This window comes from Alligator mississippiensis, chromosome 1 (assembly GCF_030867095.1).
Source record: "Alligator mississippiensis isolate rAllMis1 chromosome 1, rAllMis1, whole genome shotgun sequence".
Classification (NCBI taxonomy): Eukaryota; Metazoa; Chordata; order Crocodylia; family Alligatoridae; genus Alligator; species Alligator mississippiensis.
The window spans coordinates 106,694,691-106,838,652 of NC_081824.1; the positions used below are offsets into that span (position 1 = coordinate 106,694,691).

At 44.3% G+C, this 143,962-nt stretch overlaps 1 protein-coding gene and 1 non-coding gene across 4 annotated transcripts; one reads left to right on the forward strand and one right to left on the reverse strand.

Annotated features, from left to right (window-relative positions):
* Window positions 1-8,048: 8,048 nt before the first annotated feature.
* PKIB (cAMP-dependent protein kinase inhibitor beta) lies at window positions 8,049-103,635 on the forward strand. Of its 3 annotated transcripts, none has more exons than XM_059733405.1 (4): window positions 8,069-8,153; window positions 56,833-56,966; window positions 96,949-97,123; window positions 102,737-103,635. In XM_059733405.1, exons 3-4 carry the CDS (start codon window positions 96,976-96,978, stop codon window positions 102,820-102,822), a joined length of 234 nt encoding a protein of 77 aa, XP_059589388.1. In that variant the 5' UTR covers window positions 8,069-8,153; window positions 56,833-56,966; window positions 96,949-96,975; the 3' UTR covers window positions 102,823-103,635. The 3 variants fall into 3 exon arrangements, with proteins under 3 accessions (XP_019335215.1, XP_059589388.1, XP_059589389.1); XM_059733406.1 differs by having other exon boundaries at window positions 56,833-56,954; XM_019479670.2 differs by lacking the exon at window positions 56,833-56,966 and having other exon boundaries at window positions 8,049-8,153.
* TRNAE-UUC (transfer RNA glutamic acid (anticodon UUC)) lies at window positions 64,436-64,507 on the reverse strand. Its single transcript has one exon. It is a non-coding gene; the product is annotated as a tRNA-Glu (tRNA).
* Window positions 103,636-143,962: the final 40,327 nt, after the last annotated feature.

Genomic DNA, 143,962 nt, shown 5'->3' on the forward strand with positions numbered 1-143,962 from the left:
TTCACTCCAATACATGCTATGTATCTGCTATGTAGTGGAGTCATGAGTTGAAAGCTAAATTAAGAATCAGACTGTTGTTGCCTGGTGTTGCTTATTCAAGTTCTGAAGATGCTGAGGGAAGCGTGTGCTGTGAAGAGTTAGGTTCATGACCCTTTTTTGGTAATGAAGGCTAGAGAATCTCCTGAGCTATGTTGAAAATTGTTAACATAGGAAAGTTGGAGGGCAAAATTCTAGCCCTCTTTGAACTCACATCTCTGAAAGTTAGTTTTTGAGTTTACTAACCCTTACTGGGAAAAATAACCTGCCCTCAATTTAAATGGTAAGCCTGATTCTCAAAGATATTATTGTATGTATAACTTTGCATAACCGTGAATATAAAATCCAGCATAAATAGATGCAAGGCATACTGAAGGAACAGTTAATTATTTGTTTCACAGTTCAATCTATAGTAAAGGTATCTGTATGGATTCAGTGTTACTAAAATGAACCTGGCAAAAAAGAAATGTTGCAACAAGTAATGTATTGAGGGTTTGTTTCATTTTGATTTGGTGCTGAATCCTCAATAAATGATGAACTTGAGATATCAATTCCCAAGTGGCAGAAAAGCCCAACAATATTGGACATAGGACTAGAAGAGGCCTCCTGGATCAGTACCAGGTTACTTCCTTGCTATTGTATGGAGCCATGTCATGGGACCACATTCATAAATTTATCTAGCGCCATTTTCAAACCATGTGCAATACTCTCTTAGGTGGATGCGTTTATGGTTTAATATTTTATACTTAACAGGCAGTTGCTGAAAAAAAAATCAGAAAGTATGGGGTGAGGTTATCTTTTATTATTTTCCATCAAAAGCATCTAATAATATGTATAGCAGAGATAAAGAAATAGTTGGCATAAATGTTATGAAAATACATTCAAATTTTACCCAATGCTCCAGATATTTAAAAATACAGTAGCCTCAGAAAACCACCACATCAAAAGTTTCTAGGCAAGTCTTTTGAGATTTAAAGTATATTTGTGAAGCAATATTAATTCTGCTACAAAGAGAGGGAAAAAGATATAAAAAAATGTTATGATAAAGAAAAATTGCTGTGGTTTTAAATGTAATGCTTCATGCTTCTCTTCAAAGTATGTTCATAGCAGAATATATTTTCCCTCATTTATTTCAGTAGCTTTCCACTAACGTGTAAAGATATAATTGATTTGTTTCTTCAAGGAAAGCTATTTTACTTAGTGGAGCAGTCTGAATCTTCACATCCTGCAAGAAAGGTCTTTCTGCCCTATCCCAGCTCTGTTGGTATCTGCCACACAGGTCTGTACATGTCTGGGGTAGTGCTGATGCATAATGTAATGCTTGAGGTGGTCTAAAACAAGCATTACACCTGAAGGTCAGATTGTGCCTATTAGACACTGGCCATGGCAAGGGGAAAATATTGTCCATTATCTACAGCTACACTCCTACCAAAGAAGTAAATTGCTACATCATTCCTTCTAGGTGGCAGGTCAGCCAGGTGGGCAGAGTGGGTTTTGAAACCCTTTAGCTTTGAGGGTTCTTTCACACAAGGGGACACTGGCAAGTTGAGCAAGGGACTATAGTTTTGGCCCTCATGTCTGCACATTGGGATGTAGGTGGAGGGGTAGCTTTGGGAATCCTGTGCTCTTCTCTTCATTTCTCCTGTCCCCGCAAGAACCAGGAATCTTAAGTGAGTGCTATATACTAAATCTAAATCAGCTCCTGGAGGGAAATTCTGTAGAGGAGTATAAGGCTGTTCCATAAGTATTGTCTCTATGCCAGAACAACTGCAAATATATATATATATATATATATTTTTTTTTTTAATTATTATTATTAATTTTAATTTATCTTATAATCTAACTTGGGCTAACTTGAAGACATTAGCCAAGAAGCCTCAATAAATATGAAAAAAAAAAGTGATCAGCAGCTAGTCACACAACTCTTTTTAATAAATCAAAGAGTATGTCCAAATTATAAAACAAAAATTAACAAAACAGGAAGATATAGTAAATCATTTCCCTATAGTAAGAGCTTGCGTATCCTTTTGGGCCCAAGGTGCGGAAGGGGGTGCATTGGGGGACCATCAGCAATCAAATGATTTTGTCTGTGTCCTCATGGCAGAAAAGATGAGTTTGAGTGATGGCCTGGTAATCTGTAGGGTTTTAACCAGCAGCCTCAAATGATCCACCTAGCCTTTTTTAAAACACCTTGTGATGGGGGGCCTTCCCAAAGCCGGTCCCATTGTTGGCCTGCCCACTTGTCTAGGGCAGTCCACCCACCTGACTTTCCTGCCACACCTTTGTTGGAATTGAATAGTTGTTCCTAGGTGGGAGGCTGCCTATTTAATGCCTTGATACCAAGGGCATAATACACAGCTCCAAACTACCGCTATACCAGGTCCCATGCCTTGCAGATGGCATCCACAATTACTTCCAACTCCCCCTGCCCTTTTGCTGGGCTGCACTCTGCCTCTGGCCCACAATTGGCCTCAGGTGTCCTCAGACATACCTTGGCCTTTCTGCCCTCCTCACTGGAGTCCCTACTCTGCCCCCTCAATGGGACTACAGTCCTTCAGGCCCTACTCTATGCAACTTCTGGCTTTCACTCCGCCCCCTCACTTGGGCCACTACTCCACCCCCTCACTGGGGCTTCTGGGCCTTACACCCCTTGGGCCTCAGGTGTCTGTTGACATGCTTGGACCCTAATCTGTCCCAGCAGGTTGTGGGGGCTGAGGCTATCAGGCGCCCCATCCTCACCTTGTACTGGGGAGGCACAGGTGTGGCATTTCCTGGAGACTGCCCCACCACAGGCAGCCCCACCACATCATCCAACCCCAACAGGGTGCAGTTTCAGGTTTTACCCAGGACCAGGAATCTCCTCCATCCCCATAGTTCCTACCCTGACCTCCCAAGTGTTCTGGGAGCAGCAGATCTCTGACTGGGCAATACTACTTCAGCAGCATCCTTGTAGCAACTGACAGATCTGCTCTCAGGGCCTGGTCATACCCAGGCTGCCCAGCCATCCACCAATCAGGCCACCTCCTGGCTGCCATGTGACTGCCTGTTTAGGTCTGCTCCCACCTGCAGGCTGGCCCACAGCCTGCTTAAGTCCTTAAAGTGGCAGGCACCCAAAGGTGCACGGCCACATGCCCCAACCTTGAGTAAGAGGATTTTGTATATGAACAGGAGGACAAGGGGAAATATATGGTGAAGATATGTCTTAAGGATATGTCCATCCTGCCCTTGCTTAGCATGTGTGGTGTACAAGGTGATGCCTATAGTATTGCACTTAATACAACAGAGTGAAGAATTTTAGAATCATCATCATATTTTAAATACTTATTTTCTTTGGAGAATGATAAGAAGTGGAATGCTAATCTTTGGCCCCACGCTCATAAAAGGAGGCCTTCCTGAACCAATATGAAAGAAAATAAAAATCAGACCCTGACTGTCTGGAGTGTGAATACTGCAAAACTCGGGTCTCTTGAGTCTTTGGTCTCATGTTCTAAAATTCACAGCAGGAAGAGAACAAATGTAACTTTTTTCAGGACTTGGATACAACTGGATGTTGGTAGATAGCAGGATACCTCAGATAAATCAATATCTAATGCACTGACATTTTCAGAGCAGTCCAAGGGAATTTCAATTCACCTCTCCTGCTAAGTTATGTTTAAAATTAATGGAAAATGTGTCTAAATCCCTGAAAGTGCATTAAGAATCTCAGTCAAGAACTGATCAGCAAAAACAACAGATATGTACATCCACATCTGTTGAACCAATTCCATCAGTATGAAATTTGTCTGCATATAAACATATTGAGCTATTTCAATTATTGTGGTTATACTGACATAGTTATTGGATGCAAATTTATCTCTTGTAAAATGATGGTCAAACTTGGTATCTATCTAGGTGATAAAATCTGCAGGATTTAAATGAAATAAAAGGGGTAACACTTTGCTGGATCCAGGTTCCTGTTTAGGATTTTCAAGTTCTAATGGCTCTGAATATACCAGACCTCAGATGTTTTTACAGTAGCTTAATTCAGTTACATTTGGCATTTCTACTTATGCAGAAAGTAGAGCTTGTTGGCACCCTCCTTCTCTCCCTATCTGATAAGCTCTGTCAGAGCCTTGCTACTTGTATTCAGGTAGGATTGGCAAAATGTACTCTGCATGTGGTATCAACTGTTCAGCTTGTTTTAAGGTAACTTCAGTCTGCTCCGTGGAGATAAAACAAGCAATTTTCAGTCCTCCAGCATCCCTGGATGCACTGCTCCCAGCCTCTTCCCACTCAGAGCAGGGATAAAACTCAGGTGTCTTAGGGTTCCTATACATGTACAGGGAGGCTGCTCTGATATTCTGTAATTACAGCAAGTCAAAGCAAACTTGATTAATTGAGTCTGCTGGAATGTGGTAATTATCGTGCTCTGGCAGACTCCGGCCTCACGTGTATCAGTGTTCCAGTGCTGAAAAATGACAGTAGGGCACTTTGAACTAAAGCTCATTCAAAGTGAACTAAAGCTCCAGGTACTTTTAATTAGTGTGGCTCTCAGAGTTGCGCTAATTAAAGTGCCCCCTCCCTTCCAGAGCACATGTATAAATGTCCTGGGATCCTAGGATCCTAACCATATCCTTGCTTGCCAGTCCTCTAGTAGCAAGTCAGAGTTGTGCAGGCCAGAAATGGTATTCATCCTTAACATGGGGCTGCTCAAAGCATGTTCTAACTTTAACTGTTTAAACATGGCACAGATTTAGTCTGGTCTAAGTGTAACGAGTGATTTCACTTTGTGTCTGCACCTGTTTTAATTGCATTTAGTAAGTGTTAAGTTGAATGGTAGACACCACCCACAGAGTACTTAAGAACTGCCATTTACTGGGTCAGACCATAGGTCCATGTTGCTCAGTACCCAACACCTGCTCCTTCTGTGATCAGAGGAAGACCCTGGCGCACAACTACCTGGAGCGTACCAGGCTGCAGTCCCTTCACTGCCTCCTCCAGAATCTCCTGCTGAGGTTCTAGTTTCACTACTCCTCCCACTTATTCATTTACATACTCCCCATCCACCATAACCCAGGACCTCCAGGTCATCATCTGCCTGGCCCTAGCTAAGCTAGTGGTCAGACTTGTTATCTATCTAGGAAAGACCAGAAAAGAGCCTCTGTTTCAGAGGCTGTGCCCCTGACTCCCATGCTCAAGACCGACTGATGCCCCTTTCCTCCAAACTTTGGTTCAATCCCTGTTGGCATCTCTCTCAGTCCCCACCCACATATGGTGGCAAGGCATGGGACACTTCTAATTCCACCCTGCACATAAACTCATAAAAAATGAAGGATGGAAGGGACCTTAGGAGGTCTAGTCCAGTGTTTCTCAATCTGTGGGTCACAACTGTCGCCCTGCAGGGCGTGAGGTGGATGGCTAACCCTCAGATACGAACAGGCCCGGGGACGAAAGGGACACGGACTCGAATTGAAATGATGCAATAGCTAGAAACTTTACTCACAGTTTTCGCCAGAGAACTTCTTAACAGTTGTTTGTGACGTTACAGTTGCAAGCAGCAGCAACAGCACGAACAACAACAGGACCAACAACAACAACAACAACACGAGAGCTCAATACGTTCGAGTGGTACAGTCGAGTGATACATTTGAGTGGGGGCGTCCAAGGGGAAGGATATCGAGGACGCAGGATCCTGGAAAGGGTGATCAGGCCTCTCCAAACTGATGCATGGATCCCCCCCCCCCCCCCCCTTGTGCTTGTGTTCTGCCCCTTTTTCTAAGCAACAGAGACAATCAGAATGTGTCCCGTGTATCAGCTGACTTTCAGGAGGCTGTGACTGCTGGCCGTGCGGTCACACCCCTCATGTAGCCCCTGATTTGCTGAGGCTATTTGATCGTGTGTTCATCATGATTCCCTCACACTCCGAGCATAGTTCACTCTCATGTTTTACATTTGACTGGCATTTGGTCATTCTCCATTTAGACGTGCCCCCTTGACCAAATGCCAGATTAGACAACATCCAACACAAACACAAAGTAAAATACCAACTAAGGGTATTAATAACATTAAAAGTGGAGCGATTATGCACATGGCTAATGATGAAAGGTTCCAACCGAAACTTGAAAATAGGTCTGCGAGCCAGCCATTGCTGATACCTGTCGCGGCATTAGCACCTTTGGCTGCCGGACTGCCAGGTAGGAATAGCTAATGAGGCAGAACGTACCAAATTTGAAGGTAACTGCGGCTATTCAGCAGTTCTATTGTGACAGGGGCACTCAACTCATTTGGTTATGACAGCAACCCAAAAGTGGGTCACAAGAATATATGAAAGGGTCATGAACAAACTAAAAATAGGTTCTTTTTTAAAGGAGAAAAAGTGGGAAACCATGTCTTTTCCCTTGCAGGCTGCCAGAGTTCCTGCCTGCGAGGGGCTGCTTGGTGCCTCCCATGCCCCAGCACCCCCCCCCGCCACTCACTCCCTGACTCACACAATGTGGGGGCTGGGGGTGGGGGGCCACTGGGTCAGGAGTGAGGGGCACTGGTTTGGGACTGGCCACAGATGTTTACAAATGGGTGCTGGTACAAAGAAGTTTGAGAACCACTGATCTAGTCCAAGCCCCTGCTCAAAGTAGGACCAGACCCAACTAAATCACCCCAGACAGGGCTTTGTCAATGGGGTCTTAAAAACCTCCAAGGTGTTTAGTCTCTGGGTAGCCTTACTACCCTCCTCATGAGGAAATGTTTCCTAGTATTTAACCCAAACTTCCCTTGCTGCAACTTGAGATCTTTACTCCTCTTTCTGTCACCTGCCAGCACTGAGGACAGTCTAGCTCTAGCTCCATCCCCAGGGGGCAAATTAAGGGGGAGCAAGTGGGGGCTGAGCTCCCCTATAAGAGATGAAAGCACCCTGTAACCTGGGGTGGTGGGAGAGTCTCTGACTGGATTGCTCCTTCACTTAGGTGGACTTAATCAGGTTTATTTTTTTTTTTTTTGCAGACCCCTCGCCCCCAAGAATCAAAGTGTAATTCCAACCCTGCCCATCCCCTTTGCAGCCCCCCTTCAGGTAGCTGAAGGCTGTTATCTAATCCCCACTCAGGCTTCTCTTTCTCTAGACCAGCGGTTCCCAAACTGTGGTAAGCGTACCACCAGTGCTACACAGACAACCTGTCGTACGCGTTAACAGATTTATTATAATTACTTTATATGACAAAAAATTGCTAGTGGTACTTAAGGTTGAACTGTCAACATTTCTGGTGGTACTTAAGGTTGTATCATCTTAAATTGGTGGTGTGCAATGTCAGAGTTTGGGAGCCCCTGCTCTAGACTAAAGCAGCCTAGTTCCCTCAGCCTCTACTCACAGACCATTTTGGGGGCAAAAGAAAGGCAAAACTCTAGAGCTCTTGGTTCAGACATCGATGATACCTTTTATCTGACTACTGGCGATGTTTAGGGGGTGCACCCAGGTGCATGTGCACCCCCTGAAATTGGCGGTGCTGGTGCACTCCCTGACAGGCCCGACGGGGGGGGGGGGGGGGGGGGGGGGGGGGGCGGCAGGCAGCAGCCGGGGAGTGGGAGCGCCAGATGAAGTGCCGGGAGCTCATCACCATGTTTAAAAAGTCATCTCCCCACGGTGAGATTGGCCGCGGGGGGACGCACCCCCTCCGCCCACTTGCTGACTGGTTGCTGGGGGGCACATGCCCCCCAACTAAGGTGGCACCAGTTGCCCGCAGGCGCCACTAGCAGTGTTGGCAGGGCGTGCGCTGCCAATTTCAGGGGGTGCCCCTACGCGTCGCCAGACATCCCTGAAATCTCGAAGCCAAAACACTCTGCCTTTGCCTCAGAGCCCGGCCTGGCCCCTAGAGGCGGGTCCCTTATCCCCTGCCCTGGCAGCTGGGGGGTTCAGAGCCGGAGAGATTAAACGGTCTGTCCCCAGCACTGAAGAAGACCCAGGGGCTCCGGGCAGTGCCCCGTGCCCGGGCCTCGCCCTGCCAGCAGCAGCCCGGGGCGGGGCGGGATGGGCGGGTGAGGCGGTCCCTGCCGCCGCCCGCGCTCCTCCTCCTCCGCCTCCTCCTCGCCGCCCGGGTCCGCTCCGCTCTGTGCAGCCGGCGGGAGCCCGCGTCAGCGCTCGTCCGTGCACGGTGAGTGCGGGGCGAAGTTTCCCGGGCATCGGGGCTGCGAGCCGCCCCCTCCGCCCGAGCCCTCGGGGCAGGCTGTGCCCGGGCAGCCGAGGGAACCCCAGCGCGGGAGCAGCCTGGGCAGGGGCTTCCTGCAGGGAGAGAGGGGCTGCGGGCTTTGCCCCTTTGGGCAGCCAGTGTGCGGGCTGCTGGTCTGGGTGATTTGGCATCTCCTGGCGGGAGCAGGTTTTCTTCTCAGTGGTTATATGGGGTTATGTTTGTAGGGGATGGTTTGGGCAGGAGGCTGGCTTAGCTGGCCTTGGCTCCCAGCCCTGCTTCCCTGTGACATGAACTGCCCTGCTTTACCTGGGGCGGGTTCGGGCTTAGCTCTTGTGTTGCGTCCTAGTTTTAGAATGAGGTAATGGGCGGTGTGGGAGGGTTTGATGAGGACTGACCCCGCCTCAGGCGGGGTGGGGGCGTTGGACTAGATCAGTATTTCTTAATCCGTGGGGTGCGAGGATGTATGAAAGGGTCGCGGACAAACTTAAACAATGGATCCACTCTAAAAATGGATTCCCCTTTAAAGTGGAAAGCTGTGGGAAACCGGGGCTTTTCCCTTGCGGGCTGGCAGAGGTCCAGTCTGCGAGGGGCTGCTTGGGGTCCCTGCCTCCCCCACACACCCACCCCTTGCCCCACACCCTGGGGGAGTTGGGACCTGGGGGCAGCAGGTCAGGAGTGAGGGGCACTGGGTCAGGACTGGCCATCGATGTTTAACAAATGGGTCCTGGTACAAAAAAGGATGAGAACCACTGGGCTATATGAACTCTGGAGGGTCCGTCCAGCCTTGCTTCCCTATGACGCAATGTTCCTGAGATGTTTCCACCTAATCCTGGAAGTCTTGGAGGCAACGTGGGCCAGTGTCCACCATGTCAAGCTAATAGCCCCTTCCCTTAATATAGGAGGGTCAGCAAGGGCACAGTAGGGAAGGCATGGTACAGGGAGTGATGGGCAGGGGTTCAGAACGAGTGCAGCAAGTGGGGATGCTGAGCAGAATGCACTGGGCAATGCCCACTGGCCCTCAAGTGAGGCCAAAGAGGTAGTGGACGCTGTCTGGTGAAACTGCCTGGAGATGTGAGTAGATCAGGACAGGAGAAAAGACTTGTAGTGCCCAGGGGTCCGCCTGGCTGGAGCCTCAGATAGACTGTGAACTTGGCTAGAGCCTTGGGACTTGGCAGATCAGGGGTGCAAAAACCAAAAGGTGCAGGGAGTTGTGCAACCAGAACCTCGCCAGGAACTTCTGGAGGAGTCACTGAAGGGGCACAGGATGAAAAGGAGTGCTGCTCCCTTCTGCTTCAAACCAGCTCTGTGTTGAGGCTCTTTCCTTCACAGCTGCAAATCTCTTGCCCTCTGCTAGGATTGCTCTGTGGGCTAAATGTCACTTGGATGAAATTAATTCTGTGCCTGTAAAGCATGCAGGTTCTTCCTCCACAGCCCCCGTGCCTGCACCCAGTCAGGTTAAGATGTATCCCAAGTCTGCCTCAGGTTAACCAGTGGAGGCTGATGTCAGTGAGCTGGGCTAATGTGGGAGAGCTGAATCTGCTTCAAACAACAGCTGAGAAGGGTGAAAGGGCATGGGCTGTGTTTAGTGTAAGTTGTTTCTCTTGGTTTCTTTCTCATTAAAATAACGGCAAATATTTGTGTGTCCTGGAGATGTGTTCTGCACACTGCAAAGTACTTGAAGGGTATATATTGTGTGGTGTTGCTATTGGTGAAACAGCTCCTAAAGATAGTTGTAGTTGTGTGCTTTGCCTGTAGTAGTGTGCCGCTCCTGAGTCTGCAGCACATCATGGAGAACCAACAAGTTAATAGTATGTAAGTAGAATTATGGAAGTTGAGAGCAGGAAAGTGTCATGATTTTGAGGACAGCACCTGTAAGATTCTTGGAGAGAGAGAGAGAATGGGTCCTTGGTGCTCATGTGAAGTGTGAAAATATATTTGGTTCATCTAATGGATCCCTTTTCTAAAAGGGACATTTTCCAGACAGTTATAGGGGTACTGTTCACATCTGTCCTGGTCCAGCTCTTTGGTCCAATAGATTGTAGCAGTTGTTATCCTTTTGTTTGTTTTGTTTTGTTTTTCAGCAATTTCATTAGCACATATATAGTGGATACTTGCGACTTACACATTTCTTGGACATGTGGCATGAAAAAAGTTTAAGTTTGGGGAGAGTTTAAGTCAGTGGTTTAGAAGCTAACTGCGGGCTCCTAATTTGGGTCCAGTGTGGTTTTGTGTTCTCTATTGTTAGTGTGACCTTCAGCAAGTTACTTGTTGTCTCTGTATTTTGGGCTTTATCCCATTTAATAGATGAGGTAAAAGTACTTTTTTTACCTTGTAGGGATGTAGTGAAATTTAGATGCATCTGACGATTAAGAGGTACTCCCATGATAATACTTAAATGATTCTCTACCTTGAATGATAGCTTATGGAGGAAGAGCACTGTGCAGAAGTGCCCCAGTCATATTATATGCTAATCCTTGACCAAATTAAATTTAGGGGGCTAAAGTAATTTTTTTAGTGATTAAATAAATGAAAAGTGAATAAATAATAAAACTCTTGTTCTGCTTTTTTAATATAATGCAATACCATTGATTAATATAAATCTCTGACAATAAGTTTGGTGGAAGACCCAAGCTGTTGTTTAGTTAAACTAACATGCAGTTTCTTAATGTAAAGAGCAGTTCTGAGAACTCAGTAAAAAATCTCTGTTTCACTTTTACTGTGAATTAAAAAAAGATTTATTTATATTCTGGTCTAATGACCAGATAGAGAAACTTCAAATGATGATATAAATGGCAATAAAGTAATCACTATAGTAAGAGGCTTTTTCTGGCCAGCAGAATTGTTTCCCTGAAAGGCTAGGGGCAGACAGGCAAAAAGCCAGAGCCTGAATTGATTCAACCTTTGCAGGTTAGTTTAACCAGCCTATGCTAAACCGATTTGTAACAGGACAAACATTCTCTCTGGACTGAGGCAGCGCAGGCAATGTCTGCAGTTGCTCAGGCCAGGAGCTGGGGGCCGCTAGAGCATGGCCTCAGCTGCCGGGAAGCCGTGCTGGGGGGTGTGGTCAGTCTGGGCTGAACTGGCCAGGGAGGGGTTTAATTCCTCTCTCTCTGTCCCACCTGCAGGGACCCAAGCTGGGTGTGCTAGGTGCTCGGGCTCCCCCAAGTTATGACAGGGGCTGCTGCCCCCAACAAGGGCCCTGCCCACTCCTGCTACAGTGGTGGGACAGGGGCACAGCCAGGCAGGGCCCCTGGGGTGGGGCAGGGAGCATGGTGGTGATGGTGAGCAGACCAGGCTGCCAGTGTGGGGTAGATGAAAGGCTAACTCTCCTCCCTGCCTCACTCTGCCTCAGGGGCTGGGGTGCCCAGCAGACCCAGCTCTGGTCCCTGCCAGTGGGACAGAGAGGGAGGGAATTAAACCCCTCCCTGGCCAGACCCCCACCCCTGCCTGTCCCTGTTTCAGCTGGGGAGCAGAGGCATGGGGCCAGCCTGGCTGGGCTGGAGCAGATTGCCCAGCCCAGAGAGCATGCCGGGATGCTGGGGGTCTCTAGTTTAACTTAAACCAGCAAGGGGTCTGGGACAGACATTGCATAAACCGGTTTGAGCCAAATCAGTTAAGTCTGATAGAACATACTATGTTCAACCAACTCAAACCGGTTTCAGCCGTTTTCAAACTGGTATCTGTGCACTGAATGTCTGTTCTGTTACAGGTTTAAACCAGTTTGTGATCAGTTAAACCAGTTTATGTGTAATGTCTATCCCTAGCCTAAGTGTTTAGAAATGCACAGCAGGTGCTTTTTGTTAAGAAAAAGAAGGCATGCAATGTGTACTGACTCTCTCCAAATGGCAAATGGTGTATCTAGTGCCTGCACACCACCCTGGTATCCATTTAATTCATGGGGACATAGACTGATATAGACTATACAGTTAGTTCATTAAGATCACCAAAACCTCCTTGCTTCTAGCATGCTTCCTGTTCCATCAGGGTTATAATACCCCTACTGCATGCAGGGCTTAGCCATGCCCTTCTTGGTAAGTTTTAGAAAGGTCTAACTCTGTTCTTTGTATTTTATTTTCAGTTTGTAGGGTCTGCTAAGTGCTCCAGTAGTCTAAATGGAGAGTAGTACTTTTTTTCATTTTAGTACAGAGATCGTGAATATGAAGTTAGTGTGTGTGTGTGTGTTTATGTATGTATGTGCTGTATGTTGATTTGTTGATCATGTCTTTAATGCGTTGAGACAAAATTGTGGTTGTGAATTTGTTGTTTTTGTTTGTTTGTTTGTTTTACATCTGTTTATTTCCGATTCCTTGGGGAGCAAGCTGATCCATTTTTTAAAATTTGAATTGCTAATATGCTTTTTGAAATATTGAAGTAATTTTCTGGAATGTCTGTCTATATTCTGTTGTTTATGAAATTGTGCATTGTAACTGATAAAAGCTGCTCCCATAAAAAGTCTTCAGAAAGATGCAAGTAATTTCTGAAAGCCAATCTTTTAGCATGCTATAAAAATGAAATTTAGCTTTATGTGTTTTATTTTGTGTATAGTACACTGGAATACATGCCAATCCAGTTTAGTTTGGCTTAATCGTGTCACAGCAATTACAGGTTCATGCATGACAATCTGACTACTTCCTTTTGGCAAGCTATAAAAATAAAAATGAACTTAAGGAACCCTGATAAACTCAAAAGAATATTGATATCTTGTAGAATACTGAGATGGAAATAACCTGTAGGTCCTTTAATCTTCTTAGTGTGAATTTTATCCTTATTGGCCATTTATTTGTAAAGCAAGTAGAACCTTCAGTTCCAATAGTAATTGCTGTGAATAAGACTTGTTCTTTGGCTAATGAATTGTTCCCCAAAAATTTGGTTTCTGTGAATGTTTGTATCCAGGGGTGGGGTGGGGTGGGATGGGGTCAGGTATGGAGGCTGGCTAATCTCCTCCCAGTAGGTCACTGAGGAGTTTGCACACACTCTAGATTCCTGGACTTCCCTGTGGTTTGGAATATAGTGGGGACATTGCTGCATTCTTTGGATGCCGTTTTCCTTCTGTTTGGCGCTCTGATCCTGGGTCTTTTTTGACTGATGGCAAGGGAGTGGCAGGCCTCTGATTCCTGACAACAAAATGAACTGCACTCACTGGCTTGTGCATCACCCCCCGCCTTCCCCCCACTTGATCCTTTCTCTCCTTTCTATTGGGAAACTGAAATAAGTTGTCACACCTCTCAGAACTATTGTTCCAGGTTTCACAAATGCAGGCACCCTTAACTGCATCATTTGGCTCACCTCATGTTTGAGTCTATCTCAGGTAAAGACTTAACTTTCTCTCTTCAAATGAACGCTTAGACTCTGGAGTATAAGAAGGTAGTACAAAAGACTTGCAGGTGTGCTACATTGCTGGCTTGTAAGTGTTGTTTATATGCAAGCAGCTTCCCTAAGTGCTTTATGATCTAAGGGTAGTTTATAAACTGATAGCTTCTGCAGTCAGGCTTTAAATCTAGAAAGCAATGTCTTTTGAAGATTATTCTGCAAACTAGTACCTCTGTGTTTCAGGAATCTCTCCTGACTGTAGTTCATCGTTAACTTTCAGTTTGTCAGTTTTCCCCATGTTGCTCCTAGTTAAACAGTTTTTCTAATGCTAAACAATTCCTCCCCCTTCTTGGACATCACAGCTTTTAGAGAACTGTAGATTTTGATCATGTGTCCTCCGCTCCATTGTCACCTCAGAATAAGTCTCAATACGTAAATCTATTTATATTTCTGCTAATGAGATGCCAAGAAATCAGCACAGTATTCTAGGTGCTATGGCATTACAGTCTCACAGAGGCCTGCTACTTTCCTGTGTTATTAATTTGATACTCTATATGGAGTTCCGTTTCATTCATTCTTTTTGTTCTAACAACTCAGTGCAAACTTTTCTTAACTCAAAGTAAGCCGAGACTTGGTTTTTCAAGACCATAACTTTTCCCTAACTATTGAATGGCTGTACTGTACTGTATTGTTGTAATGTTGGACAAATGCTAACTTGATAAAGGTAAACATTTCAATTTATCCTCTGTTATCACCAATGATTCGTTTAAACTTTGCCACTCACCACCTCAGTGAATACTTGTTTGGTTGAATTTTTCTTCAGATACATTAGTGTATATACCTGAAAGTTAGCTATCATTTTGTAACATTATTCCTACATTGGCAGCTCTTCCCAAATTAGCACCATCAGTGAATTTCATCCCATATCACTCTTTACCCTCTTCCACACTATGAACATAAAGTAACATGCTCCTCAAGACTAGGGACAGAAGTTACATGCAAACTGGTTCAAGTGATCAGAACCTGTAACAGAACAGAAGTTCAGTGTACATAAACTGCTTTCAAAATGGCTGAAGATAAACCTGGATGGAAGTAGTATTAGACTGAACTGATTTAGGTCAAATTGGCTTATTAAACTTCTATCCCAGATCCCCTCCTGATTTCAAGTTAACTTACAGTCCCCCAGAATCTCAGGATGCTTTGCAGCTCTGGGTTGTTCAGCCTCTGCTCCCCAGCCTGCTTCCTGCCTGCCAGCCTAGCAGGACCAGGGCTGGGCAGAGGAACAGACTGCCTCAGGGCCCCCTAACCCCGTTAGTAAGGCAAGGGGAGAAAAAGCCATGGTGCCCCCCCGCACAACTCAGAGAGCCAGGCTGGGATACTCAGGCCCACTGCTTCCCTAGCTGTCTGGGGGAACACCCCTCCCCTATCCCCTGGCCCCCCAACCAGGGTCTGGCTAGCCTGGGTGTAAGTAAGTACCCACTGGGTGCGTGGTTTGCCCCACCACAGCTGGAGCTGGACTGGGATTGCCCCAGCTCCACCCTCTCCTCAGCCAGAGGCCTTGGGCAGGGGGTGGGAACACACCTCTTGGCTCGGCACCAGATCTCCACTTGAGGCCTGCCCAGCACTGGGGGCTTGCCTACCACAACTGGGGCCAGGCTGGGATTGCCCCAGCCCCACCCCCTCCTCAGCTGGAGGCCTTAGAGGTGGGAGCAGGGGGGTGGGGCACAGCATTTCAGCCAGGAATTTCAGCTCTGAGCTGCAGGGAAGTGGCCCCTGTCCCAGTGGAGGCTTTCCTCTGTGCCGGGTCAGGGTCTGGTGCTAGGCTGTGTGGGGGGGTGCGTTCCCAACCCCCCCACTCCTTCCTCAGAGACCAGCTGAGGAAGGGGCTGGGCTAGGGCGATCCCAGCCTGGCTCCCAGTGCAATGGCGTGAAAAGTCCCCTGGTGGCAGGGTGACCACCTTTTCAAAATGCAGAAGTGGGACAACATGCCATTTAAAGAAGATCGGGGAGGGGGTATTGTACCACTGGCACCATCCAGAGGAGCTCTACAACAAGAAGTGAGCCAGAGGGTTGTCATAGGGTACCGTCGGGAGCCAGCTGGAGGAGTGGGGAAGGGACAAGGCAAGCTGGTCACCCTCCCACCCCCCTGCCTCCTAGCTCCATGCATGTGCACATGGTTGGAGGTGGGGGGGAGTGCTGCTTTCCTCTTGGGACATTTTAAGGGTGGGTTCACCTTTCTGGAGTGTGCTGTGGGGTGGGGCTGCGAACCTTGTGATGTCTTTGAATGACACGTGCAGTCAGGGGGACAGAGCCCCAGAGGCTCGGGGTGGGGGGGGGGGGTGACACATGGGAACTGTGTCGAGGAGAATCCAGGACAAATGCTGTCCCTGCATCATTCAGCCAGGTACCAGGACTTGATGTTTACATTTCAGGACTCTTCTGCCCAGTTGGGAATGGGTGATCACCCTACCCTATGGGTGCTTCCCCTCCTGTTCCGGGGAGACCCTGGTTGGGGGTCTGGTGCCAGGCCTCAGGGGTTGTGTTCTTACTCCGTGACCCCAGAGGCCTGGGGCTGAGGAGGGGGCAAGGCTGGGGCAATCCTAGCCTGCCTGCATCTGTGGCAGGGCAATAAGTCCCCCAGTCAAGGCTTTCCCCACTCTGTGCAGGCCTTGACTGGAGGTGGAGGGGAGCAGTGCCAGCCTGGGGGTGCATTCTCCCCCTCCCCACAAAGGCAGGGTCTGGGGAGAGATTAGCTGCTGGACACACATCTTCACCTCTTATCGGTGGTGGAGGGGTAGAGCCAGCAGACCATTAGGCATGGGCTGTGGTTGAACTGGGTTCAGCAGCCTTATGAGGACCCCCAGGCTCTTGGCCTCAGTCAGTGCAGGCTTCTTCATGTCTTGGCCACCCAAACACTGCATGTTGGTTCAATTTGTTATTGGTTCAACCTCTGCAGTTTAGAAAAACCTGAAAAGATTGAATCGGTTTTGTCTTGAGCTTTTTGAACCTCTGTATTTAGCCCTAAAGGAACAATAAATATAAGCCCAGACCTTAAAATACAGATTCCTGAAGTATTTTGCAAAATGTCTTTTATTACTTTGGTGCATTTTCTTGCATCATAATAATTTGTTAATGTGTGCTATATTGTTTTTTTCCTCAGTCAATCTTCAAAGCATGGAACTTTGTTCAAACCTAGCTTATCAGGGTCAAATTTAGAATAAGAGTTTGTTTTTTTTTTTTTTTAAGATGGTGTCATGTGCCATGCCAAAGTCAAGTATATTGCATTTACTACTTTCCCTTTGCCTACTGATGTTGTAATTTGGGGGCAGGAGGGCATTGAGTTTGTGCAGCAGTATCACTCCATGTTGTTCATTGCTAATGGTTTTATTGTTTTCTAGATTATTTTCCTTGATACTAGTTCCATAATTTAAACTGATGATAGCGGATGAATACCATGCTATATTTTTCTTCCCCACCATTAAATGTGTTTGTGCGTTGATACAATACTGTAGTTTTCTGTTAACATCCCTGACTTTTGAGAGTAATTCAATCACAGAGTTCACATGCTAACACATTTGTTTTCCTGCAAGGTACATCCTCTGGCTTTGTTGACTTTGTGTGTGTGATTGAAAAATAATTTACTTAAGTGCAGTAGCTAAACTTAATTTAAAACAAAACAAAACCTTCCATCTGGGCTCGGTGTACATGAAGCCATTTATAATGCATGTACAAGAAAGCTTAAATATTTCTAACATCTGTATTCTGCTCTAAATACTCAATGGCGTACCAGCTGTGCTTGCATTTAAACATTTAAACATTACCTTATTCCAGTCTGATAGTGGCTTACATCAGTATGAGGAGAATCAGGTAAGTCTTTATTTGTTTTGGGATTATGTAAAGAATGGGTATGTACGTTAGCCCTGTTTCATGTCCTTATACCTAGGTGGCTTCAGTCAACATTTTTCCTTTTATTTTTAATTGATTGGATCTGCTGGTAGCTATCTAGTTGAATAGTATAGTGCTCTGCATTTGCTCCTTAGAGAAGGATATTCAAGAAAGAAGACAATGATTTTACCAATTACAGTGCACAGATGACTTCCCTTCAGTCAAGCATGAAAGAATCTACAAATGTGTATTTAGAGAGCAATTTTTGAAAACAGAACTTGTGCAGACTGATGCTGGCTGAGACATTTCAGATGGCTGTCAGGCAGGATTGCTCCACCTATCTTAGTAGAACATAATAAAACATGGCAAGTGTGGAGTACAAACAAAGAAAACTAGTCTATGTCTGTATCTTGCAACAATTTCCTTGATCTCATTGCTGTTTCTTTTTACTATGGACGGTGACCTTTTAATACAAACTTAGAAGTGGTTTGTTCCATTACTGTCCAAAGAAAATGCTAGGGAAGCAGTTGTTCTGTTTCTTAACCTGCTTCCCTTTTTTTTTTTGCTTCTCTAGGGGAAAAAGTATTTGCTGCATGTCAGTAGCAAATTGGTGTCCTTTTCTGTATCCCATTTGTGCAAGAAGAGACAGGGATACAGAGCCAAGACCACCTCCTACTCCTTATTTCCCTGCCATAGGTAAGGGACAGAAGGATTATTGAGGGTCATAGCACCCACTTACGATAATGCATCCAGATCCCGGTAGTTTTCTGAAGAAAACAGAGGGATAATTTGTGGTGTTTTATAGTTTTGCGTGGGTGCATAGACTGAAACACAGTCCAGCCTTTTGTAAATAAGTCTAACTTGTAGGTTGCAGCCCTCTGTGCTGACCGTTTAGATGATTAATGTAAAAAGAATATGGATTAAGTTTCTTTTGGATGGAACTAATATGTTTGAAAATGACTTGGGCAGTCCTGAACATTTTTACTTTTGGTCAGGGTGGTCTTGGAAGACCCTGGAAACATTAGAGGCAAACTTCTTGTTCAGTACCAACATCTGGATTGGTCTGATATTACACACAGAGCAGCTGGTAAATACATAGAAACAAGTTTTATTGTGAGCATACATGAAATAACCAAGCCAGATTTTGTAAGACAAAAAAAATGAAATTACTTGTTTTACGCTTTCTAAATTACCATTTTATTGTTAACTTAGTCAACAGAATAAAGTTGCAGTTCTCAAAGGAACAGAGCTTTTTTAATGCTGGTTGTAGTGTTCAAACTGAGTTTTTTTTGATGTGATGGAGCTTATTAGAAAATCCAAGGAACTGTGTAAATGAAGTGAAGTTCTGGATAACTCAAGCTAATGAGGAAGTTAGGCTTAGTTTGCGTGCCTAACTTCGCAGCCAGGAGTGGTGTCTGTGGTATCAGTCATTCTTTTCACTGCAACTCCTACATGTTGTGGAGTTTATTAGGCTGGCATGTACATATTTGCTATGATATAATGTAAATTAAAGAAGAAAACTACTTACAGGATTGTTGGAAACACCCATACCCACACCCCTTCCAAGTTACAGTAGAATGCCAAACAACAGCACTCATTGGGACTGACTCCTGTGTGGTTAGAAAAACACGTTGACAGGTAACCTCCCAAAATATGACAGGAGTAAGAGCTTTTTATAGAAGTGAAAAAGAAAGAAGCTGAATGGCAGAAACAATATGTGGTTGTTTGGTATTCTGCTATATATTAATATGCATTAGATTCATGCGTTTTATGTATGTGATATTATATAAGTTGCAATGGCCATGTTGTTTGTAAAGAATGAGACTGACAGACTGAGGCAGTTAATACCAAATGAGTATCCATAAAAACCTTCATGCTACACCATAATGTATTATGGCTAAATGAAATCTACCCCCACCCCCTTTCCTGTGTACATGGCTGCTGCATCCTTTAAATCCCACTTAATCCTTCTTTGACTTCAGCATTATTTGCTATTCTGTAGTACAGAAATGTGGCCTATGGATATTTAGGATTTCTTCATTAGATCCTATCTGCTCAGATAGAATCATAAGCTTTGGCAGCTGTTGGATATTCCATACTAATTAATAAAAATGCTTTTCTATATTCCATATTGCTGCAAGACCCAGAAAAGTTTAATGTGAAATTGAACCTATTATCTTTTCTTTCGAACGACCCAGTTTTTGTTCTTGAGCAATACATGTTCTGCTTTGCACATGTATGCGGTTAGTAACCACTGAGCCAAATCTTTCAGCCCTTACTCAGGGGAAAGCCACCAGCTTCAGTGAGAGTTTTTGATTAATAAGAATGGTGGAACTTGTCTGTGATTATTTATTTGGAGAAGTTAAAGCAAGAGGCATTATTTTCACATTCTGTCCAAAGCTGAGTAGCAAAAAAATCCAGAGGAAAGAGGAACAGACCTACAAATTGCGCTTTTTTTGACTGGGAGTATAGCTCTGAAAATAGTGCTTATCATTTCCACAGGAAAGCCTACTAATATTTTTAATGATTTTTTTAAAAGTTCCCTAGGACTTGGCCAGTAGGAAAATAGCTTTGTTCTGATTGGCAGGTGAAGCAATCATATTCTAACCATTTTTTGTTAATTTTCAAATAATCCAGGATATGGTTGTAATGCTGTGAGCTGCTCTGCTCTGTTTTTGGGGCTGCCCTATAACGTGTTTCCTTTGTCTAAAGAAACAGCTAAGGGTTGAGGGATGAAACCCTGATCATACGGTTGAGTTTCTAACTCCTGAGTTGCAGGAATTAAGTCAGATGCTGTTAAAAAGAGTTAAAGCCCTAGTTGGTGAAAGAAATGCAACAAAAACAAGCAGCATATTCACAATGGGTATGATGTTTTTGACTTTTAAATCACTTTCTTGTTTGAAGTTTTACAGAATTTTTGTTACTTAGAATCAGCTATTATGTTAACTCTAATGGAAAGCTATATTCATGGGCACAATCATTTGAGGACACAGATTTTAACAATTAGTTTCTCTATTTGTTAAAGAAAGCAGACAGTTAAATTGCTAAAACCTATGATTTTTCTCTTCCAGCTAAGTGCAGGGGTAAAACTACACCTGCAAAATGTAAGGCTAGATTGAAGCATTTAAAAACACAGCCCATAATGTATAAAAAGCAGTTCAGTACAGTGACTAAAGCAAGCAACTAAAAGCAAGAACCTCCTAGATTATATTCCTGGTTCATTGCTTGACCTCAGACAACTAGTTACTTAATCCCTGATCCATAAATGTATTTAGGTGTCTAAGTCCTATTTGAAAGCAATAGGACTTATCTGCCTAATACTTTCTGGGCTTTACAGCTGTAATGTCTCTTATCCAGGTCAGTTCAATGTAAGGGGATGGAGGACATTATTCCTTATGTGCAATTGTAAATATAAATGTACTTTGTTTTAAGAGCAGCAGATAGGTGTATATTAAATGAATTCAGATAAATACAAAATTTGCTGAGCCATATTAGTTCATTTTTCAAATCAAACATAATCCTATCTTCTGTAATTCATTGAGAATACTCTGGTGGATTCAGTCAGTCCACCTTCTAACCGGGTAATTATTTCTTTCATTCTGTCTGACATGTAGCTTAAGTATCTACATGAGTTGAGATGACACACCAACTTAGCCGTGTTGTACATCTTAGTTCAATGCAGGAATGCAGCTCAGTTCCTGAAGAAAAGAATCAAGATGGTATGTACTCTGGGACCCATAAAGGTTGACACTGATCTTTCTATTGCTACTATTCCAGTATTACTGTTCTATTATAAGACTGGCTTACCAGCACTGTAAGCTTTTTCAGCAAAACCTTTACTAAGATATCTTGTAGCTATGCTTGAATTATAAAAGGTGGGGAGGGACTTTTTCCCTCTCCTCCTTTCTCCCCCACCCCCAAGTAAATGAAGATAACTTAGCAGGTTTTTAATGATGGTGATGTTTGTTGCTAGCCATTGTGATACTTACCTTGCCATAGTAGCTAGATACTTTGGTGAGATTGGGTTGGGGGTCTATTGTGCTTGGCGATCTCAAACATATAGTAAATGAAAGTCCCTACTCCATAGAGCCTACTAATACCTGCTATTCAATATAACTTGTTTATATAATATCAGTTGTATGTTTGCTGAATAAGCCTGCTGAGTACATGCTTACCTGGTTTTATTTAGTAAACTGTAAGCTTTTGTTAAGCTAAGAAAGAGTGTTCCTTAAGGCACAATAGAGTATTATGAATATGAAAAGAGTTTTGTAAATAATATATTTTGTTTGGTGTTAGCACAATCACAGATCTATTTTTGAAATTCAGAATTGAAAAGTTAATCTTACTGCTTTTGAAATAAGCAGGCATATATATTAAGCAGACATTAATATATTAAAGGAAGGTCCTTCCACAAGGCTACTGTTCTTTAATATCTGCCAGTGATATTATCCTCCTCTCTACCTCCCTTTTGGGAAGAGCAGATATTAAAAATTCAGCAGCTCCAGCTTTTATATCCTTTACTCTTAACACAATCTTTAAATGACTTCTCAGGAGAGCTGGAGTGGAGGGGAAGCTTGCACTAATGAAGTCTCCAGAGAAGATACAGTTATTCACTAATCTGCTATCAGGACTTAAGGTTGCCTGTGTGAAGAGAGATTGCTTCCAATATGGACGTGATCACAATTATGTAAAAATCAAGCAAAAGCTTCTCTTCATGTTGTGAAATTGCTGGGAGACCCTGGAGCTTCTCCCTTAAGTAACTGAACATGTGTTTTCCAAGAAAGTTTGCATTAGCAAGCAGGTGGGACTTTCATTTGCCACCCCTCCCCCCCAATAGTTTGAACCCTCTTGGTCCTAGTTGTTTTCTGTTTGTCTCAGAGGAGAAAGCTAAAAGCACTGTGAGGTGAGGCTTTGTTCTGTGTACATTAGAGAAATATATATATATATTTAGTCTTGGACTCTTCCTTTGTTTGCTAGAAAAAGACAGAAATCTAAAAGGAAAGGAACTTTATAAAAAATATATCTCTTCCACTTACTAAGGGAAATGTCCTTTTTTTATTGATGTGGTCATAAGCCATTCATCAGAACAATGAAGAATCATAACATTGGAACAGAGTACAATATTCATTGAAATACTTCATGCTATGCCACTAGGAAGAGGGCTAGTTAAGGAGAAGTAGCTTACTTTTCAATTCTGAATTAGATATATTCTTAGGTCTGATATAAGATAGTTTACATGTTATTCTAGACCATGTTCACCTACTACTGACTTAACATCTGTTCTTTTTCCCTGCTGAAAGAGTACAGACTACATGCAGCCTTTACTACTCAATCGAAAACATGGGAGATTAGCTTGTCTGCAGATTAGGCCATGTTTCTATACAAAAAGTGTCTATGCATCATACATATAAAGTAGCAATCCAGGTCAGTTCCTAAACTGAATTGGCAAGCTTTTAGCAATGGTTGCTGTGGCCAGAGAACCTAGTTTTTTTCTAAAACCTCCTTATATTTATCCAACAGATTTATTTTAAGAGGAACAGAGTATAGGAATAAGGTTGTTTGGATCCTAGTGAGTATAATAAATGGATCTGTTGTGCTTGCCTGCTGCTTTTTGAATAATACCCTCCTTTGCAACTCTCAGCTAAACTGGCTGTATGTAGGTACTTAATAGAAAGTATTGCATGACTCTTGTCCATCTGGAGCAATTGCTGTGTTTTCTTGTTCTTTAAACATTGAGGCCAGGTGCAGAGGTTCAAAAAGACCAAGGCAGATTCACACTAACTTTCATGACATTTTCAAAGCACCCTAGATTAGTTTGGGAGCACACAGAACTTTGGTTCACCCTTTGGGGCAGGGTATGGAGGTGACCAGCACTGGCCGAGGCCAGCAGGTTGGGGGCACTCACAGCAGCAGGCTGCTGGAGAATGGTGAGCCCAGCTGAGCAGCCATCCCTTACTCTCTTCCCCCCCCCCCGCCCCCCCATTATTGGCCAGTGCAGCACCTTTCCCCACTGCCCTGCCCCCTGCTGTCAGTGATGGCTGGGGGGAATGGAGTCCCCCTATCGCACGGGGGCCAGCTATGCTGGTTCAGGTTTGGAGGTGATAGGGTTGCATGGCTGTCTGCTGGGCTGGGAACTGGGAGTAGGGAATGCTGGCTTGGATCTGGGGGGTGCCAGACCAGGTCCACATGGCATAGGGCTCCACTTCCCACCCCCACCTCCACTTCCTAGTATGGCAGAGAGCCACAGTGTACATGCCTGCAAGCTGTCGAGAAGGGCAGTTAGGGGCAGAGGGTGAGGGAGAAGAGCCACCCCCTGGCCCTGAGCCAGCATAGTGGGGGGGTGCATGGCAGAGGGGTTCCCTCTTTCCCCCCACCCCCCACAACTGCCTCACAACTGCAGATAGCAGCCATGGCCCAGCTGGGAGCCATACAGCTGTCTACTGGTCAGGACAGGGGGTGGTGGGTGGAGCAGGGCCCACCGCTGTGCAGACTGGGCCTGCCCCCCACCCCCAAGCCAACAATATGTACATTTAGAAGTTAGTCAGTTATCAAAATTCAGTGATTTTTCACTGGGATCTAAAGAAAGGGGCTTACGCAAAGAGCGTGTGTAAAGGGACCATTTAAAAATACTTAGCTCTTAAATTGTTTAAGAAATTCAATCAGAATTTTTTGAAAAATAAAATTTGCTCTGAACTAGAGCATATCCCCCCCCCCCCATTTTCTATACATCCATTTCTATATGATTTCTATACATTTCCTTTGGGTCTTTATTGCCAAATCCATTGTTAAAACTTTAGAGGTGTATTAAGAAAGACTTATAAAAACTTACTGATCTCAGATCTCGGTTTTGTTCCCAAAAAAAAAAAAAAGAAGAAGAAAAAAGACTTTGTTCTAGACTACCTTCTATCCACATCACCAGTAGTCAGGGAGCACTGAATTAAAAGAAAACAAAAACAAAGCTTCTTAACTACAGTAGCCATGTAGTCATGAGCTAAAAGATACATGGTCTTAGGTGATCCATGGTAGGAAATAAGAAATTCGCTTATGGTTGTCCCTAACCCTCCAGTTCTAAAAGCTGTGACTTTTATTCCCCAATGAAATAAATAGCAGAACAGAGAGAACCACTTGGATGAATATCTTTTTCTAGAAAGAAGCTTATCTTGGTATCAGTTGACCAGGGTATCAGGTTTCTTTCCCCACCCCCTGCTTAGTATTTTGATATTAGTAACTTGTATGGCAAAATGGAGTTTCTGGTGTTGGCTGCCATCTGACATGAATAGTGTTTGATTATGTACACAGTAGTCAGTTGTTTCATTATGTGCATACAAAGTCAGGCACAGACAGTCTAGCAATTCAGGTTGAGAAATCAAGGAGACAGCCAGAGGTGAGACCTAACTACCATAGGAAACTAAACTTTCCAGGGGGACGGAGGGGGTGTGGGTTCAGTGTCTTCTGCTGAGACTCCTGCATGACGATGTGACCACCACCATCCTAAGTGGAAGATCTGAAACCGAAGCCTTCCGCATTTGGACTGGGGTCAAACAAAGTTGCATGATCTCCCCCACCCTGTTCACCATTTACCTGACCGTCATTATCCACCTCATCTGAGATGATCTACCATCTGGTGTCAGTATCCAGTATCGACTGGATGGGAAGCTTTTCAATCTTGGGCACTTCCAGGCAAAAACAAAACTCCGAACCAAGGACATCCACGACCTTCAGTTTGCAAATGATTGCTGTGTGATGGCTCACTCTACACAGGATGTGCAAGCGACCCTAGATCTCTTCAATGCTTTGTGTAAAAGACTTGGCCTGTCCTTGAAAGTAACCAAGACAAAGGTTCTCCACCAACCGCCCCCCCCCCCCCCCCCCGCCAGCTGAACACCCCTCACTCTATCTTCGTAGACAGGGAGCCTCTGGAGTACGTGGAGCACTGTCTGTATCTCGGCAGCCACCTCCTTCAACGGGCTACGATCAATGAAGAAGTCCAGCACCAGGTCAATTGCTCCAGTGCCGCCTTCTTTAAACTGCGACAATGTGTCTTTGAAAATAGAGATCTTCAGAAGTCGACGAAGATCCTGGTTTATAAGGCTGTTGTGCTGACAACCCTCCTCTACTGAAGTGAAGCTTGGACTGTCTATCGACACTACATTAAGACCCTTGAAAGCTTTCACCAGCGGTGCTTGCACCGAATCCTGGGGATCAAATGCGAGGGTCACTGGACCTCCGTGAAGCTGTGTCCACCAGCACTGAAGCCTTGCTCTTGAGAAATCGACTCCAGTGGATGGGCCACTGAGTCCGCATGTCTGAGAACTTCACTTGCCAGATTCTCTTCTCTCAGCTCTCTGTTGGCCAACATTTAAAGGGCGGCCAAAGGAAACAGTACAAAGACACGCTCAAGGTCGCCCTCAATCATGGAGGTATCAACACCAACAGCTGGGAGGAGCAAGCTGCTGACCGTTTGGCATGGCGCCACCTGGTTCAGCAAGGCACGTGCCACCTTGACACCCAACGACTCAATATGGAGGCAGAACAGCAGCAGCGGAGGAAGGAGACCAACCCAGGGCTGCAAATCCCACTCCCTCGGGCAACAACATACCTCCATTGCCGAAGAACATGTACATCCAGAATCGGTCTCCTCAGTCACCTGAGGAGCCATCAAGCCTGTTGGACGTCATCCTCAATCTTGAGTGACTGCCGACAAGGGGTTATGTGGTGATATATTGAGTATAAAGAACATTTTTTGACAAAAAAAACTCAAGCAAATAAATGTTGATGTGTTTATTATATCCCAAAGTCCACCTGGGAAAAATTTAGTTGATGTTTAAATGTATAAAGATGTTTACTGGGGGGGTCTGACATACTGTCTTGAGCCTTATGAGGAGAGATGAACTGCAAATTGAGAGGGGGAGAAGGTAGGATGTTATAACACACTATGTCAGTGCTTCCCAGACTTTTCCTTAGCATGACCCCATTTACAGACCCATTTGCTCTGCATGGCCCCTCACTCCCAACCCACAGCCCCGCACCCCATGGCCCCATCCATTGATGTCGTGACCCCATTTGGCCGTGTCCACGCATGGTGTGAACGTTTGGTTTCTTGGGGACAACTAGCAGCAGTGCACCATGCACCTCTATTAGTTGTTCCTGGACAATGCCCATGCCACATGCGCTCCAGTGTGAAGCAAGTTACTCTGGGGTGATAGAGGAGGCTGGGGCCAGCACTATGCTGGCCCCAGCAGCCTTACCTGGGAGTCTGGGGGCCTCCTGGAGATGCAGCAGCAGTGATTCTGCCATATGGAGCCTGGCTGGCAGTGCAGCTCTGCTGTTGAGCAGTATGTGCTCCCAATGCGTGTGCTGCTCTGCTTTTTTTTCCACAGGTTTTTTTTTTTTTTGACCCCTGGATATTCAGGGGTCAAAAAACCTCTCCACACTGCTGCCTTGCAGCACGTAGAAAAACTGAATGTGTGGTATGTGGCACTGCAGACATGTCTGTGGCACTATATACTGCATGGCTGTGCTCGTCTGGATGCAGCCGTTTAAGGTTGTGACCCACAGTTTGGGAACTGCTGTAATATGACATTATGGTAAAGGAAAGGCAGATTTGGTGACACATAAAGACTAAATCCTACTTGTTCACCATATTGTAACAAGACTGTTTGGCCTGGCCAGGCAATTTGGCCGTGACTTATTATCCAAACTATTTGCCTTTTTTGCTCTAAGTTTTTATTATCCATATTTGGTTGTATTCTATTTCAGTTATCCCAAGTAGCTCTCTTGCCTTAGTGGAGACAAGCCACTAGACTTTCCTTCCAACTGAGAGTTTTCCCTGCCTTGCCATCATTTAATGGGAGGTAGTGTGAGGAGCAACGTACTAGACAGAACACTTGCTCAAAAGCTTTGACAATAGGGGTCCTTCCCAAGATGGGAGTGGAAAAATTATTCTGACTTCAGTCGGCCTGGTCATTGACTCTGAAAATACCATGGTACAATTTTGGCAAGGGAACGGAAGACCTGAGTGGCACACAGAGGTCACTAAAGGGTTATGTACTGTATTCCTAACTGGCTAGAATGAAGAAGCATGGATATAGCTGAGGACCTAATCCTTAAGGAAAGAATAAGGCTGAGGAATATTACAAAATAATCAGGAGTTTGATATCATGAATTAGTTACTCGAATTTGCAAAGAAATGGGCATATGGAAGGAAACATCAAAAAAGTTGTAGGTTTTCTTTTGAGTAATTAGCATTCAATTTACTGTGCTCTCCACTCTGCACATTGCAAAGATGCTTTACATACATATGGAGCAAAGCAGCTTCAACACTTGACCAAGCAAGTTTAGCACTGCAACTCTACAGCAGTTTATCTGACCCTCCTGTTTGCAGAGGGTGTTGCATCCCTAATTGTGTGTCACTGGAAGGTGGTCAATCGACAGGAACACTATTCCTTTCTAGTGAAAGTGTTTTAAAACTGTACTTCCAAACCCAAATTCTGCCTTGTGGTAAGATTGTCTTTGCTAGGAAAGTGTGATAGCTGAAATGATACTCCTCTAGGAAAACCAGAGCTTTAAAGTGCTCTGAACATTCAAGATGCAGTTTAGACAATTTAAATATCTGAAATGTGAACAAAGTGACTGAACAAAACACCACTCTATTTCTTGCATCTGCTCTCTGGAGGAAATTGATCCTTGTTAGTCAACAAATGGAGGGGAAGAAGGAGGCAGGAGGTGAAAATAACTACAGTTGTGTTTGAGAATAGTTCCCAATTGCAGACAAACAAATTGAAAGTTAATTTTCTAAAGAACAGTTTGTGCTGTTCCTCTAGGGAAGCCAGGTTGCCTGATGTTCTTTTGAACTCTTCCCCACAGGTTATGGTATATTAGGAAAGCAAGTGGGAAATGGGCAGAGTACTTCAGACAGGAAAACACTGCTGACTTGACAGGTCAAGAAGTTACTTGGGTGACAAGGTTTGCAGAACACACAAAAAAAGCTTGACTAATACTTGCCTTTGTGCCAACAAGCTTTGGGGTTTTACATGATGCCTTTGACAATGTGGGGCCATTACATGGGTTGGAGAAGTGAAGTTAAAGTACATCTGGTTAATGTAGCTTTTGAAAACAAATGATTAGGCATGGTGAAAACCTGAGGCAACAGGACCTCTCTAGTAAAAACCAGGTCAGTCCTAGCTGACTGTTATTCTGATAAATGGGCATGCTAAAACCCTGGTCAGGTGTGTTTCTTGTCAGGTTTCTTTTCCATGTCAAATAGTGTCCACAGTGAGGGAATGTGGGACTTCTTATACCATATGGGAACATAAGACTGGAAGGGGCATTCTGGGACATTGCATCATGTCCTATGGACTTTTTTGCTTTTCTTTTGCAATACTGCTGACCTGCTCTGTCACCTGCAATCTATACGATTGTGAACAGGAGCAACTGCAGTCACTGCTTCTCCCTCATTTATTTTTTCGATGCGCATACATAGCATTGTCTTCAATGCAATGACTGTTTCCCTCTTTGGGGAAAACGCTATCTATTTTGTTCCTGATCTAAGTTTACTCTTCCCATGGATTCTGTTCTCTTTTTTTTGGTCTCTCTGGTCCCCTCCCTTGATCTTCCTCTGCGCATACCTGGCTGCTACGAAGTCCTTGAAATAGGAACTTTCATTTCTACCCAGAACTTTTACAATCTTTTCTCCAATGCCTGATGAAGGGTGTTTGTGCCTGAAAACTTGCAATTAAAGAATTGTATTTTTTATTTTGCAAAAATCTTGTTGGTCTAATAAAAGATATCATCTCTACTATGAGTCCTGATTGCTTTTTCCTTTAGACCAACATGGCTACAACCTGGATACCTGGCTGCTACATACTAATTTTTCCTCTTCTCTGCACATTACTGATGGACTGCAGGATCAATCAGTTTTGCTTCTGAATTCAGTCCTTAGCACAGCTCCTGGTTTGTTCTCTTGCTTCTGCATATCTGTAACCCTAGGTCAAAGCAGCTGGAAATAAGGAGCAGAAGCAAGTGCCAAATGATGTAAAGAAAGGGCTCTTCTGTATAGTCTGTGACACGCATGCTCTATTAGCTCACCTGTACTGGTAATAGCAAAGGTTGAAGAACTGAGACTCTGAGCTTGATCTTACTTGGTGCTGAGCACCATAACCACATCCATCTGACTACCAAAGATCATGTGGTTAGTCTTGTTGAAACCACAGGCTTTTAGGAAATGTGCAGTTTGCTTTCTTGGGCTAGAGATCGGTATCTTGTAGAGCTAAGCCCGCTGTTTCCGTTCTTAGCTCCATTCCTTACCTCACTCCTAATGTCACTTTGCCGCTGCACCTCAACTTGCCAATTTGTAGACAGCTTATACAAATCTTAGAAGAGCAGGGATTGATGTTTGTGCTTTGAGGTTCTCAGATGTGAGGTGCTGTGTTAAATATGAAGTATTTTGCATTTATTCAGTGCCTGTCATAAGACAGAAAAGAGACTGTTTATGTTCATAAATGAGATCTAGAGAGAGACAATATTGGATTCTTTGCAAAGAGTGTCCAATATAATGTGATCATGCATGATGCATAATGCTCAACTTGGTTGCTATTTGGAAGTGCAGCAGATTAATATTACTTTGAAGAACTCTAGTAGGAGTAGTCTAAACCTGAACTTGCATGGCAGTCAGTCTCTTTCATAACCCAGATTGGTAGAATGGAGCTAATCAACCCTTGTGAAATTTTTGCTAGTCTAACCATGAGCACTTTGAAGAGCGAAATGAATGTACCTTAGGGGAAAATTATTGTTTATAATTGTAATAGCATGTTTCAAGAGCTGTGTAACAGCTTGTGTGCAGCCTGTTGGGAACTCTTAGAGTAGCTTGTTTCCCTTCTGAAAGGCAGAGGACACTTTGAAAGATTTCAGGAACTTATTCATTTGATCAGTAGTATAAAATTACAAGTGGAAGAATGTTTCCTCTGCTTTTGGGCATATTTAGTACGAACATACATTTCCTGCTGGCAGATTGCACCTCCAGAGATGTAACACCAGGGCAGAAAGGCAGTAGCTTGTCTTTTGTGTGAATGTGCCAGATTTCTTTGAGGGGAAACTTTAGAACAGACATGAGCAAGAAGCAACAGAAAAGGTGAACACCACCATCTTATCTGGCCTTACCACACCTTTTTATCAGCTAGGTTGGGGGCAGGCAATTATTTCAGCTGGAGGGCTGCTTAATGAGTTTTGGTGACCTGTCGAGGGCCCAATGGGTAGCCCCTCTCCTTGATAGCTGCCCCAACTCATGGCCACCATATTGGGACCAGAAAACCCACCCCTTAACCTCTGACCTTTGCCACCAGAAGTCCCTTCCCTTGCCCCCCAGAAATGCTCCTTTTTTTGTTGGGGGGGTTTGCCATCTTAGAAGCAGAAGACAAACAAATCATACACTAAAAGTCAAACACCTACTAAAACACATTTTAATTTTATTACGAAAAATATTTGTCATGATTTGTGTTTGTGTAATGTATAGAGAAGGAATTGTATAATAATTCAAAAATAAAGTCTCACTCTTTTATATTGAGTGGGTGTATGGTGGGGTGTGGGGGGTTTGTGAGGGGGTGTAGCTGTGTGTGGGGGGCATAGAGTATGTTGGGGTGTGTGTATATATGTCAGTGGGGGTTGTGGGGGCAGGGTGTGGGTGTGAAGTTTCTGGGGTATAGGGACCCCCCACACTCCCCCACAGGGTATGCAGCCCATGCTGCCAGCAGCAGCAGCAGGCGAGGGGTGGGGGCTCAGGGAGCTCCCGCTGGGCACAGGTGCTGGCACCTAGTGGGGCATGGCTATGCATGGGGACAAGGAGCGCAGCCTGCCCAGCTTCCTCTGTCATGGGGGCTCTGTGCCGTGAGTCTGCATCACCCACACTCGCATTGGGGAAACCCCATGCTGGACTCTGCAGGGGGCGGGGCTCTCTCCGCTCCTGGCGGAGTCTGTGGACCTGTGGAACAGGGGGCAGGGAGGGCAGCCGGCTCTAGCATGGGACTTCCCTGGTGTGAGTGTGGGACCTGCAGGCACGCCACGCCACAGGTGGCAGCAGGAGCCAGCTGGGAACCACAGGGCCAGGCTGACTCCTGCTGCATTGTGTGGTCCTGGCATTGAAGCCAGGAAATAAGCAGTGCAGCATGGAGCTGGCTGGCCCGGCCAGGCACCTCCCAGCAGTGCCATGTTCCTGGCTGCAATGCTGGTACCACAGAATGCAGCAGGAGCCAGCCCGGCCCTGCAGTTCTCAGCTGGCTTCTGCTGCCACTGGCCCTGACCCCTAGGGCCCCATGCTCCCACCGGCTGCCACTTCCTCCACATGGTGGGGTGGGGGACTGGGGGTGGGTTGGGCCTTGCTGCTGCTGCCAGTGGGTCCTGCCACTGGCTCCTGTCATCTTTGACAAGCAGTCAGGGGCAGATAAATACTAACTTCTTAAATATTTTATTGGATCCACGGGCCGGATCCAGCCCACAGGCCGTATTTTGTCTGCCCCTGAGCTATGTATATTAGGTTTCTCAACTTTTCCATTAAGGAAACTGAGAACCCAAAATAGAAACTTGCAAGAGTGGGACTTTAGTTCTTTCACCTTTTTCCCTCCCCTTCAGGTTTAAAATACAGAACAACAAAACAGCCAAGAAAGGAAACCAATTCCACCTCCTTTCAAGAACCTTTCATAAAGTAAATGAACAGCATACTCTGAATTCATTTGTGAAAATGGAAAATCATAATCTTGGAAATCTATCATTCAAGCAACATTTTTGGGGGGAACAAAAATGAATTGTTCTGCTAAAAACAAATATACCACTCTCACGCCACCAATGGATCCAGGATCTCCTGGACTTAACTCTTTCCAGACCCAGGCCAACAATAATCAATTACTGAAATGTATAGGAATCAAAGTAGATACAAGTAGTAATGCTAATTCAATTTAAAAGTAGCTTGCTGTTTTAATTGTATAAAAAATGATGTAACAATATATAGTACATGAAATTTCTCGAATTCAGTTTTTCTGCTTGTTTTCATTAGAACTGGGCTTGAGGGAATAGATTCATAGATATTAGGGTCGGAAGGGACCTCAGTCGGTCATAGAGTCTGACCCCTGCCTGGGTAGGAAAGAGCACTGGGGTCTAGGTGTTTGTCCAATCTCCTCTTGAAGACCTCCAGGGTAGGGGAGAGCACCACCTCCCTTGGAAGCCCACTCTAGATTCTGGCAACCCTTACTGTGAAGAAGTTCTTTCTAATGTCCAACCTAAATCTGCTTTCTGTCAATTTGTAGCCATTGTTCCTAGTTATTCCAGGGGGTGCCCTAGTAAATAGAGCATCGCTGATTCCCTGCTGCCCTCCCCTGATGAATTTATAGACAGCCACAAGATCACCCCTCACCCTTCTCTTGTCCGTCAGACTCTCATAGGGTCTTGCCTGCAGGCGGCTAACCATACAAGCGGCCCTCCTCTGACCCCCTCAAGCTTCTCCGCATCCCTCTTGAAGTGTGGCACCCAAAATTGGACACAGTACTCCAACTACAGTTTGACCAGTGCTGCATATATGGAAAGCATCACCTCCCTGGACCTGTTTGTCATGCATCTGCTAATGCATGATAAAGTGCGGTTAGCAAAGTGCGGTTAGCCTTGTTGATCACTTTAAATAAGTGATCAACAGAGCTAATAGGAATAAGTGAAATTCAACACACATAAATTGTGGGGCTCCCAGACACGGGGTGCACTGCCCACTGCCAGCCTCACAGTTGACAAGGACTGCAGTGATGACAGCCTTTTTCAGGTGTGGGGCTTGCAGTGTGGAGACTGCTGTGCCTCCCCACCCTTGGGGCTCACCACCGGGCTGGCATCTTCATCTGTAGAGTTCTCAGCGGAGGCAGCAGGGAGAACATTGCTCCTGCTGCGAACCACATGATGTGTGGGGCCTGCAGCGGTGGCAATGCAGGGAATCGCTGCCGCTGCTACGAGCCCTGCGCCCCACATGACTCGCAGCGGTGACATGGTTCTTGCTGCCCCTGCTGAGCCCCACCAACATTGTGATCCCTGGCTCCTGCTGCCCCAGTGATTTCAGGCATGATGGGATCTAATGCATGATCTCACAATCGCAACTCCTGCCATTCACAATTGTGTGGATCGCACATTAGATCCTATTGCACCTTTACTTGCATGTGTAGAAGGGCCCTAATTATTTAGCTCACCTTCCACTTGCTGCACTGCAGTGATGCTTGTGTTTACCTGCCTCTCAGAATTTTTTATGCATAACTTAATTTGAGACTTGATTTTTTTTTATTTTTTTTTGACTCATGAGACTGCTTTGTTCCAGGGCAGTGTAATGACTTGGATTCTAATAACTTCAGCAAAAAATAGACCTTTAAGAATACAATATACCTTCAGGCATATTCCTGTGCAAAGGAAATATGTTAGAATTTGGCCGCCTGAAAAGTAGTCCCCGAAGACATAATTGCAGGGTTAGACCTTTACTTCCCCAAAGGGTATAATAACTTTACTGCTTAGATGTGGGAGATGTGGTTGATGTCATATACTTGGATTTTAAAAAGGCCTTCAGTATGGACACTCTTATATAAAGAAAAAATGGGGGATTGCGGCCTAGCAGAATCTACAGTCAGGTGGGTTGGAAACTAGCTAAGGGGTTGAACCCAGAGAGTGTTAGTGGATGCGTCTGTATAGTCTTGGCGGGAGGTGGCCAGTGGTTTCCTATGGGGTTTGGTTCTTGGTCCTGTGTTGTTCAACATCTTTATCAGTGATTTATATGAGGGTGTGGAAAGCACACTGACTAAGTTTGCAGACGATAGTAAGTTATGGGAAAAAGCGGTCATGCTAGGGGATAGGATGCAGATCCAAGTGGACCTGGACAAGCTGGAAAGGTGGGCAGAGTGGAACTGGATGCAGTTCACTAAGGATAAATGCAGAGTGCATCATCTGGGGAGTAGTAACCTGTGACATGAGTATAGGTTAGCAAGAGATGCCCTGGTCATCACAATGACTGAAAGGGATCTCGGTGTTATGGTTGATCACAGGATGAACATGTGCTGCTAGTGCAACGCTGTAGTCAATAGAGTTAATAGCATACTGGGATGCATTAACTGATGCATTGTAAGCAGGGCTAAGAAAGTGATGCTTCCTCTCTACTCAGCATTGGTGAGACCCCAGCTGGAGTACTGTGTTCCGTTCTGGGCACCACACTTCAAAAAAGATGTGGAAAAACTTGAAAGGATCCAGAGAAGGGCCACAAGAATAATTAAGGGCTTGGAGGACAAACCTTATGAGGAAAGACTCATAAAGATCTGGGACTGTTTAGCCTGGGGAAGAGACGACTGAGGGGGGACTTGGTTGCTGTCTATAAGTATGTAAGGGGTGAATATTGGGGGCTAGGAGAAAAACTGTTCACTAGGGTGCCCCAGGGGAGGACAAGGAGCAATGGCCATAAACTGTTAGAGGATGGTTTCAGGTTGGATGTAAAGAAGAACTTTACGGTAAGAGTGACCAGAATCTGGAATAGACTTGCCAAGGAGGTGGTACAGTCATAGGTGGCAGAAAGGGGGTGCAAATGGGGCTTAACCCCCTCAAACATAGGGCAATGGTAGGCCCACAAGACAGTCTACCTGTGCACTTCTGGTGGCTGCAGCAGGGCTGGAGAGCAGAGTGGGCACAGTGGTGAGGGAGGGAGTGGGGCTGGAGCTAGGGGAGGGGCAGGCACTGCACATCTGGGGTGGGGCGGGGCATGGGACTGAACCGTGAGCGGCTTGTCTGGGGGGGGCTCCTGCTGTTACGTGCATCCTAGGTGGGTACAGGGGTACAGGGGGCATGTGCTCCTGGATCTGTGTGGGGTAGGGCAGGCTGCTGCTGTGGACAGAGGCTGGGGCTGTGCTGGGTTCTTCCCAGTGTGGGACTGGGCTGGGCTGCGCTTGGGGTAGTTGGTGGTGGCACTGGGAAGGGGTTGGGGGGGAGCTGCAGCCACCCCAAAACTTTCTGTGGCCCCTCCAACCCCCCTCCCAGCACCGCCGCTGCCCACCCTGAGTGCAGGGCGGCCCAGCCCCCACACCGGGAAGAGACCAGCGCAGCCCCAGCCTACAGTGGCAGCCTCTGCCTTGCGCATATCCAGGAGCACACACCCTCCTATTCCCTCCTGGGGCACATGAAGTGGCAGGAGCCGCTTCCCCTTCCCCAAACTCCCCAGATGAGCCACAACTCTATCCTGTGCCCTGCCCCCGCTCTGCAGGGCCTGCCCCAGCCCCAGTCCCACTCCCTGCCCCCTCCTTGGCCCTTCCCCCACCCCTTCCCCTGCAAACTTACCATGCTCAGCTCCCTCAAAAAAATTATTCTCCCTCTGCCTGTCGGTGCAGTCCCCAACCTTAGAAGTCTTCAAGAGGAGACTAGACAGACACATTGATGGGATCATTTGATCTCGGCAGTATGCCTGCTCAGAGCAGGGGAGGTGGACTCAATCTTTCAACATCCCTTCCAGCCTTTAATTTCTATGATTCTGTGATACTGGCAACCCCCACTTAACGCTCTTAATTGGTTGCTGAAAAACCAAGCGTTAAGCGAAACCGAGAGTATTTGATGACCCAAGATGGTGACTGCAATTGTTTTTAATGACCCAAGATGGCAACCGTGAGTGTTATAACAAAACTCGCTGAGCGCTAAGTGAAATCAGGTGTCAATTTCAAATGAGTGTTATAGCGAGATGGCACTAAGTGAAAGAGCGTTAAGCGGGGTTGCCTGTACTGCTACCTTCCACAAACTGACACGTTGAGAACTGGGGCAAATAAAACTCAGGTTCCACCCATTTTCTTCCTAGTTTTCTAGGAGAGTAGTTGGCATGCAACAGAATAGTTATCAGTCTTCCAAGAGCCAGACATACAACTTTGATCTCTTAAATGTGTGATAAAGTCTTAAAATTCAGAACGGACACTAAAACAGCCAAGAAAGGAAAAAAATTCCACCTTCTTTTAAGAACCTTTCATGAAGTAAATGAGTGGCATACCCTGAATTCGTTTGTGAAAATGGAAAATCATAATCTTGGAAATTTATTATTCAAACAACATTTCTTGGGCACAAAAATGAATTGTTCTGCACAAAACAAATATACTACTCTCACATCAGCAGTGCTCCATTATTTCATTTGACATAGTGTTCTGTACTGTCATTTCCCTTGATCTATTTCAGTTTGCTTTTTAAGACATCCAAAGCCAGGGTCTAATAAATACAGCCCTTCTGGATCTGAAGGATCAGCATCTTTTATTGATGTATAAAATCCTAGGAAGGTTACCTGAGTATATTTGCTGCCCTAGCTGTCTTCAACATTTGCTTATAATATCAAAGATGATCTTCTCCACCTCCTTGACAAACCCATGTAACAATTAGCGGATCATTTTTTTGTTGTTTCATTGGGGAAGAGGGGGACGTGCTTTTTAGCAGATGTGCAGCAAATTAGCTCTGAATATTCTGATCCCCTTCCCTTGCCTGATCTGTTGTTCTGCTTTCTATTTCCTGCCCTATCTGCTTCTGTGCTACCTGCTCCCTCTCTGGTCTGCTCTGTGCCACACACAGAGTGGCTGCCCATGCTACTTGTGATATGCATGGTACAGGTTGGCCACACCTGATTCAGTCTTTGACAATTTTGGCAACAAGTGTCAAATTTTCAACTATAAATTCCAATTCTGAGCTTGCAGAGTGAGAGTGATTATCCCTAGGAATTTTCCTCTTTGTAGATATGAGGCATTTACTTATAGCATTCTGATACCTTACAGCCTACAAGTACTGATTTGCAGTTTCATAGACAATTTTGCAGGGATGCATATTAGCCTATGTACTTTTTGTTGGCACTTAAAACAGTGTGGTTTAGTCAGCTGAGAACATAATCCTGAATGAATCTCTTTTTCAGAGCAGGGTTAGAATTTGAATGTTGATCATAAAGTTCTGCTCAATAGAGTTGTGTTGGTTAAGACTTTCAAGCCTATCCCTATCATTTTGCCTCCCATGGCTTGTCCAGATAATTCTCAGCTAGGAGAATTATAAATTATAAACAGTGGAGAAATAACAGCCTCTGCTAGAAACTAGCTGCACAATTTCCACTTATTTCAATGGGAACTTGCATAGCTAAATGGTCATGCATGGTATTTTTAAAAATATTTTGTCTTGATTAGAACACAGAAAGGATTATGCTGTCTTGCCCCATCTCTGTTACCATATTCCAGAATGAGAAAGACCACCCCATATGCTGCTTCACTTCCTGGAGATCTAGATAAGGTTGTGTGTGTTGTCTAGTGTGCCTCACTACCCTATTTCTTGGTGCTCTGATCAGTAGTGTAACTAGTGGGGGAGCCTGGCACCAGCCCCATGTGATGCTCTGAGGGGGTTGCAGTATGGCACCCTGAGAGTCTTTGCTATGGCAGGAGCAGCCTATGCTTCTCAGTCATAGGAGCCAGGCCACATATAGTCCCACATCTAGAAATGTGTCAATGGGGTGGGAGGGGTAAGTGGAATGGTGTTCTCCCCTACTGGGGAGTCTTTGGCATAGTAGGGGCAGCCCTGCACACAACAGCATATATTGGTGAGTGGGGGCAGCAGGGGGAAGAGCAAAGTGGGAACTAAGGGTTAGGCGTCAGGGGTGGCTCCCAGGAAGCCTACACCAAGGGGCTGGTGCTTATTATACCTCTGCTTTTATGTTTTTCAGGATGGCAAAAGAAGTTAAGTTGCTTTTGAGGAGGCAGAATAAGCTCACTTCTTCACAGATTTTAGTGGCTTTTGGCTTCGTTGCTCAAGAGGGGCTTGTACTCATCTTGGCCTGACCCTCATCTTGGCCTGACCTGTGCTCAGCCTAGAACTTGGACAGCAACGGTAGCTGCATACCAGTATCATCCTGATAGAGTAGGCTTGCTTCAAATTATGCCCACCTCTACCAGCCTCCTATGAGGCTACTTAGCATTAGAGGATCCATGAACACATAGCTGTGCTCTAGGCAGACAAGGATTCATAGATTCATAGGTGCTAGGGTTGGAAGAGACCTCAGCAGATCATCGAGTCCGACCCCCTGCCTAGGCAGGAAAGAGTACTGGGGTCAGATGACCCCAGCCAGATGCCTATCCAGCCTTGTCTTAAAGACCCCCAAGGTAGGGGAGAGCACCGCCTCCCTTGGAAGCCCATTCCAAATTTTGGCCACCCTTACTGTGTAGAAGCTTTTCTGGATATCTAGCCTAAATCTGGTCTGTCAGTTTGTGACCATTGTTTCTTGTTACCCCAAGAGGTGCGCTGGTGACCAGAGCATCTCCGATCCCTTGCTGCGTTCTTTGAGTAAATCTGATATCTTTTATTAGACCAACTGAAATAGTTGGAAAAATTCTTCTTTTTAAGCATTCAGGTACAAAGAAGAATTTTTCCAATTATTTGAGTTGGTCTAATAAAAGATATCAGATTTACCCAAAGGACCTGGTATGCCTATGTCCTTAGACCAACATTGCTACAACTTATACCCCTGTAGCTGTGCTCTAGGTTTTCCTCTTCCCTTGATGACACCTCCTATGTCCAGGGTTGTGAGGGTGGATCCATAGGGCTGGATTTGTTCCATACATCTCTATTAAGCAGAATCAAATCCAAACAGAGTACCACCAACTTAATCTTATCCAGATAAATAGACCAATATTCCTACGCTGTCAGAAATCCATAGATACTTTTATTTTGTTTCAGTTGCTATCCCCAGAGCCACTCTGCACTTTGTAGGAGAATGAAACAGTATGTCCTGCTGGGTCTCCTTGTGCCCTTTCTGAGAGTGTCAGAGTCTGAGACCCCAGAGCGTGCACCTGGTTGGCAGTCGTACATGCTGTATTTGAAAACTGTCTGTTCAGTTTTGTTCTTTCTGTCAAATGGTGATAAGCATAAAAGAACATGCCTTGAGCAATCCCCCTCTTTCCAGGATCTGCAGTTTGTATGTCTCATTTTTCTCTTTGGGTAGGGACACAGATATGTTTGGAGCAGTTGCAAAAGGGCCGCAGCTGTTGTGCTCTAATTGTAACCCGCCAACAAGCCGAGAATGACACAAATGTAGTAAAAGCACATCTGTGTTAACACTGCCTCATTGAGTGTTACTACGACTATCATTCTGTCTTCAGGACTCAAATCCTGTCCCTTTTTCTGTCCCACCACAAGAGCTAAATCTGTCCTTGTGGATCTTTCTAAACCTTATTCCTAGCCCCTACCATCTCTCGTGGGGGCTTCCTAGATCTCTTTGACAGGATTCCCTCTTATGTCTTGGATGTCCTCTCTGTCAATCACACCCTCTTCAGCTGTCCCTATCAGGTTGTTCAGTTCCCTTTCCCAGGCTGACATTTCTTACCATGCTCACCCATGTTCTTCTTCCACAGGCGATGGATTGGATCACTTAGAACAGTGATTCTTAGCCATGGTGCCCTGAGGTGCATTGAGATCCTTTGAAGGGTGCCACAAGGTGTTGTGAAATGTTAGCACAGTTAGATATGCAAACATTCACAAGATAAACTCAGAGATTTCAAATAGAAACCCATAGTTGTTGTCTTTCAGAGTTTTTTTACAACAGAAAAAGTGCTCTTTTATTTTTCTGTAGTCAAAAAAGAAAAGAAAGAAAACAAGGAGCTGGCATTTTCCCTGGGGTGCCTCAAATCTAAAAAAGTTGAGAACTACTGTCCTAGAAAGACCTTTTCATCCTCTCATAGTGCTCTGCTTTAGTAATTCTTGTTTGCAGTCTTATTTAGAAAGTAATCTCAGCTGGAGTTTCAAAATTTCTCTGTATTGGCTTCCATTTGAAACCAGTGATAAAGCTCTTGTAGACTTCAGTGGAGAAACTTGAGGCTAATGCTTGAGTGTATTTGAAAATCCTCTTAAGTAACTGAATGCCAGCAGTGGCCAGTTTTTTTGGTGAAATGCTTTGGTTTCAGTTCAACAACATTCTTGGTGGACAAAAAAAATGGCAAAACATTTACAGCAGGTGCTACTGAATAAGGCTACAGTTATCTTCTACTTCTGTACAACTTAATAGGCTACTAGTGTGCATCAGTTATAAGAGTATTGAATATCCCTCTACCTTCTCGTTCCCCTGTCCCAATGACCTTTATTTCAGGCAGTGTCAGGACAGAAGAAACTGAATTGGGTACATTAAATTAAAAACTTCTTTCTAAAACAGGCATCACTTTTGGAGATTATTTGTTGGTTTTCCTGAATGCAAGCTTGATATGTAACTAGAAGAAATCTCTGTTTAAAGCATGAGAACAGCCACATGATTGAGGTTTCTTGTTTTTTGTTTGTTGTTTTTTTTTGCGGTGTGGCCAGAATAAATCAATTGATTCTTCCTTTTACTGAGATCTGTGTTATGGATATGCTGGCAGGATTTAGCCCTTGGGATGAATATTTCATTAAACCAGTGACACTGTTGTGTATATTCTTGTTGGTTTTGTTTTGTTTTGCCCCCCCCTCCTTTAAACTGACCTATAACTGTGTGTGTCTTCATATTAAAAGACAATCTTAGGTGATTCCCAACCCCCTGGCTCTTTCAAACACTGTCTATTGTGTCCCATCTCTTGCCTTTGTTTTCCATACCAGTGCATTCATTTTCATCTCAAATTGCAACAATGAATGAGGTAATAAAGTTATGCACAAGATAGTTCCTTGCTTTTAATAACAAATGTATTTAAACTATCTGATGGTATCCTTGGATCTTCTGTTGCTGTTGTCTATTCTTTTTTTCCCTTCATTCAGTGTAAAAAGTAGATTGACATTACTGGTTCATCATCACCTGTCACCAGAATTACTTCTCCTTACACATACATAGCAAACTATTTACAAAACTTTTATTAGATGGTTTTAATGCATGCAACATATTGAAAAGAAGAAAATACTGGGTAGGATACCTGAGTTTCACATTTGGAAAGCACTGAATCTGAAGAAAATCCTCCATTTTAGTTGTTGCAAACCTTATTTGTATTCTGATTGAAGATATTTTGAGGCTTCCGTTTTGATTTTGCTTGGAGGCTTGGATTTTTTTTTTTTCTGGTGACTTATGCAGAATGACATGTTGTCATCCAAATGATCTTAGATGAAAAGGAAAGTTAATGCAGTATTTTCTCCTACATATATGCACTTTTTCCCAAAAAATCAACCCCCCAAAATTGGGGTGCATGAATTAAGTGGGGAAGTTTATTTTCTGTCCAGGATACAAGCCCTGACTTGACCTTTTCCCTCCTGCACTTCCTTGCTTTGTTCCCTTTGGGAATGCTGCTAAGGAACATTCCCTTATTAAGGAAAGCACCAGGAGTGCAGTTATATACGACCTCATGGTTGGGAGCATAAGGAGATCAAATGCTTGACCCCTGTGATAAGCTGGCTCTGGGTCAAGGCTATCCCAAGTGGCAGTCTGTGAGGTGCCAGCAGGTAGCCTGCGGGCCTGAGCAGCCCTCTCTCCCACAGCCGTGTAGTGGGCGAACCGGCTGCGTGCCATCTGCAGTGCCCGTGCCAGTGGCTCAGCCCCTCACGTCTACTGCTGTGTAGGCTGTGCATCATCCAGGCAGGGGAATCAGGGGGTTACATGCCACTGTCTCTGTCCATGCAGTGGAGCTGGGGAGAGGGGCAATTATCCCAGATACTGACCCCTGCAGCATATGGCTGTCATGGTGTCACCCAGGGGCTGAACGCTAGTGCCATGCATAGCCCCTTGCTGGGGAAGCTGGACAGCCCTGGTCTGGGACATCGGTGCCTTCTTGTCAGAGTCTACCACACTCAAAGGGAAGTGTCTTTGGCAGACACTGGTGCAGTGACAGGCAGTAGCATTCATCAGCAGTTTGTTTGGGCTGAACTCTTGAAAGTATCAAGCAGTGACTTGCATGGTTGCACATTAATGGAGGGTTATGTTTTGCATGTCCTTTCTTCTCTTAACTTTTTTGAAAGAGGGAGTGGATATTGGAACTGCTGACTTCAGATCTGGCATATGCACTGATAGCTCTATTTATGGCAGGTATATTGAATAAATTGTCATCTTCTGGCAGCCTGATGTGAGAAATGACTGTTTAGGTAGGAGAGCAGGTGGCATTTTTTGGACGGTTTGCCTTGAAGTTTCCCTGCTATAACCTTGTTTTACTCAAAGCCATTTTAGAAATCGATTACTGCTATTGCTGTCCTTTGGAAGAACAACCTGTCACATTATAGGGCTTCTGCTACTGCTCACAGCCAGTTGCAAGGTTTGAGGGACAGTCAGTGTGGAAAAGGTTTTGTATTTGTCCTTTAATGACTGTTGGTACCACATAATGAAACTTTCATTTTGCTCTTCAATCTGGACTGAGTGTAATGAGTACTGGGGTCACATGAATTCAATGGGAACATGCACATAAAATTCTTCATTCAACCATCTAACGGGGCGCTTTCAGTCTGTAGAGCCTTATTTTGTGCTTCCTGTGTCCTGGAATTAATTCAGTTCAGTCTCAGGACACGAGGCAGCACAAAGACAGACTCTGTAGACTGAAAGCGCTCTGTTAGATAGTTAATTAGCAGGGCCCAGTTCTGCTACTGTTTAAAAGCAGTGGTATTTTGTTTGCTGAAGAGTTATTATCCCATATCCCTGTATTATATTCTGACAGTCCTCTTTGTGTTTCTTTTTCTTACTTCTTTTTTATTGTTTAAACCAGCCCCTTCTTCCTCTTCACCCCTTCCCCCTCCTCCCCCCCCCCCCCTCCAAAATACATTTTGCCTTGTCTTGGCTACATGAGGAAGCTTGTCTTCCTGTTTTCTCAGGGCGATTTCAGTGTGGGTTAGCAGCAGCAGCCAAGGGCACTGCAAAATTGGGATGCTAAGCTGCCTATAGGGGGAAGTCCAAAACTGAGAATCAGTGGCATTCCTACCTTAGGGGTTCAGTATTTTCCAGTTGCAGTCCTTGGACCGCAGAAACCCAGACTGGAAACCCCCACACAGCACTGCGTTCCTCTACTCTCTCAGTGAGACATCCAAAATGCAATTTCAGTTGCCTGTAGTTTGGAACAGTTGTCTAAATTTTCTTATATGGCTTTTCTGCTGGTAGAGTTAACTCTGATTAATTTGCCACTATGATTTAATTTGCTGCTGTACTGGTTCCCTCCATCACCTCCTCCCCCTCCTCCCCTCCAATTATCTAACAGTGACCAATTACTAGGAAGTGATGTTTTGCCATGTTTTCTATTCCCTTTGAAGTAGTGAATAAATCAGAGTCTACTGTATATATAGCTGAATATGTTTTGAATTGCCATAGCACAGTTTTGGAGGTTTTGTTTGGGGGGACGCGGGTGGGGAAATGTTCTGTCCAGGATGGTTTGTCATGGATACTCATAAAAGCTGTTTGGGATCGGATTAACAAATCCGTCTGTATTAAATTAAGCAAATTCTGTTTTAAGAGCAGCAGTGATTTATCACACATTGATTCTGGGGAGAGTTGAAAATGCAAAGTATGGTAGCTTGTGTGTTTGTGCAGGTGTGGGCATTTGCAGAGTGTTCATTTCCAACAGATGTCTTGGCAAAGGAGAAAAATAGAAGGCGATCTAGAGTCTTTTTAAAGGAGGGAATATCATTGCTGTACCTCTGGCTGAGCTATTGCTTGGTGTGTTCTAAGACAAGGGATTAAATTGTGGCCCCCAGCTTCCCACCCAGCCACTGCTTCCCTCCAATTTGTTCTGGCTGCAGCAGCAGCCAAGTGCTCCAGGCTGCCCCAGGGGGCCAGGGCAGATTGGCGCAGAATAACACTGCCTTCAGTGTGTGTGTGGTGGGGAGGGGAGGGGGTCCCACAGCCCAGGGTGCCTAAGAAGCATGGTGCAGCAGGGAAGGTCATGGCTGAAGATCTAAGGGTGAGTCTGGGTGCATGGTTCACTCGTCATGTGCAGTGGCAGGGCACCCAGGGGCATGGTACAACAGGAGTGTGGGCAGCATGCAGTAGCAGGCGGGGGATGTGGCCTCTGGCTAGCACATGGGCCACACACCTGAGTATGGCCCCTGACTACTTAGAAGTTGGACAGCCCTGTGCTGGGGTGTAGAGGAGTACAAGTGTCTCTGAAATAATAAGCTGGAGTGAGTACTGGTGGGTGCTATAAAAGATAAAGAGTAGATTGAAAGAGACCCATGGTTTTATTCAAAGCCTATTAAAATCAATGGAAAGCTTCCTTTTAGCTTCCATGGGTCTCAGTTAGACCCTATAAGAGAGCAGAAGAGTTAGAGTATAAAATCCCTATGCCGAGTATATAAGGAACTGCATATCTGAGGATCAGAAGAGTGTAAATGCACTGCCCAAAACTTTCCAGTGTGAGTACTTAAAATTAGGCATTTAATTAAGGGTTGTGAATTTGTTGTTATTAGTGCTGAGCACTCAAAGCTCTTCAATGGCATGTACTGATACTTACCACTTCTTTTAAATATCCTGATTTAATTTTTTTAATTAAATCAGCAGTGGTTTAGAATTAGATTTGAAATATCTGCTCCTTCATCCCTTTCCCCAAAGGAAGTTTTTAATTTTTGAAAACCTGGCCCCTTAAATGTATGTCTAGTTGAGCATCCCAAACCTGAGTTATTACTGAAAATGTTTGCATTCATGGCTAACTTTTAAGATTCATGGTTTTTAAATGTCAGTTGTAACTCATGAATATGAAGTACTAAAAAAAAGATGTTTCTCCATGCTTGGCAAAATCTTCCTTGTACATGGAACATTTTAGATATGACTAGGCTAGGCAGTTCTTTGCCTGGATTGCTAATAGAAGAAAATACACAAAACTTAAATTTTACCTTTGTAAAAAAAACAAAAGAAAACAATTGGTTGTATAAATGAAAATGAAATTTCTTGTAACCCTTGTGCCAGGCATTGGGTGGCAGTAAAAGGGCCAGGTTCAAACTTAGGTGTTTATTGACAAATTTCTCAATCTGGCTGAAGCCCACACCCAAAAACACAACTAAAATTTGTGTTCCGAGGGTGCTCTAAAGTGAACAAACTTCCCAACCTGCAAGCAATGTTACACTGAAACAGGGTTTGTTACATGGCGGGGCGGGGGGGAGGCGGGGGCAAACACACTACCTTAATGAAAACCTTGACTGTTAAATGTTAATTGAAACCCAAACCAGTTAACTGCTCCAAGAGTTCCTGGCAAATCAACCAGAGGAGCTATCACCTTGCCCAGTCAGTTGAGAGGGGAGACTCAACTGTGGTTGCTGACCAGGAGCTATTCCATCTAAGACAGGTTTTCCCATATCCTTGGTGTTTGAGTAGACCAGATGAGGAAGATTAGGGAGAGACATTTCTTCTGAGTCAAAGCTGCCTGACTAAGCAGAGGCCTTCTGCTGCAAACCTTACTCTTTTAGGGCTACTTTGCTCTGAGGGTGCTACCATCTATGCCAGCCCAACGTAGCAAGTGCTGGGTCGAGAGGCGTGTACCACAGTTGCTATCACTCTGATGTTGAGGATTGCTACTCTGGCCATCACTGCTGCTCTTCTGATGCCGCCACCACTCTGCCACTGTTAGGGGTCTCCAGCACCTGCTGCTAGTCCTCTTCGGGTTGCCTATGCAACTCATGTTCTTCTAGACCAGGGGTGGACAAAGTGCAGCCCACAAGCCGAATTGGACCTGCAGTGGACTCCATTTCCCTGCTGTCCCTGCCCATGTCCCTGCATCTGGTTTCTATGGTGACGCTGAGGTGCAGTGGTGACTGTGAGGGGCTGGGGTTTCCATGGTGATTGGTCCCAGAAGTACTGGCAGGGCATGCAGCTGGGCAGGGAGCTGCTCCAGGGCTGGTATCTTGAGGAGGTGACAGCCTGGTTTGGAGCAGAGCAGAACTGCAATCCACTGCCTGTGTGCCCTAGGCAGGGGCGTGCAGGCAGTGGATCATGGGTTTAGTACACAGAAAGTAGGCTTTCTCATATCCTCTGTGTTTGAATAGACCGGGTAAAGAGGATTAGGTAGGAATGCTCCCTCTGAGCTGCCTGACTGTAGGTAGGAGCCTTTCACTACAAACTTCCCTTTCTCAGGGCCTTATTCATAGCCTGCTGAAACCAGTGGTAAGGTTTCAGTGGATTTCAGTGGAAGCTGAGTAAACATCAAAGCCTTTTTTCTTTAATAGGATTTTACATGGTGTAATTAGGTCCAAATCTTTACAGTCTGTATGTAGGTAGTACATTGAACAGGCAAACAGCACTCCAAGGTCAGCATGCTAGACAGTGGAGGGGATGTGATGCAGAGGTGAAGAGGGTTGAGGGTTGTTAGCACAGAGCAGTTAAAGAGGAATCCCATGGAATACATCTTTGCAATCTTTGAGTTACTTCAGAAAGATCAGGGGCTAATTTCAACCTCTCTCAAGGCCAGGAGATTTCTGTCTGGGTAATAGGAATTTAAAGGAAGTCAGAAGTAAGAAGATGCAGTTGAGATACAATTCATCATTTGGAGGGATACTTTTATTCAAGCTGTCATTCCATTGATGCTGCTGACACTTCTGTTGGATAAGGTGCTACTTAGTTTAATTCAATAGCAAAGACTCAAATTAGTCTGCAGTTTGCCACTCTAGCTTGCTGTGGATGCCTTGGTGAGGCATCATATTTATTAGGCTTTCCATTAGCCTCTTGTACAGCTATAATCTTTGTCTGACTAGAAGCAGGCTACCTTTCTATTTCCCAACCTGTGTGTGCAGATGGAGAGTAGATGGACACAGGCAGGAAGCGGGCAGAAATTACTGTTTTCTTAAATATAATGTGCTCCAGAATATAATATACATCTTGTTTTCCAAAGGGAGAATGAAGAAAAAAGCACTTTTCCAGACTTATGGCTGCACAGACCAGGGACAGAGCCTAATCTTCAGATGACTCACCCTCTCTTTCCTGTTTAACTAAAGCTGAGACCACAGCTGCTTCTGAAGACTGGTCTCCTTGGGTGTATCTGTGATTTTGAAAAGAATTAAAGAGTTTCCAGTGCTATGAAATAAGTGGAGAGAGACCTGGAGCAGCTAGCAGCAGATAGTAGAATTGCCCTAGGAAAGGTTAACTTGACTAATGGAACATCAAAACCATTTAAAAAGGTGAAAAGATTGTTAATACCTGTGAAGTGAAGAACAATGAGCCACTAAATTAGTTGACTACCTCAGCTGTCTGAATACTAACAACACAGCTGCTGGACTGTGAAACAGGAGTAAAAAACAAGGTGATTCTATCCTGGGCAGAAAATCAGCTTCCACACTTAATACTTGCACCTCAATTTTGGTGGGCAACTTTTTTGGGGAAAAGTGCAGGGTTGTGTGTGAGAAAATATGTTACTTCACTGTGCCTATCAAAACCAAACAAATTCTGACAGCGGCATAATTTGGATTCTGGCCTGTTGCTAGAGCAATACCACTACATGCTGTTCCTTCCTGGGGGTCTCTAACAGAAGCATGGCTGAGCCCAAAGTGCGAGGGTGAAGGAGGAAGGGAGGAAAAAAGAAAGAAAGGGAGGACCTGAAAAGAGTAGTCATAACTCTTTAATTGCTTAATGTTGAGATCTCAGTAACATTCTGTACTGAATCTCAGGAACGACTAGGAAAGGCAAGTGAGGTAGAGGGAGGCAGACAAGTGTCTGGAAAGTCTATTGATATTTATGTGGGTAATTCTTCTCTAACACGCATTGAAAGCTGAGCCCTGAAGGCTGTGCTAAAGACTGTTTCCATAATTGATGGGCCTCATGATTACCAACATTAAAATTGTCCTTAGTCCGAGTAAACTTTAAACAATTTCAGTACCCAAAAAATGTGATTTGGAAGGGGGGAGAGAGTCTAAGGTATGTATGACTGAGCTACAAGAGAGTCAGTGTCTTAAAAAAGCATTGGCTACTGCAACTTAAACGAAACAAAATGAGCCAAATCCCATCTTTAGTAACACCCATGCAACCCAAATAAAGTCTTCACAAACTCCAGTATGACCAAGAAATATGGATTAAGAGCTGAAGTTAAGCAGTCCACGTCCTCTTCTCACTTTAGCAGCTGGGTCTCAGTTGAAAAAGTAGTGCTTGATATGGGTTGCTTTTGTAAGTGGACAACATGATACAGTTATTTTATTGCGTGTCTATCCATTCACTATACTGCAGAAAGCAGTCTATACTGGTCAAACTGAGGAGAAAAGTATTGGGTTTTAAGATGAATGTTCCTTTTACATTTCCAAGGTAGGACCAGCGATCATTAGGTTCAGCAAGATAAATTAATACTATAAATCAGGAGCTGGCAGCCTTATAGAGCGGTGGGGCTGCCACTTCTGACCCAGCCATGGGCTCAGTCCAGTGCTCCCATCCACAGCACCTAGACCACTTGCTGCTACCTCCATCACGTGACACCTATTCCCATCCCCAGTGGCAGTGGGGAAAGCTGAATTTGCAGGTGAGGTGACGGAGGGCATAGAGGCACTGTGTAGGAGATCAGTGGTGTGGCATGGCGTAGCCATCGGGCCAAGCTGCATGCCACTGATCCTCTGTGCTGCTGCAGGCCAGATCCAAGCCCTCTGAACATAGGTTGCTGACCCCCTGAGATAATCCCTCTTGGGATACATTATCCTGACTGTCTTGATTATCAGTGGGCTGTCTTAAATGTCAGTCTTGCCCTACTCCTCCTCTGTATTTTGGAGCTTTTGTTTTTATCTCTGTGTGATGTGTTCAAGGGGAAAAAGGGAGAAACTTCAAAGCAGCAACTACATCTTGTGACAGTTCAAAGACAGTTCTGTCAGAGGATCTAGGCTTTGTCAGTTTGGGTGTCAATGATGCCACAGACTAGGATGGGGAATGGGGGACTAAATCTGGGGAATGGAATCCTTGGCAGGGTCCTGTCGCTGCTGTTTGGATCTGAAGAATGAACCCTAAAGGCAGCTTTCTAGTCTGTTAAAACAATTTGGCCCACTATACATAAGAATTTAAACTTCTATAGCTGGAGACTTCAAGTCAGTACAGTTTTCACCAATGTGACAAGAGAATTGGCATCAGAAGACTTCTAAGGTGTGTGTTTAATAAATCTTTTTCCTTTTATTATTGTGGGTTTCCCTCGCCTATTCCTGGCTGTTGTGGCAGTTGAATGCCTCCAAGGTTTTGTGCACAAACTGCCTTTCCTCATGTTTCAGGGAGAAGCAGATATATTTGCTTTTGTCTTATCTGTAATCCAAGGGTGGATCCAGGAAATGGCAAAGTGGGGATACAGGAGCAGCCACCTGTGCTGCAGTGGTGGCTGCATCCTCACAACCCACCAGTGTGGACAGATCACACCATGGAAACCTCTGGGGACTTGTTTAAAGTCCCCAAAGCAGATAACAGTCCTACCCCCACCCTTCTCCTTCGTACTCAAAGGCACGTCTCCTCCCTTCTCAGTGCTTCTCTGCCTGCCTCTGCTGCTTTCCCCTCTGTCCCAGGGGATAGGGAAGCTTCAAAAGTGCTCCTGCCCATTCTAGCCAGGCTGCACTGGAGCTTGCATTGGTGGGGGTGGGCCCTCCCACCACATTACCCAATCCCTGATAGTTGGCATGGAGAATGGGAACTCATCCCTCTGCCCATTGCTGCTTCTGCTGTCACTGTTCCCAGCTGAACCAAACACCCATGCAGCCTGTGGGCAGCAGAGGCTTTTAAGCTTCCCTTGCCCCTGGGACAGTGGGAAAAGCAGCAGCCACTGGCAGGGAACCACAGAGAGGAAGGGGGTAGGGGAGGTCTTATCTGCTTTGGGGACTTTAAAAAGTCCCCAGAGGCTTCTCTGGCATGATTCAATCCAAATGGAGATTGTGGATATACCACTTCACCCCCTCTGACTCCATCCCTGCTGCTGCTAACTCGAGCTGTATTTTCTTCTCTCTGAGATCATGGGCTGTTTGTGCTGGAAAGCTGTTTTAACTTCTCTCCCAACTATGCATTTGGTTCAGGAAAGATTTCACATTTGTTCATTTCCTGAACTATCACAGCTACGACAGCAGTTTAACCCATTGATTCTCAACCATGGGTGCCATGGCACCATGAGGTGCTACGAGATCCTTTTAAGGGTGCCAGGCAATATTAGCACTGTTAGGTGTGCAAACACATATGCATGATTCATATAATAAGCCTAGAGGTTTAAAATGAGAATCCATAGCAGCAAAAACACTCTGGCCTGTTGTGGATTTTTTTAGTTTTTTGCAACAGAAGAATTGCTTTATTATTTCTCCATAATCAAGAAATAAATAAGTGCTAAGAGCTGGCATTTTGTGGGGATGCCTTGAGTCTAAAAGGGTTGAAAACCATTGGTTTGAGCCCTCTATAAAATGTACGTTCCTAAAAATAAAAATCGGAAGGTATAATTGTCTACCTTTTTATTTTATTTTATTTTATTGTGTGTCTGAGATTCATGTGCATCTGAACAGGAACAATAGAAAATAACACCAGAATTATGTGTCAGGCAGTTTGATGTGCCTTATAAGAGTGCTGTGTTAAAGCTTCTGAGATGGGATTTTTATAAAAGCAGCTATACTGAGTTAAAGGTTCATGGTCTTGAATGGTTAAAGAAACCATAGTTAGAATGGTTAAAGAAAAATAGGGAAGACACAGATAATTCATCAGCTTTCTGACCTTCAATGTTTGTACACTGACCCTCACTTTAGGAATTAATGTAGAGGGAAAATAAATTAATCATCATTTTGACACTGCTCATAATGCAGTGATCTATTCACGGATTGGGTTTCCACTCAGTGGTTGTGTCAGCATATCTTCCTCAATGGACTACATAAGTATAAATGGCTACTCAGCTAAATTCCTCTCCCTCACCCCTACTATTTTAAGGATGATGGCTGCCTTTCTGTGTATTTCACAAAGCTGAGCTCCAAAATGTTTAGGAAGAGTGGGTTTTGTGACTTTTATGTATTCTCTTCATCTCCCTCCCTTTAGGTGTTGATAAAGTGCCGGAAAAGGCCACCTAGACTATTTGAACTCACTGTAAACCAATCTGATCTATGCCTTGTATCCCATCCTGTCCTCAGCTGTAAAACTTGCCAGAAGCATAAAGATTAAGATAATAAATTTTGCTATGATCTAATTCTGATGTCCATAGCTCATTTCTAAGGCAACATAGCGTCTCCTGTAGATGCCCCCTATATGTTATAGTTACAAATTTGCATACAATAAAATTAAATAAAGCCAACTCCTATAGTTTTGTTTTAAATGTGTTACATTCATAACTTTTCCTTATGCGTTAATTCTTCAATATTGAAGTTGATGCAATATTTATTGATCATAGAATCATAGAGAAGTAGGGCTGGAAGGGATCTCCATGGGTCTTCTAGTCCAACCGCCTGTGTGGGGCAGGATCATCCCTATCCAAACCATACTATGCAAACCATAATCTAACCTCTACATAAGACTACTGTTAACTTTGATACAACATAGATCCCTAACCTGTTACAGATAAAGTAGGGGAACCACGGCAGCCAACATTCTGCATTTATGAAATGTTGTCAATATACCCTCGAGAGATCCCAGATAGAGGGCTATCCCCCTGGCTACAGAGAAAGACAACCCCCCCCACAGTCCATACTAATCTGACCATGGAATAAGATTCCTTCCTGATCCAAATATGAATGATTAGTCTGACCCTGAGCAGAAGGGAAAGTCCTTCTAGTCAGGAACTTACCAATTTAAGTCCCAGCAGGATCGGTGGCACACCCCAGTCAGAGTCCTTAGCCTTGGCTGTAACTAACACCCAGTGTCTCTGAGGGAGGCTTAAAAACACCCTGACTCGTGTAGCAGAAAGCGTGGGTGGGGACAACCAGCAAAGCCCCAAAGCATCTGAAATACCCATGGTAACATTTAGGAATAGGTACACCTAGGTCATTCCTGACCAGTGGCTGTCCAACCTCTTCTTGAACATCTCTAGTGATGGAGAGTCCACAGATTCCCTGGGAAGTCTGTTCTACTGCTTCTTCACCGTTAGAAAAGTTAAATTGTTCTGGATATCCAATCTAAACATACTTTGCTACAACTTCAAGTCATTGGTCTGCACCCTCTTCTGAAGCAACAGAGAAAAGAAGCTTTCCTTTTTCTTTATGGCAGCCCTTCAAGTATTTGAAAACTGCAGTCATGTGCCCTCTTAAGCACCTTTTCTGCAAGCTGAACATGCCTATTGCCTTCCAAGCCCTCCGTTGTATTTGTTGCTCATCTCTGGACCCTCTCTAGCTTCTGCATGTCCTTTTTCAAATGTGGAGCCCAAAACTGCACACAGTACTCCAGATGAGGCCTAACCAGTGCTGAATAGAAGGACTATTACCTACTGTGTCTTGTACCTAATACTTATACTGATACATCCCCAAACCACTTTGCCTTTTGTGAAGCTGAATCACACCGCAGATTCATACTGAGTCTGTGGTCAGCCAAGACTCCCAAGTCCTTTTCCACAGTACCACCATCCAGCATCACCCACTTCATATTTGTGTTTTTGATTATTCTTCCCAAGGTGTAGCACCTTGTATTTGTTTGCATTGAACTTCATCCTGTTAGTTCTAGCCCAACTTTTCAATCTGGTGAGATCCTTCTGAATTAACACAAAGTTCTTAAATCTTGCCCCTAGAGAATGTAAATACATGTACTGTACTATAAAGCTAGAGGGAATTCTTTCACATTTTGCATTTATTGTTACGGTCGTCAGGTGAAGTCCTAGATATCTGTATTACATGGTAACATCTTTGGATTAATGAAAAGCTTCATTTTCACAAAACACAATTTAGAGTTCTCATAAACACCGTACTTTATATATCTCTGTACATAGAGTGGAAATACTTGTGCATACCTCTTTTTTTCCTTTTTTCTTTTTGTTCTTTTTTTCCCCCCAGCAGCTTTAAAACAGCCTGTATCCAGGGATGCATCCAGAGGGGATGTAGTGATGCAGCTGTACCCCTCTTTCTGTAGGGATTTTTTAAGTCCTCCAGGCAGGTAAAAATTTCCCCTGTCCTTTCCTCACTCTATGTTCAGAGGCACTTCCTCTCCCTTCTCGTTCCCCATTTTCTCACACCCCTTTCTCTGCCCACTGCTGCTGCTGTCCCTAGTGCCTTGGGAGGTTGGGGGAAGCTCCTGCCTGCTCCAGCTGGGCTGCATGGTGGCTGAGCTGAGCCTGGGACAGCAGCAGGGAGGAAAGGAGACATGCCTCAGAGCAGGGAGGGGAAAGGGGTAATTTTCACCTGCTTAGGGGACTTTAAAAAAGTTCCTGATTGCTGCTCTTCCACCATGCTTTGAAAAATCCTGGATCCACATCTGCCTGTATTCTATAGTTAACATGGTGGGGGACTTTTTTTTTCCTAGAAGCAAGGAATACTTTTTGTACAGAATGATACAGCTACTTACCTGTATATTTTGTGTGTAATTCTGTACAGAGGCTATGCCCACTGCTTACCTTAATTTAATGCTTGCATGAGACCTGGATACTCATTACTGCTTGACAGTTTGACTGGAATTTTGTTCTGTGCTCTTCCTTGAAGGTAATAAATAAAGGGGCCTGATTATTGTATTACTATAGTATTCATTTTAATTGTTTTTCTAACACACTACTTTGTCTGTCATGGTGAAAGAATTACAAAGTAAATTTGTTGTTAGCATTATGGCTTGTCTTCTTGCATCTGAGATTTTTTTTCTGATCCCAGAATACTAAATAATTTTATGCATATTCATTTGTTTTCCTGTCCTGTGGTTACCTCTAATAATTAAGCGATGTTTGGAAAATAAAGGGCCCACAGCTGTGAATTATTTGAGGTATTCATTTGAAAAAACAAACTAAGAAGATATAGATGGCATGGGAAATGACAAAGATAAAATCTGACTGAAAGGATGTAATAAGTTATAAAGAACATTTTAAGCAGTGGCAGACTTTGGAATATTGAAAGGAATGATAATTTTGGAAAGAATAAGGGAGAAAATATCTAGAGCAGCCTGAAGGAGATTGGGGTCTGTACATATCTTAGGATACAGGATTATTTTCAGTCACCTTCAGTAGTGCCCTTGGAGGGAGTGGAGCAAGCTATTTCAGCTTTTCCACAGTGGTACCTGCAGTAGGCTGCTCTACTTGAGCTGTAAAAATAAGGTAGACTAAACGTGTGAAACATCAGCAACTGAATAGGATGTTCAGATGTTTATCAGACCAAATATCTTTCTTTGGAGTACAGCAGACAGCATCTTGGGACAGGACAATACACCAGGAGGGTGATGATCCTTTACAAAGGTTAAAGATTTTTTTTTCCATGTAATTAGCTTTCCTTCAGAAGTTAACCACACCTCCTTCCTGTCTTCCCCCTTGTCATTCAGGCTTATTCTCTGGCAGGCTAGGAAGGAAGGAGAGGTTGCTGTAACGTGTTTTTCAAGATTTGGGAGGAGTGCATGCATTGCAGGATGGAAGAGAAGGGTGTTATATACAGAATTTATCCCTAAAAGATGCATGGGGCCATTCTGAGAGCCAGAACCTGGCCCCATTTTTACAACAGCGACAGTGAATAAATACATGGCTGATTTGCAATCCAACTATTCACCTCATCAGTTAATTTTTCCCCTCTGTGTGTACAACTCACCTTTTAAAACAAAATGAAACAAAACATTTGTAAGTAACAGAGAATACCGTTGTGAGGAATGAACCAGAAATTGGAATGACGTGTGTAAAATAGAATTAAAGTTCTCTTTCACTATAAGGAAATTCTTTTTCATTAAAAAAAAAAAAATCTTCTCTACAGGAGTCATTTATAATATATAGAGAAGTCTGCATTTATCTCCTAAAGAAAGATGTTTTCAAGCCTGTTTTGTATTGGGTGTGTGGTTTCATGTGATTTAGTGGTTGCTATCGTGACTACGCCTGTTTATAAAGAATAATGGAGAACAACTGCACTTAAGTCTGTGAGTGGTATAATGACCTGCATACATATAATCTCTTCACACTCAATACGTATACATAGATTTAACCATCCTAACAATCTACTGCCCAGACTTCGTGGTCTGTAAAGTTTACAGGCAGGTATTTGAAGGGACTTTTTCACCCAAACCTGTTCAAGGATGGACTCGTTCTAAGCCTTATGTTTTTTATCTATGCTAATGTAAATTTCACATACACAACACATAACACAAATATATCAGCTGATGAATGAAGATGGGCATTATTCTTAAAAAGCTGTTGTGGTGTGTTTGCCCCCTCCTTCCCATTCTGAAGGCTCAGACTGTAGTTTGTAAAGAAAAAAAAAAAAGCAAAAATTTTCTCCCTGTTTCTGATGGGGAATCCCTCATGACTGCAATTAACCTCTTTGTTTAAAATTTAATTTAAATGATGGAGGCTACTTCTGTCATTTTCTGCGCTTCATAGATTCACAGGATCTGGTCGTGCAAACACTTATGTAGATGCTTAACTTTACTGCAATTAAGTATGTTAACGTTTTTGCAGTATCAGGGCCATAGATTTTAAGGCCAGACGGACAGCTATTACAAATCTGTAATTTCTCCATGTAATCGGAACTGCTGCATATGACAGGCTGTCGACTTTCACCCAGTGATTTCTATATCAAGCTCGAGCTCAATAATATGTCATTTCACTACACTGTACCACCACTTTTATTTTTAAATGAGGCATCCAGTATATATTTAACCTCAGGAATCTGCTCTAATGGCTTACTTAACCTCCATCTAGCAACTGGAATTTTTTTTTTTTTTTTTGGTGTATTTTGGTGCATCTGTGAACAATCCCTCTTTTGGTCAGGACACACAGATTTTGTTTTAGTCTCATTTTATTAACTTTACACAGCTATGGGTAATATCTGTGAAGTCACAGTACCCTGGAACAGATTAGACCAGGGGATTTAACAGGGTTAGGGATGTGCTGTTTGTTTTGGTTGAAGAGGGTGGAGAGGCCAGTGATAGACTCTCATTTATTTTTAGGAGTAAAGATGTGTGTGTGCGCTGCTTGCATTTCAAAAGGATGGAAAAAAGAGGAGCAGACCAGATAGAGTAGGGATGGGCAAAATGTGACCCGCAGGCAGATGTGGCCCGCCAGGCCATTCTATCCGGCCCATGGGGCCTCCCCAAAATTTAGAAAAAGTTATATTTATCTGCCCCTGGCTGCTTGTCATGTGGCCTTTGATAGCTTGCCAAAACTCAGTAAGTGGCCCTCCATCCGAAATAATTGCCCGCCCCTGAGAGAGAGGTACTTGGATCTCTTAAGTCTATTTTAACAACCCTTGTAGCAGCAGGACATTGGCTGCTGCAGTCCCTTTGCTTTACCTGTGGCAAGTTGGGGTTTTATGTCTTATAGTTGTGTTGGGGTTGACCATGTAGTAGTTTTACTAAGATGCTGGGCAAGTTTCATTTAGTGGGATGCTTTAGATAGGGATGATCTTGCACATGATGAGGGGTTGGACTCAGAAGACTATTGGAGGTCCCTTCAGCCCTACTTTTCTATGATTCTGTTTTTTACAGAAAGGAAGAAGGCAAGAACAAAGTGTTTCCTAGTGAAGAGGCCCTGCAAAGCTAATGACCTTACAGATATCCAGGAAATAAGTGGTTTCAGAGGGGCCACCAAAGAATCAGGAATTTCGAGTGTGAGTTAACAGGTGATTGCAGTATTCATTAATGTATGTCAGGGGTGAGTCTAGGATCCATTAGTTGGGGGGGGGGCTGGGGGAAGCCCACAATTAATTACTGTAATGTGGGAGCGGAATGAAAAGCTTGGGCATGTTCAGAGCAGGAACGTGCTTTGTAGCAGGTGTTCTTGGCACACAGCAGTGTCTCTCCTGGCTCAGTGTCCTGCTGCTGTGCATGGGCAGGATACAGATGCTACAGAGGTCAGACTCCAGAGCCATAATAAGAAGACATGGAGAGATGAGGTAAAGAAACTTTTAGGAATGGGGGAATTTTGAGGAGTGGAAATGGTGACATTATTGTGAAGACCTCTGGCAGGAAATGTTGAGGAAGGGGGAGGTTTCAACAAATGTTTGCAAAGGCTGGCTTTTCAAATCTGAAAGATGTCAGAGTTTCACATGCATTCACAGTAACATTTTTTCTTACTGTCAGATAGTCATAATACAAACATAAAAGTTCCTTTAAATATGCATAAAACAGTCTCTTAGCCAGGGGTTTCAAGTCTCTCCAGTCTGCTTAAAGCATTGTCCATGGTACTTGAAAACTTGCTCCTAGCAACTGTGGTTTGAAGAATGAAATAGCGCGCTCAGTTTCTGCTTAGTTTTCTAGTCAATATCACTTTGAGTCTCTAGTTCAAGGTCTTGGCATGCACTGGCAAGAAAGTACCAGTTTATGTTTGCAATATTGGACCACAGGCAGCTGGAGAACATATATTTGGGGTTTTTTTTTTAAATCATTGGAATGTAATAGAAATACATCTCTGTCCCAAACAGGCAGGAATTTGCAGAATCTCAGACCAAATCTTCCAAGTGGCTAAGTACTCTTACCTCCCATTACTTTGGTAAAAGTCCAAGTTGCTAAAAACATTTTTGATTTCTGGTTGCAAAGCCTAAAATGTGGGCTGTGTGTTACCTCCTGTTACCACGTTAAGTCTGGAATGGCTACTTCTTTGGTGTGCTAGACAAAACAGGATAATGTAATCATTAAAGTGATGCAGGCTGCAGCTGAGCAGGCAGTATAAGCATATGCTTATGTTTAACCATGTACAATTTTCCTACTGAAGTTCAGTTCCAGAAAATGAGTATATGCTATGCTTAGTTGGAACTGCATGTTGTAATGCTCTATAGTGAAATAATTCTTTGAAAAGACTAGTTAGAATAAAACTAGAATCGTGATTTCTGTGACACTTAAGTGAATTTTAATCAATTAGGGATTTTCAGTCATATTGTATTTTTTTTTAATTTCTCCTTTAACAAATGGATATAATACAGCTGTTAATATCCAAAGAGAATGGTGAGCCTAATGATCTGTTTCCTGAAATACTTAAAGGACAAATGCACATCCCTTAAATATAATAGAGGTGAATTAATAAATTTCTTGTATCTGTAATTTACTGAAGTTTATCAATGGGTCTTAAACTCTCCTATTTCACTGATTTAAGGATTTGAGAGATCAGTGAATTGTTAGGAACATTTCCAGACATGGAGACAGTTTACATAGTACCAGTCTGTCAACTGAGGAATTGGGCAGATCTGAAAAAAAATGCAAACAGCAGAAAAACAGAGGCAGCATGATAAAGTACCAAGCACATCCAACATGGAGAGGTTTGGAAAATGAGGAAAGTGGTAAACAACAGCCTCTGTCATCTGAGATGATGCTGACAAATAAGGAAACAGCAAGCAGGTACAAGCAGCCAATTATAAGAAGGCAGGAAATGATAGCCAAGCCCACTACAAACAAGAATATTTAACTGCTGAATTGCAGGGTCTGTCTGAGTTTTCCACAGTCACTTCTCCTCATTTGTGAAAAGTCACTTAGTGCATTATTGCATTAATCATTTTCCTTTCTTATTATTCCTCGTCATCTAGGTATCTGTGTGTAAGGAAAGGCTTTCCCTCCTCCTGGTTCCACTGAGTTCTTCTGAGCAATAAAAATTTCCACTTGGAAACTGGACCAAGTATCTGCTTAGCTCAGGATAGCATAAGCATATTTGGGGTGTAATTACCTGTCTTTTTTTTGGGTTCTCATGTTGTGTGTAGTTTGTAAATCAAACTGATGGGTACCTGCTACCATGTCCGTTTTTTTTTCAAAATCTTGAAATATCTCTGATATTGGATTCTTCTGACTAACAGTCCCCCATCTGCCATGCTTGAGACTAATGGTAAAGATTTGTTCTTCATTATTCCCTTAAATCTCAGGCTAGTAAGAAAAAGAATGCAAATACTTTTGTATCATGAGATATTATACAATTTCCTTTCTCTTTATCCCTTCTTCCCCTTATCCCGTCTCACATTGGCTCATTACACCCTGATTTCATCGGTGAAAGCAGCCTTTTCCTGTTTGGCTTCTGCTCCCACGTCACTACATGTGGAGTGCATTTCCTGAGCAGAATTGGAAAGGTTTCTGCTCCTTTCTCTTGTTCAGATCCTTCCAAGAGACTCAACTATTCCATGATGTCTATACGAAACTACTGAACTAAGTTACTTGCTTATATCTGTTTCATGTATTTATCATCTGAATGAACAGTTTATCTGTATGGAGCAAAGAGCTTCAATGTTTAGGGTGAGGGGATGCTGGAATTGGTGTGGGTAGGAATGGGGTGTGTTAATTTAGTTTAAAAGTTGTGGGAGGTATGTGATCATCTGCCTGTCCCACTGCAAGGTGCATGCTGTTCCTTTTCAGCAGCCAGTACTGTAGCAAGGGCAGTGCCAACGGTGCACTGGCACTGGGTACTCCTGCATGGGTGGGGCCAGATCAAATGGAAGTAATATTACTTAGTACTGTGTAGGGGGGGGTAGGGAGGGAGGATGGGTTGCTCAGCACGTGACCTGCACTGGGTGCCTAAATGCCTGCTATGGCTCCATCAGCAGCAGTTATTTGCATCCTACTGTATGTTATTCCGTTACCCTGCCAGCATTGGACAAGAGAGAATGCAAGACTGTCAAGAGTTCCTTCTCTAAAACTGCACCTGTCCATTCCCTCTACCACACAGAATCATTTTTGGTGGATCCTAAATGCCTGGTGCATGTGCAATAGGCCAGATTAATTCCAAACACAATTCTGATGATTTCATGGGGTTTGTACCAACACTGAATTTATGCTTATTACATAATGAGGAAAGCAAAACTTGCATCTGTGCATAGAGTTAAGAAATATCTAAAATATGATGGATTGGGAAGTAGAATTTTTTTATATATATACTTGGGGTGCATCAATAGAGATTTTGGGGGCCGATACTGATAGCTGATTTTTAAGGATGCATATTGGTCAATTCCTAATACACAGCCCAGCAGCTTGAAGAGCAGTGTCTGGCTGATAAGTCTGCTGTGGTGGAAGGGATGGGGGGGGGAGGGGGCATGTGGGGTGCAGAGCGAGGCCTCTGTGGGGTGGGAGGGAGTGGAGCTGGGGCCAGGGGGTGTGCAGGGTGGAGGTGTCTCCTGCTGCTGCATATACTCCGGGAGGACATGTGGGGTGTGTGCGTGGGGTGGGATGGACTGCTGCTGCAGGCTGGGGCTGGTGCTGTGCTGGGTTCTTCCCAGTGGGAGCTGGGCACGGCTGTGCTCAGGGTGGGCAGCAGTGGTGCTGGGAGGGACATTACAGAGAAGCTGCAGCCACCCAAAAATTCTCTGTAGCCCTCCCCAAACCCCTCCTCCCAGCACCGCCCTCCATGCCAGCCCCTGCCAGGAAGAGCCCAGTGCAGTCCCGGCCCTAACCTGCAGTGGTAGCCCGCCCTGCCCCATGCAGATCCAGGGGCACACCCCTCCCCATGAGCTCCTGGGGTGCATGCAGCAGTGGAAGCTGTGCCCCCTCCCTCCCCCCCCTTGTCCTTTGGAGGAGCTACGGCTTTGTCCTGTGCCCCATCCTGCCCTAGCTGGGCAGTGCCTGCCCCAGCCTCTGCCGCAGCCACAGCCCCACTTCCTTCTTCTCTGTGGGGGCCTTGATCTGTGCCCCCCCATACCCCTTCCCTCCCCCTCTCCCCTTTCCCCTTCCACCACAACATCTGCTGGACTCAGCTCTCCAAACTGCCAGGCTGTGCTCCTCTCCGCCTGTGTGCTGCGCTGCGACTGCATGCATGCACAGGGCATTTATCGGCCACATCAGGCAAAAAAAGCCAATTTCCAATATAGTCAATTTTCTTTATATCTGTGCTGATCTGATATTGGACCAATGCATCGCCGCACCTCTAATATATACCTTTTTTTTTTTTTAAAGTGAGAGACTTTTCAAATTGCTGATCAATAAGTTGAGTTGTAAATCAGATTCAAGAATTCGGATTCAAATTGTCCTGTCTGAGTGTGATATTGGAAGAGTAAGTTAATGAAATCAATTAAAGGGTTCTTGTGTAGCTGCCACATAATTTATCTTGACCTAAAGAAAACCTCTGTCTTTTTATTAAGCATTTCTTCCATTCAAAGGCAGGCCTGTTCTGCTTTGCTTTTTGAGTTGTTTTTGACGATAGCACCAAGCCCATGGAGATTTAAGGAAGCATGGAAATTTGAGGTTTGGTGAGGAGAACATTGGTCAAAGGCTGTTTCCATCCTTTTTTCCTTCCCTGGACCTCTCTCTCTGTTAGTCTTCTGTCTTTTACATCAAGACCTTGGTCTCTTATCAAAAGTTCATTGAAGTCAACCAGGCTTCTTTTCATTGGCTTTTTAAGGCTCTGGACTGAGTCCAAAAGAAACAACCCTGTTTTGTTTTTGTCTGTGTGGGGTTTGTTTTTTTTTGGGGGGGGGGGGGGGGGCGTTAATGGCAGATAAGATATCTTGTCAGAAAAGATAGACAAAGTATTGCTGAGTTCTATTACTTATTATTTATTTGTTTGCTTGTAACTATCTTTGGTGTCCCAGATGGACTCTGATTATAATTTGGAAAAATTAACTTTCTTCCTCAGGAGTTGTGAGAAGCTTAGGATCCATGCAGAATAGGGAGATCCACTGGAAAATCTTACCTCTGTGTATCTTGGGATAATGAGCTGGCAATTAAAATCATGTGAAATAAAAATAGAAAAGCAGTGAAATTTCACTCTCTGAAATACAGGGGCACAATCAAAAGAACCATGTTCACAAGGTGGATTAGCAACATGGAAATTAGTATGCTGCTGCTGCATTACAGTGGAGAAGATGGATGCAGAACACAACAAATCCTGTGTGCAGTTTCATTCACTTTTATTATAAATCTTTCTAATCTATTTTTTTTTAAGCTGAAGTTTTGTTAAGCTTGTGCCAAGCTGAAGAGTGAATAATGAAGGCTGAACAACAGTGGAACAGTTTGGAGAAAGGAAAAGTGTGTGAAGATTTATCCTCCTCTTGAAAGGGGAGACTTGGGGCAGGTGCCTGAAATTTTTTGCTGTTCTGGATCAGACCGATGATCCGTCTAGCCCAGTGTCCTTTGTCTGATACTGGCAAATAATAGGCGGTAGATGTACAAATGAAGCATGTCTGCAGTGATCATCCCTGTCATGTCCTCTCTGACATCATTGGTTTAGGAATGTTGGAGGATCTATGACTGCTCTATTAAATAGCTCCTGTGACAGACTTTGTTTTATTGAGATATTTCTGTGTTAATTGTGTTCACATTCTTATAATATTACACAACTCAGTTTACCTCCTTAGCCTCTGCACAGAGAAGGAGTGTATAAGTGCCAGAGCTTATATGAAGGAGAAATCAGAAGGACTTCTAGCATCAGCATCTTGAATGGCTTTGACATATCAACAAAAGTGAGATGATCAACACCCAGGAGGCATCCAGCAGAAAGAATTATGACAATGGGGGAGTAGGCTGAAAGAAAGCAGCCTGGCAGCTCCTGAGCGAGGTAGACTAGGGACTGAGAGAAGTGAAGGAGTTCTGGGGAGGTAAAGAGACTAGAAGTGAACAGCTGAGTGTCTGGGTATGGTCAAGGGCTGTGTGAGCTGGACTGGGGACAGCAGGATTGCTTAAGTCCTTTGAAGGGACAGACCCTCTGACTGGCCTTTGCCCCAATACATGCCCTTACTGAAAAGACTGTGCTGTGCTGTTTGGTACTTGGGGTTGCACTGGTTCACCCCAGCAGGAGGTAAAGTTCCTTTCAGGAGCAGAACTGGATGCTTACTCCTTGAGTGCATCTACATGAGGTGCATTATTGCACATTAGACAAATCTAATGTGCAGTAAAGTATCAGCATCTATACATGTGCGGGACTTACTGCACAGTAAATTCAGTCAGTGTGCTGTTTGTTTATGCTAGCAAATACAGGTACTAGGTTACCAGTGCATTAGCTACTGTGCAAGTAGCACATGTGTAGATGCAATTTGCTTCCAGTCAGCCTAGCCAGCAGGGGGCCTTAGAGGGCAGGGAGAGCTGTCCAGGCTGGGTAGGATGCTGTTTGCCAGCCATGTGGGGATCAGGACTCTCTGAATCCCCACATGGCTGGCAGGCAGCATCCCTGCCGAGTGGGGACAGCTCTCCCAGCCATGTGAGGATTGGGATCCGCCCCCTTGTTCCCTGCCAGCCTTGGGGCTGGTACGTCGGGGAGCCTGGAGTTCCCCTTGCTGCTGTAGGTGGGCAGAGCAGGGCAGCAGCAGCCCTGGACTTGACTGCTCCTGTCAGGCACAGTTTGTTTCGGACAGGGGAGTGCTTTAATAGGCCTGGATTTTCTGCAAAGAAAATTCAGGTGCATTAATTGCATATGTAGACGTGCCCCTTGAGTCACAACCATGGAGAACTGGGAAAGGTGAGAGGTCATATAAAGCCAGTGTCTCGGAGTGGGAAGGAGCCTGGAATTCATCCTTGCTTTAGAAGCCAAGTCTGTCCTGGCTTCAGGGGACTCTTTCGGAGACCAGACAATACCACAGCACCCCCATGGGAAGGCACTTTGTGACAGCTCCCAATGGACCTTTCTTTCGTGAACTTGTTTAATCCCTTTTTTAATCCACTTATGCCTCTACCGCCTGTGGCAGTGAGTTCCATAAGTTAACAACACAGAGAGAGTGTAATTACTATGTAAGTTATTTCCTGATTTAATTTCAATGGGTGCATCCGAGTATCAGTATTCTGGGACTTGGTGGATAACGGTTCCCTATTTATTTTATTTACCTACCCCATGATTTTATTTGCTCCTTCAGCATTCTCCTTTCCAAGAAAAAGGCCTAACCTTTTCAATCTCTCCTAGTACAGCAACTGCTCCATATGCCTGGTCATCTTTGTTCCCCTTCTCTGTAACTTATAGAATTCTATTACATTCTTTTTAAGATGTGGAGATCAGGACTTCACACTGTAATTAAGATAGAGATGCATCATAGACTCATACAGTGGTATAATGATGTTTTCTGTTCTGTTTCCAATTAATTCTTTCTCTTTGGGTGTTGCTGTACACAACTGATATAGAGGTTTATTTAAAAACAATCAGTCCAAGGTTTCTTTCCTGCGTTATAGAGTCCAGCATTGGGGATGTGAAAACTAGAACTTCCCACACCGGGAGTCGAACCCGGGCCACCTGGGTGAAAACCAGGAATCCTAACCGCTAGACCATATGGGAAACTGTGCTTTAGTTATGGTACTCTTAGAACAGTTGCAGCATTGGTTTATTCTGGAAACTTGAAATGTGGCAGAGACCAGTCCAAAAGTTAGATGTTGGGGGAAGGGGGGGAGGTTGGTACTGAACATTGAACCCCTCCCTCTTCCTGCCTCCCCTGCCCCCATCTCCATAACTTTCAAAATCAAAGATAAGTAACTGCTCAAGGTGCTGATTTTTGTTAGGGGCCTTTACATATGTAGAAAAATTAGAGAGTACATAGGGAAGGAAGCAGGCATGGGAAGTGATTTGTAATTGTGAGATAGATATAACAGAAGGATATAAGTTATACAAAAGAACTTAGCAGCCAAATTATGAAATTACTCGTTGTTAACAGAGTTTAAGGTGAGACCAGGACCATTAAATCCCCATTAGATCAGGGGTGGCCAACATTTCTGGCAAGTGTGCAACAAGCTGAGCCCTACCCCCTCCCTGAGTGCTACATTGGTCCCCACCCTTACTTGGTATACCTTTTAAGGGTTGTGCATTGGGACTGGGGCACTGAAAGGGGTCAGGAGGACTCCAGCCTCCAGCTGTTGGGGAGCAGTGTGGGGTCGGGAGGCTGCTGCCAGAGGAGGTCTCACTGCCAAGAGCCAAGTTAACCCTTTCCTGGCCACTCAGTCTTTTTTACAGAGAGCAAGGGTCCAACACCTTCTAATTCAGCAGTATCTGCAGGGTCAGAGAAAAGTTAACCTGACTTTTGGGAGTAACGTCTGATGCTTACTCCTATAGCAGTGTCCTGAATATTAGATAAACTTGCACTGCTATTAAAAAGTAACTAATGCTTCTTCTTAATTTATGATAACTGTCTTATGCAAATTCTTGTAAAAAAAAATGTCCTGGGATTACAAGGTCAGTGTCTCCATTACATAGATCATTATAATAGCCTTTGCTATTGATCATCTAACTGAATGGACAGGTTTGTGCAGATCCCATTTACTTTTTGTTACAGGGGATGTTTAAATGTTGTACAGCATTTTGCAACACCTGCTTCCAGCATGGCCTGAATATGGGTCACTTATGATGCCTAGTTTCTCAGTATGTTTTTTACTAATTGAACATTAGCAAAGCAAGGCATGTATATCTTTCAGCAGTATATTTAAGTTTCTTGTAGCAAAATCAATATTTCTGGTGTTGTGTTCGGGTTGAATAGAAGCGTTGCTCGTTTGCACCAGGGGAATATCTTGGCATCCTGACATGAGCAAAAAGAAAAGACGTTTTTCTTTTTTAAATAGGACCAAAAAGGGCATATATGCTAAAAGTGGAACTTGACTGGAATGGTGCTTAAGTGTAAAACTGTGTTCCTGAAACCCTTTACTAGCTGTTGTCTAATCCTAGAGATAGGTAAATTCCACGAACCCATCCCTCTTTGACTTTAAAGTTCCCCAGGTGCCTAGAGTTGCACTGCTGTGTGTCGAGAAATATCCTAGTCTTGAACAGACAGAGCAGCTTGACACTAAGCATGTGCCTATGCCTGTACCTCACGCAAGATTCAGAGACTGTGTTTCTCCATCTAAGTCTCCTGAGGGATTCCATCTCTTAGGCATGCTTAGATCTGCTGCTGCTTTGTGTTAAAATCTGGAAGGGAGCATGATTTTTGTTCACGTGCCTTGCATTAAACATTTATTAAATAAATACTTACACAACAAGTATATTTAAACATGGCTTTTTGTAATTTGTGACACTTTTATGGCAGAGCTTGAAAGTCCAAAATGGTTATTTGGTTATTTTTCCAAGTTGATGGTTTGCTCTTGTCTGCCAGAAATCACCTCTCTGGTCCACTTCTTCTGCTGATGTTCTTGTTTATTAAAATGGTTTTGGATGGGCTGGTCTTTTAATAGCCATATGGTCATTGTGAGGAAGGAAAGAACAATAAAAAAAGAATAAATATGTTTTCAAATTCACCTGAAAAAGGGAGCAAGGAGGGATGAGTCTCTTTAAGTCCAAACAGGCCCCAAGAGAAACAAATTAGGAAAATGCCATGGTTGCTTCATCTCTCTGATCAAATACATTTATTATAGCAACATTCATTTAGCTCAATATTATAATCAATTTTCTGACTGCAGCACAATGAAACAAACACCTGTTAATCAGCCAGGAAGAAAATTTGATGTTGGTACTGCAGTCTGTCCCCTTGTAGAATGCTGTGGCTACCACCAGCTCTTACTAAAAAAGCTTATTTAGAAATATGTGTCTGCCAGTGACATCTGAGGTACAAAAAGAAACAGATCCCAGCTGAAAGATAGAAATGTTTGTAAAATTGCCTGCATTTCACCGAGCAGGTATTTTTCTGTCTTTTTCTAGAGCAATAGGAGAGTAACCATGATGTTAGGGCTGTGCAACGCTTCAGTCACTGATTTGGTTCGGCACAGATTTGTCCTGATCCAGTGGCCGAATCTCCGAATCTGAATTGAAACAGGAGACCCTTTAATCTCTTTGAATCAAATCGGAACCTTCTGAATCAATTTGGAGAGATTCAGAAAGATTCGAACATAGACACGGCTTTAAATGTTTTTTCTACATACCTCAAGGTACCAGGTGGCTCATGAATACTGAGATGGCGGGATGGATTGAGCATCCCACGGGAGCATGTGGGGTCCCCAGCACACTCAACAGCAGACCTGGAAGCGGATGAGAAGCACTTCCGGTCAACTTTCGGGTCCTCCAGGGAGTGTGTGGGGGGCCTCCCACACCTTCCAGCTCAGTGACTGGTACCTGCTGAGTCTGTTGTGACACCCGGGGTCTCCCTGCGACTGATCACTGAGCTGGGGAGACATGGCAGGGGCCCCCACCGTGCTTGGCGGCGGACCTGGAAATGGACCAGAAGTACTTCCGGTCCACTTCCAGGTTCTCCTCTGAGCACGCTGGGGGACCCCCTCGCACTCCTGTGGGACACTCCAATCCACCCCACCATCATGGCGCTCATGAGCCATGCCTGGTACCTCAAGGTATGTGGAAAAAACATTTAAAACTCTGTCTATGGCAGAAAGGACATTGAATCTTCAGATTCAGATTCGGCCAAATTGAATCAGGGACAGTGATCCAAATCAATTAATCAAATCACTGTCCCCTATTTGGGCCGAATCCGAATTGTATATGGCCTGTTTCGCACACCCCGACTTGATATAGCTTGAAAATGCTGAGGCAATGGTATCAAAAAGCAGAAGGCATTAGTCTTAGCCTTATTAGAGTCTGGTGATCAGGGAGTAGGTTGGCACTGTTGTGCCATCCACCAAAAGTTCAGTTTTGAATGGGATTCATATTACTATCATTGGGCATGTGTAGATGAAATGGGGGCCCTAAATTGAAGCAGTGGTTTTTTTTTTTATAACTGCTTCAGTTTAGGGTGTGTTGTGTACACCTGTGTCTTACCTGCCTTGCTGGCAGCAGGGAGGAGAGGGCAAGCTGCTGGTGGGTGGAGCAGTCCCTGGGCTGCAAGGGGGGGAGGGGGACTGGTGCTTCCCTCCATGGCAGCAGTGCTCCCCCCCAAGGCAGCACCCACCTGTAAGCACCCAACTCAGGTGGTCCTGGGGAACTTCGCAGCCGTGGAGGGAAAGACCTGGTCCCTGAACAGCTCATGCAGGCAGGCAGGCTCCAGGGAAGAAAAAAAAAAGAGATCAGGCTCTCCGCTTTTTTTTTTTCCTTTGGACCCTACCTTCCCGGGCTGCTGCCAGGCTGCCTGCAGAGTCCCTGAGCAGCGTGGGGCCTGGTGCTTGGTTCCACAACTGTAGGGTAGCAAACTAAAACTCCTCAGAGTTGTTTTAGCTTGCTGCACCCCGAAGTCATTTAAAGCTCATTATGCTGCCAAATGTGCTACAATGGCTGGAATTAGTGTGCAATACATCACCGACCAAACACTAACACTATTAAAGTGGTGCAGAAGCATTTAACCCGCTTTAAAGTGTCGTACACACATGCCCCTTGTTTCGTCTACACATGCCCATTCACTTCAGTATAAACCTCTGTACTAGCTTCTGTGGGAACAGAATTGATTCTGTTTCCCACAGATTATTATAGAGAAGCTACATTACTATTCTAGTCCTCCTATCTGTATAGACAGACTGCTCACAATAAGAGGAGAATTTTATTTGACACACGAACAAAGACTTCAAAAACTGCCTCTAACTCAAATACTGATACACACAAGTATCAGGAGTATGTACAGCTGCCAGTTAACTAGTTGAGTTCTCATTTTTCACTTTCATTTACTTTTCACTTTTGAACAAGTTGTAGTATAGGCAGTGTATAGAGGAGGCATGGTGTTACTTTGAATTACCAATTTATCAAATCAAGAGCAAAACCGTATAAAGGGGGATTTCATAGACATTAGGGCTAGAAGGGACCTCGGAAGATCATCGAGTCCAGCCCCCTGCCCAAAGGGCAGGAAGTCAGCTGGGGTCATAGGATCCCAGCAAGATAAGCATCCAGTTTCATCTTGAAGGTGTTCAATGAAGGCACTTGAACGACCTCTGGTGGCAGGCTGTTCCAGACCTTGGGGGCTTGGACAGTAAAGAAATTCTTCCTTATGTCCAGCCTGAAACGATCTTGTAGTAGTTTGTGACCATTCGACCTCGTCATCCCTTGGGGCGCTCTGGTGAACAAACGTTCCCCCAGATACTGGTGGTCACCCCGATAAACTTGTAGGTGGCCATCAGATCACCCCTGAGCCTGCGCTTTTCCAGGCTAAAGAGCCCCAGGGCTCTCAGCCTGTCATCGTAGGGTCTGCTTCCCTGACCTCTGATCATGCGCGTGGCTCTTCTCTGGACTCTCTCAAGCTTCTCCACATCCTTTTTGAAATGTGGAGCCCAAAACTGGACGCAGTACTCCAGCTGCGGCCTCACTAAGGCTGAGTACAGGGGGAGAATGACGTCCCGGGATTTGCTTGAGAAGCATCTATGGATGCAAGCCAGCGTTTTGGTCGCTTTACTAGCCGCAGCATCGCATTGCAGGCTTATGTTCATCTTGTGGTCAATGATGACCCCCAAGTCTCTTTCTTCCTTAGTGCTAGCCAACATAGTACTGCCGAGCCTATAAGGATGCTGCAGGGTTTTTTTCCCAAGGTGGAGAACCTTGCATTTATCGGCGTTGAACACCATCAGATTCTCGTCTGCCCACTTGCTGGAAGGATAAGGCAAAATGCCACGTTTATTGATTACATAAATTAGACATAGAGGTTCAGACACACCACTCATACAGGCGCATACAAATCATCCTACACATCATCACTTTCAGCCATACACAAACAGAAAACAACCATTTCATTCAGATATTATAGTTATCAGCCTCAGCTGTTTGATAGGAGCACTGGGTGGCTAGCCCAGGCCTATTGAGAGAAGATGCAGATAACAGGCTGGAGTGGGGTGAACAAATGCATCTGTGTTCTGAAAAAGTAGCAGTTGAGAGAGACGCACCCAACCCGGTATATTCCAGAGTCATCTTTTATGGGGATTGGCATCCTTTTTTTTGCACTTTGGGGTTTTTCCATACCCGATTTCTGTTTTTGCAGTTATTTCTCATCCATCTTCTGCTTATCTCAGCCCAAGGTCAGTTTGATCATAAAAGTTGGTATCTCAGTCTTGGAATGTCCCTGCTGCCCATCTGGCAGGATGTGTGTATTCCTCCTCCTCGTTATACCCGTTGTGCCCTAGGCCTCAAAGGTATTCTTCAGCCATCTGTTAATTAGTTTACTGACTGGTAACTTACACATGTGGTGCCTTGTTGCTTACAAACACAGTTAAATCTTCTTTTCCTGTCTCTCTGCCATTCTCTCACCATTCACCCTTTCACATACACTCGTACACAAAGGGCATGCAGAGTTCATTCACTTATGTCAAGCAAAAGAAAACAAAATGGAGTTTTCAAGTTACTCACAGGACAAGACTAACATGGTTACAGTTCCCTACTATTACACTCTATGTTAACATCAGCTACATTAGTTCAGTTCATGCTACAACCGGGGGGGGGGGGGGTCACATGCCCCCCTGACAGGGCCATCAGTGCCTGTGGAAGCTCGCCAGCTCTGGCCCCACTGCTGATGCCACTGTCAGCACCTGCGGGTGACACCCCAGATTAGGGAGGTACCAGTCACCTATGAGTTGTAGCATAGCTGTGGTTTCAAAGAATGGTCTGTATTGAAGCCTGTAAATCCAAAACTCCTCTCACACCTTGGAAAACTTGGTGATCAAAGCTAGCTGTGACCAGGATAGCCCACCTACCAGAGGTAGGGACAATCTTGGGGATAACTCTATCAAGCTTTCAGTCAGCGCAGATGTAGTTAGGGATCTTCTGGAAGGGCTAGACATTTTTAAATCTGAAGGTCCAGATGCCCTCCACCCAAGGGTGTTGAGGGAGCTGGCAGGGGTCATCGTGGAGCCCTTGGCTCAGGTGTATGAGCATTTGTGGTCATCTGGCCAGGTGCTGGGGGATTGGAAACTGGCTAATGTGGTCCCTATTTTCAAGAAGGGGAGGAAGGAGGACCCAAGTAATTATAGGCCTGTAAGCCTCACCTTGGTACTCGGGAAGATCTTGGAGAGAATCATCAAGGAGCACACCTGTGGGGGGCCTGCAGGGGAGATCATGATCAGGGGCAACCAGCATGGGTTCATCAAAGACAGGTCCTGGCAGACCAACCTGATTGCCTTTTATGACCAAGTAACTAAATCCTTGGATGATGGTGTTGCCGTGGACGTAGTCTTTCTGGACTTTAAGAAGGCCTTTGACACTGTCTCTCACCCCATCCTCATCAATAAATTAAGTGACTGTGGCATTGATGCCTGCACAGTTGGATGGTTTAAAAATTGGCTGATGGGGCGCACCCAGAGAGTAGTGGTGGACGGGTTGTACTCAACCTGGCAAGATGTGAGCAGTGGGGTACCCAGGGCTCGGTCCTTGGGCCTGCACTGTTTAACATCATTATCAGTGACTTGGACAAGGGGGTGGAAAGCACGCTGTCCAAGTTTGCTGATGACACTAAGATGTGGGGTGAGGTGGACACATTTGAAGGGAGAGAGAGGCTGCAACTAGATTTAGACAGACTACAAAAGTGGGCAGATGAGAATAGGATGGGGTTCAACATAGACAAATGCAGGGTGCTGCACCTTGGGAGAAGGAATCCACAGCATACATACAGGCTGGGGAGTTCCCTTCTTGAAAGTACAGAGGTCGAAAGGGATCTTGGTCATTATTGACTCCAAGATGAACATAAGCCGTCAATGCCAGACTGCAGCCAGCAAGGCCAGCCATACCTTGTCGTGCATCCAAAGGTGCATCTCAAGCCGGTCCAGAGAAGTGATACTCCCCCTCTATGTGACTTTGGTCAGGCCGCAGTTGGAGTACTGCATCCAGTACTGGGCGCCGCACTTCAAAAGGGATGCGGCCAGCCTGGAGAGGGTTCAGAAGAGGGCCACCCGCTTGGTGAGAAGGCAGCAGGACAGGCCCTACGAGGAGAGACTGAAGGACCTGAACCTGTTCAGCCTCAGCAAGAGGAGGCTGAGGGGGGACCTGGTGGCTGCCTACAAGCTCATCAGGGGGGATCAACAGCAAATAGGAAGAGCCTTTTCTCCCCAGCACCACCTGGGGTGACAAGGAACAATGGTAATAAGCTGATGGAGAATAGGTTTAGGTTAGAGATCAGAAGGCAATATTTTACAGTTAGGGTGGCCAAAATCTGGAACCAACTTCCCAGGGAAGTGGTCCTCGCCCCTACTTTGGGCAAATTCAAGAGGAGCTTGGATGATCACCTGTCTGGAGTCTTGTGAACCCAGCATTCATTCCTGCCTGTGGCAGGGGGTCAGGCTAGATGATCTGTTCAGGTCCCTCCTGATCCTAGCTACTATGAAACTATGAGAACTGTGTGTCTATTCTCAACAAGATTGCATCATGGAGCAAGTCAAGAAGGGAGAATCTGAGCAGTCTGATCTAGCATACAAAAAAATTTGTCATTTGAGGAATATTCAACTCTGTTGTTTGAGCCAAAGATGACACATCAGGTTAGAGTTTACAATCTCGTCAGGTTAGAGTTTAGAACAGTTCTCTTGTTTGTGCCAAGGTAAGTATACTTAGTGCTACAAAGTCAACTGAATCATCCTGAATTTGCACAAACATAAAATGGATTATTTTTGGTCCTTCATATGTAATAAGTGAACCTATTTATTTAAAGGAGGGTTGCTCAACCCCTGGCCTGCAGGCCAGGTCTGGCCCCTTGGTGCTGCATCATCCAACCTGTGGGGCTCCCCACGAGTCATGACCCTGCATACAGGGTGGTGGTAGGCCTGATTCTGACATAAAAGGCTGGATGGGAGACAGTGCAGGGTTTCTGGGGCCCAATCCCAGTGGGCAGGGTGCTATCTGGCCTGTAGACCGGCTCTGCACACCTTATCTGGCCCTTGGAACTAAAAGATTGAGCACCACTGATTTTAAAGTGTTGTACTGGGCAACGGGACGCTATCAACTCAGTGGCGGTGTCTGGCACAAAGCCACATAACAAAACTTCTGTGTGGAAATGTCATTGCAGAATCACACTTTTAGAAGCTGCAGTAACAACTCAAGAAATCTTTCTTGTAGATGGTGTTGGCAGAAACCCTAGAGAATTCCAAAGAATATACATGCATGTGTGTATGAGAACTTTACATGAGAAGAGAGCCAACCAATAATCCCTTATTCTGTTTCGTCTTCCAGTGTGAAGGTGCCTGTAATCCTACTAAAATGGCCCATCTGGGAAAGGGCATGTACAAAAGGCATGAAGTTACTGAGTGTAGCATAGTTCCATTGATTGCAATGGAGTTGCACTGATCTTTAGGGGTGCATGTACACGTGATGAAAATTTCCTGTTTTTGAGGTTTAATTGCATTACACTTTACACATATGGGGTTTTTTTGCAATTTAAATGAGTTTTTTATGTTGCACACTAAACCACATCCCCATGTAGTTTAGTTTGGAATGTAGCTACTTGTAACATTTCAGCCTTTAATCAGACAGCTTGCCCCCCTACCCCAGCTGTGGGAGGTGGGCTGAAGGGGCCTGATCCATTTTTTTTCCCTGCAGCGTCTGCCTGCCTCTCCCATGGTTAGGGTGAAAGCTGCTGGCAGGTTGAGCGGCTCCTGACCTGTGGGGAGCCTCAGTGCTTCCCTCCACAGTGGCAGCTCCCCCTGGGGCTGCCCCATCTTAGAGGCACCCAATTCAACACTTCCTTGAGCCTACCTGGGCTTCCAGAGCATTGTACAGTGTCTCTGGTATTGGATTAGGCGCCTCCAAGCTGGGGCAGCCCCTAGCCTGCTAGCAGCCCTCCCAGGTGGGGATGTTGTCATTGCAGAGGGAAGGACCAGGGCCCTCCTGCAGCTGAGGGGCTGCTCAGCCCACCAGCAGCTCACCCCCCCCCCCCCCCCCCCCGGCTATTGAGGTTTCACAAAAAAAAAAAAAAAAGATCAGGCCCCTTGCCATAACAGTGACAGAAGCCCCTAAAATGAAATGGTGGGTTTTTAATCATCACAGTTAAAAAAACCACCATTTCTATTTAGGCGACTAAACCCCCATCACGTGTACAAGCACCCTAGCAGGTCAGGATTATCCCAGGATTCCTCTCTCTTAAAACTTCCTCTTCTTAGACTCTTTCAAACTGCATTTACTTCAACTAAACCCAGTCTTTTATAACGCCAAGTCATTTAAATGCCCTCTTTAATCCTAGAAGTTTTTACAGAAGCTGTATCTTAATTAGTCTATTTTTACAGTCTTCCACTTTTTAACTACGAGTGAAAAATAAATGAAGCGCTTCTCACTCACTAAAGCCAAGAATAGTTATGGCTTTGAAATTCCTTGAATTATGCTAATAAAGCAAATCTATAAAGTAGATCTAGTTAATGACAGGCACAAGTATTCAACTAATTACACAAAGTGCTAAAGCCTGAGGGAAGATAGCACAATTTCATTCTTGTAACCTGTCCACTCTTATTATATCAGTGCAATACATATATATTTAGATGGAAGTTAGGAAGTAGTGTAATAAATTTAGAGTATATTTTTTTTACCCAGTAGTGACTAGGTAAAGAAAAATATCCAATGCAAAATGCTGATCCCCATATTCTTATTTTAGCAGCTTTTAAAGATAATATACTTAAAATAATAATGATGAACAGTTATCTGTGCTACATCCAACTGTACTTCAGCCCTTTTGCAAAATGAGCCCCATTGCTTAGATATAATATTATCATATATGGTAAAAGACTGTGGAGTGGGGAAGGAGGGGAATAGTTAATCTAAGATGTGTGAAAATTATTTGTAGGGTTGAATTAGCAGAAATAACTTCTACATTTCTACCATGATATCCTAAGTCTATTGACATTGTATGGTTTATCAGATATGATAGGATAGGTAGAATTGCATAACCATGTATAACTACCCAACTCAAGAGCGTTATCAGTACTGAAATAAGACACCAATAGACTTCTAACTCTTTACCCTTTTACCCTGGACAGCTCAGTCTAGATATGAATAAGCTGTCAGTGTATTTTCATCACCTGCTTAAGTATCCCACTAATTTAAAGCTTAGATTTAAAGCGCTGGCCTTGTTGGCTTTTCTAAGCAAGTGGGTTTTACAGTCTGTGCATAATTTTCCAAAATTACTTTGGTTAAAGGATTTTTTTGGCAATCCTGGAAGCCAAATGGTTAAGTAGTTTTAATACACTATTTTTTGTTATATACTAATTTAAATACATAAAATTATAGTAATAAACAACGCAAAGGAAAATAAGAAAATATTTACAGTCAAACTGATCCCTAGTCTAATTTAATTGATTTCAGGAGAGTTACAACAGGTGGAGCCAGCCTTAGAAAAAATGGCGCCCAGGGCGAGCTTGTATTTTGGCGCCCCCTCAAACCCTCCTGTATTTTGGTATTCCCCCCTCCCCGGGTTAGTGCGCTGCTGCAGGCAGAAGCAGGGTGGGCAGGGGCACAGGGCGCATTCCAGCAGGGAGGCGGAGCAGCATAGTATGCCAGGAAGGCAGGTGGACAGGTACTGCTGCTGCTCTGCAGAAGCAAGGCAAACTTGTTCTATCCAAATCAAGAGAGAACGAGCAGAAAACTACTGCTTGTCTTAAGTAACAGCATGCTGCCATCTTTCCAGGCCTAAGCATACAAAGCTTGCTTTCTTATCATGTGTCTAGGCTGTACCAGCTGCCTCCACTGTAAATACAGCAATGCTGCCAGTGGAGACAGATGTGCCCTCTGTATTGCTGGAAGATGCAGAGTTCATTCCTAGACACTTCTGTAGCTGTGGATTGACTGCAAGCTTGGCTGTTGCTATAACAGGAATACCCTGCAGAGACCCTGATCAAATTCTGAAATGGACCTGTGAAACAAACTGGTTTTGCTGACTTGAAATTCATCCACCTTTTTTGCCTGAGGAGCAAAAATCCAGCTTTCTTTTGGATTAAATTGAAAGACAAACATTAAGAATCTCTTCTGTCACTGCTGCTTTGTATGCCACTTTGGCTGTCTTATAAGTAGATTTTATTTCATATTATATTATACCAATTCATATCCTACGTTCCTATATTTAATCTACTTTTAAAACTGTTTTTACATTAACTTTTGGCTAAAAATTGTGATTACCTACATATCACTTAACATCCTATTTTTAAAGCCTTATACAGTACTGGTGCCTTTTAATTTTAATTGTTTGTTAGTCCTGGAGGAAGAAGAACTTTTCTAGATCAAAATACTAGTGACCCAGTGATAATTAAAAACTTATTTTTGTATTAGAAGCCAAACACTTTCTATTGCTTTGTTTCTAAAGCCTGGTTGCAAGGTTTTAAGAACAGGTGATCACCTGCAGGGAGAATTCATACAAACCCCATCTGCTTCCTTACTTTCAATAACTAGCAAATGCAAGGAAAAACACTACAGGAAAGGGTCAATTCCAGTTTTCAGCTGAGTCAGAAAATGGCACGAACCACCTTTCAAGGGAATATACATTGGGGGTTCCCATTCCATAGGAAATCAGTATTTAAATTGTAAAACAGTCAGGAATCATGACAAACTGTTTACCTAAAACAGAATAGAGTGATGCTGACTGAAATATTTGAGCAGTTCTTGGAGTACTGTTTTAACTAACCAAAAAACAAACAAATCCCGTTTGTGCATATCTGGAATAAAAAAATGTAAATTGGTGTGACTTTTTTGAGTTCTTGTTCTTAATGGCTTTATTCAGTATTCCTTGTGCAGTCCCAAATTATGTGGCAATTCTTACAAAGGGCCCCAATGGGTTTTGGCCCTTTTCTAAAAAAACCTTTTTTTTTATCCAGCAACATGTCCTTCAAAACTGCCTTTGTGCAGGATCCAAGCTATAGAAAAGCATATGTCTCAGTTTACAAAATGCTAAACAGGTTGTGTGTGTTTCTCCTCTAACTTCCCTCCTTGTTTCTTATCTAATGAAATGCAATGGAAAAAATCCATTTGTGTGGAGTTGTGTATTTTAAAAAAAGATTAATTTACACTACCTGGTGTCAGGCTGTAATATGATTATGTCGGCAAAGCTAAAAAAAGAAAATGTTCACAGCTCACAGAAGTGTTGAAAGAGGTCATAACCACAGCGGATGGAAGAAGAACCGTCTGATCATTCAGCAATTATTGAGCTGGCCCACATTAGCACAGGTATACATAGCTGACTAAATGTCACAAAGGTCACAACATTCTAATTGTGGCTTTCAAGGGTGCTTTCTAGAAAAACTTATCAGTAACTGGATATCCTACAGACTACCAAATGTCGGATTCAGTAGCCAACTTCAGTCAATTAAATCTTAAACTGATCTAATTTCTGAGTGCCTTCTAATAGTGCATTAAGTAAGCCTGACATCTGTCACTTGGTTCATTCTCCCCCCTCATCCTCTTTGTACTGTTTGTATTTTTGTTTTTGATAGTGTGTGCGTGTGATTGTATCTGTGTTAGGGGTGGCAAGGTCAAGCAAACCAACCTTGCAGCTGGAGTGGAAGGAGGTTCATGATAGTTACCCTAGGACTCTAGCAGTGATGGGAGTTGGTTTTGAACGTCCATCTGAGAAAGCTTTGTCTCGCCTGCACAGAGTAGTTTGACCTTGTGCTTAAGAGGTTTGGTGTGCCTGAAAAGCAAAGCTGTTGATTGCAGTTTTCATCCCAGAGCTTTAGGCAATCTTGGATATACTTGATCTGAGCACTCTGAATTTCAGGGAGGGAGAGGGCAGCTTGGAGAGCAAAGACAACCTTGAACTTGCAATAAACTGTCATTCAGAAGATGCATGGCAACACTTGTTTCTTAGGGGCTGGCTGATGGGTTTGTGTAGCTTGCTGTAGCTTAAACATGAAGTGACAAAGGCATCTGCGAATAGGTCACAGTCCGGCAGATTGGGACAGTTTTCTTAGTTAACCGAAGGTGGTAGAAAGTGTTGCTCAAGGATCCAGCTAAGTGAGAGTTTAGTCTTAGTAAAGCATCCAGAAGTGTTCCTAAGCACTGCCATCATATACGACCACACCAGTACCACTGTAGTGAAGGACAGACAGACATCAGAGACTCCACACTGTACAGTTCTGACCAGCTCATCTAGCATCTGTATGTAGATGTTAAATTAGAACAGAAATAAATTAGCTTTGTGGGACTTTTGAAGTGAGGGGTATAACAAGAGATATTCAATTAATTGGATATCTGAGGGACAGGAATCTTGGATGGCAGAAATGTTTTAGGTCCCACTTTACATTGATGTAAAGGTGTGTAAGCATATAACATTTTAGAGATGATTTTAAGTACATGCTTAAATACTTTGCTGATGTAGACACTGAATGCTCAAAAGTATACCCTCATGGAAAATGTATGTTTCCCTAACTATATTCCATAAGTTATTGGCAGTTCATAGAACAAAGCTTTTGAACTTCAAGCATTTGTAGAATGGCAGTCTTGGATATGTTGTAGGGTAGATGGTTTATGAAGAACTTTTCAATCTAATCAAATGCGTCACTGAAGGACTTCTCTGTGGTTATACTGGCTAGGAAACTGTTTATACATCCTACTAAAATTTTTGAAATAGCAAACAAAATTCCTATTCCATATAGAGACAAAGCTGAGATCTTACAAATTCACCGTTGTTCTTCACCATTGTTCCAGAATAGCTAATAGGTAGGATGCTCAACTGGGAGTATGAAAGAGATGAACCATGGATTTCAAACAGGCTCTCCCACAGACTCAATGGGTAACCTGTTATTCTGATGTGGTGGTAGGAGGGATGGAGTGCAATGCTTCTTTGCCTGGATCTGACAAACTGTGCCCCAATAATTGTGTTAAGACTCTGATGTATTTCCTTGAACAGTTTTTTTTTTTTGACAAGTTGACATTTTCTGATTAAAAAACACTTTTTTAATAGGAAAATTCTATGCAGCTGTGTACTGTGGATAGTCTAAACGAGGACTTGCTGAGATGTGGTTTGCTTTTTCCTTATGGATGGGGAACACCACTTATGAGAAGATAGAAGATGCTTCTGGTCCTATATATCAAGTCTAATGCCGTTTTTAATCCAGAAATTAGCAAATAGTACAAGCATCTAAGGGAAAATCTCTAACAACAAATTTTAAAATAAAAAAGACCAGATAGATCAATAAATCGTGCTGCCAAGTAATACGTTGAACAAGATTAGTTTTGTTTTTCTATAGTGTAGAAAAAAGTTGAATTTTTTTTTGGTTCTGTTCATGGTTCCCAGCCTCTGCCTCACCTAACTGCTAAGCCTCAGTGGCTGATATAAATGAAAAAAGCAAAACAAAAGTGTTGTTCCTGATAATGCTCCAGCTAAAAATAGCTTAACTAGCCTTGCTTTTTTTATAAGCAATGTGAATCAAGTTTAGTATGTGCTTTTTCTTTCTCCCCTTTCATCTTTTAAATGGCTCTATTTGTACTCTTTGCTTTGGGAGTCTGAAACACTATGTTTTCTTTCTTTTTTTCCTTCTTTCTTCTCTCCTCCCTCCCCACTTCTTCAGTCCCCATTTAGAGCAATTTATCCAGGTACTTTTATAATAGGATACATGTACCAAAGGATTTTTTACCAAGAGGGGAGAAGTCATTGACATTGATTAGAACTAAGTTAAGTTACATTCATTGCAAATTATATTATTTTAAATGTGCAGAATGTGTGACTGGTAGCCCACTAAAAATCAGTGGGATGGGTATTTGCATGAATTTGTTTGGATCAGGGATGGTCTGCAATGTTTGCATGTAGAAATTGACGTTAGGGTTGGGTTTTTTTGTTTGGACTATACTTTTTTCTCTCCTTTTTAAGACAGGAGAGCCTTTGAAATGATTCCATAAATAGTTGTTACAAAGACTTGGATTGACAGGTGGCTATTTAATTGAAATGTTTCATAGTAGAACCTATAGGATAGTAAGACTATTTAATGGGCATCAGAGGATAATCAAGATGATTCATACATTCATAAACAGAAAGTGTGATGAAAGGTGAAAGAATGAAGAACGATTCATCCCAGGTGTAAATCCACTGGCTCCTTTGAAGTTGCATCTGGTATGAATTTAGTCTGTTAGATTTATTCTCATAGGAGGAAAAAAGGAGGAGGCTTTGAGCTGGGATAATAAAAGTCAGGGAAGTTTTATAAATTGCTGTGATCAACCTTATCTGTTCTGGGGAGAGATTTAGGAAATAAATAATGTCAGCTAAAAATAGGAAGGCAGGCATAAGTAGGGTATTGCAGTTATCCTTTTTTCACTCCAAGGATAAAATCCCAGATAGAATAAGCTTTTGTGGAGGAAGTCTTCAGTATGTGCCATGTCCTTCAGTGCTACTCAGGCCATATCAGCACTAGAGCTAGTTGGTAATTATCTCACCAAACACATTTTCACTGCAGTTAATCAGTGAAGGCCAGCAACATTTCATAGAGCAGCTCCAGGGCTCCTAAGACATGGGTAGTGTTTGCAAATAAAATAGTTTTTCAGGATTTCCATTAGTGGGGAAAATGGTTTTGTTTCAAGGCCAAAATATCCCTCAAATGAGTGGGCATTACTTCACCAGCTCTGATCAGCACAGCCATCCTTGTGCATGCTGGTCAGAGAGCTCATTCAGAAAAATTTACCAGCAGTGTAAAAATCATCAGAGATGAAACAGATTAGGGATCCATATCTCACTGAATAGAAATAGATGCTTCTTTTGCACTTAGCAATATAAACTTGGATGCTGAACAGGATTAGTTTTAAAGCCTTCCAAGGAGTTAAAATCTAGGGGAGCTCAGTGGAGCTCAGCTCCTTCTCTTCTGTTAACAAGTGGGAGAGCTCTTCTTCCATCCCTTGCATGAAGATGTGCAGGTCTGTGATCTTTTTGCTTTCCTCCCTCTTTGGAGAAATTAGAACTTGCAGAATAGTTGAAATGCAGTGGGGGAAACAGTGCTTGACTGAGGAGTTTCTTGAGTCAGTCTTCCGTCTGCAGATGGAGAAATGTTTGATGGGAGAAGACAATGATTTTCTCCTTCCTCACCAGCGTACACCAACTCTTCCTCTGTTCAGAGTGATCCTTTCCCTCCTGCTCTCTTTTTGGCACTCTGAATTTAGGAGTGAATGAGTGCACAGTGCGCAGCAGGAATCAATAAAGAAGTGGAATTTGGAGACCAGCCAGGGAGAAAGTGGAGAAGGGTCATCTTAACTTTTCGTCTCTTACCTCTTCTCTTCACTGAATCATGTGGGAAAGAGACTGTTTACTCTAAGAAGAGTTAAATAGGAAGGAAGGAAAGAACAGAAGTCATGTGAGACAATATTTAAAAAAAATTATTAAACTGATGTAAAGATTTTCTTTGTTTCTTGGTGCCCTGCTCCTCTTAATCACTCTTCTGAACCGGAGGGTGTTTCAGCAACTGTGTGTGAGGTGTGCACGTGCATATATGTGCTTGTGCATACACACATTCTTGTTTGCAACAGATACTCTATGCTGTTGTCTTCTAAATTCTAGCATCAGAAAGATCTTTTCCTCCATCTTAATTCATTCTGTGCACACACAAACTTCTGCTATGTGCAGTTAGGAACCATTTTCTCTTGTTCATATCTGTCACTACGTGATGGTGCAATATTGCTTCCTTGCATAACTCTGGGATGCATCAAGATAACTGCCAAATACAGTGAGCTTCCCTTAAAATGTCTCTTTCCTTAGCCATTACTGCTTTTCAGCATTATGATCTTATATGGCTTTCCTGGCACCAGTATCTGACATCTGTATGATAGCCATAGCAGAAATGAATTGCCAAGATGTGAACAATCCTCTAAATATCTGTTTTTCAACACATTGCAATGTAATGGAACATGAAAATCTGTTCCAGTGTTAGGCATGGAATGGGAAAAAGTTAAAGCTGTTCCTGGCACCAAGGTTTCCATTTATTATGTTTAACTTCTGTTGAAGTAGTTAATCTTGCAAACACCTCATCTATGTTTAACTTTTACTCCTGTGGACTTTTTCTTTAAACTCATTAATCTAGTCACATATATGAAGTTTAACCCATATAAAACTACAAGTTCTGGGCTGAAAGTTGTACTACTCCCAGGGCGTATTTAAATGCAATTGAATGTTTTTGCATGTAATGTCTTATTTTGGGGGTCAAAGATACCCGAAGAAATTTAATTAAAATTCCAATGCTTTAGGTAGACATATTTCTGTTTAGGATACTTCGTATAATAACCAGACTACCTGAGTAGAATGACACATTCTTCCAACACAATTTCATTGCAATAATTTTTTTTTAAGGACAAAATTATAGAGATAAAATTGATATGATTTAGAAGGTAATGAGTAGAATTGTATTGCATTAAACATCCTGTTGGTAGGAAAATAAATGGGCATTCATATAACGTACAAAATATAAATCCTACAATGTACACAGTATGCTGGGAGCAGGTTCAGATTTTAAAAGAATTGAAACAGGCATTCCCAAAGTCTGGTCTATGAAAATTTCAATGGAAACATAGCCGCTTCCAGCTTTATGCCTCAGGTTACTTGCCTGGTGACCTGTCATTCTCTATTGTTATGGCTTTAAAGGTAATGCAACTTCATCAACTGCACAGGAACTTTCCAGTTCATTGAGGTGATTTGAATATGAGCACTAGTTCCAAATTGTCTGCCTGGCAGAGCTTTGTTTAATGTTCTGTCAGATGAAGTTTAAAACCAAGGCACTCCTACACTTTATTAAGTCAGATGTAAACAGTGCAATGGCTCCTGTTTTATTGGAAGTAAATACATTAACATGGTTTGTTAGCTATCCATGTGCTGATGCTGATGCCGACAGTGGACACAGTCCACAAGAATCACAACCCTTTCCACTTAATGGTCAAAATGAGTCCAGAGACAGTTTGATTCATTCTGTTATTATTTTCTGTTTCTTCTGCATCATTGGTGGAGCAGAAGAGGTATGAGTAGTAGAAGACTAGAACATATACTTAGGAAATAAAAGGCTTTCTAATGTAGAGTATTCAAGGCAAAAACAAGCATTGGCCTCAATAGAATTTCCTCTGGTTTTATGCCAAAGTAACCAAGAGAATTTGACCCTGGATTTGACCTTGGATTTTTGACACATACTCATGTGCAGAACCAGTACAATCGATATTAGACCAGTATAATGAATCTTATCAACTATATTAGAGCAAATCTCTTTTATGATTAGGATATAAGTACCATCTCAACGTTTACAAATAAAGGGTTAAATATTATTTCCATCATATTTGTTGAGTCAGTGGGGAAAGAGAGAATTATCTAGTTTCCTGGCATTTAGTATTTTAAAAAACACCCAGCTGATGAAGCCCATAGATATAAGTCACTAGTTCTGAGTCAAGTTTGCAGAACACGAGTTGTCTTCCTCTAGTAGATTGGCCAATATGAAATGCATTCATATTCTCAGTCCATTCCATAGTAGGGAAAGAGTCCCTTCATAAAACGTGTCACTGTTAGGAACTGGGAATCTTTTCTGGAAGCCCAGAAATGAACTGGGCAAGGACACTCACCCCTGGAAGACAGACACTGAAGAGAACACTTGAGGCACTCTTGTATGTAGCTTTCATTGCTACTTGACTGTTCTTTTGACAAACAGTAGTAATCACTTTTTTTTTCTCACGCTACAAGTCGGGCATTTTTATGAACCACAATAACCATGTGCCAAACCTCTGAAATTTTTCTTCCCTGTATTCTCCTACCCTTTCCTCTCTCCAACAAAAATTATAGCAAATGACCCTAGAGTTAAATCGAACTACCAGCTGATGACATAGTGGAATTACATTATTCCCTAATAGTGTAAATTCTACCCTGTTTCTACATGTAAATCCGCATATGATCATGTTGGGATAGTTACATGCACACTGTTTTAAGCAGATATTTGAATGGTTATTTTCATAGTTTCATAGCTACTTAGGTTGTGATTCACATTATTCCTTATTTAATTGAAAGAATAGAATGCTACACTCTTTTTATCATTCAGCCAGTACAAGCATTTGTGGAAATGACAACTGGTGCATTCAGTCTCTTTGAATATAATTAAGTTTGTAAATTCAAAAGACAAAGCAAAGAGCTGGTATGATTTGTGCAGAGTCAAGACAAAAATCATTTCTGTGTTTTAAGAGTCTTACAACTGTCACTGGAAAATTTACAAGCCACAGAGCTCATCCAAACAGGTTCCCTGCTAACCTTCTGGGATGATTGACCTCACCATTGTGCTTCATCCTTGCACACGTTTCTTGATAGGTTTTCACACTGACCACCTTCTCAAAGATTTTCCCCTTTGTGTCTCCATCCTGTTTCCCAAATACACACCCTTCCCACACTCTAGGTACTTTCCCAGGCTCTGCTTCTTTGCAACACCATTTTTAATTCTCCCTACAACTTCTCTGTTCTGGATACTCTCTGTGTTACTCTCCCTCCTCTCATGGGAGTATGCTTCTGACTTGTGCTTCTCTATGATCTTCATCTCATCTGATCTGCTTTCTACAGTGTGCTCAGTCTCCATGATTCCCTGCCAAAAGCTCTGTATAAATCTGTCTTCATGCATAAAAACTTCTATCAGGATGGCTGCCCTAGGTAACCTCAACAAGTGTTGTTATACAAACAGGTGAATGGAAAGGGGAATCTGTGAAAAAAAGAATGGGAGCATGTGCAAGAAATCTACATGCATGCATACACACACACATCCTTCAGATTTTTTTTTTTTCAAATTTCCCCTTTCCATATTTGACTGTTCACCATTAGAAGAGTTATTACTTATTTATCTCAATGGGAATGAGAGGAGATATGGACCTTGCTGCCTTGTGATATCCAGTACCCAATAACAGGGCCACTAGAGAGCATTTTTTTCCTCCAGTAGAACAGTCCCATTCTCAGATGCATGTACTAAATCATAAATAAATGCCTGCTCTAATCTGTATAGACACTTACGGTGCACTCTTTACCGTAACATTGTATGGCCCTCCAGTAGTGCATTAAGGACTATCACTAATCTGTTAGAGGCTGGTTTGTTTCCTCATCCTTTTCTGAGGGGGAGAACTGTGTGGAGTCTGTCTGGTTTTGATAGTATCTGTCTTCAGAAAAGGAGTGAGCTAACTTGAGAAAAGAGCTGATTGTTGCATGTATTAGGGGATCTAACTTGGTATTATTTAGGCTGTAGATTGTGTATTGGACTTTGTGGTACCATCTGTAAGGATCTAGGAAGGCACACTCCAAAGAGAGGAGAAGGCTCGTTTCCCTCAGAAAAGCTTGCAGTGCAAATGGCTAAAATACACATGCAATCATCGTTACAAAACCAAGTAAATACATATGCAGACAACTAAATTCATCATTGCTATTTTTTGTGCTGTCCTGGCAGTGCAGAATGGAGATAAATGTAGTTCAGATCTCTGATTATAGCAGCCAGAACATCTGGTAAATCTGGCCATTTAAGTAGGCCATGCAAACAATTCCCAAATTACTCGAGCTTGTTATTGCCAGCCAATGAGTTTGAGAGGCACTGGGTCTTCAGGAATTACTTGAATGTAGCAGGGGTAGGAGCCTTTCAGATAAATTCAGGCATGTTCCATGTTTGGGGGGTGGCATAAGATTTATGCCATCTTTATAGCAGGGAATGAACATTTGTGTAAGGCTGGATGGCCAAAGCACTGGAATAAATATTTGGTTTGGTATTCTACTGATCTTATAGCAGGCTGTTGGCTTGATTTGTCTCTCTAGCATGTGTAGATAAAATTTCTCTCTTCTCCTTTAACTCCCTAGCTTCAGTGCCTCACTTGTTGATTTGCTGAAGGCCCCTGACTGTCATTACTTGGTCAGACCACAGCAATCTGGGTTGTGATTGTGTTTGGTTTTTTGTTTTGTTTTGTTTTTATTCAGCATTGACTGCTGCCAGCTAATGTCACTGTATTTAGTCTAAATTTAACTTGCTGAAAATAACTTGTGACTCAGTTATCAGTTATCCTTTATTTCCTCTCCTTTTTCTTTTTTTTTTATAATGAAGAAGCTGGGCAATTATTACTACTTTTTAAAAAGTATTATTAGTGTGTACATACCAAATGGCAAACACAGTTTGCCCTGAACCTACTGTGTTCTATTCTGATTTTTAGACTATTCTCATAACTGAACACCTTACCTTAGTAGAGCACAAGCTGTATGACATTCATCACAACTTTTGTTCTATTCTTCCTTGCCCCTTGCATAGTATTTATTATACCAATACAGGCACGCACATGTGCATTTAGGTGGGATTTAAGAAGTGCACTTAGCATTTAGAGCAGGTACTGGTGAAGTTTGTGGAAGTTCATGTGGAGATGAGTTTATCTGAAAGTTTCTCTCTACCAAAGGAACAAGGTCATCAACCACAGCCTTTGTGCTGAAGATTTGGGCAGTACTCTAATCTAGATTGGTGGTGCTCAACCTTTGTTTTTCTCTGGCAGGCTGGATGGGCAGTGCCTATTCCCTCTGTGGGTTGGATTTGGCGGGTGGTTCTGATTCAGTGCCCCTGGCAGGCTCTGCAGGCCTCATTCAGCCATTAGGAGAGTGGCAGGAGGCAACCTAGCCCTGTGGCATAGGAAATGGAGGATTGGTCTGATGCTGGTGGTAGCTTATCATGCACTATAAGGAAATTTAGAGCAGCATTCTATACAGGCTGCAGTTTCGCACGCCCTGAGGTCTATATGCCTAGGCACATGGTATTTCTGTTGCGTAGCTGAGGGAATGGCACAGGTTCCAAAAGTGGAGTTTTTTAAGTGATCTATTCAATAAAAACTAAGTGTCTCCCATGTGAGTGCCATTTGCTAATTTGGAACTAGGTAGGAAAGAAGCCTTAGAATCTGCAGAGTGGACATATGGAAGAAAGTCAGCAAATGTCTGATCCATAATGTAAGGACCAAGCAAGAATGCACACTTCAAGCTGCACCGATCAGGGTGAGCCAAGGAATGAAATAAGAAAATACCAATGATAAAATGTTATCCCCAAGTTAGTAATCCTACAAGATCAAGATGGTAATTGGGAGGTGGGGAACATTGGAATATGTTGCTGGGTTATAAAAACAGCTTGAAAAGGGTAGGGAGGATATAAGTTAGTTTCATTGTCTGCAACAGAACATGCGTGTTCTCCTGATTTATGGAGAACAAGTAGTCCTCTTTGAAGTTATCTTTAAAGACATGGTGAGCAAAATGGCTTTTCACTTTGCCTTGTCAGAAACCAATGCTTGTTTCAACTTTAGTTGTTTATTAAGAAACCAAGGGTGGGAGAAAATCTGTCAAGATTTCATTTCCTCTTGGATGCTTCATTTCTGCTTTAACCTTTTCTGTTGTTTGCTGTATTATAATTTACAAGAAACAATGGCCACAAGCTAGTAGAGAGCAGTTACAAGAAACAATGGCCACAAGCTAGTAGAGAGCAGATTTAGACTGGACATAAGGAAGAACTTCTTCACAGTTCGAGTGGCCAAGGTCTGGAACGGGCTCCCAAGGGAGGTGGTGCTCTCCCCTACCCTGGGGGTCTTCAAGAAGAGGTTAGACGAGTATCTAGCTGGGGTCATCTAGACCCAGCACTCTTTCCTGCTTATGCAGGGGGTCGGACTTGATGATCTATTGAGGTCCCTTCCGACCCTAACATCTATGAATCTATGAATCTATAATAAGAATAATTTTTGTGTGTTAATTAGTAGGAAATGTGTTTGTTTAGTGCTTAGCGCACTCAGGGAGCCAAACACCTGGGTTTGATTGTAGGCTTGCTTTGTGCAACTTTGCTAGTCACTTACACTTTTCTGAGCTTCACATCTGTGAAATATTTATAGCAATTGCTTTGCCAGATAGATTGCCCACACTGAAAACTTTCTCTAATGCCCTTGAAACAGCATGGATACTAGTTGTCACACTTAGTTTCAGGGTGTTACTGGCCTTTTCCTTTGTACATTATTCCAATGTAAATCTGTATTTCCTTCCTACTGCTTATCTCACTTTCTTAGGGCCAAATGCTACAAGAATAATTTGTAAGGGTTCCATTAGTATAAGGAGTTCCAGGGCTAGAAGAAATTTTTCAAAGTAGGAAATAATGCTGCCTGACATGAGATATGCAGGAATTTGAATAACAGATAAGACATGGTCTTTCCTTTGGTTGTGCTGTGGGTAAATGAAAAGTTTCTGGCACCTTCAGATCTTTGGAAAAGTACTACAAGAGCACAAATTATACAAAAATGAAAGTGGTGCAAATTCTTTGCAAGGATCCATGCCCCTGGACCATTAATGCTTGCTTAGCTTTTGTCTAACAGCTTTTTCCAGGTTTCATACATGTATTTTTCTGATACAGGAAGGCTTTAAAAAGGTCTCTCAAAAGATAGTGTTACTAAAAATAAATCTCTCTGGTGCAGAGAGAGTCAATTTTCCAAAGAACCAGGAAAAGGACAGAAGTGCCTCAGATGTGAAGGCATGATGTATGTGTTCTTTCACTGTCCTTTATGGAGTGCCAGCAATATTGGTGGACACTGACATTTCCTAAGAAATAATACATCCTTCCAAGCAGAACAACAGTAATGTGTCTATGTATAAGTGCTGCACTCAGGAAAGAAAATTAGAAGAAAAAGGATACATATATTAGTATTTTCTAATAGGGGAGAGAAGGGAGGATGAGACAGCACAGACATTAAATGTGGATCACACCATGTTCTACTCCATGGAATACTATTCTTCATTCTGAGCATGACCATGAGATTTGTCTTTCAAAAAACTTAATTTGTTCTCTTCCTTTGTCATTTGCTTTAAATAAACTCTAATCAGTTTATGTGATTAATTTTCCCCCAACAGGCTAAAATGGTAGGTATGAAGCTGACAGGAAGTCCTTCATCTAGGAAATCCTGTATTGGCCTGAATAGAAGGCTACTTATTTTTCCTCCAAAAAGTTATGAAAATCACTAGATTTGTTCAGAGTTAACTTGTAACTGGGACTCCCGCAATTTTGACTTTGCACGTGTGCATGCAGTAAAGTCATTTCTTAAGTATAATCTTTAACCCTTTCAGGTTCTTTCAGGTATTTCATTCTCTTATGGGATTTTGTAACAGCTGCAGTAGTTCAAGGTCTTTATCTGTAGTTATTGACTTTATACTAAGAAATAAGTGCCCTTCGTTTAAAAAAATTTGAACCTGAAAATGTGGAGTTGACTTCTATATTTAAAGTCAACTTATAATCAGAACACTATTGAGCTGGTGATCTCTCTTTAAAAGTGCCATTAATTGATACATTTGAGATACTTGGATTGTCTTCTGATAGTCAGATTAAAGAAATTTTTGCTTTTGTTTTCGTTAAATTGCATTAGTGGACCCTTTCCTTGCTGTGCTCATGTACATTGTTGGGACACTGTGAGTACTTTGGTACATCAACATTTTTCAGACATTTAGAAGTCAACTATTAGGTCAACATAGTAATTGCCAAGTCTGCATGTACCAGGCAGTGCCATGGAGGTGTACAAAAATAATAGTAAATCATGGAGTATTTCAAGTGTAATATTGGGGTGTCCCTTATAATTAATCCAGCCTTCCCTTGGAGGGCATATAAGTACAAGTCCCTAGACTTCTCAAGTCAGAGGTCTGTAGTTTGAAATCTTAATCTAAGGCCTCTGCCATGGTCCAGCTGTTCTCTTGTCATTGGCCTTCTGCAAAAACAGTTTGCTTTTCCTACCTGACTCCTTGCTTCTCATCTATCCTCCTTATCCTAGCTGTCAGTACTAGCAAAGCCGGCTAATCAAGCACTAGGCAGGCTAATCAGATTTTCAGGAGGTCCATCCCAAGTCTTCTGAAGCTTAGAGCTGGGTGGTCTTCATCAGGTAGTAGAAAAGGGAGGAAGACTGCAGAAATAAATTGGAAATGCCATTTGTCTTTGCTCTGTCAGTAACCCTTAGCCTCAAACTTCGATGAAACTTCATTGTACAATCTGGATTCTCTGCAGCTGACAGATGTTGCCCATGGGCCAAATGGAGCTGGGAGGAAATGGGTATTATGCATACTGTGATGTATCCTGAGGTATAGCTGGATATATGTTAGTTATAAACATGTAGGAAGATACTGTCCATGGTAGATGCAATGGGACAAAGTTAAAGCTAAAACCAATGGGCACTTACGCACATGCAGGGAGGCTCCTCCAACACACTGTAGTTCCAGATTACCAAATGATACCAAACTCTGGGATAAAGCATCCACACCTGAGGACAAGAGGATGATCCAAGCTGACCTTGACAGGCTCAGGAAATGGGTGGATGAGAACCTGATGGTATTTAACACTGAAAAATAAAAGGTTCTCCACCTTGGGAGGAAAAACCTGCAGCATCCTTATAGGCTCGACAGTGTTGTGCTGGCTAGCACTACGGATGAAAGGGACTTGGGGGACATGATTGACCACAAGATGAACATGAGCCTTCAATGTGATGCTGCAGCTAGTAAAGCGAGCAAAACGCTGGCTTGCATCCATAGATGCTTCTCAAGCAAATCCCAGGACGTCATTCTCCTGTTGTACTCGGCCTTGGTGAGGCCGCAGCTGGAGTACTGCGTCCAGTTTTGGGCTCCACAATTCAAAAAGGATGTGGAGAAGCTTGAGAAGAGTCCAGAGGAGAGCCACGTGCATGATCAGAGGTCAGGAAAACAGACCTTATGACAACAGGCTGAGAGCCCTGGGGCTCTTTAGCCTGGAAAAGCGCAGGCTCAGGGGTGATCTGATGGCCACCTATAAGTTTATCAGGGGTGTTCACCAGGATCTGGGGGAACGATTGTTCACCACAGTGCCACAAGAGATGACAAGGTCAAATGGTTATAAACTACTGCAAGACCATTTCAGGCTGGACATAAGGAAGAATATCTTTACTCTCCAAGCCCCCAAGGTCTGGAATAGCCTGCTACCAGAGGTGGTTCAAGCACCTACATTGAACACCTCCAGGAGAAATTTGGATGCTTATCTTGCTGGGATCCTATGACCCCAGCTGACTTCCTGCCCTTCGGGCAGGGGGCTGGACTCGATGATCTTCCGAGGTCCCTTCCAGCCCTAATGCCTATGAAATCTATGAAATCTATAATCAGATCTGCTGGAGCATAGAAATTACTGCACTCCAGCAGATTCCAGCATTGTGTGTAAAGTGCCCCGCCGCAATTTTTCAGTGCAGGGTTTCTGATGCACACAATGCCTTGGGTTCTTTTAATTAGCATGGCTCTTGGAGACATGCTAATTAAAGTGCCCCCTTCTCCCCCCGCCTCCTGGAGCACATCTATAAAAGCCCAATGGCTGCTGAGTCCTGTCCCCACCCCCCACTTCCCTCGTCCCTCTCCTTTTCTTTCCCCTCCCTTCCCAGGACAACCTGTCTACCTCCATCCTGATCTTTCCTTGCTTGTCACTTCCTGGTTCGCCTCTCTCATTTCCCATTATCTTTTATCCTCCTCACAAGTAATGCTGTAAAATGGAAGAAGCTCAGGAGCTGAGGATTCCTTACCTCTCAACTAAGAGGTGGCAGGGTAGAGGCAGGGCCAGAAAACACATGGGCTGCAAAAAGCATTATAATGAGACATTTGAAACAAAATAACACATTTCTTAGAGAAGAAATGATGGGTTTTGCACACAGCGTCATAACACCTTATTTAATTGATCTGGATCTTTCATATATGCCTATTTAGTCTCTGAGGGAATTTAAGTAACCTGTTTGTCCATACAGCTTAGGCTCTGCCTACTGGTGGTCTCCCCATGCTGAGGGGCTCTCTAAGCCAGTGGTTTTCAACCCGTAGTCTGTCAACCCCTGGGGTCTGCAGACTATGCCTAAGGGGTCTGCAAAAGATGACTGCGATCAATCAAAATTATGTGAATACCTACACTTACAATTCAGAGGGGTCCACACACCCATTCCAAATTTCCAGAGAGATTTGAAATTCAAAATCGTCCGTTCAGATTTTTTTAGGGGTCCACAAATGAAAAAAGGTTGAAAATGATGCTGCATACCCAATGCTACATTTAAAGACAGCATCTGTTTAAAAAAAGGAGGGGGTTGCAGGCAGGATGTTTTCTTTGGGCAGTGCTTATCTAACCCTGTGTGCTCTCAGTCTTTTATCTGAAATATCAGAATCCTACTGCTAGGAAAGTAGGAGGAAATGCAGTGAGGAGAACCAGGAAAAGACCAGATGATGTTTTGTTGTTGTTGGCTAGCTAAACGAGGGGAGTGTGTGTGTGCATGTGTGTTGAACGTACACCTCTACATTCAAGTAAATAAAATAGTGTAGTCCCATGACTTTTCAGGCAGCAAGTTGTCCAAAGGGTCTACAACATTTGTCATCTCTGGCACTCCTTACACATTGCACCTTCCCTCCACATGAAAGGAAGTGTGCTGTATGTTAAGACCAGGGAGACAAAGGCACTGTAGAGGACAACAGTAGTAAGACTCGGTTCTTGCAACAGTTTGAAGGAAATCCAAAGCAGACTTTAAAAAAAGGAGAAAATTTTTTAACAAAATATTGAAATAAATAGCAGTCCTCTTGGAACAATACTGTACCACCAACTGAATGGCTAAGCCAAAAGGGGAAGAAGCTGCCATACCAAAGTTATCGTGGTACAAGGAACAAGCTTTAATCACTTTAGTGAGAGAATGTACTGACTTTGTTTTGAAATCTGATTTTTAGCCCCTTTCCTCTCTCTTGGGAGGGTATTGAACACATGGAGAAATAACTGCAGAACACCTTCAGTAAATAAAAAACACTGACAAATATTTATGATCTACTCCATCATTTTTAGACTCTCACTTTTTTTTGCATTTTAGCCAGGTTTAGACCTGACTCGCTTTGGATACCTGTTTATATACATTGGTAATCGTATACATTTTTCTTTTAATAATTTAATTGAAAACCCATTTAAGCCTTTTGTTTATTGCCATTTCTGAGAGAGATTGGCCAGTCCTTAAGCCTTTGACCATCTTCACACAAGGCTAGAGCCAAACACAAAGATGGGATTAGACTAGTTATTTTAGCACCTGGAACTAACAAGGGCTAGTTTCTGGGAGTTTATAAGAGAAGAGGAGGAACCATTTCTGTGGCACAAGTATGGATAAGTAGGTGGATTGGTTTCTATTTTTGGTTCTGACACAGATGTCCTGCATGGCATAGAGCAGGGCTGTATACCTGGCAGCCTGTGGGCAGCATGCAGTTCTGTAAGGGGTTAATTTGCAGCCCCTTGGCTCCCACATGGTTGCCACTGCTTCTATTGCTCCAGCTGCAGCAGCAGGTGGGGTCTCTGGGCTCCCTCTCCCTATTTTAGCTTCCACTTCCTACCTCCACCCCAAGAGGTGGATGTGGTGTGGTGTGGTGTGGTGTGGTGCAGTAGAATGCAGGCTGCTGGGCCAAGGAAGCCCATACCCTGCAATGCACTGTGATACAGCAGCTGGGTCTAGGGGAGAGAGGAGAGAGCAGGCTCTGGCTTGCTCTGCTGCAGCCTGCAAATGTCTTATATATTTGACAAATTATTTATTTATATATTGCTGCTAACCATAGTTACTAACTATAACTCTTACAGACCATCCATATGGGCAGAGACCCACCCAAACCTAGGTGGAAGATAGGCAATTTCACTGGCTGATCGCAGGATTGCCTGTCATTTCCACAGGCTCATTGCGGCAAGTCCTTTCCCTCACCCCCAACTGCTTATTGCCCAAGGGGCCTCAACAGTCATGCCTCTTGCTACTGATTGGCCAAGAAGGCTGCCTTTCATGAGGCCCTGCCCCTCACTGCTGGTTGGTAGAGAGGGGCAGGCCTTCACAAGAGGCAGCCCTCTCAGCCAATCAGCAGAGGAGTGGATAGCCATGTTAGTGGCTCCTGTTCCTCCCCTCCCCCAATTTCCAGCCCTGGTGGGCTACAACGCCACTGGGGAGCCAGCATTTAATTCTTTGTAATATTTTTTTCCCCTCAGTGATTCGGCAGAAAATCATGGAAATAGACGGTTTTTGTGGTTTCCACAAAAAATTGCATATTGCTACTTGAGTAGGTACCTACATATGGGTTACTCAGTGCAATGGTGTTTTTCTCCCCAGACTTTGGGTATTGATGTACCCACTTCAGCTGGTGTCTAGGGCCCGATTCCGTGAGAACATTACCCAGACTCCTGAGGCCTAATCCAAAAGCCACTGCAATTGATGGGAGTTTTTTCCATTGATTTCAGTGCGGTTGGAAGCTAGTTTTTAAGGGAAATACTGGTTCTGTTTACCTGCGTGACATATTTATTTGTAAGCAGCAACACATCCAGTTTACAAGTCAATATTAAACCAAACTAAAATAAACTTAGCATCCCATGTGGTCTAGTGGTTAGGATTCCTGGTTTTCGCCCGGATTCAACTCCCGGTGTGAGAAGTTTTAGTTTTCTATTTGGCACTGGCGAGGCCACATCTGGAGTACAGTGTCCAATTTTGGGTCCTCCACTACAGAAAAGGTGTGGACAAATTGGAGAGAGTCCAGCAGAATGGAACAAAAATGATTAGGGGCTGGGGTACATGACATAAGGAGAGGCTGAGGGAACTGGGCTTATTTAAGTCTGCAGAAGAGAAAACTGAGAGGGGATTTAATAGCAGCCTTCACCTACCTGAAGTGGGGTTCGAAAGAGGATGGAGCTAGAATGTTCTGTGCTGCCAGATGACAGAACAAGGAGCAATGGTCTTAAATTGCAGCAAGGGATGTTTAGATTAGATATTAGGAAAAACGTTCTCACTAGGAGGGTAGTAAAACAGTGGAACAGGTTAGCCAGAGAGTATGGAATCTCCATCCTTGGAGGTTTTTAAGGCCTGGCTAGATAAAGGCTTGGCTCAGATGATTTAGTTGGGGATGGTCTAGATCAGGGGTGTCCAACCTTTTTGAATGGGGCCGGATCATGAATTTTTTATCACCCAGTGGGCTGGCAGGAGTGGGCGCTCGCGTGGCCTGTCCAGTCCGGCTGCAGCCTGGGGGCACAGGGGTCAAGGGGTGCCGCCTGACCCTGCGTGTCCTCCTTGCCACCTGGGCGGCCTCAAGGATGCTCCCACACCTGCGCACCTGGGCTCAGCATCCAGGGGGACATGTGGGGACTCTACAGGGGAGTGCGGGATGTACAGGGACACCCCTCTGCTCCCTCTCCCCACGGGCAGCCCGAGCTCAAGTGGCAGGGGTCCCTCCCTCCCCGGGGCCTGTGACTCATCACCCCCAGCGCGATGTCTGTGGGTGTGGGGGGATGCGGGAAGGTGGGAGCGGCACCGGATTCCTGCCCCAACAACCACAGCGGCAGCGGCAGCAGTATCTCCTGCAGGCCCGGCCACAGCATCCCTCTGAGCCAGTATCTGAGCCCCCTGCACCCATCCGCCCGCTGCACTGTGACCTGCTCCAGCCTATGCGGCTGGCGGGGACCGGTGCAGGGTGGGGCTGGCATGCAAATGAGGATGGGAGGGGTGGGGCTAGGAACAGAAACCCTGCAATGTGGGAGAGGGGAGGAGCTGGCATGCAAATGAGGAAGGGAGGGGTGGGGCGAGGAAGGGACACCGTGGAATGAGGGGAGAGGGGAGGAGCTGCACCGCGTCGGCAACATCAAGTTGACACGGTGCATGTGGGAACCTTGTCCCTTCCCCAGCCCTTCAGCAGCCATTAGAAGTCTGATGAGGGGCTGGGGGAGGGACAAGGGGTGGGAACGAAAGTAAACAGCTTTTACTTTAATTTCCCGTTGCAGTACCGTGGGGCACAGAAAAAGGCTTGGTGGGCTGCATGGCAGCCCATAGGCCGTATGTTGGACAAGCCTGGTTTAGATGACCTTCTGAGGTCTATTCCAACCCTAAATTTCTATGATTCTATGAGAATAGATCATGTTCAAAGTTTCTGTTTCTTCAGAATAAGGAAGTTTTGTTAGGAATTATTTACTTTTTGTTCCTTGAGAGAATTTTGCCCTCCTGTATAGTCGGACACAGGTTTGGAGGGATTTTGTTTCGGTGTACACAAGAATTATAATAAACACTTGTTGCTCCTTGGAGACAGTGTAGCAAGACTGAGTTTCAGTTCTTTTCCAAATGACTGTCTGATAAAACCACCTACAAAGACACAAAAAGAAAAGGGATCAGGCTACTAAGAGATATGCAAGTGGTTCTTAGAAAAGTCTGTAGCAGCTTCTATTTATAGGTGCCTGATTGTGCTAATCTGTGTTTGTGCTCATAGGATCATAGGAAAGTAGGGCTGGAAGAGACCTCATGAGGTCATCTAGTTCATCCCCCTGCTCAAGGCAGGATCATCCCTCACTAAATCATCCCAGGCAAGTGTCTGTCTAACCTGCAGTTAAGCTGCCAAAAATGGAGACTCCACAATTTTTTAGGTAGCCTGTTCCAATGCTTGACCCCCCTCATAGTCAGAAAATTCTTCCTAATCTCCAACCTCCCTTTCCCCTGTTGCTGCTGCTAGTCCTGTCTGCTACAGCCACAGAGAAAAGCCCATCTTCATCCTCTCTATAATTATTCTTCACGTATCATCATCTTCTCCCAATTAAATAACCCTAGTTCTTTCAGCCTCTCCTCAGATCTGGTCCCTGTCTATCCCCCCCCCCGGCCCAACTCTAATCGTTTTTGTCACTCCGCACTGGACTCGCACCAAACTGTCCACATTCTCTTGAAATATGGGTCCCTGTGGCCACAGTGCTCTCTCTAGAGGAGGCCTCACCAGTGCTGAAGTACAATAACACTGAAATATAAAGGAAGTGAAGAGTGAAGCTTTTTTCTGGAAGTAGATAGTTATGGCCCCAGTATATTGATGTCTGTGGCATTTACTAAGTAAGGACTAGCAGGGCACTTCTCACAGCCTCTTGACATTTTGTTGTTTTCTATCGTCCTTTGTTACAAACAAGATTGCTGCCTGGCTTGCGTCAACCTGACTGTTTCTCCTTTTCTGTATGATCTATCTGCAGATGTTGCTATGAGGAAAGGAGTCAGAAATGACTGATGTGGAGCCTGTGGTCACAGATTTTGCAGCCTCGGGAAGGGCAGGTCGCCGAAATGCCTTACCAGATATTCTGGGCTCTCCTGCTGGAGCTGGAACTTCAGACCTGCCACACAAACTAGCTGAGCTTGCTGTGACTGAAGGTAAAGTGTAAATATTAATGAAAACCATGGATCTCATGCAGCTGATTCTCTGCTTTCTTACAAGATCTTTTTTTGACCACTTACTAGCTTTTCTAACTTTAGTGTTAGCATTTCTCCGTTTAACTAGAATTAGATCTGCCTATTCCAAAGCAGAAATTAGCTATGCTTGTTAATTAGGAAAAGTTAATGTTACCCCAGATTTGAGTTAAATTTGCCATATCCACCCTCATGCTAATTGTTCAGTAGCCAGCAGCTGCTATTATGAGATGAATTCCTAACCTGTACAACAGCCAAAAAACAAAACAAAACAAAACCTACTGTGCCATTGTGCCACAGATCTTCCCATCAGTCAGTGATTAAAGCTATAGGCTAGTAATGCAAGAGAGATTTACCAAAGGTGTGTCAGGGAGTTGCTTTCAGCTCCCTAATCTGTTTTTCAAGCCATAATATCTCTGGCTCATATGTACACATCATTTACTTCTGCTGGCTGTGTTTCCCAGGGGCATACATACTACCTGAAATCACTGTATTGTTCCTTAAATTGTCTTGTGCTCTATTGTCAGGGTGGAAGAGTAGATGGTAAGGGATTCTACTCTATTGGCTGTATACCAAATAAACATATCCTTTCCCCCTTCCCTTCACCAAGTCGAACAGCACAAAGGGTTTGGAGCAAATGGATAAAATTTGTTCCTTTTTATCTGACCCTAGTGGTCTTTGTATTTTCATGCCTTCTGGAATTCTGCAACTCTTATTAACAATCCACTGGGAGATTAACGTGTACTGAGAGGTTTATGGACAGGTCAACCTTTGCTCAGTGATTTGTACATATAGGTGAAGCACATCAGCAGAAGAGCCAAAAAAAAAAGGATCAACATTTGTTTCCTCAGAGATAAAGCAGAACAAAAGGAGGCCTTAGTGAAGGAGTATTCTAGAAGTAGGGATGGCATCATCAAATCTGGGAGTTGAACCCCTTTTCTGTAGATGGGCATGTCACAGTGTATGTGAGGTTTCGTTCTGGAAACCCATAGAATCCAATGATGATGAAGGTAGATTCTGCCCAATTCAGTTCCTCTGGAAGTCATTCAAAAGACTACTTTGCCTTGGAGAACAGGATTCTGTTCCTAGAAAAAACATTTCTCTGTGGGCCTGTAAATTCATAGTGCCTGTAGCACCAACAGTCCATTCCACCATGCTCTTGATACAAACCATAGTTGTATTTTTACATCTTTTTGCTCCATGTAGCCCTTAAGTTGGGTGCAGTTCCCTTTCTGCATAGTGACCAGAATATGGATTTGGATCATGGGGAGACCGTTTCCCCCTTACCAAATGGGCTGTAGAGAAGAACAATGACTGATGCTGGGGAAGTTGAGCTAAAGCGTGAGCCAACCCTAGTGAAATATTTACTGCTATGTAAAGTATATAATTAAGGTTTAAGTAGTTTTACTTCAATAAGCCTTAAGAGATTCTGATGGATGTGCACATAACAGTTGAATAAAACATAACCAATTAAATAGCTGGAGATAAAAAGGATTCTCCCTGCTTGTTTCATTCTGGCCTCTGGACAGCATAGTTGTTGGAAAGAACTTGCTGCTTAAATTCATCACTCATCACTTACCCCACAAAAATGAACACACAAGTGTGAAAGTCTTCTTAAAAGAATACAAACGCTTAATGGCTCAAGCATTTAGCCTTCCAGGCAGATTCATTTCCTCTGCTAGTACCCATCCAATTTGTTACTGAGAACAAATAAAATGGGAATAGATTAACTTCAGCAAGCACTGATCCCTGAAGGACACCACTGGAGACAGCCCTCCAGGATGAGGCCATGCCATTGAGTACAATTCTCTGGGATTGGCCTCTGAGCCAGTTGCCAACCTACTTCACTGTTGACTGGCTTAGGCCTATACCCTCCAACTTGGTTGAGATAATTTCATGGGAAACAGTATCAAAGGCATTGCTGAAGTCTAGGTAGATGATGTCAACCTCACGTCTCATGTCCATCTGGTTAGTTACCTGGTCATAAAAGGACACCAGGTTTGTTGAGCATGCCCTCCCCTTGACAAAGCCATGCTGGTTGCTTCTTAATACCCCACCAGTTTCGAGCTTGTGGCTGATAGCCTCCTTGACAATTTTTTCAAAGATTCTTCCCAAGACTGAAGTCAGACTTATCGGTCTGTAGTTTGCAGGGTCATCCCTCTTCCCTTTCTTAAAGATGGGTACCAGTCTAGCCTTCTTCCAGTCATTCGGGACCACTCCTGAGTTCCACAGTTCTTTGAACAACCTCACCAGAGGCACCACTATGAGCTTGGCCAGTTCTTTCAGGACTCTTGGATGCTGGTCATCTGGACCAACAGACTTGAAAATGTCCAAATGTTTTATGAGTACCCTCACCTGTTTGGGACTGATTGCATGTGGACTGCTGTCTTCCCTGTATACTTTGGGTCTCTGGACAGGTGATGAGTTCCCATCTGATTTCAAGAATACTGATGTGAAATAAGTATTTAGGAGCTCTGTCTTTTTGAGGGGACCAACTGTGGGCTGCCCCCCCTGTATTCAGTAGTGGTCCCACAGTAGAGCTTGGTTTTTTTCTTGCTTCCTATGTACCTATAGAAGGCCTTTTTGTAGTCTTTTATTTTCATTGCCAGCTTGATTTCCATGCATGTGTTGGCTTTCCTAGTCTCATACCTACAGACCCTGGCTGTATGAGTGTACTCCTCTCTGGATGCTGAACCGTTTTTCCATTGCATGTAAACTTCTTTTTTCTTTTTCAGAAGTTCCCTAATGTCCCTGTTGAGCCAAGCAGGTCTCTTGGTCCCTTTTCCTCTTTTTGACCCCATGGGGATGTCCTCTTTTTGAACAGTGAGAATTGCCTCCTTAAGGAAGCTTCCTGAACTCCCAAATCATCCAGTTGCTGGTTACAAAGGGCCTTTCTAACTAGACTCCTGAGTTTACCAAAGTCTGCACTTCTGAAGCCTAGGACTTCTGTTCTGCTGACAGAATTCACAGCCTTTCGGTGGATGGTGAATCTAATCAGATCATGATCACAGTTTCCCAGAGTACCTCCAATCTTCAGGTCACCTACCATGTCTTCCCCTTTGGTCAGCACTAAGTCCAGAGTGGCTTTACCCCTAGTTGGTCCCTCCACAGCCTGTGTCAAGAACAGGTCATCTATAGTTGCCAAGAAGTTGGCTGACCTGCTGGAATTCACTGACTGGTCTTCTCAATGCATATCAAAGGAGTTGAAGTCACCCATGACAATCAAGTCTTTAGTGCTGGCTGCCTCAGTCAGTTCCCTGGAGAATGACTGGCTGTTCTCCTCTTTTTGGCAGGGAGGTCTATAGTAGATTCCCACCATCAGGTCCCCTTCTCCTGAGCCCCCGTGTATCTTAACCCAGAGAGTTTCAAGGGGCCTCCCCGTGCAATCAAACGTGACCTGCAGGGAGGGGTACTGCTCTTTCACATAGAGGGCCAACCCTCTTCCCTTCTCCCAACCTGATCCTTCCTATGGAGCCTATAGTCCTCAATATCCATTGCCCAGTTATGTGTCCTCCCACCAGGTCTCCATCAACTCAAAGTACTCGCCTTCCCATGGAGGCAGGACCCTGCCTGGCATGACATGCAGTCCTTGCAAGGAGGGCTGGGTCCCAGGATACAGCCGAAGTGGCCTCGGTGCTGCCTGAAGCCACACCCCCCCCATGCTGCACTGTGCTGAGCTGGGGTGGTCCCATAATGAGTGGCACAGGTGGCACTGGCTCTGAGGCAATGAGAGCCATGCCATATTGCTGGGAGCTGTGGCCGCAGCAGGCCCTGAGCACCCCACAGCCACCGCCGCTGCTGCAGTAGTGAGCTGTGGGCCCTGCGGGGGACCCGTGCACCCCGACCAGCCCCTCCACCCCCACACATCTACAGCTGCCCTACCCCCCCACAATCCTCCCCTCCCCAGTCCCCAGGTCGCAGCCTTGTGCTGCTCCTGCTCACCCCGCACATGAACGCAGCCTGCTAGGGCAGCAGGGGGCACCATAGAGATGCTTTGGCTGGATGCCAGAGTGTCTCTAGAGGTCTGAGCCTTGGTTTTCCTCAGGACACAGTGGGAACTGTGCCCTGCACCACCTTTTTCTGGGTTGTTTCACATCTTGAGCCTGTATTGCAAATATGCAGCACAGGGAGCATTTTTTTCATTCTCAGCATGCCTCTTGCAGCATCTGAAACTGGTTTGAGATGCCACAAGAGGCACATGCACACTTGCCTGGATGCGCCCTGTGAGAGTTGCTGTGCTTTAAGCCTGCTAAGAAGCTGTCTTCCTGTGGAGGAAGTGGTCAGCCCAATAAAGTGCTTTCCTCCTGGCAGACAGTCCCCATCTCAGATAACCAGCATGGGTTGTGTATAGAGGATAAGACTATGGCTCTTGCTACAGTTACCCTAGACTTAGGAATGGATAGTCATAACTGGATGTGGTCATCAGCAGGTGCTGAGGAATTGGTAAGATACCCAAGTTCTTTTAACATCCACTACCTTCAGTGGGAGCTGGAAGGGTCAGCATCTCCATCAGTTGCTCAGCATCTAGCCAAATTTGAGGTGGCTGTGCTTAGAGAGTTTTGGGTTTAGAATTATACTTAATAGGATGTTTTTGCTATAAAGCATTAGGGTATGAGAGATACAGTTCTTACTGTTAGTGTTAGTTTCATGGCAAATTAATAGGACTCCTCACTACTTCTTTGGTTCTGACAGTTGGACAGCACTGGACCTAGAAGCCTGCACATTCAAATATGGTATTCTGAACAAAACCCTAAGTGCTGTAGCCCTATACAGCCTTAGATTTGTGTGTGCAGATCCTATTGACAGCAGTGGTAGAGCTATATGTGTCTTAGGAACACTATACAAAGAATGGCTGAGCTGTAAAGAAAACAAAATGAAGTGTGGTTTGGAAAATGTCATCAGTTAAAATAAGCTGTAAGTACTTGAGCCTCAGAAGGTATATAGAGTGGAATTCTATTCTAAGAATCATTTTGAGCTACCCTGGTTTTGCCTCTTTAATGGTCATTCTATTCCAGCCCATAAACTGGGGGACTTTCAAAATCAGAATGAAAATCTTGTTCATCTTGCCAAAGCAAAATGGATTCTAACAACAGCGGTCTAGTGCTAAGGAAGATCAGTCAGATTATAACCAGCACCATCAGAAACTATAAAACTATATACCTGCAGCCAAGTAACACTCAAAAAAATGTGATATTCTTTTCTCTCTTTAGGTTTGACAAAGAAAATCAAAGACAAAAAAGTTCTCGAATCTGATTCTTATGACTGAATGTACATCAGTTGTCTGCAAAACGTAGGCAAATCAGCACCTGTTAAAAATTCTCTGCCTTCACTAAAGATTGATCCATATTTTATGACATAAACTGAATTGCTGAGCATATATGGCTATCCTAATTCTATAAAATACAGATTCATATAAATTAAGGGGGTTTTCTAAAGCACCTGTCAGTGTGGTAGTTAAGAGCCAATCCATAAAGCAATCAGTAAAAACCAAATATTTATGTTCAGTTAAAGAAAAAGCCAAATTTCCACCCCAGGCCAGTGTATTATGTGCGTTGTCATATACTTGTGTCTTTTTAGATGAAAGAGCAGAAGGAGGAGAACCAACACCATCTGAAACCACGTTGGAAAATCAAGAAACAGCAGGAAAAAATGCTGAATCCTAATCGCTAAGAGTTTCTGGATTTGACACCCATCCACAGACTTTTCAAAGGATCTGTTTTTCACTGGTTCCAATATCTAGTAGCAACTGTAGCAGTATGTGCATGACTATGCAATATATTTGTATCTGGATGACATTAACTTGGAGCTACTAGTTAGAGTTTCAGTAAAGTTTTCTACTGTAAACCATTTGAAGAGCAGATTATCTACAAATCACAGCTAAGAAAGAACTAAAGAATGTATATCATCTTGGAATTTTTTTTTCTTTTTTAAATTGTCAGTTATGCTGTACAGATACTAACTTAACCAAACTCTTATTGACTGTTTCCATGATTTTAGTATATGTACAGAACACTATTCTTCTTGTTTATTTGTTTATCCAGAATAGCTTTTGCAGTGAAATTAAGGCTTGTTTCCCCATTCACTATGAGAATTGTAATATATACAGAGGTACAGACTGGGAGGAGAACTTAATTGTATTTTGAAAGGTAGAGAAAGCCACAAATTCCTAGCTTGTGACCTTTTGAAATCTTACAATCTTTGTTCTGTTAAAAGGAAGCTTGGGTAAGGGAGACAAATGAAAGAGGCAAGCAAAATATTCCAGATGGTTTCTAAAACACTCAAAAAACACTCAAAGAGCTCTTCAAAAAGCTATGGATATATTCAACTCTGGTAAATAATCTCTTGTTTCCATCCCCAACATTCTTACTACTTCTATCTTTACTGCGCACAGACTCTAAAATAAGATCAGTGTCTGTAAATGGTTCTGAATTGTTTAATCTCACTGTGCAAATTAAATAGTTATCCCTTTTGCCTTCTGCTTGAACCTGATTTCTCTGCTTTATCACTGATCATGACTCAGAAGTACCATAATACATGATGCTTTCATCTCATCTAAGTCTTAAGGTTTTGTTTAGTGGAGCTGTTCAGTCGTCATAGTTCTAAACATGATTTAAACATTTTTAAACAAAGGCTCTACCTGCACAAAAGAACTGATTTGTGTTTTTATTACAGGTATTGTATCATGAAAAATACTTTGTATGGATTGCTGCTTATATAGATTCATATAAATTAATGCATTTGTGCTGCAGTCTGAATCAGCGGTAATTTGGAATTCTTCTGAAGGTCTACATTGAAACTAACAGTAAATGGGCACTTTCATTTGCACACCCTTAATCTTTCTTGAGTCTGTCCTATCAGTGGAAACTTTTATCATAAATAGATATTTGCAGTCCTTAAGGATGAGAATCCTATTTGGAGACTATAATGGAGCTTTGCGCTGCTAACTGCCCTACATGTAGTTACAGGGATGAACATACACCATAATACATGTAAACCTTGCTGCAACAAAGCCATTATGCTGGTCCATAAATTGACCCTTTGCACCCCCTATCATAACCCAGCTACAACATTTCCTTTGTATCAGCCCCTTTTTAATTAGCATAAAGCAGTTTAAAGGTGCAGACACTCTGGCATAAATGTTCTGTTTTTGTCCTTCCCATCCTTGTGGTGCTGTACTGTACATCCTGTACTGAAGGGCCCACGTAAACAAGTTTACCCAGTTTGAGCAGGACCTCAAGTCCCTTGCCCAAGCAACAGGTAAAAAGCCCCAGAACTCTTCCCAAAATGTGAGAGATTCTTATTTTCATAGATTTCATAAACATTAGGGCTGGAAGGGACCTTTCGAAATAATCGGGTCCAGCCCCCTGCCCAAGGGGCAGGAAGTCAGCTGAAGTCAGATCACCCCAGCAAGATAAGCATCCAAGTGTTTCTTAAAGGTATCCAGAGCAGGAGCTTGTACGACTTCTGAGGGGAGTCTATTTTGTCAAAGGTTGAAAGACTAAATTTGATAGTTTAAAGTAAGTGACATCAGAGAAGCAGAGTATGTCAGAGACCACAAACAAGAGGAATTTGTAGTTATTGAACCTACAGGGTGCACTTTTAATTTTCTTCTGAGCTTGTGTTCCCTTGTCAGGCCTTTACTGCAGCATTATAACTCTGGTCTAGCAAGGCATGTGCTAAACCTTAAGTATGTGAGCAGCCCCATTTGAAAAGGACCACAGAAATAAGACCCCTCAGAAAGTTAGCGTGAAGAATATATGCATCTTGTCGAATCATTGCTTCTACCAGTCTCCTTTCACATTTGGAGAAACACATACTTTCACATCTGCATCTTATAGCACAATAGCATTAGAATATAGGTTACATTCATTGATGCTAATCAAGAGTTTCACTAACCTAAGATATTTTGAAAGTGTTTCCCATTAACATGTCAGTTAAATGAATTGGTACAAGTTAGGTCCAAATAATGTAAACAGTTATAGATGTACTTACTTCTATGCACGAGCATAGTTTCATAGCTACTTGCATATGTCAAGTTTGACTGTTTGCAGAGTCAAGCTTCTGGTGCTTTGAACTTAAAAACAGATGCTTGGCATTTTGCAAGATTTGGGCTTTTTCATTTTTTGAAGAAAATATGGTATGAAAATAAATATTGGGAAAAAATCTACAGCAGAAAAAATGCACAAAACAAGGAATTAAAAATAAACAGCGACAAAATGGGAATCTTTTTAATATGGCAATGTAAAATAATCTCCATGTAAACTGGCAGCAAGACACTTTTAGGAAATAATAAATATGGTCAGCACTGCAAATTATTGATATCAAACCTTTCATTTTATGGAAAATACTTTTAGGCACTGCTTCAAAGTTTTAAGCATATGTTTAACTAGTCCCACTTAAACCAACAGGATTATATACATGCTTAAAAATAGGTACTTGCTTAAGCACTTTTAATCAAAGCTTTCATTATTAAAGATGATTTGGTACACAACATGAAGCGTTAATCCCAATTTCCAGTCTAGTTAATTTTCTTAACTTACTTTATAATATGCTTCTTATTGTCAGCATAAATCATGCACAGCAGTCTGTGGCTTTGAAGTAAAGAGATTTAATTTTGGTGCAAAGAAGAAAAATGTAAATTCTCTTTCTTTGAATTGGGGAGTCTAGAGGAAGAGTTATTCAGTTTCAGCAACTCTACATGGAAAACATTGCTTCATTATATAATGGACACATCTACATGTGCAGTAACAACTGCGCAGTCATTTAGTACTTGCATTTAGTACATGCTTTAGTACTAGATGATTGCACAGTAACCATCATTACTACTCAGTCCCAATGCCACACAGCTATTTTTAGTAGCTACTGCTCAGTAGTGTTGGCACCACAGTTCATGCCTGCCAACACTACATCGCTGTAGCAATGAGCTATGGCAATGTAGCTCATTGCTATGGCAATGTAGCATTTTGTGTAGACACACACAGTATGTCAATAACTCTGATTTTGGTACTTTGAAATTATAGTCACCCTCAAATATTTTCTTACGTCATTTGAAAGGTGATTTTTCTTTGGTCTGATTTGTGTTCTGTTATCAGAAGGCATGTGTATAATGTGAAGATAAACATACTGAGCCAGGTAGGTGGCTAGTGTAAATCTATGTATTTCCATTGCCCATTTATCACTATCCAGGAAAGCAAATATACTTTTTTTGGAGATGTATTAAAATGGTCTTAAGTTGAAAAGATTGACTTGATTGTAGGACTACTGATTTTTTGAGTGGGACATATTTGCATTAACTGGGTGCATCCAGATGAGTGCGGTCTTGCGGTACATGGTACTGCAAACACATTTGCGGTGCCATATACCGCACAAAGTTCTACGTGCTGCAAGGGTATGCTGCCCGAGTACGTGCTGTTCTGTGTTTTTTCCGTGTTTTGGTTTGACCCCTGGATATCCAGGGGTAAAAAAAAAAAAACCTGGAAAAAAACCCCAAAGCAGTGCACACTCGGGCAGCGTGCGTTGCTAAAAAGCAGGGGTGGGCCACTTGGAGCTGTGCTGCAGCCGCTGGTCAGGCTCTGTCCAGCAGGATTGCCATGGCTGCAATTCCAAGAGGTCCCCAGGACCCCAGGTAAGGCTGCTGGGGCTAGCACAGCGCTGGTCTCAGCCTCCCCTATGCCTGGGGCAACTTGCTACACACCAAAGCGCATGTGGCATGGGCATTCCCCATGGAGAAGAAGTGGCAGTGCAAGGGAACCTAATGTCCATGCACATCTGAATGCGCCCACTATGTCCAATCAGGTGCATGGATCTTGCCACTTGTGCTGTTTGTTTTGTATTGGTGTAGTACTGTACCTGACACGTTTAGAAAAAAGGTGAATGATGGAATGGATGGCAAAGCATACAAGCTTTCATTTAATCCTGTGGTGCTCAACCTTTTTGCCCTGTAGGATGGATGGGCAGTGCCTGGTTCATCTGCAGGCCATATCCAGTGCATGGGGCAAGTGCAGCAGGGCCAATCCAGCCACAGGGAAGGGGGTTAGCGTAGCCCAGCTCTAATCCAGTTGTGCAGGGGGAGGGGTTCTGGGCTGGCCCTGATCTAGCTTCGCAAGATGGGAGGAAAGGGGGCATGGTCCAGCCCTGACCTGGCCATGTGGGAGAGGAAAGGCCAGGGGGTTTGGGAGCTTGGTAGCAGGAAGAACCAAACTTCTGACTGGTCAGGAGCCCTGGCTCTGCAGCCATGGCTCTGCAGCCCAGATTTAGCCCATGGTCTGGGAGTTGAGCACCCCTAGTCTAATCCATCTCCCTATCCATCTGATTTATTCCTTTCTTAAAGTGTGATGACAAGAACTGGACAAAGTATTCTAGCTGAGACCTTTCCAGTGTTGAATAGAGTGGAAAAAATATGTAAAATACTACTGCTGATGCCTTTCGATATGATGATAGTGTTTTGGTTTGTGTATGGTGGGTTTCTTTTTCCACCTCCTCCCCACCCCCCAACAGTGTATTTTGGGTTCAGGTTCAGTTTTGTATCACTAGAACTCCCAGATTCTTTCTGATTCATAGATTCATAGACACTGCTTCCTTACCAATCATTCCTCTCCGATCACTGTACCTATGCAGAGGGATCGATTCCTATAGGAGTAGAGTACTTTGCATTTATACTTGTTAAATTGTATCCCATCTATTTCAGACCTTTTCTGCAAATTCTCAAGATCATTTTGAATTCTAATCTATCCTCCAAAGTTCTTGCAATCTCCCCAACTTGGCATTATTTGCAGATTTTATAGTGAACTGATACACACTTTTTCCATCATCCAAATCATTTAATAAAACTATTGAATAATATGAGGTCCAAAATGGGACCCTACAGAACTTTGATGCATCTCTTCAGTTTGACATTGAACCATTAACTACATAAAAACAAATACTTTTACAACAGTACAGTAGTAGTTTCATAACTGATTATGAATGCATTTTACAATGGTAAGCTAGACCATATTTCTCCTGGTTGTTCATGACAATGGCATGTGGCATATGGGAGGGTCATGGCCCTACTGAAGTCCAGATGCATATCTACAGTTGCTCCCTTATCCAAAATATCTAGTTGGTTTGACATGATTATTCTTGACAGATCCATATCGTCTATTACTTATTATGGTGTTATCACCTAGATGCTTATAGATAGATTGTGTGATTATTTTTTTCAGTATCTCGGAGTAGAAGTCAGGAGAATCCACCAGTCCACTTCTTTGATCTTTTTTTGATCCACTGTTTTCCCTTTTCCAGTCTTTTGGATCCTCACCCATCTTCTGTGAGATTGCAAGAGATTCAGTCAGCTTCTTAGGTTCTGCAGAGCAAAGTGCATCAGAATTAGCCAATGTAAAAAGATCTAACTTAAGTTAGAGACTCCTTAGTTATTATTTCTGAGGTCTTACCCTTTTCTCACTTAACAATCTTAACTATCTGCTCTAGTGAAAACTGAAGCAAAAAAGGGCATGAGATATTTCAGTTTCCTTGGCACCATCTGTTTCTGTTTCATTGCTTTCTTCCCCCAATATATGATGAATCAACTCTTTCCTTGGACTTCCTGGCTAAGTGCAGTCAGAAAGCCCAAGGCTAATTCATTCATTTTTCACAGGTTGCTCTAAGGTGTGCAGATTGAACTGATAATGAAGTGAACTGATGTTCACCTTGAATCTGGAAAGGCAGTTAGAAGTGGCCCAGGCCAGAAGCCAGGGGGTTCAAGAGCATGACTCCCAGCCTGCCAGCCACTACCAAGGGCACCCAAATGCAGCTAAGTGGGGCCCATCTGCTGGAGTGCCCAGCACAGGCTTCTCAATCCCCTGCTGTCCCTCTGCAAGTGAGGAATAGTTTCTCTGGCCCAGGGTGGAACCGGCATTGGGCATCAACGCATGTGGGGGGATCCCCACACCTCAGTGGGGGTCTCCTGAGCCTTGTCATGAGTGCAGCAGGAGACTTCCCCCCCTATCACCCTCAGCATGGTCTGGCACCAGCTTAGCCCTACTCCCACATGTGTAGAGGGAACAGTCCCTCCAGCCTAGGGTGAAACCAGTGCCCTGCATCAGCCCACATAGGAGAAGATCCCATGTCTCAGTGGGTGCTTCTCCACACTGGGCAGGGTCCTCTGAACCCTGCTACTGCTGTAGAGGGGGGATTTCCCTTTTGCACCGCTTCACATGGTCTGGCACTGGCTTGGCCCCACACTGGAAGAACTGTTCCTCCCTGCCCTGGTGGGAGTTGGGCTAAGCCATCACCAGACTATACGGAGGGGTGGGATGGGGGAATTCCCCCTCTGCATTGGTGTCAGGGCTTGGGGAACCCCCCATGAGGCACAGGGATCCAGGCCAGCCCTAGGCTGGAGGGACTGCTCCCCCACTCCCAATTGCACATCAGTGACTTACGTGGGCCACTGTGGGGGGGGGGGGGTGTGAACCCTTGCACACCAGGGATCAGGCTGGGGATGGGGATGGGGGCTCTGTTCCCCCATCTCTGCCTCCCCTGTCCTACTGGGCTGACAGGCACAGGCAGTACCAGGGCTGCAGAGCGTGGGCTTTCTGCCTGAGCCCTGTGATAGCCTAGGCCTGGGGCCGGTCCTGCTTGACTGTGGTGTCCCAGCTCCCAGCAGGAGGGTTTAGGATTGAGAGAGTGGTCAGGAGTAAAAAGGTAAGAAAGGTTTATTGACTTAACAAACACACAACTATGCATAGTATAACAAGACAAGAATGACAGACGATAACAATTCATGTTGGCAACTTATCGACAGTCCCCTCTGATGCCTGATGTACAACAAGTTTCTCTTCTATAAAGCTCAGCGAGGTCAGGCGTCCCCAATCTGCGTTGTTCGAGGGGTACCGGGAAGGACCCTGGTATTCAGTCCTCAGGCCCCTCGAGATCCACTGACCCACTGAATCCAAGTCAGCAGCTAATCTTTAAATTAGTAGCTTCTTTTACAGTGCTGTGTCTTCCTTCTGCTGATTTCTGCATGTGCTAGCCAATTTATAACTTCTGAGCTATGCTGTTGATTTACAGCCACTCACATTCTTACACTCTGAACTTTCCTTATGACTGACCAATAACAGTACAAACCTTTGCATTTTTCTGATAAGGTAAATTTTAACTGTGTGACTACATACAAGGCCTTACTACTTTTAAGGCCTCACTAATCTTTTAAGGCCTCACTACATACAAGGTCTCACTACATACAAGGCCTCACTAATCTTTTACTTTAATTAAACTCTTAGCAGCAACATACAGCTCACAATACATAAACAAATGACAAAAAACACCTGGTCTAATCTTCACAGAGCATTCAGCAAGCACCTTCACCACACAGACACAATTTTCAGCTGTTACACTCCACCCATTGCTTGCTGAAGCACTGTGATAGCTACAGTTGAGATGCTAAAGCTACATGCGCTACATCAGAGAATGGGGAGGGATCTTTACACTTAAACTTGCATAGCATAGACCTGTGAATGAACAGATTTGCGACAACAACGGTTAAAACACCATTAAGCTGTTGTCACTAGGGCAATACAGAGCACTATGATGGTTAAGATGGTCAGCCACGTAGTTGAGGTGATACCTGGTGACGTGCAAACAGTGCAAATCACATCGTACCATTTACATAGCTCAGGCATGTTGACAGCCAAACTGATGATCCGTCCACACTCCCAAGCAAGGAGGGCCAACTGAGTTCCTTGCTGAGCTTTTCCCTCAAGGCTTCACAGCTTATCTTTTACCTCATTCCAGTTTTTTAACTGTGGCATGTCTATGTCTGATTCCTATGAAGTGGGTATCATAAAGTTTAGAGTTATAGTCTCAGAAGAAATTTCTGGCCATTTCAGGGTAATAGTATGGTTACTTAATTGTAGCAGAGTAACAGCTCCACTCTTAGCTCCTAAGCAACATGAATTACACAAAGCCCAGGTGGTACCATTTTCATACAATAAGTGACCTGGTCCCTCCCAACAAACACATTGCTCTATTGTTACATAGGAAACATTAAGTAGTTCGTGTATGCAGGTCATGTTGGATGGGCTGAGGGGCCATCCTCTTCATAGGGTCCCTAATCCAATTAAGATGTTACTGATTTGAACTAAGGGGGATTGTGCCACATACCAAGGGCCATCTCGGGTAACTATCTCCCATATGGGGCAATGCAGATTTCAGTCCCAAAGGCATCCTCCTCCTAGCCCCATGCTAAGCAAATAAGCAGTGGTCCAGCTTCCATTTTTTTACCCCCTGCACTAGGAATGAACACTCTACCCCTATCAAAGTACCTGGATTACCACTTGGGAAGGCTGTGATAAGGGAATCTTTCTTTAAATGTTGCAGGCATTCCATGATGCTCTAAGCCAGAGGGCCATTCTCTATTTTAACGTTGTTTATTACTTGGGAAAAATACATGTTTAATGATAACTGAACTTGCACAGAAGCAGCACTCCAGGTTTGATTTTTGTCTGCTCTAAAAGCAGTGTCCGTTATGGCCTGGGCAAGACAGGCTGTCTCCAATCCTACATCAGTTAGCAATTCATCAGTGTGCTCCAAAGTTTTTCCCTTGAGCATGCCGCCCCTAGGGAGCAGCCCAACTGCCTGTCTGAGATTGGCTACTCCTTCAGTATTTTTCTGGGACTTACATTCATAGCCTAGTTAAGTCCTTTTCAAGATAACATGGAGCATCTCTTCAATGGTGGGGCCTAATTGTATTCATGGAATGGAAAATGGTCGGCCATTCCCACCTAAGTAACCCCTCAGCTACACGGGCTTCTGCTGAACAGTTTGGAAAGGTAGCTCAGACACCATTGTTCCAGTCTGAACAATACCCAGGCAGTGAACAATGAAGTGTTTAGGAGGGTTGGGATTTTAACTTCTGACTGCCACCAGGGTGAGGAATTATACATGGGCGGTGTCAGGGCCTCCCAGGGGGGAATGGCCAGACACAACAGTGAACACCCCGTTCTCTCACAGATAACGTTTATCCTTCTCTCCTTGGGAGCCCATAACCATGTTTCACCTCCCAGAGAGTGGAAGAGTTTCCACTGTCACTCACGGGGACGATACGGTACTGGGTTGGTGAAACGACATTGCCCTGGCAGAATCATAGCACTAATTTGCTTTAGGAATCCCACTGGTATAAAAGAATGGGGATAAGTGGTGGAGACTTTCAGATACAGCCTCCTTCTAGTTGTATTAAAGTGACTCGGGCATTGAGCTCAATGGGGTTTCCCTCAGGAAGTATGTAACAACAAACCCATAAACGAGCAGAGCTACAACAATTACCTCCCCTGCCACAGTTAGCTATTCCAACCTTCAGGTAGGGAATGTACCCAAGATAATAACTGGTGCCACAGACGCACTGACAGTTACCACCTTTCCAGTTAACTATTCTGTTTCTTCTACTCAGAGACCAGGATTTCACTTGCTCTGGGGTGGCAGGTTTCTTCCAATATGAATACTGCGGCTGACTATGTGAAGGTCATCTGAGCGCATACACGGTTCAGGGGAATGCTCCTCTGGGTCAGGCCACTCCTTTAGATTTTCAGGAGTAAGATCATTAATATCTGGGTAATAAGAAGGATAGTAGACACACCCTACCCAAAAAACACAATAAGGCATTAGTAAGAAGAATACAGTTATAACAGTCCACCACTTCATGTTGCTAGCTGATTCAGACAGGTAATAGAGCAGAACTTGTTTTCAACAGCAGGCTCAATTAAGAATGGCTACGGCCGTGCCTGTCGACAGATACAATCTGTAGGAACAAGACAACAAGGAGCTTGGCTCCCGTTAGATGAATCTGACTTAAATACCCACCAGGTATTATGCATACCTTTTGCCAATAGTGTCCCCTCCCATTTATCTCCCTGAGGATGTTTCACTACTACCCGATCTCCTGCCTGGAGCTTTCCTGGATCACCACCCCTAGGTTGCTCTATTGCCAGCTTGCGGGGACCACCCAATCCAAAGGCCTGTTGCATAGGCCTACCTCCCAGACGAGGTCAGTTATTGGCCCGATTGATAGTTCGATCCAGGTGCAAGTCCCAGTCCCTAAGAGCTGGGCCAGCAGCCAGCCGCAAATTGCATTTGAGGATGCCATTGGTTCGCTCTACCAATCCGTTAGACTGCAGATGGTATGGGATGTGATATGTCCATAACATGCCATGCTTCGCGGTCCAGTCATACACAAGATGATTGTGGAAGTGAGGGCCATTATCGCTCTGTAACTCTATGGGCGGTGGACACACAGCTAGCAGAGTTTCCAGTGCTGCACAAGTGTCCTGGGCAGTAGCTTTTGCCAAGGTGTGGGCAAACGTTATTCCCATGATAACTTCTATGGCTACAAATACGTATTGTCGCTTACGGGAAGTTCAAGGGAGGGACCTATGAAATCTCATTGCTATACTTGCCACACTACCTTTCCCCTACACAATGAAAATGGGACAGTCGGGAAAGGCTCTAGTAGCATCTTAACCTCTCAACAGGTGATGCATACATCAACTATTTCTTGTGCTTTCTTTTTAGTTACTTGAATGCCCCAAGATGCGGCCAAGTGGGTGGTTTCATCGCGCCCGGGGTGCCCGTGTTGTCGATGTAGCCATTCTGCAACTCGTTCTCCAGGTGTGCAGTGGGAGGAGGAGTTGGGCAATAATGGACTAGCTGCTCCATTTTCTTCTTCAACAAACAAGGTTTCAGCACCCTCTTCCCTTGTCAGCTGATCAACTCGCCTATTCCACTTTGCCTCTGGGCCTTCCCTCACCTTATTCCCATGTGCTGCACTCACATGTCGGATGTGTAGAGGGAGCTCATCTTGGGCTAACTTCCACAGGGTCTTTCATTGCTCATGGCTCCAAATGTCCTGTTCTCATTTTTTAAAGTTTTCCTTGTTCCATAGGGGTAGCCATTTAGTGCATTCCTCCACCACCATCCAGGAGTCGCTATAAAAATAAATGGGCTTCACAGGACGTGGACCATTTAACAATTCCCATTCTGCCATGGCAAGCATTGTGCTGAGCTCGGCATACTGCACGCTTGTTCACAGGTTCATAGATTCATAGATGTAGGGTCGGAAGGGACCTTGCAGATCTTCTAGTCCAACCCCCTGCTCTGTGCAGGAGAGAAAACTGGGCTCAGATTACCCCAGCTAGATAATCATCAAGCCTCCTCCTACTGACTCCCAAGGTAGGAGCCAGCACTACTTCCCTTGGAAGTTGGTTCCAGATCCTAGCCACCCTGATTGTGAAGTAGTGCCTTCTAATGTCTAGTCTGAACCTACTAGAAATGGGGAGAGATTACTAAAGAGGAGTATACCTCCTCTGCTCGTGCTTGTAGGGAGGCAGTTAGACAGGCCAAAGCTACCATGGAGCTGAAGATGGCATCCCAAGTTAAGGATAACAAAAAAAAAATGTTTTTTTGGATATATAGGGAGTAAAAGGAAGGCCCAGGGTGGAATAGGACCTCTACTAAGTGAGCATAAGCAATTGGTGACAGACAGGGGGGTCAAGGCTGAACTCCTCAATGATTTCTTTGCCTCAGTGTTCCTAAGTGAGGGGCAAGACAAGTCTCTCACTGGGATTGTAGAGGGGCAGCAGCAGGGCGCCAGACTACCAAGCGTAGACCCTGAGATGGTACAGAGGCACTTGGAGGAACTGGATGCGTTTAAGTCGGCAGGCCCGGATGAGCTCCGTCCGAGGGTACTGAAGGCACAGGCTGACGTCATTGCACAGCCACTGGTGGGAATATTTGAACACTCATGGTGCATGGGCCAGGTCCCGGAGGACTGGAAAAGGGCCAATGTGGTCCCCATTTTCAAGAAGGGGAGGAAGGAGGACCCAGGCAACTATAGGTCAGTCAGTCTCACCTCCAGCCTTGGCAAAGTCTTCAAAAAAATTATCAAGGCTCACATTTGTGAGAGCCCGGCAGGACAAATTATGCTGAGGGGAAACCAGCACGGGTTCGTAGCAGGTAGATCGTGCCTGACTAACCTAGTCTCTTTTTATGACCAGGTTACAAAACACCTGGACGCAGGAGTAGGAGTTGACGTCATTTACTTAGACTTCAGGAAGGCCTTCGATACGGTATCCCACACCATACTGGTGAACAAGTTAAGGGGCTGTGACTTGGATGACTACACAGTCCGGTGGGTGGCTAATTGGCTAGAGGGTCATACCCAGAGAGTTGTAGTGGATAGGTCGGTATCGACCTGGAAGGGTGTGGGCAGTGGGGTCCCGCAGGGCTCGGTCCTTGGACCGATACTCTTCACTGTCTTCATCAGCGACTTGGACGAGGGAGTGAAGTTTACTCTGTCCAAGTTTGCGGATGACACAAAACTGTGGGGAGAAGTGGACACGCCGGAGGGCAGGGAACAGCTGCAAGCAGACCTGGACAGGTTGGACAAGTGGGCAGAAAACAACAGAATGCAATTCAACAAGGAGAAATGCAAAGTGCTGCACCTAGGGAGGAAAAATGTCCAGCATACCTACTGCCTAGGAAATGACCTGCTTGGTGGCATGGAAGCGGAAAGGGATCTTGGAGTCCTAGTGGACTCCAGGATGAACATGAGTCGTCAGTGTGATGAAGTCATCAGAAAAGCCAATGGCACTTTATCGTGCATCAGCAGATGCATGACGAACAGAACCAAGGAGGTGATACTTCCCCTCTATCGGGCGCTGGTCAGACCGCAGTTGGAATACTGCGTGCAATTTTGGGCGCTGCACTTCAAGAGGGATGAGGATAATCTGGAGAGGGTCCAGAGAAGGGCCACTCATATGGTTAAGGGCTTGCAGGCCAAGCCCTATGAGGAAAGACTAGGTAGGGCACCTGGACCTCTTCAGCCTCCGCAAGAGAAGGTTGAGAGGCAACCTTGTGGCTGCCTATAAGTTCATCACGGGGGCACAGAAGGGAATTGGTGAGGTTTTACTCACCAAGACACCCTTTGGGATTACAAGAAATAATGGCCATAAACTAGCAGAGAGCAGATTTAGACTAGACATTAGGAAGAACTTCTTCACAGTTAGAGTGGCCAAAGTCTGGAATGGGCTCCCAAGGGAGGTGGTGCTCTCCCCTACCCTGGGGGTCTTCAAGAGGAGGTTAGATAGGCATCTAGCTGGGGTCATCTAAACCCAGCACTCTTTCCTGCCTATGTAGGGGGTCGGACTCGATGATCTATTGAGGTCCCTTCCGACCCTAACATCTATGAATCTATGAATACTCTCTAACAACTTATGGCCGTTATTCCTTGTTATTCTGGGAGGTGCTTGGGGGAACAAGGTCTCTCCCATTCCCCGCTGGTCCCACCTAGTAAGTTTATAGACAGCGACCAGGTCCCCTCTCAGCCTTCTCTTGTGAAGGCTGAACAGGTGAAGGTCCCATAGCCTCTCCTCATAGGGTCTGCCCTGCTGTCCCTGGATCATGCGAGTGGCCCTCCTTTGGACCCTCTCAATGCTGTCCACATCCCTCCTGAAGTGCAGCACTGAGAACTGGATGCAGTACTCCAACTGCGGTCTGATCAGTGTCGCATAGAGGGGAAGGATTACCTCCTTGGCCCTGCTTGTGATGCATCTGTGGATGCATGACAAGGTGCGGTTAGCCATACTGACAGTGTCCTTGCATTGGCGGCTGTGTTCATCTTGGACTCAATAATGACTCCAAGATCTCTTACTGTCATTGTGCTTTTGAGAAGAGAGTTCCCCATCCTATAGGTATGCTGCTGGTTCTTACTGCCCAGTGCAGCACCCTGCATTTGTCAGTATTGAATCCCATTCTATTCTCATTTGCACACCCCTGTAACCTGTCCAGGTCCAGCTGTATCCTGTCCCTCCCTTCTAGCATGCCCACCTCACCCCAGATCTTGGTCCATGAATTTAAACAGGGTGCTTTTCACCCCCTCGTCCAAGTCGCTAATAAAGAAATTGAACAGTGTGGGCACAAGGACCAAGCCCTGGGTGACTCCACTGCTCACATCCCTCCAGGTCAAATATGACCCATCCACCACCACTCTCTGAGTGTGGCCCCTCAGCAAATTTGCTATCCATCTGACTGTGTAGGCATCAATGCCACGGTCGCCTAGCTTTTTAATGAGAATGGGGTGGGAGATGGTGTCAAAGGCCTTTTTGAAGTCCAGAATGACTACATCCATCATGACACCTGCTTCCAATGATTTTGTGACCTGATTGTAGAAGGCAATCAGGTTGGTCTGACTGGATTGACTTTTTTGAGGCCTTGTACCACTACTTGCTTTCTGTCTTGAATCCTCAAGGCACAACCTCAAGCAGACCCGTCTGTAAACCAGACTTCAACATCAGCTGAGGCCTTCATTTCAGGTGAGAAAGGAGGTGCTTCCTTGATGGGTGAAGGTTTACTGCAGCTTGTTTTGTCGGGATAAACATTAATCGTACTTTCTGTGACCCTTTCAACTAACGCAGGCCGTCCCTTCGGAGTTACTCATTGGACCTGGCTCAAGATTTAATAAATCCACTTCTGGACCGTGGTGTCTTGGGCTCTTCCCCCAGGTGGCAGCTGGCTGTCTGACAGCCATTCCAAGAATATGTATTGGAGTAGTGATAACTGTAGGTAATTCCCTCCTTAGCGCTTCCGTGGCTTCCAGGGCCACTGCTGCTGCACACATTTGTTATAAGAGTATACCTTGATTCCACCCCCCTCCAGCCTCAGCTCCAAAATCTAAAGGGTTTTCCTTCTGCCTCTGAGGACTCCTTCTGCCACAGGCTCCAATGTGGTTCCCCTTCCGAGACACCTATATGGAGCCAAAGCTGTCCTTCTGGACTTCATGCTGCTAGGGAGGCATGGACAGTTACTGCTTCTTTAAGGACTCATAAGGCATATTCATGCTCAGGACCCCATTCCCATTTAGGCTCCTCTTACATAAGTTATACAAGGGACGAGCTAATACACTAAACTCAGGAACACGCATACGCCAAAAATTGAGTGCTCCCAATTGGGCCTGCAGTTCTTTTACATCAGTGGGGGTCAGGGTCTCTGCTATACTCTGCAGCCCTTCATTTGGTATTGTGGGCCCCCCATTCTGCAATTCTATTTCTAGAAATTCACACTGGGGCCCTACTTCTTGGACTTTCTGATCAGACAGCATGAATCTGAAGGTACTCACTTTCTCTTTTAATGATTCAAAGGCCTTGGTGGCAGCCTTTTTGTCTTGACTGCCCACCATGATGTCATCTATACACTGCCACATGCATATGTCGGGGTACTTTTCTTGGACCTCATGAACTACTGTAGCTAGAACCCCGTGAGCCAGGGTGGGACTGTGTATCCACCCTTGGGGCAACACGGTGTAGGTATATTGCTGCCCTATCCATGTGAAAGCAAATACTGGCCAGTGACTCTCATGGATGGGAATAGCAAAAAACATGTCCTTGATATCAACGGATCCCATCCATACAGGCCCATAACACTGGATGCTTTCTGTTAAGGCTGGTAGTGATGAGATGGCAGCTGTCAAGGGGTCAGTATTAGCATTCAAAGCTCGAAAGTCAATAGTCAGCTGCCACCCCCCATTTGGCTTATGCACTGGCCACACTGGATTGTTTTATGGAGAGTGGGTTCAGATAATAGTTCCGTCCTCCAACTGCTGGCTGATAATACACTGGATAGGTTGGCTGGCCTCGGGAGCAGTTAGATACTGGGGCCTGTGTACTTCTTCTATGGGAGGCAAGGTTAATGGGATCGTGCTACATTGAGTTACAGCTGTTACAGCCATTTCTTCTGGTTCCTGGTGAGGTACTGTGCATCCAAACTACCAAATCTTTCACTTAAGGGCAAACCACTGTCCTCTTAGTACATTAAGTCCCAGTAAGCTTGGTCCCCCTTTAAGTATTACTGCTGCTGCCATTACCTTAGAGCCATTAGGTAGCACGAAGGTCACTTGGACCAGATGCCCTGGTCATCTAGTGCTCAGACCCCAATTCCTTGATAAGGGGTTCCTTTCTTCCCCTTCTAATCCGCAAAATCTAAACTGCAAATCTGGGCACCCGTGTCTAATAGCATATCGATTAACTTTTCAGTTTTACCTAATTGCATCTGCACAGGTATCCAAATTAAGGGGCCAACAGTAACTTTAGATACTGGTCCCTGGCCCGTTTCTGGCCCCATGGTGGCCCCTTTCCTTGGAGGTTGGGCTGGCCGGACTTCCTAGGCCATGCAATCAGGGAAGGCAAATGCTGGCAGCCCCACATGTGCCTGGGTTGGGCCATCTGGGCACAGCTCACTGATATTGTGGAGGCCTCTTCACTATACATTCGAACTAGCCAGTCTATCACTGGCTGGCCCGGCTTGGACTTATGCTGCTCCTGTATATCTCGAATCTCCACACAGGTAAAGGAGCACAGCTCTGTTTGGGGATTTCCCCCTTGTAGCCCTGAGCAATTCACCACTACTGGGAATACTTGGCCAAGCTCCTCCCTCCAGGCAGGGACATATGGGGATGATTCGGCACCAGGCTTGTCATCAATCTCCTCCCCCTCATCTGTCCCCTCCCTGTGATCTTCCCAGAGTTCAACGTCCGGTTTCTTGCCATACAGGCACCTCAAAGGGGGGCTCCATGGCCTGCGACAACTGTGCCCTCTTCTTGAGGGAAGCGGCCACACATGCTATCATAATCTTTCCTTCCCTCCATTTTAATGTCTCCAAGTGACTCTGGGCAGCTCACGCAGCCTCACATGCCACACTGTTGAAATCCCTCACATCCTCCAACTCCTTACTCAGCTGGGTGACCTTTTCCCGGAGATGGGCATTCTCTTCGGCCCCTAACCAAGGGCACATGGCCAGCAGCCATGACAGGCACCCCTTCTTGGGCTTACCCCAGGCAGTAGTGGCAAACCTAGACAATGATCAGGTACGGTTCATGGGTCACTCCAGGCAGGCCTCAACCTATCCTTATCCCACCCAGAATTCTCTGTCCCTGTCACTTCCTTAAGCAAAGCTACCAATGTGGCCCACACAACTCCCTCCATTCTGACCTTTCTCTCCGGACCAGAGCCTCTCAATCCTGTTCATGACACCAATTTATGTCCCAGCCGCCAGCGGGAGGGTTCAGGATTGAGAGAGTGGTCAGGAGTAAAAAGGTAAGTAAGGTTTATTGACTTAACAAACACACAACTACGTGTAATATAACAAGACAACAATGACAGACAATAACAATTCACATCGCCAATTTATCAGCAGTCCCCTCTGATGCCTGGTGTATGACAAGTTTCTCTTCTATAAAGCTCATCAAAGTCAGTCATGGGGTAGACACCATAGGCTAAGGCTAGCCTGCCCATTCTGCAAGCAGGCGGTTTGCAGGGGAGATACAAAGCATCCTGGGATACTGGGGGACTCTGCTATACTCCACAGCCCTTTGAGTTAACTTGAGTTGGTGTGGACCTGGGACAGAAGTTTGATAAACCAGTTTAAGCTAAATCAGTTAAGTTTGATACTCTGCTCATCCAGATCTATCTTAAACTGGTTTCAGCCATTTTGAAACCAGTTTATGTGCAATGCACTTCTATTCTGTTACAAGTTTAAATTGGTTTCCAATCACTTAAGTAGATTTATGTGTAATGTCTGTCCCTAGCCGCTCTTATTAGTAACAAACATGTAACCATTTATGTCCCTAGCTAGTTGAATCGCATTTTGACTTGGATTTTTCATGTGTACCTACATGTTCGTGTTATTTTTATGCTTGTTCATAAAAGTAGAAACTGGGTAAAATTATTAAGATTCTTTCTTCAGTTTCATGTTATGAGTTGATGATTTAACTGAGTTGTTCTCTTAGTACACTTCCTGCCTTTCCTTTGCATTGGGCTAATTGGCTCTTTTGTTTTTAATGTTGTTTCTTTTAAGAAACTGCCAACTTTTTTTAACTCCATTTTTCCCACATATTTGTTTCCCTGGCACCTTACCTATCAATTCTCTGAGTTTATTGAAGCCTGCCTTTTCTGAAGTCTGTTGTTTTTATACTTCTTTTCTTTCTCCGTCCTATTCTCCTTCTTTTCCTAAAAATCATGAACAAGTTGGTTTCCACTTTTCCACCTCCTCTCTGTTGCTCAGAATCACGTTAAAAACAGCCTCCCTTCTAATTACTTTCTCCAAGTTATAGATCAAAACATTGCCTTCCTCAGGATATTCCAGGATCTTCCCCCTAACTCCCAGCCCCTACTTCTGTCTGTCCTTCCATTGAATTATCTCATTAAATCCCTATTATGCTAATCAAGCATAATTTTGTAATTAATTGACTTCAAGAACTATTGTCCACATACATATTTACCTTCACATATTTCCCTTCTGTGGTGAATACATATGGTTGAATGGAAATTGAGGAGCAGGAAGCTCACACCACCCTTTTACCCTTTCCTGAGGGGCATGAGGGGTGGGATGGAGTTATCTGGTGTGGGAGGATTTTTGGGTACTACTAATGCAAAAAAAGCCTCTAGTCAGAGGCTCAGGGCTGAGAATGCTCACAAGTGAGAATACATTACAGAAAACTACTTACTGGTAAGTCATTTCCTTTTTCAGGCCTTAGTCCAGGTCACTGTGGATTATACCTACTTGTTTCTACCGCAGTCCATTTAAAGAAAAAACTCCAAAATAATTCATGTTACATCTACCTAGTGGTCACATCCAGCTCCCAGTGAAATCAAGGGGCATATTTTCCACTGTTTACAGTAGGACTTGGATCTGGCTATGTTCACAGCTACCATCTTGGATTCATAACTCAGATGTAGGAGTAGAGGAGCAATCTAAGCAGGTTAAATATTTCCTAGTGTGTAGTGAAAAGAAGGATGATGTGGCTGAGATGTTCTTAACTTTGGTTAATACAAAGTTTGCCACATAGGTCAGTAAATCTTCAAATGCATCTCAGCAGACTTCAGTATCTATCTGTTATCCTGACTGCATGGATACTATAGAAATAAATGGCAGATGACATGCTATGTGATCTGCGCTATCTCTTTTACTACTTTATGTTGGTAGTATTTAGATTAGCAGGACTTAAAAACATACTTGCCTGCTGCTATGTAGATGGCATGTAGCTGGATGTAGTTATAGTGATTTTCACTTACTGTCATAATATTCTCATGGTGATTATGAAGTTGTAGTGGCTGAAGATCTATAACAAGGTCTACTATACATCCGTATCACCCCAAGTCCAGACTCAGCCACCCATGCACATACACACTCCAACTGCTTGCACTGATACATGGTCCAGGTTTGGGGGTCTGGCTCCCTGTCCCAAGTTTTGAGCTATGAGTGTTTTCCTGGAATTAGGCAGACACGGTTCTGTGGGTGAATCTGATATCTTTTATTAGACCAACTTAAATAGCTGAGAAACATTTTTTAGCAAGCTTTCGGGTTTAAAAACCTTTTGTCAGGCTGAGGAAGCCTCTGCAGTTGGTGTGTGCTCTTCCTGGATGGAATGAATAGTAAAGAAGCCAGAATACCAGGCTGGGCTGGTATGCATGCGAGACAGGCAGTCAGTAAAGATGTAAATTGAGGAGTAAGTGGGTGAGAAAATTCCTGGAATTAGGCACATGGGTTAGTTGTCCCATCTCTATACACAGTCATCCCTTCTAGACAGACATAGAGCTAGGGTGCACCCCTACATGTGGTAGAATCAGGTTCAAAACCTTTTATTGTGTGATTTAGAGCCTGGACTTGTAGATTTAACAGCTGGGGTATTCTGGGGTCTCTCTCTCTTTGCTGCTGGTTCACTTTTGTGTAATTAATAAAATATTAAAGACAGAAAGACAGTGACTGTCCCTATAACTCGGTAGATATAACCTGGCCCTACTGAGAATTCAATTATTCAGTTATTCAAAGTAGAATAAATTCAACAGGATAGATTTTTACCCAGAACACCCAAACCATAGTAGCCAGGGAGCTGGTCTATAAGATGGGAGATTTGAAATTCAAGTCCCTTTTCCTGAACAAGAATCTGAATCTGCATTTGACACACACATACACCCTACTTTTTTGATCAACTTATGTTATCTTAGCTGTGGTGTGAGGATACTACAGGATTGGGCCCTTCTAACATTACACCACTACACAGTGTGTGAGTATGCATGCATGTGTGTGCACACATGCACATGTGCATGCACATTTGTGCATACATATATATGCAAAGAATGCATCATAGGATTCAAAATGGTATGATGCAGTATAAAGGCAAGTATATTTGGAATAGTTACATGTTTGTGTGTACGCACATACACATACACAAACTAATTTTACAGATCTACATGGATTTACTTTTGCAACAGTGTTCTGACAAATGCTGTAAATCAGAGAAGAGTAATAGTGAAGCACTTAAGAAAGGGAAAAAGAAGGATCCAGGGAACTACAGACCAGTCAGCCTCACCTCAGTCCCTAGAAAAATCACGGAGCAGATCCTCAAGGAATCGATTTCTAAGCACATGGAGGAGAAGGTGATTAGGAACAGTCAGCATGGATTCACCAGGGGCAAGTCCTATCTAACCAAACTGATTGCCTTCTATGACGAGATGACTGGCTCTGTGGATGTGGGGAGACCAGTGGATGTGGTGTACCACAACATTCTTTCAGAGAAGCTAAGGAAGTATGGGTTGAATGAATGGACTTGTAAGATGGATAGAGCATTGGGCTCAGAAAGTAATAATCAATGGCTTGATGTCTGGTTGGCAGCTGATATCAACTGGAGTCCCTCAGGGGTTGGTCCTGGGGCTGGTTTTGTTCAATATCTTCATCAACGACCTGGAAGATGGCACAGACTGCACCCTCACCAAGCTGTGGGGAATAGCAAATACTCTGGAAGGTAGGGCTAAGATTCAGAGGGACCTAGACAAATTGGAGGATTGGGCCAAAATAAATCTCATGAGGTTCGACAGGGACAAGTACAAAGTGCTGTATTTAGGACAGAACAATCCCATGCACTGGTACAGGCTGGGGGCTGACTGGCTGGGCAGCAGCTCTGCAGAAAAGGACTTGGGGGTGACAGTGGGCAATAAGCTGAATATGAGCCAGCAGTGTGCCCTTGTTGCTGAGAAGGCTAATGGCACACTGGGCTGCATTGGTATGAGCATTGCCAGTAGGTCAAGGGAACTGATTATTCCCCTCTATTCAGCACTGGTGAGGCCACACCCGGAGTACTGTGTTCACTTTTGGGGCACCTGCTACAGAAAGGATGTGGACAAATTGAAGAGAGTTCAGTGGAGGGCAGCTAAAATGGTGAGGGGTCTTGTGGACATGACTTATGTGGAAAGACTGAGGGAACTGGTTTTATTTGGTCTAGAGAAGAGGAGACTGAGAGGGGATTTAATAGCAGCCTTTAACTACCTAAAGAGTGGTTCGAAAGAGGATGGAGCTAGACTGTTCTCAGTGGTGACAGAAGACAGAACAAGGAGCAACTGTTTCAAGGTGCAACAGGGGAAGTCTAGGTTAGATAGGAAGAATTTTTCTCACCAGGAGGACAGTAAAACACTGGAACAAGTTACCCAGAGAGGTAGTGAAAGCTCCATCCTTGGAGGTTTTCAAGACCTGGCTAGACAAAACTTGGGCTGGGATGATCTAGTCGGGGCTGTTCCTGCTTTGAACAGGGGCTTGGACAAATGATCTCTTGAGGTCCCTTCCAGTCCTAATATTCTGTGATTCTATGCAAAGTCCTTCTCCATACTGGTATCTTCCTTCCATAATTTATTACTGTATGACTGACAGGTCTTATTGTCTGCTGCTGAAAGGAAAGCATTTCATTTGCCTTATAATAGGGGAATGGTCTAACTATGAGCTGTATTTGGTTTGTGGCCAGTGCATAATGTTTTGGATGTCAGCGTATGGCACTAGATGGTGCTCGAGGCATGCAGCATCATGCAGACAGTTACACTACAGTTTATTACTGATGTCTTCAATCCAAATGTTTTCCACATCCAGACAGATTTATTTCTAAGGTTTGAGATAACTTAACTTATTGATTATTTTAACCTCCTTTTATATAAGTTTAAACATAGCATTCCGAATGGCAGAAAGAAAGATCCCATAATGTAGAAATGCATATGTTGGAAAAAAAATCTAGATTCTCCTCTTTCAAGAAAAGAAATACACATAAGTGCCAAAAGAGGGTGCCCTAACTCCCCTTACAAGGGCCTTCAGCCTGTATTAAGGACCCAGTTAAAAAGATTTTGTCACATCAGTTATGACTAAAAGCCCTTGGAAATAATAATTAATTTCTAAATTTTTAGTCAGGAGATAATAAATATTTTAGCCCCCCCAAAATAGGGAAAATAAATTAAATTTTCAAGAGAGAAAATTGAAGAATCTGTCAGGTATGAAATGGGATCCTTTTTTTCTTTTCTTCCTGTAGCCAAAAAGCCAGTCACCACCAACCTCATAATCTCTCTCTCTCTCTCTCTCACTGTAGCCCATATTTTCAAAGATAATTAGATTACTTCATGATAAAAATTAGTGTAAGTTAGGCACCTTTGAGGATCTGGGCATGTATCTTTTATACAGGCCTAGCTAAAATGTTTAAAATTAAATAGAAATATATTGCTCAGATTACTCATCACAATTGTTTTCTTTTATCCAAAAAACCTGACTGGTATTTCCATATCCTCCATTCCCAGCACAGCTACCTTTCTCACATAGAGCCACAATCTGCTAATGACCCTCAGTTTCTCTATGCTGTCATGTCCTTTGTCCATACCTTATCTGCCATCAGTACTGGCAAGATACATCAGTGAAACCCAATGCATCAGTAAAAAGTGACAGAGTTGGATTTCTCTCCAGTGAACTGTGAAAGGTGCATCAGATAGTGAAGTGCCTCCACAGCATAGCTATAAGCTCTGATTACTGCAGTGCTGTTGCCACACATTTTACACTGAACACCTACTTTTACCCACCCAAAAACTCCATCCACACCATTTCCTTCTGATCCCAATATTTTCCTTCCAACAGTATGGCCCTCTCATCCAATTCATGGTAGTGTTACCTTATCCCAACTTCTTTGTCTTCTGCCCTCTTCATTTGTCCACCATCAATGTTTTGCCCTCCCTCAAATAAGATCTTTCTATTATGCTTTGTTTTCCCCGTGGCCACTGTCAGTCCCATATTTTTTCCATTGCTCCCATTCCCCTGGAGAAACATGTTGGCTTCTCCCCTAGGTCCTCTGTCCACCACTACCCCTACTGTAGAAAAATTAAGTTTCTGATTTCCCCACAACTCTGATTAACTTTAGCTGCAGCTGGGGAGATGGGAGGTGATCACCAGTAGTGTCTGATATTGGGCATCAGAAATGAGGTATATACCTACCAAAAGCTTGGCTAATGAGTGCTTTTAATCCTTTTCTGATGAAGTATCAGACAGGGGTGCTCTAAGGTAGAGTGCCTTAGGGAATCTATGAGTGCCATAACTCATGGGACTTTGTTTAAAGTGCCATGAGTGAGAACGCCTCCCTGACAGGCTGCCTGCACTTGTGTACACACCCTATGTCTCATGCAGCATCACACAGGAATGCTGGTACACGGGCAAAGAGAGAATGCAGTTCTCCTAACTGTCTTAACCCCACTGCTCATCCTAGAGGGGATGAGGAAGAGATTGTACACAAAGAAATCATTCATTACACAGCCCTGAGTTAGTTCCCCAGCACTGAAGCAGAGGTCCAATTAAAATAGTACAAGATCATATAATCAAAGACTGCCTCATGGTGCATATGAACAGAAGGTGCAAAAGTTGCACAGACATCCCAGCATTTCTTAACCTCGAGTTCTTGGTTTTGTAACCTCACTCATGTTTTTTAAACACAGATTTTTGTATGTGTAATTTCCTAGGTTCCCTTTTTAAGAGACCAAATATAACTATTGTATACAACTGTAATACCCTGCACTTACATACCCACCAGGGTTTGACCACTGGGCATTTGGTACTACAGCCTAGACTACTTCAGTCATCTGAACTAAAAGACTAACTATAACAGTTGTCAGCTATGAACCTCTGCACACCAAGGATGCTACATTACATGCTGAAACAGGTGGCTGCATGAGTAATCACCCCCCTACTTCCCATTTTACATACAGCCTAGTTAAGCCTGTTGATTTGGTGATCCTTTCTGTGCTATAAGGTAGCTCAGAGACAGAGGTCTTGCCGTTTCAGAGACCTGGCTTCTCTTCCCAACTTGGGTAGGAAGTCCTGATCAATAACAAGAGCTGTGAAAGGCATTAAATTAAAAATACCAGTTAACTGAAGAGGTCAGTCTGGAACTTGCTGTTCTCTTGTTCCCAGGAAAATACGTTTTCATGTGGACACAAATTATAGGTTTTTTGCTGTGGAGTAGCAGAGGACTTATCAGCCCCATTTGGAGGGCTTGCTAAAGTGAGATGATGGGCAGTGTGCTCATCCTGGATGGGATCTTGAGCACTATTAGTAACCAGAGTCCTGCTGTAAACCATAGAAACATTATATATCTTCAAAAAAGATCAGATTTTTATTCCCGGGCAATATTGATTGACTATAACGCAGTGGTCACTGCTAAAAGCTGATACAAATTACTACATGCACAATTCTGTGTGAACAAAATTAATCCTATCTAGAAACCATGCTGCTAATTCTTGGTGGCCACCTAAGGGCACCTTATCTATTATCTAACTACTTAAGTTTTTTTAGAAAGAAATGGAGAGGCTTCACCCTCTTTGGCTAAGAGTCCCGGTAGTCTGAGCTCTGTCTGTTTGGGATTGTGGAAAGCAAAAGAAAGAGCCAAAAAATAGGGATAGTTTAAATAACAAGGAAGTTATAGTCCTGGCATGAGGGTGCAGATTGATAGGACTGAGTTTACTGCAGTGCAGATATCGGAGGAGAGTTCTCACCTTTCCAAATCCCACCCAGAGGACCATGTCGCCTTCTCTAAGGACTAGTGACACTAGCTAGAAAAGAAAATGATTAATGGAAACAAAACAATGGATGAGAATGAAGGCAAAGGGTAAAAAGTAAGGGAGGAGGGACAAAGACAAAGGATGGGCAGAAGAGAAAATGGAAAGAAAAGTTGGAATGAGAAGACAATGAAAAGATAAGGAGAGAGGGGAGTAAGAAGATCTCATTGTGAAACACCAAGCAGCACTCTTAAGGGTCACTGCCCGTTTCCAAGTAGACTTTCTTCCTACTTCACTTGTAAAAGACAGAGGAGGGTGTTCTCCCACGTGTTTCATAACAACATAAATAACAATGATCAGTAAATTAAAGCAGACTACTATGTGTGCTGCTCTATGTCCAATAACAAAGTGTGGAAGGTGACCTAAATTAATTCTTTAAATCTCTGAGTGTATACACCTTTGGCAAAGGAGAATACAATTTTTTTCCTGTTTTACTTCATAATTAGTCATTAGTTCTCCGAAGCAAGACAGATTAGAGCATTTAAAATAGGAGAAGGGGGATGGAAAGTACTATGTGAATCTATAGCTGTCAATTTAATAACTCCCATTGCCTTTAAAGGACTTTGGATCAGGTTTGGTTGCCAGGATATATAAATAAAGGGAGACCGAGTTTCAAGCTGTTATACTTAGAAATAAGTATAAAAAGAAACTTGCAAGAGGAGTTGCTTGTGCTGGAGAGCATCTGGTCTCTCCCAGAATAAACTGCTTGCCCAAGGAAAGCATAGTACACATGTGTCAAACAAATGCCAATGCTCTTAAGGTGTTACAGTGAGAGATGAGTGCTATTAGCTCCAAATTGTTAAGATGTTACTAGACATGTAATTTTACTAATATAATAAATGTGACTAGTCAGCTTTAACTGTGACAACCACACTGAAGGAAATGCTTTTAAATCTGTGTTCATCCACTGATAGCTTATTAAGACTGAAGAGAATATGGTGACCATCTCTTGTGAATCCCTAAGTGAATCTTGCTCCAAGTCCGATAGATGAATTAGAGCATCTCTTTTGAAAATTCTCCTTGAAGGTACATACCAACCCTTGGTAAATCATTATTTTGGTTAATTGCCCTGGCTGTTAAAAACTATGGGCATATTTCTAATAGGAATTTCTCTAGATCTCATCTTCCAGCCAGTGAATTTTCTTAAACCTTTGTCAGCTAGATCAAAGAGCCTTCTGTTATCAAACTTCTCTTTCTCACATCAATATTTACAGATGGTGACAAAAACATTACTTTAACCTTCTCTTTGAAATGCTGAACAAATTGAGCTTCTTGAGTCCCTCACCTTGGGTGCATCTACACGAGATGCGTTAATGTGCATTAGCCTAATTTAATGCACATTACGGGCACGTGTCTACACATGTGCACCCTTACTGTGCATTAAAAATGGCTAGTCGTGCCTATATTTGATACCTGCAAATGCAGGTATCAAATTTAGGCACGATTAGTTAATGCACACTAACTCACGTGTAGACATGACCCAGCACTAACTTTAGTGCTGGGTCTGCCCTGCCACTAGGGGGTCAGTCTGAGCCCAGCCCCAGGGCTCCTGGCTGGCCGCCTCTCCTGCTCCAGGGTTGGGCTGCTCTCTGGCAGTCCCTATCTGCAGGGTATAAAAACCTCCGGCCATTTTGTGCCTTGGGGCACAGACACCAGGAGCCTGGAGAAACCTGCTGTTGTGTACAGGAGCTCAGCAGGCCTCGTGTACCCCCTGAACAGGCCACAGGCTGTTTCTGCCTGGCTTGTCCCCCTTCAGAGCTGCTGTTTGACCACAGGTGAGTATTGCAAAGAGCTGTAGCTTGCTGCACCTTTTGCCCAGCCCTGATATCCCCCCAGGGCTCCTACCTGGCTGTCTCTGGCAGCAGGGCCAGCACCTGCTCCCTACTGTTGCTCACCCCCAGCAGACAGGCAGAGCACAGTTCAAAACTTTACTGAGCAGCCCATGTCCCTGCATCTGGGTGGGCACAGGCCACTTACAAGCCAAGAAAGGTGTTAATGCCAGTGGTGATGTCCTCCTTGGTGGTGGGGGGCAGGGATGAGTAGTGCTGCCATAGGTAGCCCTCCAGGTGGTGGCAGAGGGTGCAGAGCAGCCTGGGCTTTTCCCCTGTGCTGTCATAGCCAGGGTCCCAAACCAGGAGTGCAGGTGTGCCTGGAGCACCAGGAGGATCATCATCAGCAGGGTGTAGTGGTTTGGGCACTCCTGCACAAAAACTCATCGTGCACTGTTCGGGGCACATGCCACAGGGGCACGCTCAGGGCACAACAGTAGCACAGTGGGGGGCTGGCCCCAGGGCACCTCCATGGAAAGGCCCCCTGCAGGGAAGGTGGGCAAGGAGGAAGCTGCCACATGTTGCCCCTGTGCTGGGCTCACAGCTCCAAGTGTTGGCAGCTGGCTATGGCTTCAACATGGCTGCAAAGTGCTGGCAGCCATGTGGCCAGAGGATAGAGCTCCCCTGAGTGGCCACAGGTGCACATGGCAGGACTAGAGGGATTTGGGACTTTAGTCCCAAATTCTTGCATGTGTAGACAACTGCCAAAAATCACTTAATCCACATTAAATTTAGTTGTACTTATGTGCATGTGTAGATGCACCCTTTAAGATATATTTTCCATGCTTTTAATTTTCTCATTACTATTCTCTAAATGCCAGAATTTGACTTGGATTACAATAGCAGTCATGGCGGTTCCAAAGGAAAAAACTCGAAGTCCTTCCAAACTCAGTGGCATCTTGAACTGTCCTGGTTAAGACATACCAGTTTCTTTGGCTAGCAATGTGCAATGAAGTGATATGGCTAGCATCATACAGCCTGCTTTTCACTCCCCAGCCTGAACACCCAGATTCCTATTTACAGCTGGATCGAATGGGAGCTGCCTTCAGAATGAGTCTGTTGAGGGCTTTACATTCATGCCCTTGTATGGTGTGACATAGCGGTTCTCAAACATGTTAGACTTGAGGCACTCCTTAGATTTGAGAGACCCTTCCATAACCTTTGTGAATTGAGTGGCAACCCATTTAAAAAACATATTTATTATGGTGCTTACCTCCTTACCTACGGCCAGGCAGTAGGGGTGGGACCAGGCAGGGACTAAGCCTGAGCTTGTGATTATTTAATGATATCCACACACTTGGCTTATCTCATCAGACCCTGTGGCACCCTTCAAAGGATCTTGCAGCCCTGGGTGCTCCTGCATTCTGGTTGAGAATCACTGGGGTAGCAAGTCACCTTAACAGCTCTGTTGCCATACCAGTGCCAAATACAAAGACAATATCATCTGCCTACTCTGACTTGATATTCCTCTCTTTATGCATCCATGGAATGTAGGATCCCAGAATTATAGACCTTGACTCAATAGCACAGAAGATAAGGGACAGCTTACACTACCTCAATCAATGTGTCCTGGCACTACTCTGGTGAAATTTCTCAGGTATGTAGGCACCAATTTCCCTTCTTTCCTGAAAAACTCCCAAAGTTTGTTTGAGCCATGACTGTGCTGCCATGGCTCTTTGAGGCAAGAACTTCTTGCCTCCTACTGCCCCCATTCTTTTCAACATCACTGGCCACTCTCTAGTCCTTTCTCCAGCAACCACCTGGCTGGCATTTATGCAGCACAAAAAAATAAAAATTAATAATTAAAAAAAAAGAATTAATAAACAGAAGTATTACATGGCCACTTGTGCAGCTCCCTAATTGCACAGCACGTGGGACCTTGTCCATAAGTCATATATTGTCTATTTAAATTTGGATTTCTAATGAACAGCACATCAACAGGCTAAACCTAGTTATTTTCTATGACTCACCAGCAGCACTGAAATAGTTTATCTTTATTAGTAGGATCAGCCAATCTCTTAGGCAACTGGAAGATACTTGAAATAATTTCAGCTGAGAACATTTTGCTGCCTGGTTTTTCATAAGATTTTTCTGCAGCAGAGCAGGAAGCAGAGCATGAGACAAAATAAGACCCAGTGCTAAGGTAACCCATTTCTGTCCTCTATTGTGTGGGAGTACCTTGCAAAACCACTGTTAAAATCAATTCATGCACTTTCCTTACTCATAATAGAACTCTCTGAGACTCACAGCAGGGATTCAGATAGGGTTAGAAAGTACTGAAAATGTCTTGGTCAATTGACAGGGAAAGAATAAAACGATACCACTGATTTTCAACCATACATAATATTTCCACAGGACTTAATTCAACAGAAAATCTGTCATTTGTTTTAAAATATAAGTTAAAGGCTAAAGTTTGGCTGGATTATTTTCAAAGATATTAAAGGAAAACATGTCAAAAGTGCCTAATGTTTGGGTAATGTTGAAGTGATGTTGTAGCTGCAATGATCCAAGATACAATAGATGCAAGCTGGGCTATATAGCAGATAGAACAATATCATAAAATAAAAATAATCCTATTTTTAATTATAAATGGAGTTTTGCACAGGCTGTGCATCTGCTTTTTTCTCAGAGACCTGAGGAAGGGTCTATAGTACCTGAAATATTGCATAAGTCTATTATTGTAACCATGCAGTTAGTCCAGGGGCAGGCGAAATATGGTCTGAAGGCAGGATCTGGCCTGCCAGGCCATTCTGCCTGGCCCACAGGGCCCCTGAAAAATTTAGAAAATGTATATTTATCTGCTCCTGGCTGCCTGTCAAAGAATTAATCCAATAAAAGATAATACCAACAAAATCCTTGCTTCTTGCAAAAGTGCCCAAGTGTTTTAGAAGCCTGAATTCTGTTGACTGTTAATGAGATTTAGGCTCATAAAGCCCAAGCCCTTAAAGGTATTTAGGGACCTTAATCAATCTATTTTTTCCCAAGTACCTTTGATTATTTGGGCTTTTGTGCCTAAGTCTGTTTTGAAAACATTTTCTGCAGATGGAGCCCCTCATGCACATGGCACATGTTGTGGGCTTCTTTGAGAATCTACAGGTACTTTCATAGTCTAGGTCTGTGACCCAGGAATTCTCATAGATTTCATAGACATTAGGGCTGGAAGGGACCTCAGAAGATCATTGAGTCCAGCCCCCTGCCTCAGAGGTCAGAAGTCTATTAGGGTCAAAGGATCGCAGCAAGATAAGCATCCAAATGTTTCTTGAAAGAGTCCAGAGTAGGTGCTTGCACCACCTCTGGAGGGAGTCTATTCCAGGCCCTGGTGGCTCGGACTATAAAGAAGTTTTTCCTTATGTCCAGCCTAAAACAATCTTGGGGGAGTTTGTGACTGTTGGACCTTGTCAACCCTAAGGGTGCTCTGGTGAACAGGTGTTCCCTCAGATCCTGATGCACACCCCTTATATACTTATAGGCTGACACCAGGTCATCCCTGAGTCTGCATTTTTCCAGGCTGAAGAGTCCCATGGCTCTCAGCCTCTCTTCATAAAGCCGGTTCTCTTGCCCTCTGATCATGCATGTTGCTCTCCTCTGGACTCTCTCAAGCTTCTCCACATCCTTCTTGAATTGTGGATCCCAGAGTTGGGTGCAGTACTCCTCACCAAGGCCGAGTACAGCGGGAGGATGACATCCTGAGATTTCCTTGAGACGCATCTATGGATGCAAGCCAGAGTTTTGTTCACTTTACCACCTGTGAGACTGCATTGGTGCCTCATGTTCATCTTATGGTCAGTCATGACCCCCAACTCCCTTTTAGCCATGGTGCTAGAGAGCGTAGCACTGCCATGCCCATAAGCATTCTGCGGGGGTTTTTTCCCGAGGTGGAGTACCTTGCATTTTTCCGTATTGAATGACATCAGGTTTATATCCACAAACTTACTAAGACTATCCAAGTCAGCCTGGATCACCAGTCTATCCTCAGGTGTGGAAGCTCTACCCCAAAGTTTAGTGTCATCGGCGAACTTGACCAGTCTACTTCTGACACCAGTGTCCACATCATTAATAAAGAAGTTAAAGAGAACAAGTCCAAGGACGGAGCCTTAGGGAACCCTACTGATCACAGAGCGCCATGATGATTCACTTCCATTGACTATCACCTTCTGGGTCCAACCTCAGAACCAATTTCCCAGCCATTGGACTGTGATGTAGCCAAGGCCCCAGTTGGCCAATTTTTCCATGAGGAGATCATGGGACACCAGATCAAAGGCTTTTTTAAAGTCCAGATATATGACGTCAATCTCTTCTCCCTTGTCCAGGTGATATGTGACCTAGTCATAGGAGGAGATGAGAGTGTTCACACAAGACCTACTCACAACAAATCCATGCTGGCTGTCCCATAGGATGTTGCCATCAGCCAGCTTGGCAAGAATGTTTTCTTAGATAATTTTTTCCAGAACCTTTCCAGGGATTGGGGTCAAGCTGATTGGCCACAAGTTCCCCGGATTTGCTTTCCTCCCTTTCTTGAAGATAGGCACCACATTGGCCTTCTTCTAGTCTTTAGATACTTCACCTGAGCGCCGCAACTTCTCAAATATCCTTGCCAGTGGCTGGGCTACAATGCCTGACAGCTCCTTAAGTACTCTGGGGTGCAATCTATCAGGACCAGCTGACTTGAAGGTGTTTGGCCTCTCAAGGTGTTCCTTTACAAAGTCTACATCAATGCTGAATATAAATTCACCCTCACCCTAGCCGTCCTGCATCATGTTAGGTAGGGCAGTCCCTTTGGACTGATGAAAAACCAATAAAAAGTACCCATTAATCAGGTTGGCTTTCTGCTGGGCATCGGTTGTCAGTTGACCCATCTGGTTTAGCAGGGGTCCAATGTTACCCTTGCTTTTCTTCCGACTCCCCACATATCTGAAACAGGACTTTTTATTGTCCTTGATACATGTAGCCAGTGGGAATTTGGTTGCAGCCTTGACTTTCCTGGTTCATCCCCTGCAAGTGTGGACCAGTGGAGTATACTCCTCCTTAGTGGTGTTTCCTGTCCTCCATCTATTATATGCCTCTCTTTTTAGATCTGTCAAGGTCCCTTCTGACCCTACACACTATGAAACTATGAAACAATTCTCTGGAGGTATTAATAGTTTAGAAGACTGGTATTGTTTCAATGCTAATCTTCTCACTTAGTGCCAGATTATTTCTTTTCTTTTCTTGTTTTAGATGTAGGAAGTCCATGAATCCCCTGCTGACCCAAGGGGGTTGGTGCACCCTTTTGCTACCTTTCCTCTGAGATGGGATGACATCCCTTGTGCTTTCAGGATCATTCCCTTAAGGAGCAACTATTCATCTTGGACACCCCTGCCTCCTTGTCAAGTCATGGCCCCTTAAAGGATGAATACTCTGCACTGGTCTGGACCTCTAGGGAGCGAACCAGGAAAGCCAAGCCTGTAACTGAACTCCAACTGGCTACACATGTCAAGGACAATAAAAAGTCCTTTTTTAGATATGTGGGGAGCCAGAGGAAAAGCAAGGGTAACACTGGACCCCTGCTAAACCATATGGGTCAACTAACAACTGATGCCTGGGAAAAAGCCAACCTGCTTAATGGCTATTTTGCATTGGTTTTTCGCCAGCCCCAAGGGATGGCCCTGCTCAGTATGGTACGGCACAGCCAGGGTGATGGAGAATTGTTACCCTTCATCAATGTTGACCCTGTGAAGGAACACCTTGCGAGGCTGGACACCTTCAAGTCAGCTGGCCCAGACAGCTTACACCCCAGGGTACTTAAGAATCTGGCAAGCATCATAGCTTAGCCACTGGCACAAATCTTCAAGAACTCGTGGCACTCAGGTGAAGTGCCCAAGGATTGGAAGAACGCCAGTGTGGTGCCTATCTTCAAGAAAGGGAGGAAAATAGATCTGGGGAACTACTGGCCCATTAGCCTGACTTCTATCCTGGGGAAGATCTTGGAAAAGATCATCAAAGAGACCATAATTGACAAACTGGCTGAAGGCAACTTCCTGAGGGATAGCCAGCATGGGTTTGTTGCAGGTAGGTCTTGCCTGACCAATCTCATCTCCTTCTACAACCAGGTGGCATATCACCTGGACAAGGGCGAAGAGATTGACGTCATATATCTTGATTTTAAAAAAGCTTTTGATCTGGTATCCCACAATCATCTCATAGAAAAACTGGCCAACTGCAGCCTCAGCTACATCACAGTCCACTGGCTGGGGAATTGGCTCTGAGGTCAGACCCAGAGAGTGGGTCTTTGGGCCTATTCTTTTCAACATCTTCATTAATGATGTGAACATTGGTATCAGAAGTGGACTGGCCAAGTTCACAGATGACACCAAACTTTGGAGTAAAGCATCCATACCTGAGGCCAAGATAGTGATCCAGGCCAACCTTGACAGCTCGGAAAATGGGTGGATGAAAATCTGATGGCCTTCAACACCAAAAAATGCAAGGTACTCCACCTTGGGAAGAAAAACCCACAGCATGCTTATAGGCTTGGCAGTGCTACGCTTGCTAGCACCATGGCTGAAAGGGACTTGGGGGTCATGATTGACCACAAGATGAATATGAACCACCAATGTGATGTTGCAGCCAGCAAAGTGAGCAAAATGCTGGCTTGCATCCAGAGAAGCTTCTCTAGCAAATCTCAGAATGTCATCCTCCCATTGTACTCAGCCTTGGCGAGGCCGCAGCTGGAGTACTGCATCCAATTCTGGGCTCCACAATTTAAAAAGGATGTGGAGAAGCTTGAGAGAGTCCAGAGGAGAGCCACATGCATGATCAGAGGGCAAGAGAACAGGCCTTATGGTGAGAGGCTGAGAGCTATGGGACTCTTCAGTCTGGAAAAGCACAGTGGCTGCCTATAAGTATATAAGGGGTGTACATCAGGATCTGGGGGAATGCCTGTTCACCAGAGCGCCCCATAGGATGACAAAGTCAAATGGTCACAAACTCCTCCAAGACTGTTTCAGGCTGGACATAAGGAAGAACTTCTTTACTGTCTCAGCCCCCAAGGTCTGGAACAGACTGCCACCAGAGGTGGTGCAAGCACCTACTCTGGACTCCTTTAAGAGTCAATTGGATGTTTATCTTGCTGGGATCCTTTGACTCCAGCTGACTTCCTGCCTCTGGGGCAGGGGGCTGGACTCAATGATCTTCTGAGGTCCCTTCCAGCCCTAATGTCTATGAAATCTATCACTACCACTACTAATACTATTAATAACAATTATAATAATAATAAGCCTATCAAAATATAACAGCTGTTCTCCCAGAGTAAGACATCTGAATCACATGAAGTTTCTTTGAAATACTGTATAACAAAAAGAGAGGTATACAACAGCAGCATCCAGAGCATAGAAAATTTGAGCTATTTTCTTGAATGCACCAAATTTTAAACTGAATTGAAAGAATATTTCTTTGTTCCAGGATGGCTAGCTGAGTTTAAACAAGATGAGCTTTGCTGTCCTGTAAACACTTCAATAAAGGATTTTAAAAAATGAAAACAACATTTTACTTAGATAATGGGAATATTTGGAATAAATCAGCCATTTCCATCTTATTTGGGTGTCTTACAATACTTAAAGATGATCAAATAATTTAAATAATATCATCTGAGTAGGATGGCCACTCCCCACATAATATAATGATCATGTTTCATTCAGAGTTATTTTTCTGCTGAGAAGGCCCAGAAGGTAGTTGGGTATTGAACTGCCTTCAAAATTACTTGAGTCAGTTTCAAGTAGAATTCCCCTGAAATCTTTGATTTAGACACTGACAAGAGATGGGCAAACTTGACTTTAGATACTGACTGTGTCAGTCTGAATACATTTGTGTAGCTTGAATATTAAGCCCTAAGAAAAAGGACTACCCAACCAGGTTCCCAACAGTGTAATCAGCTATGTTGCCAACAAGATAATCAGCCAGGATCCCAAAGAAGTAAGGCATTTTTTCAGCTCTTGGCACCTTGTGAATCCTAGAAGCTATTTTGAATTGTACCTTTCCCCTCAGAAATTAATGGGTTATTTCAAGAGATGAGATGTGATTCGGGGCATATAGCATGTTGCCTCATAGAGGCAGCTTAGTTTTCAGTTAATCCATTCCTACATAGTGTGTGTGTCTACACGTGCATTTACACTGGCCTGAATTTACTGCACAGTAATTTACTGTGCAGTCAGCAGGAATAGGTCGGCATCTACACATGCATTAACATTGTGTGTGGATTGACTTGGGACTAAAGTTAGTCCCAAGTCAGTCCACACACACAGTCATTGGTGATGCATAGGGGGTGCATGCAGGTGCACGTGCACCCCCTGAGATTGGAGGTGCACACCCTACGAAAAGCACCACTGATGCTGCTGGCAGCGTCTGCGGGTGGTGGCTGGTCGCCACCCTGGCCCTGCCACTGACACCGCCACAGCTGCCTGTAGGAGCTCCCTGCTCAGCCCTCCTCTGCCGCCGACACTGCCGCAGCTGCCTGCAGGAGCTCTCTGCTTGCTGCCGTCATGCCCCTGCTGCTACCACTGCCTGCAGGTGGTTGCCATGCCCCCCCCACCCCGCCCAGCCTCTGGGGGACACATGACATTCATGCACACAATGCTACTGTGTAGTAAGGTGTCTACATGTGTGTTACTGTGCAATAACTAATCAGGTCTAAATTTGATACCTGCATCATGCAGGTATCAAATTTACACTCAAGTTGGCATGCATCACTATATTTACTGTGCAGTATGGGCAAGCATATGTAGACATGCCCACTGGGCAGGGATGGAGTGGATGAGAAAACATTGGTGTCTTAGAGCAACCTTTTCATTTGATATTCTTGAGGCAATTCAGGACTCTGTGTGGCCCGCATAACAGGTTAAAGTAAACCCATATCTATTCCCTGGGGACCTTGGAAGCAGAGAGTAATGGCAGCATAATTTGCTCCATATGAACTTTGGAATTAGAGAATAAAGACAGCATTGACCTGCCTTTTATGTAGGATGCTGGAAGCAGGAGTGTTGAAGAGTTCTGCAACTGACAGCCAGGCCCCTATGCAAAAGAAATGTCTGCACTGACTTTTTTTCTGCTGGAGCAGTGTAAAAGGACCTGAAGATCACAGAGAACCAGTATCTATATGTGCCATGATGGAATCCAGTACTATCTATACATGTTCAATACTGGGAGTGCCACCTTTGATCACATAGACAGGACTACCCGGCCAATAATGTGCAATGTGTGCTGTGCCTAGGATCTTATTGACAACTTTCTAGAAGACCTAATTGTATCTATGTACAGAAAGTCAAGGCCTTTCCTTCCCAGCATGCTCCACACTTCTGTCCACATCCCCTGTTCTACCTATTAGCAGCATGTGAATCTGGCTCAGGACAATCACCTGTTCCAGCTGTTGATATAAATATGATAGTCACATTGGGACTGGCAACCAAAAGCAAGACACGAGACAGCAGAAAACATTTTGGCCAATGCTTGTCACTCCATAAAACTGTAAAAAAGTCTTGGGAAGGAGATCATATAGGTTGTGTGCAGAAATGGTACAATGGAGAACATTGATGCAAGTTTTAAAATACCATATTTACTCAAATAGAAGATGACCCTTGTTGTAAGACTACCCCCCTCAATAATTAGATTTTATATATGGAAAATATATACATTTGTTAAACTTTTCCAGGTATAGAATCTAATTATTCCAGGTTTGCTTTGAATTTTTCCCTGTCCCACTGCTATAGTAGGGAAAATAAATATGGGGCATTAGGTAGCCCTTTGTTTTCTGCTTCTCCCCAATTTTTTCCTCTGGAAGCCCCTTCCCTCTCCCCTTACTATCATACCCTGCTCTCCATTAACACATGGAAATGAAAAGCAAATTTGAAAAAAAATAACCTTAAAATTAGACATGGTTGTAGCAATTTGCATATAGGACCCATGTACTTTGTTTATCCAGAATTGATGCATGTTACCTTTCTTGAAACTGCTTTACGTTTTACCACTTCATAAACGCATTTTTGAGCATCACTTTGCCACATATGTAGTGCAAACTGGGCAAGTCTACGCATGTAGTTAATGTGTGGAAAGCTTACTGCACAGTAAAATAGTGTACAGTAAGCTTTCCCTAGAAGTGCATCTACATCTGGGCCCATTGGAAGCAAATTTGCCTGGTCTCTGGGGCGGGGACAGGGACAGGGTGAGTGTCCCGCATCCAGGGCAGCTGCCTCCCACACTGCACCCTTGCCAAAGGCAGCTGCCTGCTGCTCAACCCCCACTCCAATCTTAGAGTGATGGCTGAGAAATTGCCCCCTGCCACAGCAGCCTCTGTTCTGATCTTGGAGTGGGGACTGGAACAGTCCCTTCCCAGCAGCTACCTGCTGCCCAACCCATGCTCTGATCTTGGAGCAATTTAATCCCAGTCAGCTATGTACCTGTGTGCTACTGCCCATTAGCTAAAGTGCGGTAAATCTACATTTATTTATGGCAGGGGCAGGCAATTATTTTGGGCGGAGGGCCACTTACCAAGTTGTGGCAAGCTGTCGAGCGCCGCATGGGTAGCCCTGCTTCTTGACAGGTGCCCCACCCCTTGACAGGTGCCCTGACCCCTGGTCACCATCTTCGGACCAATGTCCCAATGTCTTGGGACCAATATTCCAGGACCAGAACCGGGGGGGGGGGGGGGGGGAGGGGGGGATAGGCAAAGCAGGGTGCAGGGTGGCAGGGGTCTGTGGAGCTGGACTGGGCTGGGCTGCACTAGCAGGGAGAGTGGGGAGCTGGCTCAGCTCCATAAAGCCCCTGTACCCCTGCTGCCCTGCTCTGGGCCCTGCTGGTGCTGGCTCTGGGACACAAGTATGGGTCCTGCTCCTGCACCCGCTCACTCCCAGTCCCCCCCCCCAAGCCTGCGGTACAGGCAAGGGGCAGTGAAGAGCCCTGACCCCCTGCTAGCTGGCAGGGAAGGAGCTGGTGCTGAGTGCAGGGGAAAGGTGGCCCCTTGCCCAACCCATGGCCCGTACTCCCTGCTGCAGCCACTTTCAGCCTGTGCGGGGCTGTCCTGAGCAGGCACAGGCCACCCCACGCTGGCTGCGAGTGGCTGCAGCCCGGGGCACCAGCCATGGGGCAGGGGAGGGGCCACTTTTCCCCTCCCCGTGCTCAACACCAGCTTGTAACCCACCCCCACAGCCAGCCTGGGCCCCGCGCTGGCTCTAGGCTCGCCTGTCAGGGCTGCGTCGTGGCAGCAGCAACTATGGCCCCCCTGCTTGCTGCGCCAGGCAGTGTTGGCTGCTGCTGCCCTCCCAGAGCTCATGCACTAGGCAGCAGCAGCAAGCACTGCCCAATGTGGCAAGCGGGGGACCGCAGCTGCTGCCACCATGGCACAGCCCTGACAGGCGAGCCTGGAGCTGGCGCAGAGCCCAGGCTGGCAGCAGGGCTGGATTACAAGCTGGTGCTCAGCGCAGGGGAGGAGAAGTGTGCCCCCTCCCGGGGCTGGCACTCCCTGCTGCAGCCATTCGCAGCCCGCATGGGGCTGCCTGTGCCTGCTCAGGACAGCCCCGTGTGGGCTGTGAGTGGTTGCAGCAGGGAATGCGGGTTACAGGGTGGGCAAGGGGCCACTTTTCCCCGCACATTGCTCCAGATCGTCCCCTGCCTTTCCTGCCCCCCCTCTTACCTGAGGTTCTGGCTCTGGGGCAGCCATGTGGTCTCAGGCCAGAAGCCCCTGCTGGGCCTTCTGGCTGGGGGGGGTGGGGCCGGGTTGGCCCTGCTGTTGAATGAGCCCTCCAGGGCTTACCCTGGGTCCTACTGCCCTTGGTTCCTGTCATCTTTGACAGGCACCAAGGACAGATACATTTTAATTTTCTAAATTTTTTTAGGGGCTCTGCGGGCCAGATAGAATGACCTCACAGGCCGCATCCAGCCCGTGGGCTATATTTTGACCACGCCTGATTTATGGGCGGTAGAAAACCATGCATTAGCCTATTTTAATATACAGTAGCTACTGCACACAGTTACATAGTAGTGCTTTACTGCACAGTTGATTAGCCTACTGCACAGTAAAGCATCTCATGTAAACATACCCACTATGCATAATATTAATGCAAAGGCTCAAGATTTACCACATTGAGCTGGGCCCCACCAGAGTCAGAAGCATTTCCAGCCACAGATCAGCACTTCTTAGTATGTGTTAGATACTAAGATACGCTCCACAAAGGATCCATGTACTAATTAACCTCCACTCCATGACTGTAACCAGGTGTTCTTATCACAAGTCCTGGGATGCTCCAAAAATGTATATGTAGATGAGGTGCAGGGGAACCTGATCCAGCTTTACCTCATGGAGGGTGGGGCCCCACTAATCATATGTGCCAGGCTGGCAAAGGCAACAAAGGGATTCTGGGTGAACTATGTGCAATGTAGTGGCTCAACATGACTTGAAAAAGAGTCAAAGCTGGGGAGAACTGCACTTAATAAACATTAATATGTGTTTTATTCATAGATTCATAGATGTTTGGGTCAGAAGAGATCTTAGCAGATCATTGAGTCTGACCCCCTGCCCTGGGCAGGAAGCTAGGGTCAGATGACCACAGCCAGGTGCATCTCTAGCCTCCTCTTAAAGACCCACAAGGTGGGGGAGAGCACCATCTCCCTTGGAAGTCGATTCCATATTCTGGCAACCCTTACTGTAAAGAAGTTCTTCCTGATGTCTAACCTATGTCTGCTCTCCGTCAGTTTGTGGCCATTGTTTCTAGTTACTCCGAGGGGTGCTGTGGTAAACAGAGCATCTCCTATTCCTTGCTGCCCCACCTGATGAATTTATAGGTGGCCACAAAATCACCTCTCAGCCTTCTCTTGTGGAGGCTGAAGAGATCCAGGACCCTCAATCTCTCCTCGTATGTCTCTGCCTGCAGGCCCCTAACCATATGGGTGGCCCTCCTCTGAACCCTCTCGAGGTTGTTCACGTCCCTCTTGAAGTGTGGCACCCAAAACTGGATGCAGTACTCCAAGTGCAGCCTGACCAGTGCTGTATAGAGGGGAAATATCACCTCCCTGGATCTGTTTGTCATGCACCTGCTAATGCATGATAAAGTGTGGTTAGCTTTACTGATTACTTCATCACATTAATGACTCATGTTCATCTTGGTGTCAACAATGACACCGAGATCCCTTTCTGCTGCTGTGCGGCTGAGAAGGTCCTCCCCTAACCTGTAAGCGTGCTGGTGATTCCTTCTCCCTAGGTGCAGCACCTTGTACTTGTCCCTGTTGAACTGCATCCTATTCTGCTCCACCCATTTTTCCAACATTTCCAGATCCACTTGGATTCATTCCCTACTCTTTAGTGTGTTAACTTTACCCCATAATTTGGTATCATCTGTGAATTTGGGCAGAGTGCTTTCCACACCCTCATCCAAATCACTGATGAAGACATTGAACAGCACGGGTCCAAGGACCAAGCTTTGTGGGACTCTACTGTCCACATCTTTCCAGGTTGATACCGACCCATCTACCACCACTCTCTGGGTGCGACCCCTAAGCCAATTTGCCACCCACCTGACCATGTAATCATTTATGTCACAGCCGCTCAATTTATCTGTGAGAATAGGATGAGATACTGTATCAAAGACCTTCTTTAAATCCAAGTAGATAACATCTACCTTGATTCCTGCATCTAAGCATTTTGTGACCTAGTCATAAAAAGAAACAACGTTAGTTAGGCAGGATCTACCTGCTATGAATCTATGCTGGTTGCCCTTCAGCATTGTTTTTCCCAATGGACTCCCACAAATGTGATCCTTAATAATAGTGAAGAGGCACTTAGAGGGGCTAGATGTGTTTAAGTTGGCAGGCCCAGATGATCTTCATCCAAGGGTACTGAAGGAATTGGCCAGTGTCATAGCAGATCCACTGGCATGGCTGTTTGAGCATTCTTGGTGCTCAGGTCAGGTCCCAGATGACTGGAAAAGGGCCAATGTGGTCCCTATTTTCTAGAAGGAGAGGAAGGAGGATCCGGGTAACTATAGACCGGTTAGTCTCACTTCTATCCTTGGGAAAAACTTTGCTGCCTT

Coding starts and splice junctions, on each gene's coding strand:
- PKIB (XM_019479670.2), top strand. CDS start 96,976: ATGACTGATGTGGAGCCTGTGGTCACAGATTTTGCAGCCTCGGGAAGG. Junction 97,124..102,736: donor TGAGCTTGCTGTGACTGAAG/GTAAAGTGTAAA, acceptor GTGTCTTTTTAG/ATGAAAGAGCAGAAGGAGGA.